We start from the raw sequence: 144,179 nt of genomic DNA, 5'->3' as shown, positions 1-144,179 counted from the left end.
GATTATTAAAGTACAATTAGGTATAGGTCTGGTTACTCGTGCGTAAATCAGGAGTTTTCCTCGTGCATTTACTGAACTGAATTGGTTATTCGACGCTCAGACGGGATAGAGAAAACATTGCAAAATTGTCAAATTTTCATTTTCTATGAATGTATTCAGATACATATAATAATATATGTTAAACATTATTTTGAACCTTGTTTAAAATATATTTATATTTTCAGATTGGTATTTTTCTGTTACCATGGCAATGCGAGTATTGTTGAGTCTGAGAGTGGGTGCAGCAGTGGTTCCGGACACTTTACGACTGCTTTTAGCAGCGTGTTTTTCATTATGAAATATGTATAAGAACTGTGAAGCCAGTAGTAATAATTTACTGGAAGTTGTTTTTTTTGGAACCATTTGCTTTATATGTGAGTGTATCTTTGATTAACGTTTCCCGTCTGTAGCACACCTACACATGTGTTCATTTTATTTTATTATCCTTAAGGTAAATAATAAATTATTTATGTTTGGCATGGAATATAATGAAAAAGAAAACATAATTAAATTGATTCAGTTTTCTTTTTTAACTATGGACTCGCTGATTTGTAAGTATTATTTTGATTATTCAAACAAAGTTAAAGTACAAAACAATTTGTTTTACAACAGTGTGGTTTTGAAATATTTATTCCGATCTGCTTGGTTCTACCGAGGTTTGAAGAGTTATTTCAATTGCACGTTATGGCAGAGCGAATTACTTTTTTATTAATTGAAATGATATGTTAAGCCAATTATATACACACTATTTCTTAAAATCCGACATTTCTTGTCAAAGTTTTGTAATCTATACTAAAAGTTATAACATTTTACCCCAACATTTCTGTGTGTTTATGTGTTTTTTATCAAAAATATGTTTTAAAACAGAATTGGTCCGAATTTGACTTGTTTTAATTTATTTGTCATTTTGGACCATTATACAGTAAAATGTTACTGTGCCGAATCTCAGCAATAAAATTATAGACATTCCAAGATGAAATAACAGTAAAATGTATTACCAATCAAAGTATAAATTGTAGAAGACTATATTAACAGCAAAATACTACTACAACAAAAGAAGTTTGTATTTCAAAGTAAGGTTGTGCTACAAAGCCGAATAGTTTAAACAGATAGTCATACGATTATAAAAACGATGAGTAAAAACAAATGTTCGGAAATTATCAATTTCGCTTTATAAGGAAAAAAGAGAAGTGTTAGAGCAAATTTGGCTTCAGGAATATGTGTAACACAATGATTATTAATTTCCGTTTGAAATGTTACATGTATGTATTTATAAAGACATTCCGTATTAATATAGATTCATTTCTGTTACAGATTTATGCCCCAGGGTGGAATCAACATTTGGTATAAACAAGATAATTGTTATTTTCAAGTAAAACCTGTGGATATTCTACTAATAAAACTTGAAATTTCACTTAACAGCATTAACGAAAATGTTTTACTTCAGTTTGAAATAATCTATTTTGATTTTCAGCAGTTTTAATATAAAAAATATATGGAAAGTATCGATTTCATTGTTATAAATCTTACACTGAGAACATACCCATTTACATTAGAATAAAATCAAACTCTGAAAACTTTCAACAGGACTGATCGACTTGCATATTACAAGTGCAACCTTCGCGTCATTGCACTAGTTCTTATTTCACACTCGCATACATCGGAAACATTATCAGAAATAGAGATTTGCTAAGAATGTTTTAAGACCAAAACGCAGTCCTAATCCGAATCCTCTAGATATAGCATTGTGTAATGAGCGTTGCATTCTAAGACTCCATTTGATAAATGTCATATAAAGTTTCTGAATATTATTTTAGTCCATTACCATGCCTACTACTATCTTAATAAGGGATAAAATGCTGTAGACAGTATTTACGTGTACTATAAGTTACATTCTTAGTGCAAGCTAGACCCTTGGGCATTATGGTATGCGCTTCATATTGCAGCTTAAGTCGTAGTTATAAACACAACTGTCGTGTTTACGATGGGAGTCCGATAGATGAACGGTTTGAGCTTGTGACTTTACATCTATCAGTTTAATATCCAACATTTCACTAATATAGTTGTCTTCATTCACGAATATTTACGGCATAATTGTTCCAAGCGTTACGTCTATTAGAAATAAAATACCCACGGCTACAAATTTACCCCACGTTCTTTCACTAGAAACAATTTCAGTCGGGGATAAATTTACGCACAATGTTATTTGGATTCAATAACACTACAGACACTGTTATTTAAGTGGTATGTAATCCAACAACGAGGAGTATTTAGAAAAATAAATCAAAACATTACGATGGAACGTGCCTAGCTTCTTAAACATTATTGGTTGATAATTGACGATATTCGATGTGATTGCCGTACAGGTACATAACTTAAGTAAACTATTTTGCTGTAAGGTTGAACCGCTATAAATAAAGCGCTAAGGGTTATGTAAAATATAGCTTAAGAGTACATAATCTCCCATGGCACATTTGTCTCGTAGAGCCTAAAAATACATTTGGTTCGAATTACCCCCGACCTTCCGACCCTACCGTTTCTATTGTCAGATTAATTTTAAGTGTGTTTTCTGATATGTAGTTTAAAACATTTAAAGCTTTATACAGAGGAGCACTTCAACACCATTCTCCAAAGATGACAATAACATTTAACATACATATTTATATGAAAAACTACAGAAACAAGTCAAATAGTGTAAATATCAATATTTATATGAAAAACTAAAGCCTAATTAATACAATGAAAAAATGCTTACTAACCCTACTTTGAAAAGGATGTTATTCCAAATTAAACCAAATTGTTTAGCTTAGTATGGCCATTGTGGAGAGGCATATCTGTTGGCAGGAGTTCCAGTAAACTTAATAAGAAAGTTAAGTAACTGCGATCTGGAACGATAGTAATATGGAAACTCAATGCATAGAACGAATGGCCTGCTACGATGTCGGGTTGTTTCTTCTCAATGAAGTTCCCACGTATAGACGTCGTATATGAAATGAAATTCACAATATTGTGCCGTTGCCGTTTTCAAGAACAATTTCAACCGGATTGAGTTCAAGTATTTATGGAACTGTCAGACATATTAGAAGCCCTATAATATAATAAACGACATACGCAATTGTCCGTCATTTAACATTTACAATGTCTAGGCAACACATTTATTGTTATATCTGGAATTATTATATCATGCTCGGGACGAAATAAAAAGAACTCGCCGCTGCTTATTTTAACCTTACTTGCGAATTTGCATGTTTATTTCTTGACTGGTAGAACGAGCGCGTGTAGAATAAATGTAAATAGAGTCAAATGAGTCATACCAAATTTATTTCTGAGTTTTCCATTTTGTCTTTAACATCTTCATTGTGAGGTAAGGACTCTCCCGCCTTTAATTTTGTGTTCTAGTAATTTGGGATCCTCTAACTTTATTGATTTAGTTATGAATATAGAATCCGGTGCAGTTACCATTGTTATATATTGCAATAAATGCGACATTTCCATTCCCATATTTCAAATTTATATTGTGATTCCGAAGGCTCTGATCATAGAAATGTATTTTAAAATATAAATAACAATCCCAGCATGCAATTTGCAGGTGGATATTAAATATCTTAGCGAACTGGTTTCGAACGTGTAACTCTGTATGCAATATTGCTTCTCGATGAGATGTTGTAGAGACAGAAAAGTAATCATGTTTTGCAACATTGCTGAGAGGATAATTATGTTACAACAATGAAGCTTTTATTACATCACAATAGCGTTGCAGAATTACTATCGACTAAATCCATCCTTGGCCACGACCCTCCTAGGATTTTCAGTGCGATAATTTCTTCACAAAAGTATAAACGAGCCAATATTCACATTAGCTTGGCTTTTTCATATTTTCTGTTATGATCTTCTTTAAAAGCACGTATCCCCTCCGGTTTATTATTATATGTGCCAACTCCCACAAATTGCTATATCGGAGCAATATTGTAGTAAGTACGATGTAATGTCATGTATTAACTACAGTCTTCTGGGCAGGCCTCGATATATAAACATATAAAAACGGGGTAAAATGTTTTAGAGTAATAATTCTCCCGACCACACACAAAGGCAAATAGCGGTTCGACGGATCTCTGAACCGGTACCATCGGTAAGTGTTATTCCAAATGAAACGTGTCACTATTATAGTAATAACACGTGACGCATTATTTCAGTTTTGTTCTCTATAGTACCCCATCTACAGTAGTATCTCGCTCCAGTTGATAAATTCAATAGCACTTTTAGATATATTGATTATATTCTAAGTTAAGATAATCCTATGTTTACAGATAATATTCAATCGATATACCCATCACAATTGCAACTTAATATTTTTTAATTTAAAAGTAATTAATTACACTTCTTTAGATGGAGATGTTCCCAGTTCACCATCATATGGTGTTTTTATTGCACAGTTGATAAGATTTGCTAGAATATGTACAGATGTAAAAAAAAAGTTCAGCTCTCGCAGTAAACTTATGACGGAAACAGGGTTTCCGATATTTTAAATTAAGGAAAACTTTCTCAAAATTTGTTAATGGTCATTATAATCTCATATCAAAGTAAAATAGTAGTCTTAATTCGCCGATTGCTTATAGTATTGCTCATCCCGATTTCTATGGTGATGTTTTAAAGAAAATTCGTAAAATTAAAATGTTTCCAGCAGGTAGTTGGGCAGATAGACTCAATGAATAACTTGGATTTTATTTAAACCGTGGATATAAAGGCAATATTTTGAAGAGCACTTGCCTTCTTGTTCTTGAAGATGATTACCTGAAACAAAATATTGGGTTGAATACAGCATCCTTTCATAACTAAACTTTCAGTGCTTTGATTTTTATGAAGAATTTGCTAACTCATGTTATCTTTAAAACCTTTTTTGGCGGACACGTGTTGACTGACTCCGATTGTTTTGGCTGTGACTTAATATTCTTCAAATATTTTACGTTTTCATTTCATTTGGAAGGATAGAACGGCATATACAAGTCGCTTTTATTTTTAATAATGTTTTTCTTTATTTGTTCCCAGTTTTAGTACAATGATGCTTTTTATTATGAAACTCTATGATCACACAGTTTTAAACCTTTTATTTTATAAGGCAGACTCTGTGTGATGTTTTTCGTTTCTAACGATGACTGCATCGTATCTTTGAAAAGTATTTGAATTAGGTGCCCTGAATTGTTTCCCTCCGTCTGCAGATCGAGTTTGGATCTCTAATCATTGAAGTACTTGGGGTTTACCTTTTCGTTTTTTTTATTATTTGTTTTATTGATAAGTTTCCTCAAGTTAATGCATACTTTGATAAGATTTACCTTTTGCGTTTTATCTTTTATTAAGAATTGTTGGGATAAGAGATTTGTGCACATAAACTGGTTTAAACCCCCAGTAAATTTACATTTTACTGACGGTTCCAAGGCGGTACCTAACAATTTTTGATAAACATACCAATTATATATATATATATATATATATATATATATATATATATATATATATATATATATATATATATATATATATATATATATAGAATTTATGCACTGTGCTGTTTGTAGAGTTTTGTGCTGTTCTATGTTTCTTGTTTGTGAATTTGTGTTCTATGTCTTTGACGTTTGCCCATTGCCACTAAACCGGGTTTATGTTTAAACATTTTGCTACTGAGCATGTTTTTTGAGCTTTTTGCATATATATCGTATTTAGAAATTGCATTGCAACACGTCAAGTTCTCAGAATAGTGTACGATTTCTATCTGTAAAACTGAATTTACTTCAGTTGTTGTTAAATCTAAATGTAGAAATCCCTTTTGAGTATAACTGTTATTATTGAACAAGACAATGAAGAAGAACTAAGTTTCTAATATGCAATCCTTAACCACTATACTTTTTTGTTCTTAAATTGCTCTTTTTCATTATCTGATAGCACTATTATATCAGTTTCATGAATATTTATATGAATATCTACAGAAACAAGCACATGATTCGAAAGTATAAACATACACCCCGTTGACTGCACATGGTCAACGCCGCAAAAGACACAAAACACCAGCAGAAACAATCACAAACCAAAAACATGGAACAACAGCACAAAACTCCACAAACAACACAGTACATATATATACTATTTAAAACATAGCGTTGCTTATTAAGGATGGTTAGGTACCGCCTTGCAACGGTTAGTAAAATGTAAATTTACTAGGGGGTTTCATTAGTTTGTGTGCACAACCTCATTCTTAAATCTATATCACATTGCTTTGTCGGTGTAACCGACAGCTGCATTTAGAATATCTCAGATTACTTTGCCGGCGACCATAAAACAATTAATAAAGGCAATTACGTAATTTATAGATACATATATGACAATATCTGCTGTTTGAAGCACGCAGGTTTTATGTTTGAACTTTTATTTTTTAAAGGTTATAATATATCAAAACCATCAAATATTTTAACAACCTATAGAGGTTCTGATAAAACTGTACATACAGAAAAACAAACATGGGCAAACATTTCAATACATTGATTTATTTGGTGATGCGCTCTTCAAGTTGATGTGTAAAGTGATATACGTATCCAGTAAATGATAAAAAGGCCTTCATGTTTAAAGTAAACCTTATTACTGAATGTGTCCCACTCATAATCGTGCTAAACAGTAAAACAAAACAAACTCTATTGCATATCTATAAATGCGCAGATAACGTTATGATTCATATTGAGTTCAAGGTGAATTTAACGTTCTTTAAACAACGTGAACATTCCTTGCAATAAATTCAGGAGTTTTTCTAAGCGCGTTAAACGTCCATATTCCTCGTGGGGTAACACGGCTCGACAAAACGGCTGCATGGCTCCTCACAGTTAACTTTTATTGTCCCATTGATAATAAATTGTAAAAATTTTTACTTGTTGTTGATTCCGATCAGATTACTTTAATTTATATTGAAAGTTTGGCGCACTGTTGTAGAATAATTCACCAGAGTAACTACATCATTCTAAAAATTAAAAATGCATTGCTGGTGGCTTGAATTTCAAAGTAAAGCAATGAATATCAAAGATGACATAAGTGATATCAGTTTTTCAGTAACAGTAAGAGGTTAGAATGTATATTATCATAGTGGATAACATAAAAACACACGCAATTAAACAAACTAACGAAACATATACACATAAATTAACAGTGTTAAGATTACTCCCGTGAAACCAGTTTTAGAATATTCAACATGACATCTATTCCTATCCAAACACAAATCTTTACTTAGAAAATGCATCAAGTATTCAACTTGCAGTGAATGAATCTTGTCAAAGCAATAGTTCGTTCAGTCTTAAGAGTTCTTGCAATATTGGCTCAATTGAAAACATCGTCACTGCTTGATGCGCTGTAGTCAATAATTTATCAATGCATTGCTGAAAGATAATTGAGTCACAACAATGAGGTCCGTATGACATCTCAATAGCATTGTATGAGTATTATTTGCTACCTCCGTGTTAGTCCACAATTCATTATTTCGTTTCTGAATGTCAGCTCTACATGTTATCACACTCTACAGAAAGGTTATATTGCAAAAAACAATTAAAGTCATACTGGAATATATCAACGTGATATTAACCATAGACTAACTCAGTACAACTACACGCTGATTTTGATGTGTATATTGTATTCATTCATGCGATTATTTCTAATAGTCAACACATTTACAAATGATATTCTTATGGTGATATATTTCTTTTTTGTATTTGTTGGATTTTTTTTCAGAAATGGTCTATTTGGTTGATTTTAGAGTCATGTCAATAGTTTGGCCACACATACTTAAGGATCTGATAAAGAGGCGTTTCCTTATTATATCGAAATAGTCTCCGAAATTTGAATTTGAAAGACATTGTCGCGATATTTAAAGGGCGTTAGATACATTTTCATTTGCATGGTATATATTGCCCATATAGATACCAATGAATACTCCTCGTTTCTGAATCCCTTGTAACTGCATCTGAGTTCAAATTTCATTCATTTGATTTTCCAGAAATTGATCTTCCATAATCGTTTCCGTTTAAATTATGTTTCTAAAACATTCGGATCACGTGATAGCCCTAAACATGACAGAGCTGTACTTTCGTTTAAAAGTTACTGATTTTATAGAAACTATTAACGGTATGTTTTATCTAATAGACCATAAAGTTGAAAAAAAATCTGTAAGAAGCGTATTTAATGAATTGAATTACACCTAATCGTAAAATTATATTTATGTGGCAATTTTGAATATTTCTGAAGCAAATAGGCAATAATGGACTGACCACTATCTATAGAGAACTTCTTTTCTAAGTCGTTAACCCTTAGGCCGTTCATTACGGCCTATGTCGTTTCCCTTTCCTAATACTTCTTAATATGCAAGGTTAGTACTCCCGGTCCTTTGATTGTAAGCTGGTCTCAATTGTACGATATGTATGAATATAAATGAGTAAGCAATTTCCATGCAGAGTTACTTTGTTGTTAAGTTATCGCTTCCGTAAAGTATAGCACGTGATGATAATCAAAATTACGTGACTGTCTATAAATAATCAAAACAAATTTTATTTAATATTTATTAAATTGGTTTAATTTTTAGTTTGATGAAACATTTATCTAAAATATTCAAACAAAATGAAATGACAATGATAAAGGGTTAGACACCAGATGATACAATTGCAAGAAAAAAACAAAATGGTCAAAAACTTACATAACATTTACAACGTTGTGTGCAACGTATTGAATCTTAGAAACTGATGTCACATCGCTTACGACACATGCATCTTTCGCAGTTTTTTGCTCATTTGCCAACTAGAAATTTACTGGGGTTGTCTACCACGTATATCCCAGTTAATTTTAACATAGCGCCGGTATGTTTATCTGTACTCATAAACAGATTTTATTTAAACTGGGAAACCATTATGCGCTTTTTTAAACGGGGAAACACAGATGAGACATCAACATCATTACTAGCTCGCATTGACTGTTACAGGATTGTTTTGATGAAATACTATATTTGCCGATTTTGTGACCATCTTGTGTCTAGCCCCAAAATCAAAACATTATCACATTTGACGAAAACAAAATACTTAAAATATAAGGAGTACGGATGATATAGCTCATCCATTTTATCACATGTAAACGTTAAGATATTACCTCTGGCATTTATCTTCTTATTAATGTGTTTGTACTTCTTAAATTTGTTATTGATAAGCTTCTCCCTTTATGTGAGACTTTTACAACATAAAACATTGGCTTTTAGCAGTAGTGATCTATACAATGAACATTTGTTGACATTTCACAGTGAACTAACCAATGTGATATTTAACATAATAATACAGAGATACAATCATCGGTAAGGAATTATTATAATGTAATATATTGACCTCAAATCTGGATTTTTCAAAGGGGGTTCTACCGTAAACATCGGTAGAGTACTGGATAAAGGAAAAGATGTTCGCGCTGTCTTTTGTGATGCATCTCAAGCCTTTGACATTGAGTGTGGCAACGAGGTCTTCTCCACAATCTCTCTTTTGTTGGTATTCAAAGTACTCTTCTTAACTAGTTTTTTGCCTACCTGTCGGATCGAAAGCATCGAGTCGCAATAGTACACGCTTCTCCATCAACACTGGCGTACAACAGGGCTCCATTATTGGCCATCTGCTTTTCCAAGTTTATATTAACGATGTCGTCGTCAAAACCCGATCTAAGCTTGTTCCGTTCTTAACAACGATCTGTCCATAATTATACGACGGTCAGAGTCTTGGCTAGTAGTTTCCAATCATAACCAAACCGAGTCGGTGGTTTCGCCACACAAACGCAATAAGCTAGTCCTCCAAGAAATTGTTATTGATCCTCTACCAGTGAGTCAATTAAAAACACGAAAGCACGAATTTCGAAAGATCTATTTCATTGTCTGATCATTCGGTAAAAGGAAGATTAAAACAATTTTTTCACATTTCTGGAAACATACTATCGGAGCTACCTTTAATGAGGATGTGTTGTCCGTTATTGAAAACGGTTGTGTGTTATGTGGATTATTTCAATGTCGTTGTTGTTGTTCAATCTTTGATTTGTGTTTATATAGTATTAATGTAATTATTCAATGTTTGAGTTGTCACACTGAAACCGTTATATTATATTAGTTTTTGCTATCTTTACTGTATGTTTTTTACAGCAATGTTTATCACAGATGTTATCACGGATCGGGTCAGTCACAAAAGAGCAATTGCTCTTTAATTAATGCAGAAAGCTAAATTGTGTGCGTGCAAAGAAATAACTATTTAACTTGTAAATATTAATTAACGTATTAGAAGAGTGTCGAACTAAAGTGTTGTGGTACTGGAGCAAGCTCGATATTGATTTTAAGTAATAACCAATGGCTTACGTCTGTCCATCCGGGGCTATGACTGCTTAACTTGAGAACAACAATAAAAAACCTACTTGAAATGAGTATCACTTTTGTGTATAACGTATATACATACTTTGCACATGAAAATGTGCGTCCAACCGTAGTGTTTGGAGCATGTACATGTTTGTACAACCGTAGTGCCGGGGTGCATGTATTTGTGTGTACAACCGTAGTGTTGAGGTGCATGTACATTTGTGTACAACCGTAGTGCCGGGGTGCATGTATTTGTGTGTACAACCGTAATGTTGGGGTGCAAGTACATATGTGTACAACCGTAGTGTTGGGGTGCATGTACTTATGTGTACAATTAAAGTGCTAGGGTGCATGTACATGTGTGTACAACAGAAGTGCTGGGGTGCATGTACATGTGTGTACAAGCTTAATGCTGGGGTGCACGTACATGCGTGTATAAGCGTAGTGCTATGGTGCATCTACATGTGCATACAACTGGGATGCATATACATGTGTATCCCAACGTTGTGCTGGTGTCAATGTCGTACAACCGTAGTGCTGGGGTGCGTGAACGTGTGTACAATCTAAGTGCTGGGGTACATATACATATTTTTCCAATTGTGTACAATTAAAGTGCTAGGGTGCATGTACATGTGTGTACAACAGAAGTGCTGGGGTGCATGTACATGTGTGTACAAGCTTAATGCTGGGGTGCACGTACATGCGTGTATAAGCGTAGTGCTATGGTACATCTACATGTGCATACAACTGGGATGCATATACATGTGTATCCCAACGTTGTGCTGGTGTCAATGTCGTACAACCGTAGTGCTGGGGTGCGTGAACGTGTGTACAATCTAAGTGCTGGGGTACATATACATATTTTTCCAATTGTTGCTCTGAGGTGCATGTAAATGTTTGTCCTTTCGATTGCTAGTATGCATGTACATGTGTGTACAAACGATCTACAAGGGTGCTTTTAAATGTGAGTGAAACCGTAGTGCTGGAATACATGTACATGTGCTCATATCCATAATGCTTGGGTGCATGTACATGTATGTATAGCCATAGTGCTGGAGGGAAATGTACATGTGTGTAAACAGCCAAAGCACTGGAATGCATGTACATGTACGTAAAACCGTTGTGCTGGAGTGCATGTACATGTGCACCCGACCGTAGTGCTGGGATGTATGGACATGTGCGTCCAACCGTAGTGCTGGGATGTATGAATATGTGCGTTCAACCGTAATGCTGGGATGTATGGACATGTGCGTTCGACCGTAGTGCTTGGGTGTATGAACATGTGCGTTCAACCGTAGTGCTGGGGTGCATGTATATGTGCGTTCAACCGTAGTGCTGGGTTGCATGTACATGTGCGTTCAACCGTAGTGCTGGGGTGCATGTACATGTGCGTTCAACCGTAGTGCTGGAGTACATGTACATGTGCGTTCAACCGTAGTGCTGGGGTGCATGTACATGTGCGTTCAACCGTAGTGCTGGGGTGTATGTACATGTGCGTTCAACCGTAGTGCTGGAGTGTATGTACATGTGCGTTCAACCGTAGCGCTTGGGTGTATGTACATGTGCGCCCAACCGTAGTGCTGGGGTGTATGGACATGTCTGTTCAACCGTAGTGCTGGGGTGTATGTACATGTCTGTTCAACCGTAGTGCTGGGGTGTATGGACAAGTGCGTTCAACCGTAGTGCTGGGGAAGCATGTACTTGTGCGTTCAACCGTAGTGCTGGAGTGTATTGTCATGTGCGTTCAACCGTAGTACTGGGGTGTATGGACATGTCTGTTCAACCGTAGTGCTTGTGTGCATGTACATGTGCGTTCAACCGTTATACAGGGGTGTATGGACATGTCTGTTCAACCGTAGTGCTGGGGTGCATGTACATGTCTGTTCAACCGTATTGCTGGGGTGTATGGACATGTCTGTTCAACCGTAGTGCTGGGGTACATGTACATGTGCGTTCAACCGTAGTGCTTGGGTGCATGTACATGTGCGTTCTACCGTAGTGCTTGGGTGTATGTACATGTGCGTTCAACCGTAGTGCTTGGGTGCATGTACATGTGCGTTCTACCGTAGTGCTGGAGTGTATGGACATGTGCGTTCAACCGTAGTACTGGGGTGTATGGACATGTCTGTCCAACCGTAGTGCTTGGGTGCATGTACATGTGCGTTCAACCGTTATACAGGGGTGTATGGACATGTCTGTTCAACCGTAGTGCTGGGGTGCATGTACATGTCTGTTCAACCGTATTGCTGGGGTGTATGGACATGTCTGTTCAACCGTAGTGCTGGGGTACATGTACATGTGCGTTCAACCGTAGTGCTTGGGTGCATGTACATGTGCGTTCAACCGTAGTGCTTAGGTGTAAGTACATGTGCGTTCAACCGTAGTATTTGGGTGCATGTACATGTGTGTTCAACCGTAGTGCTTGGGTGTATGTACATGTGCGTTCAACCGTAGTGCTGGGGTACATGTACATGTGCGCCCAATCGTAGTGCTTGGGTGTAAGGGCATGTGGGCCCAACCTTAGTGCTGGAGTGTATGGACATGTGCGCTTAACCGTAGTACTGGGGTGCATGTACATGTGCGTTCAACCGTAGTGCTGGGGTGTATGGACATGTGCGTTCAACCGTAGTACTGGGGTGTATGAACAAGTGTGTCCATCCGTAGTGCTGGGGTGCATGGACATGTCAGTTCAACCGAAGTGCTTGGGTGTATGGACTTGTGTGTCCATCCGTAGTGCAGATTTGTATGGACATGTGTGTTCGTCCGTAGTGCTTGGGTGTATGGACTTGTGGGTCCATCCGTAGTGTTTGTGTGTATGCACTTGTGGGTCCACCCGTAGTGCTGGTGTGTATGGTCGTGTGGGTCCATCCATAGTGCTGGGCTGTATGGTCTTGTGTGTCCATTCGTAGTGCTTGGATGTATGGACTTGTGGGTCCATCCGCAGTGCGGGAGTGTATGGACGTGACTTTTGTTTGTGTGTCCATCCATAGTGCTGGGGTGTATGGACATATGTGTCCATTCAATAGTGCTTGGGTGTATGGTCATGTGTGTCCATCCATAGTGCTTGGGTGTATGGACATGTGTGTCCATCAATAGTGCTTGGGTGTATGGATATATTTGTCCATCCATAGTGCTTGGGTGTATGGATATGTTTGTCCATCCATAGTGCTTGGGTGTATGGTCATGTGTGTCCATCCATAGTGCTTGGGTGTATGGACATGTGTGTCCATCAATAGTGCTTGGGTGTATGGATATGTTTGTCCATCAATAGTGCTTGGGTGTATGGATATGTTTGTCCATCCATAGTGCTTGGGTGTATGGATATGTTTGTCCATCAATAGTGCTTGGGTGTATGGATATGTTTGTCCATCCATAGTGCTTGGGTGTATGGACATGTGTGTCCATCAATAGTGCTTGGGTGTATGGATATGTTTGTCCATCCATAGTGCTTGGGTGTATGGTCATGTATGTCCATCTATAGTGCTTGGGTGTATGGACATGTGTGTCCATCCGTAATGCTGTTGGTATAGACATGTGTGTCCATCCGTAGTGCTGGGGTGTATGGACATTTGTGTCCATCCGTAGTGCTTTGGTGTATGGACATGTGTGTCCATCCGTAGTGCTCGGGTGTATGGTCATGTGTGTCCATCCGTAGTGCTCGGGTGTATGGACATGTGTGTCCATCCGTAGTGCTTTGGTGTATGGACATGTGTGTCCATCCATAGTGCTTGGGTGTATGGTCATGTGTGTCCATCCGTAGTGCTTGGGTGTATGGACATGTGTGTCCATCCGTAGTGCTGGGGTGTACGGTCATGTGTGTCCATCTAAAGTGCTTGGGTGTATGGGCATGTTTGTCCATCCGTAGTGCTGGTTTGTATGGAAATGAGCGTCCATTCGTAGTACTGGTTTGTATGGAAATGAGCGTCCATTCGTAGTTATTTGGTGAATGAACTTTTGAGTCCAACCGTTATACTGGGATGTATGTATATGTGTGCACACCCATAGTGCTTTGATGTGTGAACATGTTCGACCAACAGAAGTGCTGGGGTGCCTGTAAATCTGTGTCCAGCCAAATTGCTGGGGTACATGTACATGAGTGTACAACCAAAGTGTTCGGGCGCATGTACATGTGCGTATAACCGTAGAGCTGGGATACATGTACATTTTTGTACTGCCGTAGAGCAGCAGTTGCATTTTATGCGTATTCATCAGTAGTGTTGGGCGTTCATATATATGTCCGATCGTACAGGCGTAGTGCTTGGGTGTATGTACTTGTGCATTCAACCGTAAATATTGGGTGCATGTACATATGCGTATAAGCGTAGTGCCTGGTTGCATGAACATGTGTGTCCAACCGTTATGCTAGGATGCATGTTCATATCCGTACAACGGGAGTGCTTGGGTACATGTACATGCGTGCACATCCGTAGTGCTGGGGTACATGTTCATGCGTGTACATCCGTCGTGCGGGGATGCATGTACATTTGTACATTTGCGTCCAACCGTAGTGTTTGGTGCATGTACATAAGCGTCCAACCGTAGTACTTGTGCACATGTACATGTGTGCACATCCGTATTGCTGGGGTGTATGTACATGCGTGTACAGCCGTAGTGTTGGGGTGTATGTACATGCATGTACAACCGTACTGCTGGGGTGTATGTATATGCATGTACAGCCGTAGTGCTGGGGTGTATGTACATGCGTGTATATCCGTAGTGCTGGGGTGTATGTACATGCGTGTACAGCCGTAGTGCGGGGCTTATGTACATGTGTGCACATCCGTAGTGCTGGGGTGTATGTACATGCGTGTATATCCGTAGTGCTGGGGTGTATGTACATGCGTATACAGCCGTAGTGCGGGGCTTATGTACATGTGTGCACATCCGTAGTGCTGGGGTGTATGTACATGCGTGTATATCCGTAGTGCTGGGGTGTATGTACATGCGTGTATATCCGTAGGGCAGGGGTGTATGTACATGCGTGTACAGCCGTAGTGCGGGGCTTATGTACATGTGTGCACATCCGTAGTGCTGGGGTGTATGTACATGCGTGTATATCCGTAGTGCTGGGGTGTATGTACATGCGTGTATATCCGTAGTGCTGGGGTGTATGTACATGCGTGTATATCCGTAGTGCTGGGGTGTATGTACATGCGTGTATATCCGTAGTGCTGGGATGCATGTACATGCGTGTACAGCCGTAGTGCTGGGGTGTATGTACATGCGTGTACAGCCGTAGTGCTGGGGTGTATGTACATGCGTGTACAGCCTTAGTGCTGGGGTGTATGTACATGTGTGCACATCCGTAGTGCTGGGGTGTATGTACATGCGTGAATATCCGTAGTGCTGGGGTGTATGTACATGCATGTACAGCCGTAGTCCTGCGGTGTATGTACATGCGTGTACAGCCGTATTGCTGGGGTGTATGTACATGTGTGTACAGCCGTAGAGCTGGGATGAATGTACATGCGTGTACAGCTATATTGCTGGGGTGTATGTACATGCATGTACAGCCGTAGTGCTGGAATGCATGAACATGCGTGTTCAGCCGTAGTGCTGGGGTGCATGTACATGCGTGTACAGCCGTAGTGCTGGGGTGTATGTACATGCGTGTACATCCGTAGTGCGGGGCTTATGTACATGTGTGCACATCCGTAGTGCTGGGGTGTATGTACATGTTTGTCCATCCGTAGTGCTGGGGTGAATGTACATGCGTGTACAGCCGTAGTGCGGGGCTTATATACATATGTGCACATCCGTAGTGCTGGGGTGTATGTACATCCGTGTATATCCGTAGTGCTGGGGTCAATGTACATGCGTGTATATCCGTAGTGCTGGGGTGTATGTACATGCGAGTACAGCCGTAGTGCTTGGGCTTATGTACATGTGTGAATATCCGTAGTGCTGGGGTGTATGTACATGCATGTACAGCCGTAGTCCTGCGGTGTATGTACATGCGTGTACAGCCGTATTGCTGGGGTGTATGTACATGTGTGTACATACGTAGTGCTGGGGTGTATGTACATGTTTGTCCATCCGTAGTGCTGGGGTGAATGTACATGCGTGTACAGCCGTAGTGCGGGGCTTATATACATATGTGCACATCCGTAGTGCTGGGGTGTATGTACATCCGTGTATATCCGTAGTGCTGGGGTCAATGTACATGCGTGTATATCCGTAGTGCTGGGGTGTATGTACATGCGAGTACAGCCGTAGTGCTTGGGCTTATGTACATGTGTGCACATCCTTAGTGCTGGGGTGTATGTACATGTGTGCACATCCGTAGTGCTGGGGTGTATGTACATGCGTGTATATCCGTAGTGTTGGGGTGTATGTATATGCGTGTACAGCCGTAGTGCGCGGCTTATATACATGTGTGCACATCCGTATTTCTGGGGTGTATGTACATGCGTGTATATTCGTAGTGCTGGGGTGTATGTACATGCGTGTATATCCGTAGTGCTGGGGTGTATGTACATGCTGTATGTGTGTACAGCCGTAGTGCTGGGGTGTATGTACTTGCGTGTACAGCCGTAGTGCTGTGGTGTATGTACATGCGTGTATATCCGTAGTGCTGGGGTGTATGTACATGCGTGTATATCCGTAGTGCTGGGGTGTATGTACATGCGTGTACAGCCGTAGTGCTTGGGCTTATGTACATGTGTGCACATCCGTAGTGCTGGGGTGTATGTACATGCGTGTATATCCGTAGTGCTGGGGTGTATGTACATGCGTGTATATCCGTAGTGCAGGGGTGTATGTACATGCGTGTACAGCCGTAGTGCGGGGCTTATGTACATGTGTGCACATCCGTATTGCTGGGGTGTATGTACATGCGTGTATATCCGTAGTGCTTGGGTGTATGTACATGCGTGTGTATCCGTAGTGCTGGGGTGTATGTACATGCGTGTATATCCGTAGTGCTGGGGTGTATGTACATGCGTGTATATCCGTAGTGCTGGGATGCATGTACATGCGTGTACAGCCGTAGTGCTGGGGTGTATGTACATGCGTGTACAGCCTTAGTGCTGGGGTGTATGTACATGCGTGTACAGCCTTAGTGCTGGGGTGTATGTACATGTGTGCACATCCGTAGTGTTGGGGTGTATGTACATGCGTGAATATCCGTAGTGCTGGGGTGTATGTACATGCGTGTACAGCCGTAGTGCTGGGGTGTATGTACATGCGTGTATATCCGTAGTGCTGGGGTGTATGTACATGCGTGTACAGCCGTAGTGCGGGGCTTATGTACATGTGTGCACATCCGTAGTGCTGGGGTGTATGTACATGCGTGTATATCCGTAGTGCTGGGGTGTATGTACATGCGTGTATATCCGTAGTGCTGGGGTGTATGTACATGCGTGTACAGCCGTAGTGCGGGGCTTATGTACATGTGTGCACATCCGTAGTGCTGGGGTGTATGTACATGCGTGTATATCCGTAGTGCTGGGGTGTATGTACATGCGTGTATATCCGTAGTGCAGGGGTGTATGTACATGCGTGTACAGCCGTAGTGCGGGGCTTATGTACATGTGTGCACATCCGTAGTGCTGGGGTGTATGTACATGCGTGTATATCCGTAGTGATTGGGTGTATGTACATGCGTGTGTATCCGTAGTGCTGGGGTGTATGTACATGCGTGTATATCCGTAGTGCTGGGGTGTATGTACATGCGTGTATATCCGTAGTGCTGGGATGCATGTACATGCGTGTACAGCCGTAGTGCTGGGGTGTATGTACATGCGTGTACAGCCTTAGTGCTGGGGTGTTTGTACATGCGTGTACAGCCTTAGTGCTGGGGTGTATGTACATGTGTGCACATCCGTAGTGTTGGGGTGTATGTACATGCGTGAATATCCGTAGTGCTGGGGTGTATGTACATGCATGTACAGCCGTAGTCCTGCGGTGTATGTGCATGCGTGTACAGCCGTATTGCTGGGGTGTATGTACATGTGTGTACATCCGTAGAGCTGAGATGAATGTACATGCGTGTACAGCTATATTGCTGGGGTGTATGTACATGCATGTACAGCCGTAGTGCTGGAATGCATGAACATGCGTGTACAGCCGTAGTGCTGGGGTGCATGTACATGCGTGTACAACCGTAGTGCTGGGGTGTATGTTCATGCGTGTACATCCGTAGTGCGGGGCTTATGTACATGTGTGCACATCCGTAGTGCTGGGGTGTATGTACATGTTTGTCCATCCGTAGTGCTGGGGTGAATGTACATGCGTGTACAACCGTAGTGCGGGGCTTATGTACATGTGTGCACATCCGTAGTGCTGGGGTGTATGTACATCCGTGTATATCCGTAGTGCTGGGGTTTATGTACATGCGTGTATATCCGTAGTGCTGGGGTGTATGTACATGCGAGTACAGCCGTAGTGCTTGGGCTTATGTACATGTGTGCACATCCTTAGTGCTGGGGTGTATGTACATGTGTGCACATCCGTAGTGCTGGGGTGTATGTACATGCGTGTATATCCGTAGTGTTGGGGTGTATGTACATGCGTGTACAGCCGTAGTGTGCGGCTTATATACATGTGTGCACATCCGTATTTCTGGGGTGTATGTACATGCGTGTATATTCGTAGTGCTGGGGTGTATGTACATGCGTGTATATCCGTAGTGCTGTGGTGTATGTACATGCGTGTATATCCGTAGTGCTGGGGTTTATGTATATGCTGTATGTGTGTACAGCCGTAGTGCTGGGGTGTATGTACATGCGCTTACAGCCGTAGTGCTGTGGTGTATGTACATGCGTGTATATCCGTAGTGCTGGGGTGTATGTACATGCGTGTATATCCGTAGTGCTGGGGTGTATGTACATGCGTGTACAGCCGTAGTGCTTGGGCTTATGTACATGTGTGCACATCCGTAGTGCTGGGGTGTATGTACATGCGTGTATATCCGTAGTGCTGGGGTGTATGTACATGCTTGTACAGCCGTAGTGCAGGGCTTATGTACATGCGTGTATATCCGTAGTGCTGGGGTGTATGTACATGCGTGTATATTCGTAGTGCTGGGGTGTATGTACATGCGTGTATATCCGTAGTGCTGGGGTGTATGTACATGCGCGTATATCCGTAGTGCTGGGGTGTATGTACATGCGTGACTATCCGTAGTGCTGGGATGCATGTACATGCGTGTACAGCCGTAGTGCTGGGGTGTATGTACATGCGTGTACAGCCTTAGTGCTTGGGTGTATGTACATGTGTGCACAGCCGTAGTGCTGGGGTGTATGTACATGCGTGTATATCCGTAGTGCTGGGGTGTATGTACATGCGTGTACAGCCGTAGTGCGCGGGGTGTATGTACATGCGTGTACAGCCGTAGTGCGCGGCTTATATACATGTGTGCACATCCGTATTTCTGGGGTGTATGTACATGCGTGCACATCTTTAGTGCTGATGTGTATGTACATGCGTGTATATCCGTAGTGCCAGGGTGTATGTACATGCGTGTACAGTCGTAGTGCGGGGCTTATGTACATGTGTGCTCATCCGTAGTTCAAGGGTGTATGTACATGTGCGAAAACCGAAGTGCTGGGGTGCATGTACATGTGTTAACAATTTAAGTGCGGAGGTGTATGTACATGTGTGTATAACCGTAGTGCTTGGGTTTATGTATGTATGTGTTCAACCGTAGTGCTGGGATGTATGTACATGTGCGTACAACCGTAGTGCTGATATGCATATACATGTGCATATAAACTGGGTACTAAGGTGTTTGTACATGTTCGTAAAATGCTCGGATGCATGTTTATGTGTGTGCATTATTTTTACCCAATTCATATTTTTTGGTCACTTTTGCGGTTTTTTAATGAAATATTCGGTTGTTTAATAGGAAATCATTCGGGGGGGGGGGGGATATCAAATGTCGAATGTGATTATTATTCATAGTCTTACCGCATAACAGGCTATAATATTTCAATGTCTCACGGAATGTATATCATACACAAAGTGCCAATACACACAAGGGGTATATTAAGGTATAAGCCGCGTAATACACTCTTTTATAAAAGCTTTAACCGACAACATAGTTATAATCACGGTACACTTTGGGACTTTTATCCAAATGTTGAAGATTTTTTACAGTGAATTAAAAAAGATATTTATGTTTCATTACACCCATCCCAAAACTCCAAGGTCTACAAAGAGCTTTTGTACTTTTGAACTAAAATATGTGAATAAAACAAGAACACTAAGTGGGCCCCTCCAAAAATGTCAGAGTGACCGTTTTCAACTAATGTTTTTTTTTAATATTATAACATGTAAAAACAATCTCTGTGGGTATTTTGATGTCCATCTATTTTATTTTGTCATTGGTATTCTAACATTTAGTTTTTTCACAATAATTCTTAACTCTTCAACATTTGAAGTTTGGTCTGTTCCCATGCCTTTGTACTTGTAGTGTGTGCACAGATGAGAACTGCTCAATGCTTAGTCAATGCTGATTTGGTTTTCATGCCCCTATAGGTACATTACCCATCTAGAATGTTTAGTGCTGTAAAGGAAAGGTTGTACTTAAAAGCCTTTCTAACTAAATAGTATAGATAATAATACTGCCATACATATACAAATTAAAATATAAACAGTTTAATATTTATTAACATAATTTTGAAAAAAACAACAACAAGCTGATACAAACATGTATATATATAAAGAAAATTATTACATTTATCAATAAAATTCATCATCATCTTCATCATCATCATCATCATCATCATCAGCAGCAGCAGCAGCAGCAGCAGCAGCATCACAACTGAACCACCACCACCACCACCACTTGATCATCACAACCACCACAACCACAGTGTGTTTAAAAAAACAAAAACCAAGTCAAATATGTTTTATAAACATGAAATACTCATATCATCTCTATCAGATGTGACTGCCTTGTGGATAGACATGGCTGTCAAATCCGCTCTCAATGATCCAACATAGTGTTTAATGCAGGCTGGTTTTAACGAGACCTACACCAAGCCAATGAATGTCAATAGTGTCAAAGCAATTGTGGCTTCAAGTCCCAAACCACGTACAACTTTTTCTCAAAGGTTAAGTTTGAAAATATATTCTGTAAACAAATAACGCGTATGTACATGTATTATGGTATGTTAGAAATAGGTCACGTATCAAATTTAAAACACATCATTTTAAAACAAATTTTTACATAAGTACATGTTAAATATGTAATATGTACATAAGTACATGCAAAAATATGAAGATGCTGTCTTAACATTTAGCTAATAAAAAGGTTTAAGAATTCCAAAGATAAATTAAAAAACAAACATTTTTTAACACATGAACGTACAAAACCGCTCAAGGATACTTACATTCATAAACCTTTTAAACGACTATCGGAATATCCCAGTTCCATGCTGATTGTTGACAGCTCTTTTTTTTTTAGCAGAAAATCTCCTATTACGCGTACAATTCACTTATAATCCATGTTTTACTGTAATGACTCAAATTGTTAGATGTATCGTAATCAACTGTCAGCGTGCACTTTTAGTGTTTATTTATTTTAAACGTATGTTCATAAGAAAAACATCACCGAGTTTCCAAATACTACGATGTAGAAATTCCATTATTGACCTATGGATAGCGGGGAAATACCTTCTGTTTCTAAAAATATCAACATCCGGTACAGGCCGAATACGCCCGATGTTCGTCGCGATCTGTTACGGCGAGTGGCGATATATGTCGATGTTACCCGATGTTTCCCGAGTTGTATTACATGGCTAATACCTTAAGCATACGATTTCCAAGGTACTCTTTATATCACGCAGTCATAATTTGTCTGACAGGAATCATTGCGACGAATTAACGTTTCAAGAAATTATCCGACAGACAGTGATAGTGATACAGGTAAATGTCATATTGTTTTGTTTTTTTACTTTTATAACAGTTGGCATATGTTCAGACCATTAAATCATTCTTTTGTCTTCAAAATCTGGGGCGAACATAAATCATTTTGATTTGTACACCCGAATATTTGAGTGACCTGTCAACATTGTAAGTTATTTAAAATAACTCAGTCTCCAAATGTTACAAATGTAGTGGGAGCTGGAAGGTATCCATCCGGTTGATAAGTTTGAAGAATAAAGTTAAGAAAAACAAAATGCAAGCAAGCTGTAAATATTCAGTGAAAGAACAAAACATTTTAACTAGTTTAACGTTGCATGTATATACTCTCCTAAACCTTCGATGTTTAATTCTGATTATAAGACTAGAGTATTTGCCATATTTCAGTGGAACCAAAATATTTTTGTACACCCGGGCGTACTGGAGTATACTTGTACGTCCCTGATAATAATGCGATGCATTAACAGTATGTTCATATTTAAGGTGTTGGAAGCAAGGTTTTTTTTAATTATTAAATATACATTAAGTAGTATATTCTTATGGATTCAAAATGAGACAACAATCAGAATAAATATGAAAAGGCCGTTGGACTGATGCATACATGGTGTTGAACGAGTTAACAATATATAAAACTTACTGTTCAATCATATTTCGAAATCATTGTTACAATGGTCCCTTACATAGCGCTGGTAAAATGCAAAACAGAAAGCAAAGAGATGTTCGCAGTTAACCTGATCGTACGTCAAGACGCCAACCCCAACATTAACCATTTGCGCGAGAGAAATTCAATTGCGTTCAGTTTTTGTTGACTTTTTAATTAAAAGCGGTGGAAATATGAACTTGGAAATATAAGGAACACACGGACAGGGGGGTAATTCAGTCAAGTCTCGTGCGCTTTATAAACTAACTAATTATAAACACTAGGTAATTAGATTATCCTTGCTTCTTCAAGGCGGACGTGATGTAATCAGCCTTTAACGAAATTACTATCTTCAACTCGGCACAATTGCTGGCCTTAATAGTTAACATAATTGTCAGAAATAGTATTTGCCAAAATGCATGTGCTAAAACAACAACACACCAATAACAATGCATATTGCATTCACACTGATTTGCAATTACGACCATTAAACAAAATAATTTCATTTAAGATAACTGTGGACGTGTGATTACTTCAGTCAATAGTTGTGTTACCGTTATATCGTTTACAACCTCACCGTCAGTATGTTCACCAAATTTATTCAAACAAAACAGGAATACTTTCGTTTTATGTTATTTATCTGTATGTTTATGGATTGAATTATATCCTGCTCAATGACCATTACGTTAACTGATCGTTTATAAGACATGGACCTAACAAATGCTGCTGTAGAAGGTTATGCTGTATTAATCTAATCAATGGGTGTCGTAGTTTGGCTATCGGCTGTTTCTTCAAAGCGCTTGGTCTAAACGTCGATACACGGGAGATAACATTGCCGAGTTAATCCAGTAGATTCTAAAGTCGTTTTTGATTGCAGGCTCAAGACCACAGTTATCTGCCCCCCGTTGACCAAGATCCGGATGTGAATACAGAAACAAAGAGTGCTTGTGTTCAAGTATCAATAATTTATTAAAATTGAATGAAAAAGAAGCAAAAAATGTTCTTTTTGCAGAGAACTTGACTGAATTTGACACTCTATTGCAGAAATTGATAGTTTTCAATGTAAATATTGGAAAAATCATAGCTTGTGGAAGTCTGAAAATTAGTTGTTTGTAGCCGATTGACTCCCTGGCGGAAGGGTTATGTATTTGAACTCAATTTTGACAGTCGGGTCAATGGTCAACATGGTGTTTTCTTGTGATTATATTTTGTGTCTTGAATTGTTCTAGAGATGCCATGTCCTTGTTTTTCAATTGGGGTGTGTATAAAGTCAAAAGCCAGGTTAGTGTCTATATGAAACATATAGTAAAAATAACTGTGGTCTCACGCCTGCAAGCGTTAGACAAGGGACCGGTACAATTAAAACGTCTTTAGAATGTGGCGGCCAAGGATTGATCACGCGAGCTCTGAACCAGAACCACTACTGTGTAAAATTAGAGTAGAATCAACAGTTCGTTTACATAATATATTTGGTGAAAACAAACAAGAAAGGAATTTCTCATTGCAAAACCAATAACATAAATGTCTTAAAAACTTCTAAACCTGTAGTTAGGAAGTTTTATTATCATTTAACTGCATTAACACTAGAAACGCTGCTTAATAACTTTATATATAAATAGGGCAAATATAAAACGTCAAGTGCATGTTTTGCAATAACATTTGATAATAATATTATGTAGAAAGCTATTTAATATGGATAATTGAGTGTGTGTTGTATTTCATGGCTCTGCAATATAGGTCAGTGCCACTGTTACTGGATATAAAACACTAACGGTCTGAATAACGTCTTGTTTTTAACTTTATATATAAACCTACATAACCTGATGGTCAATGCCAATGGCATCGTTACTAAAAGTGAAAAATGGCTTCAACTAAATAGCTTTAGTGGGTGATGATTTTTACAATAGCCTTTACTAGATGGAAAGTTTATCTTTTGGTCTTTGGTGGTCAGTGTTACTTTTCCCGTTTATAACAGGGTTTCTGCTAAAACGCTTAAGTAATAGATTACGCATTTGGATGCACGTTAGTAAGTTCGATCCCATTTGCAGCAAAGGAATGGTTTTTACCATGTTACTTGATCCAACACATTTTAAGATTTAGTTTACCCTTCTTCGATCGACGTCCAAATTTCCTTTCGGAAATCGATTGCTTTAAAGTCCAAGTTTATTATAGCTAAGGAATACCAACATTCAATATTTTCAAATAATCGTGCATTGACAGATCGTTTCATACACCGATAAACTGATTAAACATGCAAGCCGTAAGTACATGTTATACTACATATAACGTTAACAGGTCCAAATTAAAGTACTTGAACCTAATGCGTGAATCACTAAGATAACATGTATACTTATGCCTATCGCAGAAACTGTCAGAACCTTTTTCTATTCGTTTAGGCACATTGTGATTGCTATATACAGTTTTATTGAAGATCAAATTATTTAGAGAAGACGGTTTAAAAAACAAACGATTGTCTTGTTCAGCACTGAGTACTACATTCTATAATCTATAGTATATTGAGCTGTATTTCTGCGTTCTTGTCTGCAGGCCGTTCTTAAGAATCAACACTTGAAAAATCCCATTCATCAAAGTAATTTGGTATCTGTCGGCTTTGCTGTTCTAAATTGGCAAGCCCTATGGAGATAGTATAATACGAAGAAAACAATTGGCTGTGTACAACTTTCGGTCCATGTTTTTCTATACAGATTGTAAAATTAAAGATGACAATTATATTCTGTTTGCAGATGCCAAAGTCATCTAGTGGCCGAGCTCTGTCTTGTTACATTTTACCCAAAATACAGTTATCATCAAATAACCTGACTTTGAAATACAACCTCCTTTGTCAGCCAATGAAACTGCAGATAGGCAATCATTAAGCTTTACACTTTATCATTTAGATTTTCCTGTTTGTTTGAAGGTCCGACTACTGCAACTGATCCAATACACACTCCATGTGTCAGATCTTACGTTTACAATGTGTCAACCGGTGAGGTTGAATTCTAAGTCTGAAGTAATTTTTATTAAGAGAGGCTCTTATCCTTCTTTTACATAGATAATTGAAATTGAAACAACAGGCACAAGCCCAGAAGCAAACACCAGCCTATGTCAATTCAAGTGCCCGACCACATCTCTATTACATGCAATTCAGATTGTAAAGACATAATTTTGGCGGAACCTACTATTCCCAAACAAACGAGCAATAAAAGCAAATGATATTCATATTCATCCCATTAAAGTTATCGTTGAAACCGTTAATGAATTTTCCCCGAATGAGGCAATAAAATAAAATAAAACAAAAACTAATTTCCGATGTTTTTTACACAGAAACAGCTGAGAGTTTACTTAACTTACCAGCTCTTATGTCTGAGAGAAAGTGTAATGCATAATCGCATTATATGTAAGTGATATCAAAATGTTCTTTGCGGTCTCTAGGTATATCGCAAATTCGGACATGTTTTAGATGGGCTTATGATAAAAACAAGCAACAAGTTGAATAAGCTGGGGTACATTTAAATATATGTCTAACTTTAGTGCCGAAGTGTTTGGGTGCATGTACATGTGTGTACAACCGAAGTGTAATGTTGCATGTAAATGTGTGTTCAACCGTAGTGCAGGGGTTTGTGTCCATGTGTGTCCAACCGTATTGCTGAAGTAAATGTACATGTGTGTACAACCATAACGCCGGGGTGCCTGTCCATGTGTGTACAACCATAATGCCGGGGTGCCTGTTCATGTGTGTACAACCATAATGCCGGGGTGCCTGTTCATGTGTGTACAACCATAATGCCGGGGTGCCTGTTCATGTGTGTACAACCATAACGCCGGGGTGCCTGTTCATGTGTGTACAAACGTATTGCTGGGGTGCCTGTTCATGTGTGTACAACCGTAATGCAAGGGTGCCTGTTCATGTGTGTACAACCGTAGTGCCGGGGTGCCTGTTCATGTGTGTACAACCATAACGCCGGGGTGCCTGTCCATATGTGTACAACCGTAATGCCGGGGTGCCTGTCCATGTGTGTACAACCGTAGTGCCGGGGTGCCTGTTCATGTGTGTACAACCATAACGCCGGGGTGCCTGTTCATGTGTGTACAACCCTTGTGCTGGGGTGCCTGTTCATGTGTGTACAACCATAATGCCGGGGTGCCTGTTCATGTGTGTACAACCGTAGTGCTGGGGTGCCTGTTCATGTGTGTACAACGGTAATGCCGGGGTGCCTGTTCATGTGTGTAAAAACGTATTGCCGGGGTGCCTGTCCATGTGTGTACAAACGTATTGCCGGGGTGCCTGTCCATGTGTGTACAAACGTATTGCCGGGGTGCCTGTTCATGTGTGTACAACCGTAATGCCGGGGTGCCTGTTCATGTGTGTACAACCGTAATGCCGGGGTTCCTGTCCATGTGTGTACAACCGTATTGCCGGGGTGCCTGTCCATGTGTGTACAAACGTATTACCGGGGTGCCTGTCCATGTGTGTACAACCGTAGTGCCGGGGTGCCTGTTCATGTGTGTACAACCGTATTGCCGGGGTGCCTGTTAATGTGTGTACAACCGTAATGCCGGGGTGCCTTTCCATGTGTGTAGAACCGTAATGCCGGGGTGCCTGTTCATGTGTGTACAACCGTATTGCCGGGGTGCCTGTTCATGTGTGTACAACCGTAATGCCGGGGTGCCTGTTCATGTGTGTACAACCGTAAGGCCGGGGTGCCTGTTCATGTGTGTACACACGTATTGCCGGAGTGCCTGTTCATGTGTGTACAACCGTAATGCCGAGGTGCCTGTTCATGTGTGTACAACCGTAATGCCGGGGTACCTGTTTATGTGTGTACAACCGTAGTGCCGGGGTGCCTGTCCATGTGTGTACAACCGTAATGCCGGGGTGCCTGTTCATGTGTGTACAACCGTAATGCCGGGGTGCCTGTTCATGTGTGTACAACCGTAATGCCGAGGTGCCTGTTCATGTGTGTACAACCGTATTGCTTGGGTGCCTGTTCATGTGTGTACAACCGTAATGCCGAGGTGCCTGTTCATGTGTGTACAAACGTATTTCTGGGGTGCCTGTTCATGTGTGTACAACCGTATTGCTGGGATGCCTGTCCATGTGTTTACAACCGTAATGTCGGGATGCCTGTCCATGTGTGTAGAACCGTAATGCCGGGGTGCCTGTTCATGTGTGTACAACCGTATTGCTGGGGTGCCTGTTCATGTGTGTACAACCGTAATGCCGAGGTGCCTGTTCATGTGTGTACAACCGTAGTGCCGGGGTGCATGTTCATGTGTGTACAACCGTAATGCCGGGGTGCCTGTTCATGTGTGTACAACCGTAATGCTGGGGTGCCTGTTCATGTGTGTACAACCGTATTGCTGGGATGCCTGGTCATGTGTGTACAAACATAGTGCTGGGGTGCCTGTTCATGTGTGTACAAACGTAATGTCGGGGTGCCTGTTCATGTGTGTACAACCGTAGTGCCGGGGTGCTTGCTGGGATGCCTGTTCATGTGTGTACAAACGCAGTGCCGGGGTGCCTGTTCATGTGTGTACAACCGTAATGCCGGGGTGCCTGTCCATGCGTGTACAACCGTAATGCCGGGGTGCCTGTTCATGTGTGTACAACGGTAATGCCGAGGTGCCTGTTCATGTGTGTACAACCGTAGTGCCGGGGTGCCTGTTCATGTGTGTACAACCGTAGTGCCGAGGTGCCTGTTCATGTGTGTACAACCGTAGTGCCGGGGTGCCTGTTCATGTGTGTACAACCGTAGTGCCGGGGTGCCTGTTCATGTGTGTACAACCGTATTGCTGGGGTGCCTGTTCATGTGTGTACAAACGTATTGCTGGGGTGCCTGTTCATGTGTGTACAACCGTATTGCTGGGATGCCTGTCCATGTGTTTACAACCGTAATCCGGGGTGCCTGTCCATGTATGTACAACCGTATTGCTGGGATGCCTGTTCATGTGTGTACAAACGTATTGCTGGGGTGCCTTTTCATGTGTGTACAACCGTAATGCCGGGGTGCCTGTCCATGTGTGTACAACCGTATTTCTGGGGTGCCTGTTCATGGGTGTACAAACGTATTGCTGGGGTGTCTGTTCATGTGTGTACAACCGTGGTGCCGGGGTGCCTGTCCATGTGTGTACAACCGTATTGCTGGGATGCCTGTCCATGTGTGTACAACCGTATTGCTGGAGTGCCTCTTCATGTGTGTACAAACGTATTGCTGGGGTGCCTGTTCATGTGTGTACAAACGTATTGCTGGGGTGCATGTACATGTGTGTACAACCGATGTGCTATGGTGCATGTACAAGTGTGTACAACCGTAGTGCTCGGGTACATGTACAAGTGTGTACAACCGTATTGATGAGCTGCCTGTCCATATGTGTACAACCATTGTGCTGGGGTGCATGTACTTGTTTGAACAACCGTATTTATGAGGTGCATGTGCATGTGTGTACAACCGTAGTGCTGTGGTGGATGTACACGTGATGTGTAGATTGAATTACAACCATAAGAATTAATGTCCTTTGCCTAATGAAATTATTGTTTTTGAATTTGCCAGTTGAAATCGACTACTATCTATTGTTTTGCTGTAAATGTTTTCAGTGAGCGAATATCAAACGGTACTATAAAGATACGGTGAGATTAAATATAAAACTGATGCTGGACTAGCCATTAAATATTTAAGTTAATTGTACGCGAGGAGTTTAATAGTACCGTTTAGTACTTCCCTTAAAGCCATTCTATAACCTCCTATAGAAAACAACAAAATCAATATTTTTCATTGGTATTGTTTTGGAAGTCTCAGTGAAGCGATTTGGGTAACCGATAAACATACACAGCATCATCTTGCAACATAAGCAAAGCATATCTTATTAACAACATGCCTTACAACAATGGAGCTTACAGACGTGGTCGACTGGCCGAGGAAAAACTGAAACCCTCCTTCTGGGGAAAACTCAGAAACCTCTGCCCGTTTGTCATCCAGATTTACAGGATTTGTCAAGTACAACTAGATGTCGGGCCTCATCACCCGTAAGCTCCTTAACAATTATGTATAAAAACATATCATTTATATGATTCATGTATATGTACTATATCAAGTTATACAAGAGTCAATTACAACGCTATGTATACAAGTGATAACAAATAAATCATTCATATGATGAAATTGTATAATAACAGAAAACTCTCAACATTTGCTAGTAAAAATTAACAATCAACTGTATATATGTGAACGTATCGGCTTCCCAGCGCTGAATGCTTTTACATTCATATGCACACGAAATACTCGTGCGTTTAATTCACTCCTGCTTATAAAACGCCATCTGGCGGTTATTCCATTTCATACAAGGGGGAATAATTTTCTTCTAAAACTCAACGCAGAAAATAATATTTATTTACGAATTATACAGATCTAGGAGATTTACAGATTAAGAAAATTATGTTAAGTTACATAGTGATTTGTGTTAAAATTGTTGTATGCATAAACCTGTTTATAAATCTGTTCCGCCATATATGTATATATAAGGCATGGTATTGTATTAATTTGAGTATCGGTCATGTTGGCTTATTTCAAGTATGTATTGTGTGATATACTTTTTGCAATAGTTTTAACCCGATTCATATTCATCGTCACCTTTTGTGGAAATGTTTGGGATATCAAATCTCGTGATTGCTTGTATTTCATAGTCTTACCGCATAGCATGCAATAACATTTCAATGTCTCACGGAACGTATATCATACACAAATTGCCAATACACACAAGGGGTATATTGAGCACAAGATATCGAACATACTCCGTATATAACGCAGTCATAATTTGTCTGACAGGAATCATTGCGACGAATTAACATTTCAAGAAATTATCCGACAGACAGTGAAAGTGATACAGGTATATGTTATTTTATTTTTTTTAATTTTATAATTCTTGGCATATGTCCAGACACATTAAATCATTCTTTTGTCTTTATAATCAGGGGCGAACATCATTCATTTTTAGTTATACACCCGAATACTTGAGTGCGCTGTCAACATTGTAAGTTATTAAAATAACTTGGTTTCCAAACGTTACTCGAAGTGGAAGCTGGACGGTGTCCCATTCGGTTGATCATTTTAAAGAATAAAGTAATGAAAAAACAATATTCAAGGAATCTTTTAAGATTAAATTATTTGCTATATTCCAGGGGAACCAAACATGATGTGTACACCCGGGCGTACTGAAGTATACTAAGGTACGTCCCTGATAATAATACGATACTTGTTACTTGAAAATGAAGTTGGACTGATGCATACATGGTGGTGAACCATTTATTAATGACAAGATATAAAACTGTTCAATTATATTTCGAAATGATTGTTACAATGGTCAATTATGTAGCTGATAAAGTACAAACAGAATGCAAAGGGGTGTTTGCTATTAAGCTGATCGTACCGTTGACGGCAACCCCAATATTTACCATTTGTCTATTTGTTTCTTTTGTGGATTTAGATTTTTTATTGGCTCCATTATGGCTTGACTCCACCGCACCCTGTGCTTTGCTAAATATGTATATGAAAGCTTTAACGGAGAGGTGAGGAAATTATCGAAAATGCAAATCCGAAGATGATAATTCAAAATTGAAACAGCGGTTGAGTAACAAAGATAAATGGCATCACCAAGGCATCACCAGATAAAACAAAGGAAGAAGGAGGGCGCCACCCCTGGCTAAATGTAGGTTGGCTAGCCTATGTGCACGTCACCTTCTTCCTGTTGCATCTCTTCAACTAATCATCACTAGAGAATGCTCAGAGGAGGCAAGCAGCGCATAGTTTAACACATGGCTGTACGTCATTATAGATACATCTTAGATGTAAATAATAAAAAAGGTATATTCGACAACAAGTTAGTTTTCTTATGCATTAAATCATTCAAGGAACATACTTAAAATGCTTTTATTATGCAAATTTCTGAACACAGCATTTTCAACCAGTTATTTATTATTCTATAACATGTGTTTATAAATAGCGGGCGTCTTCCCAGTTCACCATAGATAGCAGCACTACCTGCAGACAATTAAACACCTGAAATTCGTTATCATTTTTATACGCACTACTTCTTTGGAGTTCGTAAAGCCCCAAACTTCTGGTGAATACTTGAGTATAGATATTATAAATGCACCAATCAACTGGCATTTTGTCTTCGCTGTAAACTTGTTTTAAATTAAACAATTACATGTTTAATGCCTTTACGGCTTTTCCACACAATATATGTACTTTTGAATTGAATGACCCATAGTCGTTCCTTAATAATGAACGTTGTCTTCAATCTCTAGAGAAGTGACACCATACATCCAGTCTTCATCATTTCGTAAACGACCGCGACGTCTAAACACAATAATATTTGTTTTATCGTTAGCCCTAAGCGAGCACAGTATGCCTTAAGACTGTCCAAGCTGCGTTGCATGTATTCTACTGATTCGGCTCGAATTGCCGTATCGTCAGCATAAAACTTTAAAATAAAACTGATTTCCTCAATTGTAATTCCACAATCAATGTTTGACTGTAAATAAAGTTCCAGGTCTTCTATAAAGATGGACCAGAAAAGAGGAGAACAAATTTCACCTTGCTTTAAACCAACTGATATTTCAATAAAATCTGAATATTGATTGCAATGATTAACTTTTAATCTAACAAAATCAAACATAGATTTCTCATTTCTAAGCATTTTACTATTTTTTTCTATTTTCGACATCTTTAACCACAGATAATTTCTATTCGCGCCGTCAAAACAGTTCTTCATGTCCACGCATGCGCAGTATATACGATGTCCGTTATTTAGCCTCATCTCTATTAAGGATTTTAAACAGAATATGGCGTTGTTGAAAAAACATTTACGGAAGCCAAACGCTGCATCCATTACTTTGCTGTACTTGTTACACTAAACAGTCAGTCGTTTATTTATTATTTATTGGGGATAAGAACGATCATTCCCTCCATCCATGGTGTAGAAAAATGACCCGATAAGAAAATGAGATTATATAAGTCTGCCATAAGTCCCGCCATTATCCCCGAGATTCAAAAAAATATTCATTAATAAGCTCATCCGTTGAACCAGCTTTTAAATACATCTGTTTAAGTTTTTGATCGCATCATTTACCTTTGTATTGTAATTCTTCAACTAGCTCATTAGGCCACTACTTTTATATAAATTGGTTTACAAAACCGGCGGGTCTAATTTTCCGAAAAGTACAAAAAAAATAAAAAATGAAATTCACTTTTTTTTCCAAATTATTTTCCCGACCGTATTGATTTTGGTGCGAAACGAAAGGAAAACGAACGGTAAGAGTACGAATGCAGTCGATTTTGACTGGTTTGTTGTTCCGTAGCCGTATTCGCCAATTTATAGTGATAGTATGTGAGCCAGTCAACTGTTATGGCAGCGCCGTTGGCAATGGCGGAATTGACGATAGCAGTCATTCTTTGTATGAAATAATTAATTAAAATATGCAGGAGCTGTTTAAATAACAATAGCAATAAACATTGGCAAATTTAACAGCCGACACAAACAATAGCTGTCACGTGATTGTTGTTTTTCCCCGCAAATTTAGGTCATGAAAATATTGTTGTTTATAGATAAAAAATAAAAGTGTCAGCGGCTGCCATCGAATTAGTGGACACAAATATCTGTAAATTATGTGTGAGAAAAACATTTTATAACATTTTGTGGTTAAATATCAAATAACAGTGCACTAAGTGGGAATGGTGAAATCGAAAGTTAATTTTCTAAGTTGACACCGGTGACCTAGATTCACAAGTTCGGTCGGTGGTGTTTTATGGATTTTAAATCACAAAATGGTTTGGAAATACTTGTCATTGAGTCAATGTAAAGCTTGTGTTTATTTTAGATTACATGTTTATTCATGTTTGGGTTAATAGTAGAGTAAAAACAATGAAAGAGTTGAACACATGTGTCAATGCCAGGAGTTTTGTGCAAACTATTTAGATAAAACAACACGGAAAACTATTTTGAATAAGTCCATTTCAATTTGTAATGAACTTGATATTTCACTATAAATGAGATTTGTTGTTGTAACCAAGGAATACTCTTTAAAATGAAAAATAAACAAGCATGAAGTATAGATAGATGCACTGTGAACGCATGTTTACACAAAATGGCGGAGTTGGGAGAAGATGAAAATGTCCTATACATAATTATGGATTTCTCTGTTACTATCATTGGTACATAAAGTTAAGTCACATGCAAGATTTAATATTTTGCTATGTGTTTTTTATGTACTGATGTGGGAATTTGCTGCAAGATTTGAATTTGAAATGGATTTGGTGAACATCCCATGGTAAATATCCCGGTCCGGAATATCCGGACTTAGCATGGATCGGGTTACACACAACTAGGACCCCTCATGGTATAGGTTATATATACTCAAATCTAGGTCTAGTTTGGTTTTTAGTTTTTCAGGAATTGTTTTCGCAATATTAAAGCTCAAATGTCTTTATAAAATGCTACCTCCTTATTTACAAAATTGGTAATTATTTCACTTTATTGACAAAATCCAATATTAAAATAACTTAAACAATGTTTAGAAAATGTTATGTTTTGTTTTAATACAGCGCATTTTTTGTGTATTTTAATGCGTAAAATTCGCCTCCTCTTTTTCAATTTAATATTGGTAAGTTTTTAAGTGTTCTGCATTCACTTTTGCTTTAGCATACTCTTAAAGCTAAACAAATGTCTTGCTGAGTGATATTCAATGTATCTTTGATTGAAAGTGTAGTTTATACATGTAAACATGTTTTATAGTCAATATCATTGATGTTTTATATGCACAGTATGTAAGATTTAAACTGTGTGTTTAATAAGAACTTTGAAACTTTGAGTGTATTAAAACATGCATTAATAGCAGTTTAAGGATTTAAAATGAGAAGTAAATGATATAAATTTTGACTGTGTTTATGTTGTTTTCTGATTTTCACCCTTTAAAAGTGTTTTGTGACTTTTTTCCTTTTTTTTTTTTTTTTTCGACCACCCAGTGGACATTTTGCCAAAAATTCTTGTAAACCAAAAAATAAAAAAGGAGTGGCCTTACATGTTGGGTCATCATCAGGTAATTCTTAGTCGCAAAATTGTCTTCTCTCTTCGTCGGTAATATATTATTTCATCAACCAAATTTTAAAAAGGTCATGAAATTCATTCTCATTCAAAGATTGTCATTTTGATAATTTATTCTTACAAAAATACTTCCAGAATCCTTTAGGTGTCAATGTTTTCAGTGCTTCAATTTGTCTCTAGCTCTCAAATTAAAAACGTGTCTTTCTACAGTTTATAAAGCCGTTTTTCACGAGTAAATTTATTCTATTAGCGTCATTTCTTACTCCGTTAAATGTATTTTACGTTAATATTAAAGACATAAGAATAGCAAATGTTACTGTAGTTAGCTATGCTCTAGTAATCTAATTATCTGGTGTTGTAGTCCAACAATCCGCGCTAGGTTTAAACGCCGATAAACGGGAGATAACAGAACAGAACAGAACAGAATTTATTACACGTAAACTATATAGTTTTTTGTGTTTCATATACATAATAAATATATTACAATTACAATTATACAGAGTAGTGTGAACTATTAAATAAATATTATAATCAACTTTTTTGAAGGATGAACTGAAATTGTAAATCACAAATCTACCAAACTAAAAAGGATACAGAACAGAACATTTAACACGTAAATTTAACAGTATGTGTGTTATGGTTACATATAAACATATCAGCATTACAACTAAACTAAGCTGATAGTGACTGGTATTATTGACATACAAAGGATGAACTGAAAAAAAGTGTTATTGTAATCATCAAAGTTAGTACAAGGTTTTTATTTGACTTTTGTATATGAATACATGTTGGAACAATCATTTTCAATATATAATTGAATATAGACGACAATAGAATTTATTATCATAACTTAAAGGTAAAACGTGATTTAAATATTCTAAATGATAATGTAAAAAATCAAAAAAACTACATATTACGATGAACAATTATTGATATGGTTTATATATTCATTAATAATGTATTAGGAATCTTAAATGCTTCCGATATATATTTACCTAAGGCCACTACTTTTATATAAATTGGTTTACAAAACCGGCGGGTCTAATTTTCCGAAAAGTACAAAAAAAAATAAAAAATGAATTTCACTTTTTTTTCCAAATTATTTTCCCGACCGTATTGATTTTGGTGCGAAACGAAAGGAAAACGAACGGTAAGAGTACGAATGCAGTCGATTTTGACTGGTTTGTTGTTCCGTAGCCGTATTCGCCAATTTATAGTGATAGTATGTGAGCCAGTCAACTGTTATGGCAGCGCCGTTGGCAATGGCGGAATTGACGATAGCAGTCATTCTTTGTATGAAATAATTAATTAAAATATGCAGGAGCTGTTAAAATAACAATAGCAATAAACATTGGCAAATTTAACAGCCGACACAAACAATAGCTGTCACGTGATTGTTGTTTTTCCCCGCAAATTTAGGTCATGAAAATATTGTTGTTTATAGATAAAAAATAAAAGTGTCAGCGGCTGCCATCGAATTAGTGGACACAAATATCTGTAAATTATGTGTGAGAAAAACATTTTATAACATTTTGTGGTTAAATATCAAATAACAGTGCACTAAGTGGGAATGGTGAAATCGAAAGTTAATTTTCTAAGTTGACACCGGTGACCTAGATTCACAAGTTCGGTCGGTGGTGTTTTATGGATTTTAAATCACAAAATGGTTTGGAAATACTTGTCATTGAGTCAATGTAAAGCTTGTGTTTATTTTAGATTACATGTTTATTCATGTTTGGGTTAATAGTAGAGTAAAAACAATGAAAGAGTTGAACACATGTGTCAATGCCAGGAGTTTTGTGCAAACCATTTAGATAAAACAACACGGAAAACTATTTTGAATAAGTCCATTTCAATTTGTAATGAACTTGATATTTCACTATAAATGAGATTTGTTGTTGTAACCAAGGAATACTCTTTAAAATGAAAAATAAACAAGCATGAAGTATAGATAGATGCACTGTGAACGCATGTTTACACAAAATGGCGGAGTTGGGAGAAGATGAAAATGTCCTATACATAATTATGGATTTCTCTGTTACTATCATTGGTACATAAAGTTAAGTCACATGCAAGATTTAATATTTTGCTATGTGTTTTTTATGTACTGATGTGGGAATTTGCTGCAAGATTTGAATTTGAAATGGATTTGGTGAACATCCCATGGTAAATATCCCGGTCCGGAATATCCGAACTTAGCATGGATCGGGTTACACACAACTAGGACCCCTCATGGTATAGGTTATATATACTCAAATCTAGGTCTAGTTTGGTTTTTAGTTTTTCAGGAATTGTTTTCGCAATATTAAAGCTCAAATGTCTTTATAAAATGCTACCTCCTTATTTACAAAATTGGTAATTATTTCACTTTATTGACAAAATCCAATATTAAAATAACTTAAACAATGTTTAGAAAATGTTATGTTTTGTTTTAATACAGCGCATTTTTTGTGTATTTTAATGCGTAAAATTCGCCTCCTCTTTTTTCAATTTAATATTGGTAAGTTTTTAAGTGTTCTGCATTCACTTTTGCTTTAGCATACTCTTAAAGCTAAACAAATGTCTTGCTGAGTGATATTCAATGTATCTTTGATTGAAAGTGTAGTTTATAAATGTAAACATGTTTTATAGTCAATATCATTGATGTTTTATATGCACAGTATGTAAGATTTAAACTGTGTGTTTAATAAGAACTTTGAAACTTTGAGTGTATTAAAACATGCATTAATAGCAGTTTAAGGATTTAAAATGAGAAGTAAATGATATAAATTTTGATTGTGTTTATGTTGTTTTCTGATTTTCACCCTTTAAGAGTGTTTTGTGACTTTTTTCCTTTTTTTTTTTTTTTTTCGACCACCCAGTGGACATTTTTTCCAAAAATTCTTGTAAACCAAAAAATAAAAAAGGAGTGGCCTAACATAAATGCTTCAGATTTATTTTGTGTATTTAACAGCTGAACAAGTTGAAACATACTATATCTAACTCTGGTATAACGTTTAATATAATTTTGTCTTAACATAACATATAATGAACACTTAAACATAAAGTGATACTCATCTTCTAATTCATTAGAATCACATAATTGACAATGACGCAAGTTTCTTTCCAGCCTATCATATCTACCAGTATGTATTCTTAGATTATGGGAACAGATACGTAATTTTGTAATAGCAATTCTCAGGCTTCTTGACGCGATATTTTCTAAATAATATTCAAATTCAAATGAGGTTTTTAGTTCTCTATACAGTTAAAATACCATTTTCGTTGATATTTCGTTGCCATTGCTGTAAATATTCGTCTATAAGACGTTGTTTAAAAATACAAATAAAATGGTTTTCGTTTATCTGTGAATCATCACACCATACATAATAAAATCCATATCGTGTAAGATGGTTATTCACATTACTAAACCAGTTTGACTTAACATTATCAATATCTAACATAGCATCTTCAATGACCGATTGAATAACTATATTATCGCTTTTCTTAAGTTTAAACCAGTATTTTAAAATCCGTATATATCTATTAATATGTAACGGGTATCTACCCAATTCACCATATATAGCAGCGTTGGATGTTGTTTGTCTAACCCCAAGTATAGTTTTGCAAAACTTCAAATGTATCCTCTTCAACTGTGCAGATTTTGTAAATCCCCATATTTCACAACCATGTGTAATAATAGATGAAACGAAGGCATCAAATAACTGCAGTGCTAGCCTTGGTTTACATTCATACCTTTTTAAATTAGACAACAACGTGTTCATTGCTTTTAAACCTTTACCGTACAGTGTTTGGGTATTAAGATTAAAATTACCAGTATAATTCAACGCAACGCCTAAATAGTTAAAATCGTTAACAATCTCCACGTTTTCATTTCCATATATCCAAGTCTCATTTCGTTTTGTACCACCCCTTTTGCGAAATACCACAATTTTTGTCCTAGCAATGTTTACCTCTAAACTCCAAGTAGTACAGTAATTATGTAATCTATCTAGTGACATTTGTAAATTTTCTGGGGTTTCACCAAGTACGACCATATCATCGGCAAATAGTAATAAAATTAAACATATATCCTGCAAAGCTAACCCACAATCATTTCTATTTTGTAAATATAATTCCAAGTCTTCAACGAATAGAGAAAACATTATTGGGGACATTATCTCCCCTTGCCTTAAGCCTACTGCGATATCAAAGTAATCTGAATAGCTATTACAGTGTTTTACACATGACTTAACTGACTGGTACATACTGCGTATAATACGTAACATTTTACCATCTAAATTGGATTTATACAACTTCAACCATAACGCATTCAAATATATGGAATCAAAACAACGTTTCATATCAATAAAACAGCAATATAATCATTTGTTCAAGTTTACATATTTTTGAACAATTGAGTGAAGAATAAAAACTGCATCAACTGTAAACGAGTTTAACCAGTACCTTCTAACGTAGTTTCTGATTGCAAGCCTCTAAACAAAGGACCTGTTCACAAGAAATGATCCCGCAGAAGCAAACATTCTACCACTACTAATGTTTGTAAAATTAAAGTAGAATCGACAGTTCGGTTATATAAAATATTTGCTAAAAACAATAAGGAAATTTCTCACTGCAAAACCATTAACCTAATTATCTTCAAAAACCCTTAACCTTTAGTTAGGAATTGTTTTTGTCATTTAACTTCATTAATAATATAAACTGGCTAATTAATTAGTTTTAACCCAATTCATATCCATCGTCACCTTTTGCGGACATATGTGGAAATGTTTGGAATATCAAATCTCGTGTTATTGTTATTCATAGCCTTACCGCATAACATGCAATAACATTTCAATGTCTCACGGAATTTATATCATACACAAATTGTCAATACACTCAATGGGTATATTGAACATACGATATCAAACATACTCCGTACATAAAGCAGTCATAATTTGTCTGAAAAAAATCATTAGTACGAATTAACATTTCAGCAAATTATCCGACATACAGTGAAACTGATACAGGTACACTGTATATGTCTTTTTTTACTTTTATAACATTTCACATGTTCAGACGCATTAAATCATTATTGTGTCTGCAAAATCAGGGGCGAACCTCAATCATTTTTTTGTACACCCGAATACTTGAGTGAGCTGTCAACATTGGAAGTTAATTAGATAACTTGGTCTCCAAATGTTACACGTATAGGGAGCTGGAGGATGTCACATCCGGATGATCCTTTTGAAGAATAAAGTTAAGAAAAACAAAATTTAATGAACCTGTGAATATTCAGTAAAGTAACTATAAACTTCAGCTAGTTTAACGTTGCATATATAAACACCCCTGGCCTTCGAATTTCAATCCTCATTTTAAGTCTGAAGTATTTGCTATCTTTCGGGGGAAAGTCCCTGATAGTAATACGATACATGTACGTATAGGTAGGTATGTTCATGTTGGAAACGTTCAATTTTTTTATATGATTGGATAAACTAGTATGTCCCTTTAGATTCAAGTAAAGAATAACCCAGAATAAATATAAAATGGTATTGGACGAATACATGGTTTTAAACCAGTGAAAAAGGTGTAAAACTTATTTTTCACCTTATATTACGAAATCATTGTTACAATGGTCCATTACGTAGCTGGTAAAATGCAAAATAAAATGCAAAGAAATGTTCGCTATTAAGCTGACCGTAACGTTAGACGGCAACCCCAATATTGACCTTTTGTTTCTTTGGTGGATTGAATTTGTTAAAGGCTTGTCGGTGCCAATGGGCTCCATAGTGAATTGACTTCACTGCTCTCCTGTGATTTGCTAAATATGTATATAGAATCTATGACGGAGAGGTTGGGGAATTATCGAAGAATGTAAATCCGAAGACAATATTTTAGAACCGAAACAGCACTTGTGTAACAAAGATAAATGGCATCACCAGAAAGAACGAAGGAGAAGAAAGGCGCTAGCCCCGGTTTAAGTCGGATATGTCACCTCCTTCCTGTTACATCTCTCCAACCACTCATCCCCAGAGAAGACTCAGAGGAGGCTACGTTGAGGTTTATTCGCTGAGAGACCCCATTATGTTAAGTAATGCATTGAGGTGTTTTGCTGTGTGGCACTAAAGTTCCTTATAACCCATGTGATATCATCCGTTTCTACGAAAACCCTGAATGTGTATTCATGTGTGTGTTCACTGTGTTTGTTTGCTTCTGCTTCTTACTTTTTTTATTCACTCGGCTTTTGGCCTTTCGTCATTGTGCCTGTATGTGTTTGGCCTCTGAGCGTGTTCTGATGGTTCCATTCCAAAGTAAAAGGACTCTTCGGGATATGATGAATATGTGTATGGAAAGAACTTCAACAGCGTTATTAAGGATTTAATTTTACGTTGCACAAACGAAATTCAATCACGTTCAATTTTTACTGACTTTTCCTTTAAAAGCTGTGACAATATGAACTGGGACATCTGAGGAACACACGGACAGCGGTTTAATTTAGCCCTTGTTTGCTTCATAAAATGACTACGAATAAACACTGGATAATTGGATTATCCTTGCTTCTTCAAGGCTTACGTGATGTATTCAGCCTTAAGTTTAAGGAATATCATCAATTTGGCACAATTGCTAGTCTTAATAGTTAACATAATTGTCGGGAATAGTTTTTTGCCAAAATGCATGTGCTAAATCAACAACACACCCATTACCATCAATATTGCATTCACACTGATTTTGCAATTACGACCATTAAACAAAATTATTTCATTTAAGATAACTGTGGACGTGTAATTACTTCAGTCAATAGTTGTGTTACCGTTATATCGTTTACAACCTCACCGTCAGTATGTTCACCAAATTTATTCAAACAAAACAGATATACTTTCGTTTTATGTTGTTTACATGTATGATTATTGATTGAATTATATCCTCCTCAATGACCACTACGTTAAAGGATCGTTTATAAGACATGGACCTAACAAATGCTGCTGTAGAAGGTTATGCTGTATTAATCTAATCAATGGGTGTCGTAGTTTGGCTATCGGCTGTTTCTTCAAAGCGCTTGGTCTAAACGTCGATACACGGGAGATAACATTGCCGAGTTAATCCAGTAGATTCTAAAGTCGTTTCTTATTGCAGGCGTATAAACAAGGGACCGGTACAATTCAACCGTCTTTGGAGGCGGCCAGGGATTGATCCCGCGAAGCAAACACTCTACCACTACAAGCTAGTGTGAATTTAAAGTAGAGTCAACAGTTTGGTTTTATAATATATTTGGTAAAAACAAAAAGGGAATTTCTCATTGCAAAACCAATCACCTGAATTCTTAAAAACTTCTAAATCTGTAGTTAGGAAATATTGTTATCATTTAACTGCATTAACACTAGAAACCCTGCTTAATAACTTTCGGTATCACTGGGGTAAATCTAATACGTCGAGTATTGCAATAATATTAGGCAATATGTAGAAAGCTATTGAATGTGGATACTCGAGTATGTATTGTATTTCATGGCTCTGCAATATATAGTGGTCAGTGCCACTGTTACTGGATATAACGGTCTAAATGACGTTTTGGAATTTAATTTAAGATCTATAAAACCTATATGGAATCCTATTGGTCAATGTCGATGGCAGCGTTTAAGTGCAAAATGGCTTCCCCTTAATAACTTTAGTGGATGATGATATTAACAAAAGAATTCAATAAAATGGTAAGTTTACATATGGGTCTTTTGTGGTCAGTGTTACTTTTACTTCACAAAGTATTTACAATGTGTTACATGTGTTTTTCATTTCGTGGTGTTTGTAAGACAATGAGAACGGTTTAGTATGAACTTAGGCTTGTAAAATCCTCATGTCATATGTACTTGTACTTGTACTTGACTGGCTCGGATGTCTTGAGGACATACATTAAAAACCCAGTTTTGTCGCTGATATCACGATGCCCTGAAACAAGATCGGTGTTCATTTTGCCTACTTTTCCTTTAAAATCCACTTTGTAGCAAAGAAATGATCTTTACCGTGTCACGTGACCCACCACACTTATTTATTTTACTCATTTTTAATCGACGTCTACATTTCGTTTTTAAATCGTTTGCTTTAAAGTCCATGTAATGTGTGAACAAATCCTGATATAAAACGGGCATGTAGTTGTTTTATTATCTAACATGTATACTCCCACTGCGCTTTCTCAGATGAACGAATATCCGTCCATCCGATGACAGCAGAGTATTCGGAATACCTCTGATATTACAAAAAAACGACTACTGTGATTGATCAAATCACGTTCTCTTTGTGGTAAAAATTTAACGTTGATCGAAGAAGAATCGAGATTATGACGTTCAGTTGAAATGGAAGCTTTATTTTCAGCGTTGAAGTTAAATATAGCAAAGAAATTAATGTGTATGGTTATCAACAATCAATACTTTAGAATGATCGTGCAATGACATATGTTTTCATAAACCGATACAACGATTTAACATGCTAGCCGAAAGTACAAGTTATAATAAATATAACGTTAACAGGTCCAAATAAAAAAAAAACATGAACCTTGTGCGTGAAACACTAAGATAACATGTATACTTATGTATGTTTTATTATATCTCCTAGCATTGAGTGAACTTCATTTAAAAGTGCATTCCATATTTTGTACTTATGTTTATCGCAGAAACTGTCAGAACCTTTGTCTATGCGTCCAGGTACATTGTGATTGCTTGATACAGTTTTATTGAAAAATAATTTATTTAGACAAGACGGTTTCAAAAACAAAGGATTGTCTTGTTCAACACTGAGCACAAGACGTTATAATTTATCTGTGGAATATTGAGCTGTATTTCTGCGTTCTTGTCTGCAAGTCAAACTTAAGAATCAACACTTGAAAAATCCCATTCATCAAAGTCAGTTGGTATCTGTCGGCTTTGCTGTTCTAAATTGGCAAGCGCTAGGGATAGAGTATATTACGAAGAAAACAATTGGCTGTGTACTGCTTTCAGTCTTGGTAAATCTGTACAGTTCGAAAATTAAAGATGACAATTATATTCCGCTTACAGATGTCAAAGTTATGGTGTGGCCAAGCTTTGTCTTGTTACATTTCACCCATAATACAGTTATCATTGTTCATCATTAAAGCGTACAACGTGATAAAATAACCTGACTTTAACATACAACCTACTTTGTCAGCCAATGAAATTGCAGATCGGCAACATCAACTTTTACTCTTGATCATTAAGATTTCCAGCTTTCCTGGTTGTTTAAAGGTCCACCTACTGCCACTGATCTGATACACACTCGATGTGTCAGATTTACGCTCACTCCGACCCTTCTTAATCATAAAAATTCTACCTCATGTCATCTAACCATTACATAAATAATTGAAATTAAACAACATACATAATTCAAAAGCAAGTGCCAATCAAGGTTGTGTGCCTGACCACATCTCTATTACATACAATTAAGTTTTTTTAGAAATTATTTTGGCGGATCCTACTATTCCCTAGCCAACGAACAATAAAAGCAAATGAGTCGTGTTTTCATATTCACCGCATCAAATGTATCGTTGAAACGGTAAAAGGATTTTTCTCAGAATGATTCCATTAAAAAAAATAAAACGAAAACTAATTTCCGCTCTTTTTTACTCAGAAGCAGCTTAAAGTTTACTTAACATACAAGCTCCTTTTTCTGAGCGAAAGTGTCATGCATTATCGCATTATATGTATTGTATGGGATATCAAGATGTTTCTTGCAGCCTTGAGCAAATATATTTCAGGCATTTGTTTAAATTTACAAACAAATGACAATTATTTCTATGTACCGAATCATCCAATTAACAGAACACTCTTAATATGATTTGTATTTATACTGACTTAAATTATAAGTTTCGGTGAAACAAGCCCACTTGTTGTTGTTGTTTTTTCAAACTCATTATGCACATATTCATGTATGTGGTATGAAGTTTTAAGTAAACAGAAATATATCGCGGATTTCCGACATTTTTAAAGGGGTCCATTATCAATTAATGAAATATAAATTGTTATTATAATTATTATTATTATTATTATTATTATTATTATTATTATTATTATTATATAAGGGCTTCATAACATCGGAATTACTTCTTGTTCATCATTTTGATTTAATTTACATACTTATATGTAAAATACAACACTTATTTTGACTCTAAAAAGTTTAGGGAATTGACTTTAAGTGACTTTCTCATGTTTTTGGACCAAAAATCAGTTTTCCGGGTAATGCATCTGAGAACACTTAATTTATCTTTTTTTACTCTATTATATCGAAATTGCAGAAAAAAGTACAGCTATAGCATAATAAGGTATTGTGGGTATAGTACGATTCGAACCCACGCCAGTAAAGTCAAGAAAAAATTAGAAAACAGCCGGCCAGTCCACACGGCCACAGAGACTTAAACAAAGATGGTGGATAAGTTGACCTGTTAAGGATACATTGATAAAATCACGTGATAATGTCAATCAACCAATCACGCAACACCACAGCCGTAATACAATTATACTCCGTTTGCAGATGAAAAAGTGTGGCCAAGCTCTGTCTTTTTACATTTCACCCAAAACACAGTTATCATTGTTCCTTATTGAAGCGTACAACGTGATCAAATTATCTGACTCTAAAATATAACCTCCTTTGTCAGCCAATGAAACTGCAGATAGGCAATCATTAAGCTCTACACTAAATCATTTAGATTTCCAGCTTTCCTGTTTGTTTAAAGGTCCGACTACTGCAACTGATCCAATACACACTCGATGTGTCAAATTTAACGTTGACAATGTGTTCATTAAGTTAATTGTACATGAACAGTATAATAGTAAACGTTTAGTTCTTAGTAACAAATCAATTACACAACAGAGATAGTATTCATTATTTATATATTAAGGACCTTTTTTTCAAATTACATAGCGATTTGTGTTAAAATTGTGTATGAATAAACCTGTTCATAAATCTGTTCCGCCATATTTAGGAAATATAACACACCACTGAGGGTCATATGACATTATAAGGACCGGCCAGTCAGCCACCGTTGTAACGCCGAGGTCCATTCACTTTCGGAGGCTGACTGACCGGTCCTTATAATGCCATATGACTCGAAGTGGTGTGTTATATTTCTTATATTATACCGAACACTTTTCATCACAATTCAATATTTTTAAAGCGATTTAAATGTGTTTTATTGAACAAAGCTAATAATGTTTACTTGCGACAAGTTTTCGCCGTAGTGAAAATAGCAAGCAGCACTTACCAATTGTATGACGTCAGCGGTCCATATTACATTTTTGGCGAGGTCCGGACCGGCCAAAAATATAATATGGACCGCTGACATCATTAAACTGGATTTTCATCAAAATACAGTGATATGCTGACCGATCGATTTTATATATACAAAGAAGGGACAAATTTATGTGAGGTATACTATATGTATATATAAGCCACGGTTTTATATTAATTTCAGTACGGGTCATGTTGGCCAATTTCAAGTATATATTCTGTGGTAAACTTCTTTGAATAACCTGTCTTCTAACTGCAAATTTCATTAGTGTTATCCCCATTCATATCCTTCGTCACCTTTTGCAGACTTCTGTAAAAAAATTTGGAATATCAAATCTCGTGTTCGCTTGTTATTCATAGTATTACCGCATAACATGAAATAACATTACAATGTCTCTCGGAACGTATTTAATACACAAATTGCCAATACACACAAGGGGTATATTGAACAATCAATATTCAATGTAATCTTTATATCACGCAGAAATAATTTGGAAATTTTTACAGAAAGCATTGGTACGAATTAACATCTCAAGAAATTATCCGACAGACAGTGAAAGTGATGAAGGTATATGCTTTTTGTTTGTTGTTTTTTAAAACATTTGGCATATGTCCAGACGCATTAAATCATACTTTTGTTTTCATAATTAGGGACGTTCCTCGATCATTTTGAATTGTACACCCAAATAACTTTGTCTGCAAATGTACCACCTATTGGTAGTTGGAGGGTGTCAAATCCGTTTGATCATTTCGAAGAATAATTTAAGAAAAAAACAATATTCAAGGAACCTGTGAATATTCAGTGAAGTAACTATAAACTTCAGATAGTTTAACGTTGCGTGTATTAACACCCCTGGCCTTCGAATTTCAATCCTGATTTTAAGACTTAAGTTTTTGCTATATTTCGGGGGAACCGAAAATGATTTATACACCCATGCGTACTGGAGTAAACATAGATACGTTGCTGATAGTAATACGTTATATATACGTAAGTATGTATGTTAATGTTGGAAACGTTCAAGCTTTTTTTTAAATTATTAGATAAACATCAACTAGTATATCCTTTTCGATTCAAGTTAAGGCATCACCCACAATAAATATAAAATGCAGTTGGACGAATGCATACACGGTGGTAAACCAGTAAAAAGATGTTTAACTTATTGTTCAATTATATTTCGAAATCATTGTGACAATGGTCCATTACGTGGCTGGTAAAATGCAAATCAGAATTCAAAGACATGTTTGCTGTTAAGCTGACTGTACCGCTAAACGGCAGCCTCAATTTTAATCATTTGACTTTTATTTCTTTGGTGGATAAAGATTGTTTAAGGATTGACCGCGCCAATTGGCTCCATTTTGGCTTGACTTCAGCGCACTCCCGTGCGTTGCTAAATATGTTTATGGAAGCCTTTCGAAGATAATAATTTTGAGCCGAAATAGCGGTTAAGTTATAAAGATAAATGGCATCACCAGAAAGAACGGAGGAAAAAGGAGGGCGCCAGCCTCGGCTTAGTTTAAGTCGGCTAGCCAATGTGCACGTCACCTCCTTCCTGTTGCAACTCTCCAACCAATTATCCCCAGATAGGCGCAGAGGAGGCTACGGTGAGGTCTATTCGCTGAGAGACCCCATTCTGTTAAGTGTTGAATTGAGGTGTTTTGCTGTGCGGCACTAAAGTTCTTTATAACCCATTTGATATCATCCGTTTCTACGAACACCGAGCGTTTATACATGTGTGAGTTCACTGTGTTTGTTTGCTTCTGTTTCTTACCTTTTTCAATCGCTCAGCTTTTGACTTTTCGCCATTGTGCCTGTAGGAGTTTGGCCTGAGCTTGTTCTGATGGTTCCATTCTAAAGTAAAAGGAACCTTCGGGATATGATGAATATGTGTATGGAAAGAAATTCAACAGCATTATTTAGAATTGAATTTAACGTTGCACGAACGAATTGACTTTTCCTTTAAAAGCGGTGACAATATGAACAGGGAAATCTGAGGAACACACGGACAGCGGTATAATTCAAGCCTCGTGTGCTTAAAAACTGACTACGAATAAACACTGGGTAATTGGATTATCCTTGCTGCTTCAAGGCTGACGTGATGTTATCAGCCTTTAACTAATATCATCAACTCGGCACAATTGCTAGTCTTAATAGTTAACATAATTGTCGGGAATAGTTTTTTGCCAAAATGCATGTGCTAAAACAACAACACACCCATTACCATCAATATTGCATTCACACTGATTTTGCAATTACGACCATTAAACAAAATTATTTCAATTAAGATAACTGTGGACGTGTAATTACTTCAGACAATAGTTGTGTTACCGTTATATCGTTTACAACCTCACCGTCAGTATGTTCACCAAATTTATTCAAACAAAACTGGAATACTTTCGTTTTATGTTATTTATCTGTATGTTTATGGATTGAATAATATCCTCCTCAATGACCACTACGTTAAAGGATCGTTTATAAGACATGGACCTAACAAATGCTGCTGTAGAAGGTTATGCTGTATTAATCTAATCAATGGGTGTCGTAGTTTGGCTATCGGCTGTTTCTTCAAAGCGCTTGGTCTAAACGTCGATACACGGGAGATAACATTGCCGAGTTAATCCAGTAGATTCTAAAGTCGTTTCTTATTGCAGGCGTATAAACAAGGGACCGATACAATTCAATCGTCTTTGGAATGAGGCGGCCAGGGATTGATTCCGCGAAGCAAACACTCTACCACTACAAGCTAGTGTTAATTTAAAGTAGAGTCAACAGTTTGGTTTTATAATATATTTGGTAAAAATAAAAAGGGAATTTTTCATTGCAAAACCAATCACCTGAATTCTTAAAAACTTCTAAACCTGTAGTTAGGAAATATTGTTATCATTTAACTGCATTAACACTAGAAACCCTGCTTAATAACTTTCGGTATCACTGGCGTAAATATAATACGTCGAGTATTGCAATAACATTTGGCAATATGTAGAAAGCTATTGAATGTGGATATTCGAGTATGTATTGTATTTCATGGCTCTGCAATATATAGTGGTCAGTGCCACTGTTACTGGATATAACGGTCTAAATGACGTTTTGGAATTTAATTTAAGATCTATAAAACCTATATGGAATCCTATTGGTCAATGTCGATGGCAGCGTTCCTAAAAGTGCAAAATGGCTTCCCCTTAATAACTTTAGTGGATGATGATATTTACAAAATAATTCAATAAAATGGTAAGTTTACATATGGGTCTTTTGTGGTCAGTGTTACTTTTACTTCACAAAGTATTTACAATGTGTTACACGTGTTTTTCATTTCGGGATGTTTGTAAGACAATGAGAACGGTTTAGTATGAACTTAGGCTTGTAAAATCCTCATGTCATATGTACTTGTACTTGACTGGCTCGGATGACATACATTAAAGACCCAGTTTTGTCGCTGATATCACGATGCCCTGAAACAAGATCGGTGTTCATTTTGCCTACTTTACCTTTAAAATCCACTTTGAAGCAAAGAAATGATCTTTACCGTGTCACGTGACCCACCACACTTATTTATTTTACTCATTTTTAATCGACGTCTACATTTCGTTTTTAAATCGTTTGCTTTAAAGTCCATGTAATGTGTGAACAAATCCTGATATAAAACGGGCATGTAGTTGTCTCTTGTTTTATTATCTAACATGTATACTCCCACTGCGCTTTCTCAGATGAACGAATATCCGTCCATCCGATGACAGCAGAGTATTCGGAATACCTCTGATATTACAAAAAAAACGACTACTGTGATTGATCAAATCACGTTCTCTTTGTGGTAAAAATTTAACGTTGATCGAAGAATAATCGAGATTATGCTACGTTCAGTTGAAATGGAAGCTTTATTTTCAGCGTTGAAGTTAAATATAGCAAAGAAATTAATGTGTATGGTTATCAACAATCAATACTTTAGAATGATCGTGCAATGACATATGTTTTTATAAACCGATACAACGATTTAACATGCGAGCCGAAAGTACAAGTTATAATACATATAACGTTAACAGGTCCAAATAAAAAAAACATGAACCTTGTGCGTGAAATCTTAAGATAATATTTATACTTATGTATGTTTTATTATATCTCCTAGCATTTAGTGAACTTCATTTAAAAGTGCATTCCATATTTTGTACTTATGTTTATCGCAGAAACTGTCAGAACCTTTGTCTATGCGTCCAGGTACATTGTGATTGCTTGATACAGTTTTATTGAAAAATAATTTATTTAGACAAGACGGTTTCAAAAACAAAGGATTGTCTTGTTCAACACTGAGCACTAGACGTTATAATTTATCTGTGGGATATTGAGCTGTATTTCTGCGTTCTTGTCTGCAAGTCAAACTTAAGAATCAACACTTGAAAAATCCCATTCATCAAAGTCAGTTGGTATCTGTCGGCTTTGCTGTTCTAAATTGGCAAGCACTAGGGATAGAGTATATTACGAAGAAAACAATTGGCTGTGTACTGCTTTCAGTCTTGGTAAATCTGTACAGTTCGGAAATTAAAGATGACATTATATTCCGCTTGCAGATGTCAAAGTTATGGTGTGGCCAAGCTTTGTCTTGTTACATTTCACCCAAAATACAGTTATCATTGTTCATCATTAAAGTGTTCAACGTGATAAAATAACCTGACTTTAAAATACAACCTACTTTGTCAGCCAATGAAATTGCAGATAGGCAACATTAACTTTTACTCTTGATCATTAAGATTTCCAGCTTTCCTCGTTGTTTAAAGGTCCACCTACTGCCACTGATCTGATACACATTCGATGTGTCAGATTTACGCTCACTCCGACCCTTCTTAATCATAAAAAGTATACCTCATGGCATCTAACCATTACATAAATAATTGAAATTAAACAACAGACAAAATTCAAAAGCAAGCACCAATCAAGGTTGTGTGCCTGACCACATCTCTATAACATACAATTAAGTTTTTTAAGACATTATTTTGGCGGATCCTACTATTCCCTAGCCAACGAACAATAAAAGCAAATGAGTCGTGTTTTCATATTCACCGCATCAAATGTATCGTTGAAACGGTAAAAGGATTTTTCTCAGAATGATTCCATTTAAAAAAAACGAAAACTAATTTCCGCTCTTTTTTACTCAGAAGCAGCTTAAAGTTTACTTAACATACAAGCTCCTTTTTCTGAGCGAAAGTGTCATGCATTATCGCATTATATGTATTGTATGGGATATCAAGATGTTTCTTGCAGCCTTGAGCAAATATATTTCAGGCATTTGTTTAAATTTACAAACAAATGACAATTATTTCTATGTACCGAATCATCCAATTAACAGAACACTCTTAATATGATTTGTATTTATACTGACTTAAATTATAAGTTTCGGTGAAACAAGCCCACTTGTTGTTGTTGTTTTTTCAAACTCATTATGCACATATTCATGTATGTGGTATGAAGTTTTAAGTAAACAGAAATATATCGCGGATTTCGGACATTTTTAAAGGGGTCCATTATCAATTAATGAAATATAAATTGTTATTATAATTATTATTATTATTATTATTATTATTATTATTATTATTATTATTATTATTATATAAGGGCTTCATAACATCGGAATTACTTCTTGTTCATCATTTTGATTTAATTTACATACTTATATGTAAAATACAACACTTATTTTGACTCTAAAAAGTTTAGGGAATTGACTTTAAGTGACTTTCTCATGTTTTTGGACCAAAAATCAGTTTTCCGGGTAATGCATCTGAGAACACTTAATTTATCTTTTTTTACTCTATTATATCGAAATTGCAGAAAAAAGTACAGCTATAGCATAATAAGGTATTGTGGGTATAGTACGGTTCGAACCCACGCCAGTAAAGTCAAGAAAAAATTAGAAAACAGCCGGCCAGTCCACACGGCCACAGAGACTTAAACAAAGATGGTGGATAAGTTGACCTGTTAAGGATACATTGATAAAATCACGTGATAATGTCAATCAACCAATCACGCAACACCACAGCCGTAATACAATTATACTCCGTTTGCAGATGAAAAAGTGTGGCCAAGCTCTGTCTTTTTACATTTCACCCAAAACACAGTTATCATTGTTCCTTATTGAAGCGTACAACGTGATCAAATTATCTGACTCTAAAATATAACCTCCTTTGTCAGCCAATGAAACTGCAGATAGGCAATCATTAAGCTCTACACTAAATCATTTAGATTTCCAGCTTTCCTGTTTGTTTAAAGGTCCGACTACTGCAACTGATCCAATACACACTCGATGTGTCAAATTTAACGTTGACAATGTGTTCATTAAGTTAATTGTACATGAACAGTATAATAGTAAACGTTTAGTTCTTAGTAACAAATCAAATACACAACAGAGATAGTATTCATTATTTATATATTAAGGACCTTTTTTTCAAATTACATAGCGATTTGTGTTAAAATTGTGTATGAATAAACCTGTTCATAAATCTGTTCCGCCATATTTAGGAAATATAACACACCACTGAGGGTCATATGACATTATAAGGACCGGCCAGTCAGCCACCGTTGTAACGCCGAGGTCCATTCACTTTCGGAGGCTGACTGACCGGTCCTTATAATGCCATATGACTCGAAGTGGTGTGTTATATTTCTTATATTATACCGAACACTTTTCATCACAATTCAATATTTTTAAAGCGATTTAAATGTGTTTTATTGAACAAAGCTAATAATGTTTACTTGCGACAAGTTTTCGCCGTTGTGAAAATAGCAAGCAGCACTTACCAATTGTATGACGTCAGCGGTCCATATTACATTTTTGGCGAGGTCCGGACCGGCCAAAAATATAATATGGACCGCTGACATCATTAAACTGGATTTTCATCAAAATACAGTGATATGCTGACCGATCGATTTTATATATACAAAGAAGGGACAAATTTATGTGAGGTATACTATATGTATATATAAGCCACGGTTTTATATTAATTTCAGTACGGGTCATGTTGGCCAATTTCAAGTATATATTCTGTGGTAAACTTCTTTGAATAACCTGTCTTCTAACTGCAAATTTCATTAGTGTTATCCCCATTCATATCCTTCGTCACCTTTTGCAGACTTCTGTAAAAAAAATTGGAATATCAAATCTCGTGTTCGCTTGTTATTCATAGTATTACCGCATAACATGAAATAACATTACAATGTCTCTCGGAACGTATTTAATACACAAATTGCCAATACACACAAGGGGTATATTGAACAATCAATATTCAATGTAATCTTTATATCACGCAGAAATAATTTGGAAATTTTTACAGAAAGCATTGGTACGAATTAACATCTCAAGAAATTATCCGACAGACAGTGAAAGTGATGAAGGTATATGCTTTTTGTTTGTTGTTTTTTAAAACATTTGGCATATGTCCAGACGCATTAAATCATACTTTTGTTTTCATAATTAGGGACGTTCCTCGATCATTTTGAATTGTACACCCAAATAACTTTGTCTGCAAATGTACCACCTATTGGTAGTTGGAGGGTGTCAAATCCGTTTGATCATTTCGAAGAATAATTTAAGAAAAAAACAATATTCAAGGAACCTGTGAATATTCAGTGAAGTAACTATAAACTTCAGATAGTTTAACGTTGCGTGTATTAACACCCCTGGCCTTCGAATTTCAATCCTGATTTTAAGACTTAAGTTTTTGCTATATTTCGGGGGAACCGAAAATGATTTATACACCCATGCGTACTGGAGTAAACATAGATACGTTGCTGATAGTAATACGTTATATATACGTAAGTATGTATGTTAATGTTGGAAACGTTCAAGCTTTTTTTTAAATTATTAGATAAACATCAACTAGTATATCCTTTTCGATTCAAGTTAAGGCATCACCCACAATAAATATAAAATGCAGTTGGACGAATGCATACACGGTGGTAAACCAGTAAAAAGATGTTTAACTTATTGTTCAATTATATTTCGAAATCATTGTGACAATGGTCCATTACGTGGCTGGTAAAATGCAAATCAGAATTCAAAGACATGTTTGCTGTTAAGCTGACTGTACCGCTAAACGGCAGCCTCAATTTTAATCATTTGACTTTTATTTCTTTGGTGGATAAAGATTGTTTAAGGATTGACCGCGCCAATTGGCTCCATTTTGGCTTGACTTCAGCGCACTCCCGTGCGTTGCTAAATATGTTTATGGAAGCCTTTCGAAGATAATAATTTTGAGCCGAAATAGCGGTTAAGTTATAAAGATAAATGGCATCACCAGAAAGAACGGAGGAAAAAGGAGGGCGCCAGCCTCGGCTTAGTTTAAGTCGGCTAGCCAATGTGCACGTCACCTCCTTCCTGTTGCAACTCTCCAACCAATTATCCCCAGATAGGCGCAGAGGAGGCTACGGTGAGGTCTATTCGCTGAGAGACCCCATTCTGTTAAGTGTTGAATTGAGGTGTTTTGCTGTGCGGCACTAAAGTTCTTTATAACCCATTTGATATCATCCGTTTCTACGAACACCGAGCGTTTATACATGTGTGAGTTCACTGTGTTTGTTTGCTTCTGTTTCTTACCTTTTTCAATCGCTCAGCTTTTGACTTTTCGCCATTGTGCCTGTAGGAGTTTGGCCTGAGCTTGTTCTGATGGTTCCATTCTAAAGTAAAAGGAACCTTCGGGATATGATGAATATGTGTATGGAAAGAAATTCAACAGCATTATTTAGAATTGAATTTAACGTTGCACGAACGAATTGACTTTTCCTTTAAAAGCGGTGACAATATGAACAGGGTAATCTGAGGAACACACGGACAGCGGTATAATTCAAGCCTCGTGTGCTTAAAAACTGACTACGAATAAACACTGGGTAATTGGATTATCCTTGCTGCTTCAAGGCTGACGTGATGTTATCAGCCTTTAACTAATATCATCAACTCGGCACAATTGCTAGTCTTAATAGTTAACATAATTGTCGGGAATAGTTTTTTGCCAAAATGCATGTGCTAAAACAACAACACACCCATTACCATCAATATTGCATTCACACTGATTTTGCAATTACGACCATTAAACAAAATTATTTCAATTAAGATAACTGTGGACGTGTAATTACTTCAGACAATAGTTGTGTTACCGTTATATCGTTTACAACCTCACCGTCAGTATGTTCACCAAATTTATTCAAACAAAACTGGAATACTTTCGTTTTATGTTATTTATCTGTATGTTTATGGATTGAATTATATCCTGCTCAATGACCATTACGTTAACTGATCGTTTATATGACATGGACCTAAAAAATGCTGCTGTAGAAGGTTATGCTGTATTAATCTAATCAATGGGTGTCGTAGTTTGGCTATCGGCTGTTTTTTCAAAGCGCTTGGTCTAAACGTCGATACACGGGTGATAACATTGCCGAGTTAATCCAGTAGATTCTAAAGTAGTTTTTGATTGCAGGCGTCTAAACAAGGGACCGATACAATTTAAACGTCTTTAGAATGTGGCGGCCAGGGATTGATTCCGCGAAGCAAACACTCTACCACTACAAGCAAGTGTGAATTTAAAGTAGAGTCAACAGTTCAGTTTTATAATATATTTGGTAAAAACAAAAAGGGAATTTCTCATTGCAAAACCAATCACCTGAATTCTTAAAAACTTCTAAACCTTTAGTTAGAAAATATTGTTATCATTTAACTGCATTAACACTAAAAACCCTGTTTAATAACTTTCGGCATCACTAGGGTAAATATAATACGTCGAGTATTGCAATAATATTAGGCAATATGTAGAAAGCTATTGAATGTGGATACTCGAGTATGTATTGTATTCAGGACTCTGCAATATATAGGTCAGTGCCACTGTTACTGGATATAACGGTCTGAATGACGTTTTAAAATTTAATTTAAGATCTATAAAACCTATATGGAATCCTATTGGTCAATGTCGATGGCAGCGTTCCTAAAAGTGCAAAATGGCTTCCCCGTAATAACTTTAGTGAATGATATTTACAAAATAATTCAATAAAATGGTAAGTTCACATTTGGGTCTTTTGTGGTCAGTGTTACTTTTACTTTCACGAAGTATTTACAATGTGTTACATGTGTTTTTCATTTCGTGGTGTTTGTAAGACAATGAGAACGGTTTAGTATGAACTTAGGCTTTTAAAATCCTCATGTCATATGTACTTGTACTTGACTGGCTCGGATGTCTTGAGGACAAACATTAAAAACCCAGTTTTGTCGCAGTTATCAGGATGCCCTAAAACAAGATCGGTGTTCATTTTGCCTACTGTTCCGTTTAAATCCCATTTGAAGCAAAGAAATTATCTTTACTGTGTCACGTGACCCACCACACTTATTTATTTTACACATTTTACTCGTCTACATTTCGTTTTTAAATCGTTTGCTTTAAAGTCCATATAAGTTGCGTGAACAAATCTTGATATAAAACGGGCATGTAGTTGTCTCTTGTTTTATTATCTAACATGTATACTCCCACTGATCTTTCTCAGATGAACACATATCCTTCCATCCGATGACAGCAGAGCATTCGGAATACCTCTGATATTACAAAAAACGACTATTGTGATTGATCAAATCACGTTTTTTGTGGTAAAGATATAACGTTGATCGAAGAAGAATCGAGATTATGCTACGTTCAGTTGAAATGGAAGCTTTATTTTCAGCGTTGTAGTTAAATATAGCAAAGAAATTAGTGTGTATGGTTATCAACAATCAAGACTTTAGAATGATCGTGCAATGACATATGTTTTCATAAACCGATACAACGATTTAACATGCGAGCCGAAAGTACAAGTTATAATAAATATAACGTTAACAGGCCCAAATAAAAAATACATGAACCTTGTGCGTGAAACACTAAGATATTATGTATACTTATGTATGTTTTATTATATATCCTAGCACTTAGTAAACTTCATTTAACAGTGCATTCCATATTTTGTACTTATGTTTATCGCAGAAACTGTCAGAACCTTTGTCTATTCGATCAGGTGTATTGTGATTGCTTGATACAGTTTTATTGAAGAAGAATTTATTTAGACAAGACGGTTTCAAAAACAAAGGATTGTCTTGTTCAACACTGAGCACTAGACGTTATAATTTATCTGTGGAATATTGAGCTGTATTTCTGCGTTCTTGTCTGCAAGTCAAACTTAAGAATCAACACTTGAAAAATCCCATTCATCAAAGTCAGTTGGTATCTGTCGGCTTTGCTGTTCTAAATTGGCAAGCACTAGGGATAGAGTATATTACGAAGAAAACAATTGGATGTGTACTGCTTTCAGTCTTGGTAAATCTGTACAGTTCGAAAATTAAAGATGACAATTATATTCCGCTTACAGATGTCAAAGTTATGGTGTGGCCAAGCTTTGTCTTGTTACATTTCACCCAAAATACAGTTATCATTGTTCATCATTAAAGCGTACAACGTGATAAAATAACCTGACTTTAAAATACAACCTACTTTATCATTAAGCTTTACTCTTTATCATTAAGATTTTCATCTTTCCCGGCTGTTTAAAGGTTCAGAGTTACGCTCACTCCGACCCTTCTTAATCATTAATACTTTACCTCATGTCATCTAACTATTACATAAATAATTGAAATGAAACTACAGACACAATTCCAAAAGCAAACACCAAGCAAGGTTAAGTTGTGTGCTCGACCACATAGCTGTTACATACAATCCAATTGCTTAACACATAATTTTGGCGGAACTTATTATTATTCCCTAGCCAACGAGCAATAAAAGCAAATGAGTCGTGTATTCATATTCACCGCATCAATTGTATCGTTGAAATCGTAAAAGGAATTTTCTCCGAATGATGCCATAAAAAGAAATAAAACGAAAACTAATTTCCGCTCTTTTTTACACAGAAACATCTAATAGTTTACTTAACCTACAAACTCCTATGTCTGAGTGAAAGTGTCATGCACTATCGCATTATATGAATAACGTATATGGGATATCAAGATGTTCCTTGCAGCCTTAAGCAAAAACATTTCAGGCATTTGTTTAAATTAACGAACAAATGACAATGTACCAAATCATCCGATTTACGGAACACTCTTAATATGATTTGTATTTATACCGACTTCTTCTTATACTAATAGTTTGAATTCGATGGAGCAAGCTCACTTGTGTTTTCCAAACTCATTATGAACATGTACATGTACGTGGTTAGAAGTTATAGGTAAACCGATATGTATCGCGGACTCCGGACATTTTAAATACGGGCTCATTTTAAAACAAACAAGAAGTAGAACTCTGAAGTGTATAATCGGGACATTTCGGCCATTTTCCACAAACGGATGTTTGCCTGTAAATCAGTGGAAGTAGTTTGTAAAAAATAAATACTAGTATTAATTAAGTGTAGCGTTTAACGCTCGATTTGTATTACTAAGTTCAAGTTGATTTACATCAAAGTGTATTATTGCATAATAGTTAAGGTTCCCAAGGTCAAACAACTGAAATCACTACGCGATCTACTTGCATGTAGTTAAAATGTAATTATTCAATACTGTATTATAGGTATAAAACAAGGCAATGTTACCACAGGTCAGTATCCACCTTCTCCGCAAGTTTGTTTGATGGATTTTTATCTCAGGATGTTCACCCATTGGAATGGCAACAGCTTCAGATTCGCTCTTTTTTACATCGGACCCATAAAGATTAATGATTACCTGTCTTCATTTTCATTGGCTAAAATTGTAGATTTCATTCTAAAAAAAGTTTACTTTTATTGCGCCCCTACCCCAAACATTCCGACAAATCAGACGTTGCTAGGTTGACTTATGTTATGAAAGAGGTAGTTTTATGGTAAAATGTACGGCACCAAGCCCACTGTTTTCGGAATAGATTTCTCTTGGTGAAGGAAGTTCGCGTAGAATATTGTTTTCACAACTGGTGGGCATAACAATGTTTGAGAAACATTGCCATTTTAATTCTGTATTTATTCAAACGCGTTAAATCTGAATGTTACTTCTGGCGCAGAAAGCATACCCAGCTCCACCAATACTCGACTCGACCATTACTTGAGCAACAACGCAACCTCATTTATCAATATGTGCGTATTTCCTTTTTAATATGTGCTTATTTGTTTTTATTGTGTTCCGGCGTAAGTACTTACATATCAGTTATATCAACATGCGCCAGAATGTTCTTACGGTGTGTGTAAGCAACGAATTGTACTTGAAATGCAAGCAGAACTCAAAATACGCACTATCCGCTCGGGGAAAAGCTCCTATCACCACAGTTCCAAAATATTGAAACGTAATCGCAGCCAACCTGCAGTGAAAGTGTTCATACACGATACCGCATTCTCTGATTTTCGAAATATGACCGTATAATGAAATTATCAAGTAAATTATGAATCATGCTAACGTGTGTAGAAGTAAACAGAAGGCACAGCTGCATCACGGAAGTGTCGACGGCTCATTTTATTTGCACTTCCGATAAGTAGTGAAGCTTGCGTTAAGTAGTCGTGAAATGTATTATAAATTTTAATTAATATGCCCTTATTAAACTTGTTTATATTGCGATAGGCTTTATTTTCTAAAGAATGTGCTTGTATTTCAAAAGGTATATACATGAAGTAAAACACTACTTAATAGTTAGGAGAGAAATCATAATTAAAAGGCTAGAGAAAATAAAAGTCGCAAAACAAACAAGTTAAATGTAATATCCAATAGAAACAGTTCTTCCATAAGAAAGTCATATGTCACTGCCCAACGGTGGTAAAACAAAGAAAAACAGCGGCTGCGTGGACGCAGACTTAAACATATTTGTACATAGCAGCGTGAGTTTGTAACAAACCTTTATAAACTTGTCAGATTATATGCGTGCAGCAGGGTCTATAACTATATGTTAACATCTTGCCCGAGTTATGTCCTTGGGCAATCTAGGAAAATGAGTGAGCACTGACATCTTGCCCGAGTTATGCCCTTGGGCAATCTAGGAAAATGAGTGAGCACTGATATCTTGCCCGAGTTATGCCCTTGGGCAATCTAGGAAAATGAGTGAGCACTGACATCTTGCCCGAGTTATGCCCTTGGGCAATCTAGGAAAATGAGTGAGCACTGACATCTTGCCCGAGTTATGCCCTTGGGCAATCTAGGAAAATGAGTGAGCACTGATATCTTGCCCGAGTTATGCCCTTGGGCAATCTAGGAAAATGAGTGAGCACTGATATCTTGCCCGAGTTATGCCCTTGGGCAATCTAGGAAAATGAGTGAGCACTGATATCTTGCCCGAGTTATGCCCTTGGGCAATCTAGGAAAATGAGTGAGCACTGATATCTTGCCCGAGTTATGCCCTTGGGCAATCTAGGAAAATGAGTGAGCACTGACATCTTGCTTGTGTTACTTCTATATTGCTTCAAGCACATGTTTTATGGAACGTTTGAAGGACTATCACCAATCACGTTAGTTTTAAGAATTAATCGCGCTTTGGTACTCTAAACGTTTTGCTAAATGTACAAAGCCCACAGCCATTTACCAATATAGATATTAAAAGTACACTCTAAAGGTGTATTGCAAAAGAAAAAATACGCCATGTATATGAACTTATTTTTTAAGCAATTGTTTTCTGCATTTTCTACAAAGGTCTATGTAAACTTAGCTGTTGTCGTAAGAGTAAAAAGCAAATAATATAAACCATAAATTACGATACATATTGCGATGCCTCTTAAGTAAGGACATCTTCGACTCACCGGGCAAGCGTGTTAACGCGTAATAAGGCTTAACTTGTTTTTAAGACCGTGGCAATTTGCTGATTTTTAGGACAAAGTATATGACACTTATGTTCAACATTCGCTTGTCCCACTTTCTCGCTCCAGGTACTGCATAGATCGTAATGTGATTCTTTATCAGTTTACTTACTCATTTTGCGGAGTCCTGCGCTTGGTTTTGTAGCATTGATTGTTTGGGGAACACCCTTGTCCGAATGAAATATATCCAAAATAAATATCAATATTCTGTTTAAAGATGACGTAAAATCGCTTTGTATGCACATCTTGAAAATGTCATGTTTTATTGCAGGAAAAAAGCGAGATGAGTTTGAATAACCCTTTAAATAACGTTTAGGGGCAATCATGTTCAAAATAAACCTAATATTATCAAGATTAAACACACGGTACGGAGAACATAATTATGGACGTCAGATTAATGGGCCTGCTGGCTCATTAGTCTTGTACCTCAAAATACCGACGGTTCCCTTTTCACAATAATTTGGAGAGTCTTGCGAATTGAATAAGATTACAGCAACAAGCTCGTGCCCTTTGTTTCGGTCATCGCAGTTGGGATATAGGAATACCAACACACATACACAAGAAAACACAGTTACACTGGAAAACACAGTTACACTGAAAACAAATTGGCACGATACTGAAGACCGATAACTGTACGTCTAGTTTGACAACTAAGCAAGACACTTGCCAAAATATTAGATAAAACAACAATATAAATGCCTAAAACAAAGACAATAGACAAATAAAAAAGGCAATACTTCACATTCCTTATCAAAACACTGAAAGTACTAAGCGACATGATCATCCTCACCCATCATCATTCATCATTCATCATCGTTATCGTCATCGTCATCATCATCATCATCATCATCATCATCATCATCATCATCATCATCATCGTCGTCGTCGTCGTCGTCGTCGCCAGCACCACCACCACCGCCGCCACCACAACCACAACCACCACCAGCACCATAAAGTGAGATTAACATGAAATACAAAGATTCCAACACTACTGTATACAGTTGTACGTTGTATATTGTGAACAACTGCATTAATGGTGACAGAACAACTTAACCTACTTAGCATTGTATATTGTGAACAACTGCATTAATGGTGACAGAACAACTTAACCTACTTAGCATTGTATATTGTGAACAACTGCATTAATGGTGACAGAACAACTTAACCTACTTAACATTGTATATGTTTTTAGACAGACATCTAATAGATGCACTCTTACTCCCAGAAAAGATTTACCGCAATTGATAATATTGTTTTGATATTCCAAAAATGATGAAAAAATGTCGAATACAATGGTTCTAATGAATGATACCGAGTTTAGTTTGAAAGAAATGAGCATAAAACACGTTTATGAGACTATAGTAGATCACAGTAAATCTTTTAGCATTCACCAATCATTTAATATTTTTGCGCTTTCTACTATTGAATACACGGTTACAATCTTGTTATCAGTAATAATTTTTTCCATAAATGCATTATTTAGTAAGTAGTTAAAGGTGTATCAGTAAAGTATGTAGACCTTTTAATTTATTGAAGCAAATGTAAGCAAAGCCTCCTGTCTATGTCATGCCATGGAAAACCTTTTAGAGGTGAATAGTTCAGGCTGCAAATGATCATCTTGGAATCTTAATATTATGAAAGCATTACTAGGAAGCATATTTATAAATAGTTTCTGTTGCATTAAATATGTTTTTACATACATCTACAAATATACATGATGAAGAAAACATATTAGTAATTGAAAAAAAAAATCGTAGTGAGTAGTTTGAAAACAAAATGATCAACTATAATGCAACTAATAGAAATAATTGTTTTTGGCAGAAAAATCACAAGGTAATGAATTTCGTTTTGTTTACAAGTAAACAAAATGAGCATTAACTGCATGCTGACAATGATTGACAGGTATTTTATCGATAAAACAAAATCTCTAGAAGTCAAAGATGTTTCGTATTTAAGAACGAATTGAATCTATTTTAAAGCTAATTGAATAAAAGATTGATCACTTAAAAGACATGGTGGGAAAGCTAACGAGCTATTTCTTCTGCTATCATTTAAGCCTATTTTAAAAAAGGGTCTAGGTATTTCCTAACAACAAAACAATGCCAGGTAATTAAAGTCTGGATTTGGGATCCTAATGCACTCCCATACACACTTGAAACAATTGAGAGAGGCAGTGATACAACGATTGTTATATTATTCATTTTCTCTTTTGTAATTTTACTGAAGTAGCTGCATCTATAGAATTGAGAATTGTGAACAAGATCAATTATAGATGCAACAAACTGCACCTTAAGAACAACAACAAAAACATTCACAACAACAACATCAAAGCAAACAACAAATGAAAGAAATGTTGAATATCGCTTTAAAGTTATAAGTTGTGCATAAAAACAGTAATTATATCATTGTTTAAGAAGAACGGGCATGTTAACTTGCTTTGAAATAGGAAAGCATTTTAGGCCGTAAGGCCGCCAGTCCGCCAGGCCGCTAACTTCAAGCCGCTAAGCTGCTAAGCAAAACAGTAAATTTCTCATTGTTTTAGAAGAACAGGCCTGTATACATGCTTTGAAATAGGAAACCATTTTAGGCCGCTTAGCCGCCAGGCCGCTTACTTGACGCCGCTAGGCCGCTAGTCCGCTGAACTGCTTGATCGACTTTTTTGAAAAATTGTTTATAATCGCTTCAGATTGAAAACTTGTGCAGTTAATTTATCATTGTTTTAGAAGAAAACACATACTAAAATGCTATGAATAGAACATTATTTCAGACCGGTATGTTAATGTATGAATTAAAGACATCGATTTACCATTGTTTTCCGATTTACCATTTTCCGATTTACCATTGTTTTCCAAAACAACGCATGGACAATTGCTTTGAAATAGAGAAAAAATTAGGACGCTAGGCTGCCAACTTCACGCCGCTAGGCCGCCAGTCCGCTAGTGTGCTAACTTCACGCCGCTAGGCCGCTAACTTCACGTACATCTTTAAAAGTGGAAATCGTGTTGTTTTAGCATCACAACATTTTTGTGTAAGTGTCTTAAAACTTAAACAATGTGTACAAATATCAAAAAGACTCTAATCTATCCATTTATTTCTAACATCTCTAAGAAATTGTACGGCAATTATTGCCCTTTGCATTATGAAAATAATTAAACAATTTGGGTATGGTTCAGAAAACATCTAGCCTCAATAACCTTTCTGCAATAATACTTCCAACCATAACCCTTAAGGTGAATGGGATTATTCTTCCTGATACTTTCCCTAATACAGTGCATATATATAAAACAATCTCGAATGTTCCATGGACATATGATTCTTCTACAATTCCTAGTCTAATAAATTAACATTACAATCCTGTATATTTCAAATGAACATCTTATTACAAGGGCTATCAAAATATATTATGTTCGTGAAAATGTCCATTGTGACTAATGCTAGCAGACGACATCTGCCAAGTCGCTGTCTTCTTTGGTAGAACAACTTCCTCTCGACGGCTTGGCGAAAGACAGACGTAAATTCTGCTAGTTTCTATGGAGTTACAGCCTTTTTGCGATAAGCTCTCGAACTGTTGTAAACTCCGACAAATGACCAACTAATCATGTCACCACGATGGAATAATATGAATAAAATACAACTGCAACATGTTATTTTGACATACATATGAATCACCACTGATACCGCCGGATTGTGAATGACTTTCATTGCGAAATAATAGGTATGGTCAAGCTCTTGAACGAAAGGAGTTTATGAAGGGAAAGCTATGTACTTGTAAATTACAATATCAGAAATGTATAACCTTAGACGCAAAACAAATGACACAATTGCTTTTAATTAAGTATTTAAGAACTTCAGCATAAAGCATTACAAAGATAATCGCTTAGTAAAGAATTCGGTAATCTCGAAGTCTTTTCCGTGACTTTAAGAAAAAACAATCCAATAAAAATACATTTCAGCATTCCTGTTTGCTTTATTTCACCTATTAATGACGTTCCGACCGTCTTATAAAACAAGGGAACTATCGATAAGGTAACAAACGCGCACAATGTCCATCGTCTTGAATTAGCCTAGACAAAATATTAATAATATCTAAGAATAAAGATGATTTATGTGCAATAGTCACCGACGAAAAAATATTGATGCGGTGATACTCCATGAAGCGGCGATATTCGCCCCTGGGAGCCGACAGACGATGGTTAATGTGGCTGGACTGCATCAACAAAATTCTCTCAGTTTCGTTATATCTGTCTGAGTCCTGGTTGCATTCTTGTGACATGGAATTAGCTTGCTAGTTACCGACTGGCACAACTGATTGTTTATTGAATTAACTTGTTTATCAACGAATTAGTAAAGCAATGGTTTGACCGCTCGTGACTACCAGCATGCCGATTTATTATTTATATGCTTTGGATGTTACCCGTAATATTGTGAAGGTAGCCGCACATTTTTCGTTGGAAGAAAGACAGGGTGAAAATGAAATTACTCCTTTATTTATAATTCAAATACATTCCGGTAGGGAAATAAAGTTCAATTATTTGTTCGATGTCTGACCTACGATGAGTCACAACATTACGAGGCCCCAAACCCTTTTTCAACAGCCTATTTGTCCATACTGACTTGAGGTAATAGGTATCAGATCAAAAGAATTAGGATTAAATAAATTGCCAGATCATGGGCGGCGTCAATACATTATCCGAAGTTTAGGACATTATTTCACCTTCAGTGCAGTAGATTATGTAGTATATTACATTGATTTGCTTAACTTTCAATTTGCAGACAGCTATCAATTACCGCGTCATAATGCTTTAACAAATATTGGTTTACGAATACCATAATATTATTCGAACCATTAAATTGAATTCACTATATAGTAAATTAATTGAAATTATTAGAAATAAAAAACACTAGCATTTTCTTTTGTTAAAGTAGCTGTTTAACATAAATTTAGTTGTGTTTAATCTTTTTTCAAGGCGGGATAGACAATGCCAAATAGGCCTTGTTATTACACAACAACAAGACGATGTTTTCTATTTCTTGATAACAGGTGCGGACCTCCGTGGCATAGTTAGAATTAACTTAATCACAAACGTTACAGAGAATAAACCTTTCAGACTATCATTGTTCTGAAGAAATAAGCCCTGTATAGCAATATGTTGAAGCTGTTTAACCAACATTCCTGTTTATTACATTTCCGCCAATATTCCCCGTATATCCCTTTCAGTTTCACTATAGTGTTTTGAACACCTAGTATTGTGAATGCTCCGGTCTCCGAGCTAGCGCGGTATCGTAGAATTCTATAACAGTTTCCAATTTGAGCAGAGGCTTGCGACTACGGACTAGGAACCGGGGAAATAAAGACGATACATTGGAAGGGATTAAAGAATAAGTGTGCCTGAGTGTCTAGCGATAAAGCGTGGTAAAGTACAGGATCCATATTATCAATTTCGGATTAAACTATCCGAACTCGGGGACATAGGTTGATAAAGTGTCCCGATTTCTGTTTGTGATTTTACCTATATGGTTTTGTGTAAAAAAAGAGTTTATTGACAGATAGAACTTACTTTAGCTAAACCATTTATCTAAAAGTTATTCGTAAACTAAGAAACAAGCAGGGGAATTATTTGTGAAAATCGGGAGTATTTAAGCTTTTTCCGAAGACATAGTTGTCACTGTTTTAACCAATGTTAAGGAATGAATAAAATGTTATTATGCAGTCAGTGGTTTATCAATGATAGATAAGGACAGAACATAAATTGAAAATGGCATAACAAGACAGCAAGGCGGCTTGTAAGATTCATCGTGCTTTTAACCCAACAGGAGGCATGATTTAAAATTAGGAGTTATTTTAAAACACATTGTGATCAAAGATCAATGTTGTGTTATTTGAAAATGTAATAACATTGTGAGAAAGGATTAAAGTGGCGATTTAAATACAAGCTTAGACCAAAAGCATATGGGATTACCTAAACCGGACGGATCATAGATTTGACATATACATAAAGGACCGTAAGTTAGTATTTCGTGACAAAGATTTGCTATTTTATAGAAACGGACATACGAATAGAACATGGTGAATCATTTTGACTAAAATAAAGAAATATTATTACAGAATGCATAGAGCGAAAACGCGATATTTTATCAAAATTAGTTTGACTATATTTCATTAATAGTGTCTGTAGTGACGAAAATTCAAAAACGTTTAGAGGATTAACGAAGTACGTTTTAGACGTGAAAACGGAAGTGGAAATGTAAATAACGATGCGGTCGCCGGAATTGTTGGATTACGTCACACGCACGTGTCTGCTCGCCTTGCAACTAGCCAGCCTTCTCGCCTCGGGTATGTCAAATTAATTGTGTTTTTTTATTTATTCTTATATACGCCGTTCGAAATTTATAAACCGTTTAAATGTAAAGTGTTCCCATTTATTGAATAAAAAAGAAGTAAAATGGAGCGAATCTTAAGGTACAATAGGAGGCCACCAAAGATGACAAGCGCTTTCTGAAAATAATAACGTGACTTAAACCCAGTCAGCGACATGCCAGCGAATGATCGAATGATTATCAGGTTACACAGATGAGTAACCCCATTAAATGAAATACAAAAATGCTTAAATAAGCTAACAAAAGCAGTAGGCATGGTAATTTGTTTTTGAAGGTTTTTTCATGAAGCAATCAATTAGTGTATTATATTCTTATGACAAACATTAACATTGTGGCTTACATATTTCAGTGATCACATTACCAAAAAAATGCTCTTTATGCCAAACCGACAATTATCTCTTTTACAAATAATCTGCTAAATAACTACATAATTTTTATGAATACCATTTTTGAATGCAGACATAAAGGCGCAATAACTATACAAAACGGGGCACGCAAAACTATACGCAATTTTCTCTTTTTGCATTGTTCAATTTTATGCTGCACTTATCAAATATACAGGCATCATTAAACTTCAACAAACGAGTATACATCTGTATCATAAAGGTGCATTGATTGATAACAAAACAACGATTGGCACTGTATCATGATAGCATGAATCCAATCAAATGTAAACGTTTGTTATATGCATTCAGAGGTTAAATCAGTAAGCGTTGGTTTCTTAATGCATTGTACAGTAGCGACACTATTCCACATTATACTGCATATAAACGAGTTCCCTTTTCTCTCGAAACTGTATGTGAACATATGCTTTATTACTCCGGAGTAATTGTTTTAAATTATTCTCGTCTACAAAAATGCGAACTCTTAATACATATTCACATATTGGTCATGAAAGAGAAGCTATACACTTGAAATTTGTGTCAATGATCATTGTTTTTAAATGTTTCATTAAGGCAGCAACGTATGCACGGATGTAAGAGAACAGAGAACATGGATTTTGAAACCAGACAAGATGATATTTTTGAACAATTACCCTCACGAACGAACAAATTGATTTTATGATATTAATAACTACCAATATTAAATCCCTCAGTTATGATATTAATTTTTATGACGAGCACATCAAAGCAGAAATTAAAACGCGCGTACAGAAAGTCATAAATAAACACATGTTATAACAAGAATGAATCATAAATCAACACCACGCGCTTCGAATAAGCCGGACTGTGAAAGAGGTCATTAAAGTAGCGATTTAATTCATTTCTGCTTCAATGGTTTTATTAGAGACAAACGGTCGATGATTTCTATAGAGCTAGAAAATATTATAGCGTACGGGTGATCAAAAATAGATGACATATTCAGACTATAATCAAACTATCGATATGTAGAAAACATGAAAACCAACTTTGGAATTGCCATTCTCCGTCATAATCATGACAGGTGGGTCACTGTCCGTACTATATCCCGGGTATTATCACCGTCATTTGTGGGCGGCCATTGATGCTCCCGTCATTCTATATTTGCAGGGCACATTAACCATCTGGCTAGGTGGTCTTATAACACTAGGAACGATTAACTGCCCGGCCTTAATATGGGCTCCATTACACACCCATTTCATGAAGTGTTCAATGTTAGTTTCGGTCAATTAGTGGCTTCGGTTTATCACCTCCTTGTTGAAAAGCCGTCAGTATAATATTATCATTTGCTATTACGAATGTCTATAATTTGTTGTGAAAAATAATTTAGCTTGTATTCATGTATCTCTCGGTTACACTACATCGAAGTTGATATTTTTCACAGAAAAACACAGCTAAATAATTTTACATTTGTGCAATTATTCATTTATAGATGATTTTTGCCACATGATAATATTATTCATTGCATTTTTCCAAATCCGTTTCTTCCGAAAGCGCCTTTCCAACTCTTTATATGAAGTACTTGTCGACCAGCAAAAATCAAAAGCAGTTGACATTTCCGTGCTTATTATGTCATTTCAGAAACATGTTAATGTGGAGCAGTCAGATTTCTATCTGATTAATGTCTGTATAAAACACATACTTGCGGGAAATGTTACCTCATCATGTTGAACCTTGCGGAATTTGGTGCATTCATTATATGACGCCCATTTCAATAAACCATTCATGAAATTTTGCCAACCTAATTCTAAAACTTACAAGTAGATTTACATTCTAACACTGTTGCACATTTAATAACACATTTAGTAACATGTTTTTTTCTTTTAAGGGCCTTTCACAGTGCAAAAGTCGTTTGATGGACATTAAAAGTATAAATATGTTTAAAACATCATGTTTTATTTCGGTCACGGTTCAATTATTTAGCAAGCAAAATTAATACATCCGTTGCCACATGTAGATTTTATCAGAGTTTCAATTAAAAAACATTTCATTTTTTTCAGAGATGTCCTTATAAAAAATGTTTAAGTTTTCATTTTGAAAAAAAAATCAAGCAATTAATTTCTTGTGGCTTTGATGTGATTGCTTTTATTTTAAGAAATTTATTTGCAAATGTACCCAGGAAATTAATTGAAACTTCTATTTTTCTATTTCATTGAATATCTTTCTATTTGAACATATATCATCAAGAAAAAAAAACATTGTTAATTGGGTAGTCTGGAGCATTTTGACACAGATTATACTTATACATGTAATGTCAAAAATACTTTTCCAAATAAATGCAAATGCTGATTGATCCAAATGCTGATAAAATCTTCTGTCGTAAAAGTTGGTCAACACCTTATTACCGCAAAACACGTCGCAAAGCATGTATGTTTTACCCCAGAAAAAGACTGATTCTCAAAAAGAACTTTCGAAAAAGAATTTGCCTTTCCCACCCATGCTTGTCATGTGGAAGGCCCTTAATAATCTGTGAGCCTCGAAATATTAAAAAGGTTCAATCCAGGTTGTGCATTATTGAGAATCAATGTGTCGACGGAGGAGCAATTTTATTCTTGTACAATTTATAATCGTAGCGTAACTAACTAAGAACCCTTTCCATGAAACCATTACTCTGGCTTAATTAGTGAGTCAATGTTGACTCATTACAAACCAACAATGACGATAGCACAATATGGGTTGACATTTTCACTATAATAACAGTTTTTATTGTCAAGAAAGCCATCGATAACGGGATGAATCGTTATCTCATATTTTCCGTGCACTCGGCACAGTGACTCAAATTCAGCACAGCTTTATAACTCTATTAATAGAGTGTTAGTGACTCAATGTGCCGCTAGGTACGCCAACTTTGTCATCAAATCATGAAACCAGTCTCGGATATCAGTTGAAGTATGTGACCTAATGTTACTCTCTAATTAGGTAATCATTTAATCTTCCGTAAGGAAACCCACTGAGATTTAAAAAGCAAACAGAAACCTGCTGGTCGTTTGCATAATTCATGAAGTTTCATTTTTATCCAATCTTCAATCGCGCCAGTGACGTACGGCTTCCAGTATTAGAACTCCCCTTAATGGCTTTTCCAAGCAATTATTTCATAATTTTCTCCAGTTACAGAACGATACATTTATCAGACCACTGTAAATTATCTCGCTAATTTGTTATCATATAACGTGATACGATTCTGTGATTTTTCGCATGTTTATGGTAATAGAGGCAGGCCAAACTTTATCTTATAAACATATTTTAATATATTCAACATGATTGTGAGATATTTAAACTCTTTTTCAGTTGATTCTTTACACACCAATTTTACAGACCGACTTTTCCCTTCATTTGAAATAATACCGAGAACCATCCTTTATTATATATTAGTATACGTTAAAGTTTCATCATTTTACAATTCATAGTGATACATGCACATAAGTATATAATTATGATAATATTAGTATTACGTTTCTACTAAATACATATATCGTATGAGACTATGCCGCTAAACAATTTGTTTGTGGTCATTTATGAAGACCAAGGGTTGTACGTCCAACAGAGTTTATTTCTTACTAAGAAACATCCTTTTAAATATATCAATATACGTCAAAGTTTCATCATTTTACAATTCAGAGTTATCCTTGCCCATAACTATATAATTATGATAATATATTATTATGTTTCTACTAAATACATATATCATATCTAAATACAGATATCTTCTGTTGATTTTCGCTTACTTTCCTTGGTCAAAACTGATACAAATTAAACACAATTAAGACGTTTTTTATAAATGTACATTGTTTACCTTGTCGTTCACGCCAAAACCTATATTTCTAATAGAAACAATACATCAGCGTGCCATGAGCTTAACCAAGTAATGACTTGAATATCTTCCATTGGCACTCACTTCAGACTAGAACATTTTTGTCATTTTAAATGCTATACGCTTCACCTGGATTGCATTACATCAGGGCGGATTCCATCCCATGTTTTCGGGTGTATTCGAAGTAATGTTGTGGCTAAATAGAACAACAAATCTGTTATGACGGGTATCATTGTTGAACCATAGTTGGTGTGGTGCAGTGTGTTACATGAGTCTTCACACAGGGGGACGTCCAGTGGCCAAACAAGGTACCATGATTTTGTATCAGTCATCAACATGCCATTTTGTGGTTTGATTTGTTACTTTACTTAAATTTATAGTTTTCGTGCAGTCGTGTTACTTGTGTTGACTTTGGAGCAGTTGACAAGATTGAACACGTATGAAGTACCTCAATGATAAACAAATATCATTCGTTACCTGGGATGCCCTTATGCTAGTAATCAAACTGTGTATACAGCAAGTCATTGGAAGAGTTCAGTCTTTGAAAGTGTCCATGTTCTCTGTACTCAGATTACAGAGTTAATGTTGGACTTTAGTTATAAATATAACGTTAAAAACATTTCAACATATTAACTAGAACCATACGTTATATTCCTATACGTTCAGTAAAGTGACTACTATATATACTACAGAGCCATGTCTGCATCGACGACCACCAAGCTTCCGAAATTCGGTAATTCAATAGGGCTAACAAAAACGTTCCGTAATAATCCTAGAAGTTCTCAACGTAATCTGCTTTACGGCAACTAATGGAATTTGTCCAAACATCAAAGTGACTTAATGAAATAAGAGCTCAAGGTTAATACAGTATAGAACATTCCTCGAAAACTTGATAACCACATAGCCTTGATATTATTAAATATGATGTATTGTTCACGGTCACTTTGCAGTATGTAACTGAATCTTTAAGGGCATTAAACGGAATATTAGTGCGCATGCATAACGCATTGGCACCTTCTAAATTTCGTCGATGTTTGTGCCGTTTGAACAAATTTTGTGTGTGTGTTTTTTAACTGGAAACTGAATACAATACTGTGTCAAAACTTTTATTCAATACAATCAAGTGTTCAGATAAAGAATACATATAGATATGTTGAAGTTGTAAAACAATTTGACTTTCTAACTCTGGCCCAAATTTCTCGAAACTTCTTAAGGTTAACATGCTTACGTAGGTTATTTCAATAAGCAAATATTCATACTTAAATTTGATTTTCATCATTGAAAAATGGTATTATAATTATCTTAAAGATGAAATTCCTATATAAGGTCCTAAAAATCTTATATAAGTATATATATAACACAAACTATAGAAACACAACATAGTGAGCTTAGTTAATCCTGTTGTAAGGGACATAAGAAGTTTCGGGAAATTGGGTCCAGGACTCAAACTATTAATGAACATAGCTTCAATAAATAGCTGTCGTTCTCGTTTTCGTTCAGTGTACAATGTAAATACTTTTGAATGACACACAAAATCTAAAAAACTACGATGAATGGCAAATTGATAATTTTTATGGAGTAAAAAACAACATCTCCATTGAAAACTGCTTTGAAGACACTCCAGAAAACATGCGCATGGGTAATTTTGTTGTTATTGTTTAATCATAAATCACCTGGCGGTATGACCACAAATCTGAATATACCTGAGTTTAATTGCAGGTATAAACACCAGGGATTCGGTCAATTCACAGACAAACCACTTTATTTAATGTATATGACCATTACTTTTAGGAAATCTTTGTGCTGTTCCTAACAATAATCAACATGGAATCGAATCCATTAAACCCCTAGCTGTCCTAGGAACGCCGTAAGATATGTTTTATGTGTGGTGTAAAGATGGGATTAACGTCAAGAGTTGCAGGTTTACAGGAGATGATACACACGACTATACGCCGTCTTGCAAATACTCCTCCATAGACAAATGTAGTACACATAAATGCAAACTATTCACATGAAACATGTGCACATGTTAACAATCCCACTACGCATACGTGTGGTATTAAGTCTCGTGGCTGACGTCACCCTTACCGAGTTATTTCTTCTTTTATGTACCTTGATAATCTGGATAAGAAGTGATTGCCGTCTTAGAAATATGTTATTTTATATAAAGCAAGTTGTAAACGAAACAAGAAATCAACAATAAAATGGTATTGAAGATACAGGTACCAATCGTTTTATTTTATATCACACCTTTTTGCATAGTTGCTTAATATGATACACAGGTATTGTCTATTTGTCTCGGAGTATAGTATTAATGGTATCATTTCATTGATATTATAACCATGAAGCAGTTGGATTTATGGCTGTAAATATGTTACTCTGCAACAATCCTCAGGTACATGTACACACTGCACAAATGGTTCGCAAAATATTAAAACTGAAAGCAGGCCACATACATGTACATCAAGTACAAAACCTTTTTCTTATGTATCGGACAAGGGTTTCAGGTCATGTGACCGTCTAACAGTTGACTCACGCGTCACGATGCGCCATTTTAAAATATTTCAATATATAATTTTATGTATGACATTTCTAAAAAGCAAAATCGAGTATACATTATATTTTCATTTTATTCATTATTTTGTACAAAAGTATTTATACTCCGCAAAACTGCGATTATCTTAGGAACTTTTTGAAGTCTATAGTGATTTCAAATTCCTATGTGTCATGACGTCAGTAAACAAAGACGCACGCAAACCTTGTTGAAATAAACAAACATGTTTCTAAGGTCAAACTTCATAAAATTTGAAAATTAAAGGTATTCAAAATAAGCATCGTTCATGTGTTTTCGCCACAGATGGAAAAATCCGGGCAAGCCTCTTTTTACCGGATTTCGCATTTCGTCATGATAAAATAGGACTTTTAGAGCAAAGCCTTGTACTTAAATATTACCAACGGACCTTTTTATCCGTGGTAATACGACTTGAGACGATTTGCTTGCAGAAATAGCTTCTATCCTTAACAGGTTTAGTGCATTCTAGTTAGATTTACGACCTTCCACGCTTGAATTTGTGTTTATAGAAATCAAGAGTCTTACTGTTTTATTGCACCGGCCTAACTGAAAAAACCCTCTTACTGTTCATGTTGAAAGCGACATTCATTTTTAATACTCTTAGATCGACCTTGTTCAAGTGCATTGCCATGAAACTTTTATATTATATCAAACAACGCAATTTCTGGAGACATATTTAATATCAGTCTCCTCCTTAACTTAGACATGCCTCACTAATTACATTCAGTCCACTGGCCAGTTAGTTTTACAGTCCAATTAAAACACTTGGATTCTAATCTTTAAATTGATTGATTATTATATATATTCAAGCTATTTATTGAATTTTGCCCCAGGATGTACAATACCTTTTAATTAAAAACACTGCTGGCAGAAAGCTTTGCAACATAATAAAACACCCGTTAGATGGACGGTTTAGATTATTTTGCTCTTAAATGAAATAACGCCATGAAGAAGCTTTGGCACAGCAATGAGTTCTGCATGCCAAGATTTCGGCCGAAGAAGTCTTTAGAGACAAAGATTCCACAGATTAGTCGCAAAACCTGGAAATCAAATAAATATTATCAAAGTTCTGTCACTTTCTGGCGACGTCCATCTTCTTGTGAACAGTTTGATCAAACAGAATGGTCCTAGAATATGAAGCATCGTCTCACGTGATCGTTTGTTCCAGACACAATGGAAGCAAGATATTTGACTTTTTGACAGAAAACCAAGTGAAAATGCTAACATGTTTTGTGCACCGATCATGATTATTGGTATAGACGAAGAACAAAGTGATTTGAAATCTGTGTTCAAAGACACGTATATATACTGTTGCTGCTGCTGCTGCTGCTGCTACAACTACTACCGCTAGGGCTGCCTCTGCTACTAATATTGCTTCTACTACAACTGATACTGCTTCTGCTCCTGTTACTACAACTAATCCTGTTATTACAACTACTAATGTTACTACTGTTACTACAACTACTACTGTCACTACAACTACTACAACTACTACTGTTACTACAACTACTACTGATATTACAACTACTACTGTTACTACAACTACTACTGTTACCACAACTACTACAGACACTACAACTACTACTGTAACTACAACTACTACTGTTACTACCACTACTACTGCTACAACAACAACCAACAACAATTATAATAATAATTATAACGATAATTATAATAATGATGATAATAATATTATTATTAATAAGTATAATAATAATAATAATAATAATAATAATAATAATAATAATAATAATAATGGTAATGCTTTTATATTTATGTTTTTAAAAACTGACCGAGAATCATATTTATCAAGCTTTTACTGAGTTTGGGATTTTTTTACAATAACGAGCGAGTCCCAAGATAACGTCTTCCTGAAATGTGTTACATTAAATCCCGAGAATAAAGTGGAATTAATTTCTTTCGTCAGCGAAGGGTCAGTGGTTTATTGCCGAAACACATGCTTCTATTGATTCAACGTATTATATGATTTGCACATAAATTGACTAAGACAGGCGTGCCTCTTGAAAACAATGAAAACATCTGAATAAACAAATTATAGACGCAAAACATTGTTTTTAGAGGAATTCCACGAGGGGTGGTTCGAGATAAGATGGTATCTATGGTTACTGGAGCGGATGACTAGCAAATGAAGGTGACAGCAGACTTCAAAGTAACACCGGTCTTTCATCCATTCTGCGATTGGTCTTCACAGGTGGTTCACTGTCCATGTATGCTTGTACGGCACTGGCATTTATACCAGTGTGCAGGCATAGATACGAATGATATTCTATATTCAAGAGTTTTATGATCAGTAATGATATTTATGTGAAAATAAGCGATATGTATAACTCTTGATAAGCCATTTAAATCTGCTTCATGATAGAACAGATGCATTATTTAAATTCGGATGAGTATAATGAGAAGAAAAACCTTGAAGCGAACATAACAAGTCGGAGCTGAATCAATAACAAGCAATCATAGCTCATAAACCGTTCATAGTGTAAAACCATTATAAGCATTTAGCTGAAAGCAGAAAATGGTGACGGGTAATGTATCTTAAAAATCAAACTGATAATTATACCCAGAGGAAACTTATACCAATTCCAACAGCTGCTGCTTCTGTTGAAAGATTTACTGGCAAAATAATTCACCTGCACTCTGATAGCAGGTTAAGATTGCTCGAATGTTGAAAAACACTAGGTGTTCCAGTAATGTTCCGGATAAATACATAATTGCATCATGATATGGATGCCCAAGAGAACAAAATATTGTGCACAGAACAAAATCTAAGACGACAGTACTTCCCTTTGATAATGAAAACGTGACGACAATAAAATAACGTCTGCCGCAAGTTCTTTACTAAATGTTGAATTCATCTAAATTTTCCTTTACTAATATTGTAAGCAAAATTATCTGAGACAATGATAGAAACACGCACACACAGACTTCATTTGCACCCACTCAAAACTTTTTTTACACCCATACAAAATATTAACGACGAAACATAACGACAGCAAACGACAAAGACAATGTGGTTAAACCATACATCACACGTCATTACCGGTAGCATTTGGCGTCATATTCGAGGCACTCCGAAATATGATGGAACTAGAAAAGACGTTTTAGACAGTTCGTAAGTATGCACGGTTCCTGCAAACCGTGCCAAAGGGTACGTTCTCTGTTTGATGCTGCAGACATGCCTCTTGGTAATGTGTTTGTAGTTGAAATAGCGCTACAGCATGATGCATTTGGTCGTTTACGGCAAAGCAGACATTGCAAAATGTTTAAATATAGTTTTGCAAACGAAACCTATAGGTTATGTAGACGGAATTACCATTGACACTTGCACCTCGGGAATCGTTTTTCGACGCCATTATTTGCGCAATTGGTTTTATCCAGGCGCGTTAAGACAATGTTACATCAAGAATTCTGACAGGATGATCTTGGATGATTTCCATGTGATAATGTTTGGCATTCCCATAATCAAATGGGCATTCCTACCGTCCTTTCTGGGGCTTAACGACAGAAAACTGTCTAAATAATGCCGAGAAAGTAACATTTAACTTCCAGGCAAACTGTGCTTTATGAGACACTGTGATTGTTTCTTAGCTTGCCTTGTGCAAATCCTAAGTAAGTCAATGTCGCTATGTTATTGGAAGCAATTTTGATACATTTGTACTTATTAAATGACAATTTGGAAATACTGATAAAATTACCATGTGGTAATGATGATTGTCCCACACATGAGAGGCACGGCCATAACAACAAAATAAATCTTAACATTTCTTTTGATATCTGATCCTAGTATCATTATTATTGTTTAATTAACGCCGTTTCTGATAAAAAAAAATAATATACAAACTGACACCTGGGGAGTCACAAAATGTTGTTGTGATGATGTTGTTGAAGGCATTTTACGACCTCTAGAAACAGACCTTGGTCAACAGCATTGACTAGCAAGGATATGTCCAGGTCCTGGATGAGCCAGCATTGACTTGCAAGGATATGTCCAGGTCCTGGATGAGCCAGCATTTACTTGTAAGGATATGTCCAGGTCCTGGATGAGCCAGCATTTACTTGTAAGGATATGTCCAGGTCCTGGATGAGCCAGCATTGACTTGCAAGGATATGTCCAGGTCCTGGATGAGCCAGCATTGACTTGCAAGGATATGTCCAGGTCCTGGATGAGCCAGCATTGACTTGCAAGGATATGTCCAGGTCCTGGGTGAGCCAGGATCATATGTTATTGCTTAACTCTATAGAGCTGTGATTGAACGTCTCTGTGTATTGAGCCTCCATCCTTATGGCTTATAGGATAAGATTGTAAGACCCGTGTTTGATTAAAAAAGCATTTTAATACAATATAATATAATTTCAAGAATGGCAGTACTGTTAAACATGCAGCTGCAAGCGTATGACGATGTGTGTTTCTGAAGCTCAAATAGTTTGGCTGCTGGGTTTGTCTCTATAATTGCTATGGTACTATGGATTCAATAACATGGGATTAGCTAAACTTCATGCCTGATTTTAACTGGCAACATATTAATGTAACAACCATGTTATGCACAATTTTTACTTCTGTTATTGTAGTCATAAACATGGCTGCCGCGTCGTAAAACATCTTGGTGGTGACAGTTTCAAACAGCGAGCAAGCCAAGGAGCTACTCGTAAAAATGTCAAGGAGAAACTATTTACTGCAATAACTTACTTAAAACGACGTTATAGGAAGCAAATGCATTTGTTTCCTTAGTTCATATTACTTAAACAAGAAACGTTTTACAAGTTTTAAGTTTTATGCTTTTTTCATGCTTGCTTTTGGCCTCTTACGAACGTCATAAATAATGATATGGCTAAGATATAGCTAATATGAATGTAATATTATATTTTCTTTTTACAGTCTAAAAGCTCTTGAGAATGTAAATTTTACACTATTAATACCAAAACAAAAATAGTGATCTTAGCTTAATCCTGTTATAAAGGTCTTCGAGATAATAGGTCCTGGGCCCCTTTTCATTTAAGAAAGTTCAAGGGGCGTAACTTCATTTTTGAATGAATACTGCGTTTACCCGAGACTTTACGGGTGTCCCTTAGCACTCTTCAACAGCGTTTTCTTTTCGAAACAGGGTCCAGTTCTTTTAGGCAATTACAATACAATGTAGGCTATTTGTATACCTAGCTTGATTTGCTCCTTTCAGAGTAGTGGTGATTCGAACTCGTAATTTCCGCATTTTTTGTTTATTTAGTTTATCCTTGTTCTATTAGCTCGGTTTTAACCAAAGCTGTCAGCGTCAAAATCAAGCTCAATTATCTTTCATTGGTAGAATCCAACCAGTACTGATGTACATTCTGGAGGCAATGAAAATATTACCTTGGTGGGGATCGAACTCACAACCTCTTGTGCGTGAAGCCTATATCACAACTCTCTCCGCGTCGTAAATAAATTTGAGAATGTTCCCTTGACTCCTGTTCCCCTGGCTTCTGTTTCACTGACTCCTGTTTCGCATGTTACTGTTTCCCTGACTCCTGTTTCTCTTGGCTTTTGTTTCCTTAACCTTTTTTGGCTACCTCCTTTTTCTCTGGCTCATGTTTCCCTGACTTCTTTTCCCAGGATACTGTTCCCTGACTCCTATTTCTCTGGCTTCTGTTTCCCTGACTCCTGTTTTCCAGGTTACTGTTTCCCTGCCTCCTGGTTCTCTGACTCCTTTTTCCCTGACTCCTGTTTCCCAGGATACTGTTTCCCTGACTGTCTCTCTGGCTTCTGTTTCCCTGACTCCTGTTTCTCCGACTCCTGTTTCCCAGGATACTGTTTCCCTGACTCCTGTTTCCCAGGTTACTGTTTCCTGACTCCTGTTTCTCTGGCTTCTGTTTCCCTGAGTCCTGTTTTACAGGTTACTTTTTCCCTGCCTCCTGTTTCCCTGGCTCTTGTTTCCCTGACTCTTGTTTCCCTGACTCCTGTTTCCCTGGCTCTTGTTTCCCTGACTCTTGTTTCCCGGCTCTTGTTTCCCTGACTCCTGTTTCCCTGGCTCTTGTTTCCCTGACTCCTGTTTCCCAGGTTACTGTTTCCCTGACTACTGTTTCCCAGGATACTGTTTCCCTGACTCCTGTTTCCCAGGTTACTGTTTCCCTGGCTCCTGTTTCCCTGCCTCCTGTTTTTCTGACTCCTGATTCCCTGATATTATTTGATTATACAGTTGGCAAACGTAGGTGAAAAGGTTGAGTATGTAATATTATAATGTATTAGAACCTACCTATGTTTAACCTCCTACGTTTGAATTGTGGTAGTCAGCATATCGCTCCAGGGTCTTTCTTAAATCGACATTTGTATTTCACATTGACTGGTAATTACTCCTGATACAAGCCGGCCGTATCCGTTCATCTAGTTGGTCCCAGTGGGCTGCCTATTGCTTAATGTCAATACACTAAAATTTGTTATTACAATTCACATTCCAGACTTTTCATAATGCTCTGGTTTCCTAGTATTACTGTGTTTTTACAATTTTAAAATGTTATTCATGTGTAATGGTTTGCTCTTTACCTAATGGGAGTTCCAAGCTAAAAAAAGCACGCGACATCAAGACCTGCAAGGGCTTCGTGTGCGGTTGAATATATTGGAGCGCTGGTGTCATTCGAACATCTATACTATTTAGTTTTACTTTTTAAATGAAGCTTTGGTACTCTTTCAAGAAAATAGGTACTTTATATTCAACATATTGATATAGCAAAAGACGGGGAAAAATCTGCCATGAACCTTTGTTTTGAAAGAGACTTCAAACACGCCATCAACAGAACTGCGTAATTATAATATACAAGTAGTTAGGATATATTCGCTTACAATTGTGAGCAACGTCTTTTGTCTCGAAGTAACATTCATTGAACGCCATATTGGCCAATAAACATCGTCTTTGCAAGCCGATTAAAATGAAATGAAATTAGATTTATCAGTTCAACATCGGTTTTGGCATGATTTTGTTAAAAAAATTATTTGCTTTTAAGGTGAACTTTAATTTTCGTAGAAGTAAACATTATGTACTTATGTTTGTTATTTTATTAGAATGTGAATGTAAATCCTGGTTACTATGCAATAATGAATAAGGCCACTGGCTACTAAAACTTATCTATTAATTTGCCATTTTCGGTCAACAATAGGGTAAACGGGTTTAGGTAGATCTTAGGTGTTAAGTGTAAAAGGTCATGCTTTTAGAATAATTTTGTGATTGTTAAATAAGCAGTCTGTTGTTACAAGTTGTCATCCAGTAAATATTAAATTGTCCACTTTATCAGATACACAACTGAAATATATAATTTCCACTTTATTATTCACTGTTTTACCATTGAAGGTATATCAGATTAAACGAGATAAACCACATGCCAATTTATACAATTCTGCGCGTAAATTTAACGTTCAATTTTTGTGTTTTTGCAAAAAGTTTTTCTTAATAATGAATAAAACATAAAAAAGGTTACAACTATAAATATGTCAGAAAGATATTAATGAAAATTACTCCGTGAACTTAAAAACAATCAAAGGTATCATGAAGTAGTTGGAATGATATTCGGTTTGCAGAAATGCTTAGAAAACAATTATACTTATATACGGTTTATCTGGGAGTAGTCAACATATTGGTTGTATTTAAGCGGTTAAGCCATCTGTGTTACCTCATACGATTTTAAGAACCTCTTTCAACTTTGTAAAGTACTTGCAATTGAAATAATGTGTTCGTTCAGTCGCAATAATAGCTTAATCAATATTATAATAGTCATAAGCAAATGGAATTTCTATGAGCTCAATTCCAAACTATTTAGTTCTATGCCTTGCCAAATAATCGTTACGCTAGTAAGCAGGCTACTTTGATTTTTTTTGACGTTGCTTCTCTTGTTTGTAGTTGTCCATATAAAGAGTTTCAGTACACTGGTACACAAGAATACTAGAACACTGGTACACTTGAAAGTGGTACACTGGAAAACTGGTACACTGTAAAACTGGTTCACTGGTGCAACGGTACAACGGTACAATAGAAAACTGGTTCACCGGTTAACTGGTACAAGACTACACGGGTACACTGGTGCACTGGTACACTGGTACAAGGCTACACAGGTACACTGGTACACTGGTAAACTGGTACAAGGCTACACTGGTATACTGGTACACTGGTACACTGGTGAACTGGTACACAGGTACATGGGTAAACTGGTACACAGGTGCACTGGTATACTGGTACACAGGTACACTGATACACACTGGTAAACAGGTACACTGGTAAACTGGTACACAGGTACACTGGTACACACTGGTAAACAGGTACACTGGTAAACTGGTACACTGGTAAACTGGTGCACGGGTACACTGGTAGACTGGTACACAGGTACACACTGGTAAACAGGTACACTGGTACACACTGGTAAACTGGTAAACTGGTACACTGGTACACTGGTAAACTGGTACACACTGGTAAACTGGTACACTGGTACACAGGTAAATTTGTACACTGGTACACAGGTACACTGGTAAACTGGTACACTGGTAAACTGGTACACTGTTACACACTGGTAAACTGGTACACTGGTATACTGGTACACTGATATACTGGTACATTGATATACTGAAACACTGGTACTGGTACTGGTACACTTGTTCACTGGTTCACTGGTATACTGGTTCACTGGTATACTGGTAAACTGGTACACTGGTACACAGGTATACGGGTACAAACTGTTACACAGGTACACTGATACATAGGTTCACCGGTAAACTGGTACACAGGTGCACAGGTATACTGCTACACAGGTATACTGGTACACTGGAATACTAGTACACTTGTACACAGGTAAACTGGTACACAGGGTCACTGGTACACCGGTAAAGTGGTATACTGATACACTTGTACAAAGGTAAACTGGTACACAGGGTCACTGGTACACCGGTAAAGTGGTATACTGGTACACTTGTACACAGTTAAACTTGTTCACTGGTTCACATGTACACTGGTACACAGGAACACTGGTATACTGGTACGATGGTACACTGAAACACTGATACAAAGGTTAACTGGTTCACTGGTATACTGGTACACTGGTTCACTGGTACACTAGAGCACTGGAACATTGGTACACAGGTACACTGGTTCACGTGTACACTGGTACACTGGGTAACAGGTACCCAAGTACACAGGTACACTGAAACACAGGTACACATGTATACATGTACACTAAAACTCAGGTACACAGGTACACTGGAACACTGAAACACAGGTACACTGAAACACAGGTACACAGGTACACTGAAACACAGGTACACAGGTACACTGGAGCACTTAAACACAGGTACACTGAAACACAGGTACACTGAAACACAGGTACACAGGTACACTGAAACACAGGTACACAGGTACACTGGAGCACTTAAACACAGGTACACTGAAACACAGGTACACAGGTACACTGAAACACAGGTACACTGGAACACTGAAATACAGGTACACTGAAACACAGGTACACAGGTACACTGAAACTCAGGTACACAGGTACACAGGTATACGTGTACATGTGTACATTGATAACCTGAAACACTGGTATACTGGTACACAGGTACAAGTGTACCATGGTACGCTGGAACGCGCTGGAACACTGGTACACTGGTACGCTTGAACACTGTCACATTGAAAGACTGGAACACTGGTTAAGTCGTACAAACCTCGCTGTCATTGTCACGATTTCGGCCTCGACACCTCTGACATATCTTAGAGGCATTAAGTGATATTTGGAACATTTCATAGAGGTAGATGATAAAAAATAGTATAATAAGTTGTGTATATGGTATGTCTTAGTTAGTTTCATAATAACGGGGATTCGATACAAATGGTTTAACACTTACCTCTGACCAATACCACACCAAACACATATAAATATATGTTCTTGATCAAACATATGAAATATCACATTTATGATAGGGATTTGCAATAAGGAATGGACACTTCAATGCGTACCTAAAAAGCAATAACATAGTTGTGGACATACTTTCCGAACATGAACTGACAGACTATCGTTTAACGTTTATGGTGGATACTTCTATCCAAATTGTTTTTAACCAAAAACTAGATGCAAATGTGTTTCGTTATATGCAAACTCTCTAAAATACATCATATTAAATGGATTCAGTAAGCTTACATTTGTTTTGTCTCTAAGGGAACGACAATGGTCCGACAAAGACCAGCATTTATAACCCAGAGCAAGTCGCTCTGTTATGCCCCGCTTCTCTTCTTATCATTAATCTAAGCAAGGCCGGTCTTTGTCAGTTATCAACTGACAGATTTCCCCAGGCATATATCATGCGAATATTCATACATAAATTCCTCAGCCTACCTTATAAAATAGTCTGGAATTGTATGCATAAAATATAATTAATCAATCGTCGTTCAAAACAGGAAAGGGAAACCATGCCCCAGTAACAATTATGTCAACACCAGCAGTTAACGTCGGATCCCTAACGAGGCATCTGACAGCAATAGCGTAAAACATAACTCTGAAACTTTCACTAGAAAACATTTGCATGTGTCTGGCACTATCAATGATGAAGAAAAATCCCCCCATCAGCTATTTACTTTTTTAAGACTTCTGACTCCGTATTACCCGTATTGAGCATTTTATAACAGACAACCTGTTAGCGAATGTACGATGATCCTGCGTGTGTAGACCCAGCACACGCATACTGAGCTGATTCGCGATCCAATTTGAAATTAAGACCATGTTCCTGTCTTATTTTTATTGCCTTATTGATATGATGCAATGCTTGTTATGTAGTTTATGGATATTCGATAATACAAAGATGAATCTTCCATATTTTTGTAGACGATTTTTAACAAAACAGTCTGACAAATGATTAGATCAAGCGTAAACGATACTGATGATAGCTGTTTAGAAGTCTTACTAATTCTATTTTCGGAAACCGCCAAGTCACCAAGTATCTTAATATTGTTAAGGCCGCCTCGGCGAGTCACTGATAAGGAACGAATTTGTATATAAAAGCTTCTAAATGCCGCAAAGATTTTCTTTTTTTCTAATATTTATATAGATGTGCGAATTAAAGTAGACAAAAATCAAGCTTTTTGTTGAAACAAGTTTTCAAATCGTCGATAATAATTTCCTTTCTAGACTGTTAACATTTTTTACTTAATGTTGACTTAAGATCAACTCCGGATAACACACATTTCCAGTTCGAGGCAGGTATATCGCATAGGGACGATATGTTGACCGAGGATAAAAACGTACATTTTTGGGTATACAATAATTGACTTTCAGGTTTCAATCAGTTTAATTGCCAGCTAGACTCTATGTCAATATTTGAGAACAAGCTCCATTCGTTAGTCATTTGATCTACCACGAATGCCACAAACGAATGGAATATGTATCTCAAAGGATTTGTGAATTGAAATAATGCATCGTGTAATTAATCTCTCTGTCATATTTTATCATTTGTTTTCTAGCATTGTGAAAGTATCGTCCTTTTGTACTATTTTCATTGTTTTGAATGCGTTTATCTATTGAAAGTAGCATTTATTTCATTATTCTTGTAACCGACTCTTAAAGTGGCCGAACTGAACCGACACGCGCTGCGTTACAATCATTATTGTGTAATGTGTCCTGGTTATATGTGACATTAAAACATTCAGAAATATGACCATACACAAAAACATATATGGCAAATATGAATCCACTTTTCTATTGCTGTCGTCCTTATCTTGTTATCCATATTCTGGTCATGGTTTTATCTAATGCACGCGCTTACCATAATATGTCATTATATATTTCTTTGTGACCCCTGCAAAAAATGGCAAACACGATGATATGGATTACCTGGTCGTCTTCGTCACCGCCGTGTGCGTCCACCGTCAGTTGCTGTGTCGTCTGCGTCATCATTCGTTTTGTTTCGGATCAACTTATGTTGAACGACTTGGTGTAGTGTCATTAAACATTGACCATGGTCACTAGATTACCCATATTGCTTTTGGAGGTCAAAGTCATAGTTAATTTTACTGGAATATATATTCGCGCTTTCCGGCAGTGCAAACCTACATGAATGAACATATATTCGAGTATGCTTGGTCTGTCGTTTGTTAACGACGCACAAGGGACAACGAAAGCAGCAAGCCCATTTTGTTACGAGCCGTGGTCTGTCGCAAGCATCTGGCAATGACATACATGATATCTCTGTTGTTAAGTTTTTCGTTTTATTTTCTCTGTCTGGAACAATGATTAATAGTTTAGTATTAGACAAAGAGTTAAAACATTATTCAATGTTCTAATGGATTATTCCCAGTGACCTGTGGTATCTGATGTGCACTTATGTGACTTTAAGATGCCTGGTAAGCACATGGTAGCTTGGTAACTTTTAGAAAGGGTTAGGTGTGTAGAGAAAGAATATGAAAGGAAATACCGAGAAAAGCCCTTAACAGTTTGATTTGCCTTGAAAGATTGCTAGATCGGGAATTGTGCGTCCCCTTTTAGTTGGAAAAACACAAACTACAACATATATATATGCTCCTTATTAATGTCGCTTATAATCCTATTAAACAATGATAGTTTTCAACAAGTTGTATCCTTACAAATAGGCCGAAATACATATGAGGTTACACGGCATCTTAATTTAGAAGCCAAATATTTACGATCGCCCTGTTTAAAGTGACCCTTTTGTACTAGTTCAAGTAAACAAGTCATTTCTATGTAATGCATGCATGGATATTTCAATAGGTGAACTGTATTATTTAAATACTTACAAAGCTGGATTATCGTAATGGAATGCAAGGACTTTGGTCCCGAAGGGGACATTATTGGCCGACAGATTGTCCATGTCATAGCGACAAACAAGGCTTTACAAGCCGATTAAAATGAAATGAAATTAGATAAATCAGTTCAACATTTTTAAGGTGAACTTTAATTTGTAGAAATAAAATTTCTATGCTCAATGCTGTGAATCTATTAGAAAGGGAATGTTAATGCTGGTAATTATAAAAACTGTAAATAAGTCATCGTATCATTGGTACTAATACTTTATCACGTGCTTAATGCTCGCTTACTAAAACTTTAATGTGAACTGGGTATTTTATGACGACTCACGATATATTCTATACATTTACTAATTTACCATATATACCACTCGGCATGTTTTTAATCAATTTAATTGGTAATATACCAGCAAGCCTTACGTTTATTTTTTCTATGATGAAATAAATAAAAAAATCTTTATTTGAATAAAATAGTTCATCTTCCATCTAAATCATCAGAGGAAAACGTGGTAGTTCTTCTTGAGTTAAAAAAAACAACGTTCATTATTTTCTGTATTTAAGCAGGAAATGATGTCAGGAACGTAATATAAAATTTATGACATCTAACTGGAAGTGACGTCAATATAATAAAAAAAGACAAACTTTGTGTGTTTTGTTACTGAAGATCATCTCAGTATTTACTATAACAATAAGCGAAATTAAGGTCGGATACATATTTTGTTTATTTCTTTCTGGTTAGAATTACTTTATTTCTTCAATGCATGTAGCGCGGGTGTCAGTTTGTGGTATTCCGCTCATCACCATACAGGTGAAACAGGTAGTTTTTACTAGAAAACAAGCTTTTAAAATTACATAAATGTAAACGACTGTAAGTAGTTCTTACGAATTGAGTAAAGAAGGATTGCTATCAATTTGTGAATTTGGTTAATATTTCACTGCTTTTATTGATTGTTAAGACCGGTGAAAGCAAATACAAATCACTTTTGAGTCCGTTTCCTGGGCGGTAACCAGTACTGTGTCCTTTCTTTTGACAGACCAAAACTCCACTTTGCGGCAGCCACTTGGCCAATTGCAAACAAATTATATGTTTTTGAGTCTGCTTCAACGGGAATCCGTCATTAGGAATGTACGTTTTTATCGAATCTTTTAAATGCTGCCACTCACTTATGTTAATTGACACAGTATGCAAGTATGGGTTTAGCATGGTTTCAATACTGCTTTGTCAGTCGCTATTTAATGATGCGCAAAGGACAACGATCCAGCGACATAAACTTGTTATGAGCTGTTCTGTCGCAATCATCTGACAAGGGCTTGCATGATATCTCTGTTGTACAGTTTTCGTTTCATTTTTCTGTACTGAAACAATGATAACATAAAAGTATCAGACAGACAGTTACAATGTGCTAATGGATTTTTCTATGTGGCCTTAGTCTTATGGCGTCTGATGTATAATAGTATGAATTTAAGTTCCATGGTGACCACATCTTATGTTAGTTGGTATATTTTATAAATATGAGATGTGTAGAGAAAATTTGGTCATAGCTGTAGTGTCGACTTATTGGATTGTAAACACATATAACGGTAGCAACATACGATGAAAACTACCCGGACAAGCAGAGAAGCCAATTATATCTACGACGACCCTGATTAAAGGCACAATGTCAAGGCCAAACATAAACTAAACTGAAACAGACGACGTAGATAGACCCTTTCAAAGACATACATAGTCAGACCACACGTGTATCAACATATATTATAAGGAAATGTTGGGGTTACCACCTCGGAACGATTAGTGAAGCCGGAGGTTTAAATTATATTTTAAGAAATCAACCTTACACGTGTTCCAGCATAAACACTTAAATATAAAATACCAGTAATCGAGTTGCCTCTGTATATTGTTAAAGTTATTTCATAACGAATAACTATGAGGTATAAATTGGTCCAGTTTCCTATTATTTTAATTTCAAAATGTTATTCAAGTGCAACGGTTGGCTGATTTGCAATCTTTGAAGGCCAACAAATGTTTTATTTTGTCAGTAAATCCTTTTCATTTTATTTGTTCGTCACATAAAAAGCATCAAAATAATATGGGTCACTATGTCTCCAAATTTCGCATATTTGTGAATAGGTTACCTTAACCTGGATTAAGTGACCTTTTGAAACTTGTTCAAGTAAAGTGGTAATTCATATGTAACATATGGATAGTTAGATATGCGAACCATTTAATTTTATTTGGAAATAATTCAAGATTGCTATTTAAAAAGGTGCCTATCATCGTAGTTGCGATATTTTTCGTTTAAACGGTAAGCAATGAATTGGTCTCGAAAAAAACATCATTGGGGGACATCCTGTCCGTGTTATAGAGATAAACAAGGCACTCTCGAGTCCGTCTCCTGGGCGGTAACCGGTACTGTGTCCAAGAGACCAAGAGAACGTCCCCCTGATTGGGATCGAATACATAACCCCTATGGTGAGAGACGGACACCTATACCACTCGGCCATTTGTGACTTTGTGAAAAGTAAAGATCCAAAAATTGAAATTTGTTCTTTTAACATTTTCTTATCCTATTGTTCATCGAATACACCTTAAAACAACGATCTAACAGTGTTCATCACATATTAATGTCACTTTAATGTTACAAATGATCACTAATCATGATAATATAACTAAATAATTAACAGAACATTAAAAAAGATATTTACAACTGTTTGGAAAACAGTATCTTATAAGTAAAATTACTCCATTAACTACATAAAAATTAAAATTATCATAAACTAGTTGGAATGATATTCGGTTTGTACAAATGCTTAGAAAGTAATTATTTTTTTTAACATTTTGACTGCCATTAGTTAATATCGTGGTTGTATTTAAGCGGATAAGCAATCTGTGTTACCTCAAAGGTTTTTCAACAACCGCCTACAACTTAAGTATAATTTGTGCGGTCAGCCATAATAATAGCTTTTAATCAAACTATGGTAGTTGATTACTGCCATCTCGCATTTGGACCTTTCACGGCAATAGGACAAAGCTTTCGCATAGCGTGTTAATAGAGAAGCGCCAGAGGAGTAATTTACGATGTAAACATGCGCCTAAGGGCGGGGCAAAAATGCACAAAGTGGTGATATGAAAATTGAAAAAAATTAATGCGGCGCATTTTTCCCTCCACATTTCCTGCGCGCGCCACTTTCCTAATGTCAAACAATTTAAATAATGTTGAGTCTGTCTTGACAGAAATCATTGATCTGGAATGTACGTGTTTATCTGCTATCATTCACCCGGTATGTATCTAAATTTATATAGACGTCCGTATTAAAGTAGACCTTAAATCAAAGCTTTTTATGCAAACAAACATTCCAATCGTTGATAACGATTTCCATTTTAGACTGCTAACATTTTTTTACTTTTAATATTGACTTAAGATCACTTCCGGATAACACACATTGCCAGTTCAAGGCATAGGAATATAGGATATCGCATAGGAACGATATGTTTACTGAGGATAAACATAAAGTTTTGGGTCGGGAATATTTGACTTCACAATTACTGTTTCATGTTCCATTTAGTTAAATTACCGGGTATTTCATGGTATCTGAACGTCAAAGCTAGAATCAATGTCAATATTTGATACCATGCTCCATTCGTAAATCAATTGTTCTGCCATAGATATCACACGATAATGCAATAGGTATGTGAATATGGTAACGTGAATGCAAACAATGCACTGAGTACTGCACTTCTCTGTTATATTTTATCATTGGCTTTCTTTTATTGTGATTGTGTCGTCCTTTTGAATTGGTTTTGAGAAATTTTGAAAATGCTGTAGTTTTTATTTTATTATTTTTGTTTGAAACTACCTGTAATTGTGCTCCTTCTGAACTATATACCGCTATGGTGTTGGCATCTATGGTGTCCTTGTTGAAATGCGACATTAATGTATACCGGAAGAATAAGTTGACTATACATTGAACATATATTGCAAGTTTAACACCTAAATCAAAGTACTGCCAGCTTTCTCTTTAAGTTCTGGTCAAAGTTTTTATCGCACTAAACTTGATGTTTTGAACATATATTCGATAATGCTTTGTCTAACGCTATGTAATTACGCACAAGGGACACCGAATACAGCGACATAATTTTTGTAATGTTGAGCTCGTCTGCCGCGAGCTACACCATGAATACGTTGTTCAGTTTCCGTCTTAAGTTTCTGCCTACGCAGAGAACAATGCTTACAAATATGTTTTCAGACAGACAATTAAATGGACTATCCTATGGTATCTTCCCTGTGATATTTGCCTTAAAACAGCCGTACAATTATAACTGTGGACACAATCTAAGTACATGCAATTGAAGAATTACAAACAAAGAGTTAAGTATTAAAATAATATTACCAGACTGTCCGACATGATTATACAAACTAGGGTAAGGCCACGGTAGACTCGTGTCCCTACTAACTTGTGTTTCACTGGCCCCTCCAATGCATTGGATACATCTTTTATGAGTAAAACTGTTTTGATGCTCTGTGGTCTGTTTCTGGTGCTTGTATTTGTTAATGTGGTGTTTTTACGTTCGTATCTTGCCTTTTGCCTTTATAGAAGTGTTTATTTGTGAACTTTCGACTACTTGGCTTGTCCCTGTAGTTTCCATCGTAGTATTATGGTAAAAAAGAAAAATATTGTATATCTTTTGACTCTTACTGGTCAATCGTCCCAGATGTACATCTATCTGCAGAGACGTACTAATGGGAACCGCTTCTGGAGTTACCTTGTCACTGCACCTGCTCACTGTAAATGATCGGTCTGCATGCTGTTCTGGATAACATTAGCTTTCTATGGAATAACTTTTTATAAACGATGTCTTGTCCAAATGATCAAATAAGATCTGATGTTTAATCGCTCATGATCGTATTTGTGTGTATCCAAAGTCAATCTTTAGTTCATAAAGATTAGGGGGATTCCTTTGCTAACGCAATTTTATAAAATGGAATAGAGTTTTATTAAATTTGTACGTATTTCTGTACAAAACAATTATATTTCAATTGGAAACGTTAATAAACGCTTTGGAACTTTCCTGGAAATATTTTACTAGAATACCAGCCGGTCATACTGCGGAATCAGGCACGACATGCACGGGCACCGCTCCGGGAAACGAGGTTACCAGCTATGTTCAGTGCGAAAACTAACACGTAGAACGCTTGTAAACAGAACACCTGCAAGAAAAATACAATATTCATTGAAAAATATAGCTAGCTTTTTTTTGATAATTCAAAACACCTATCTGGATTAGTTTCAGACTGTTATCATTTGTCTCAAAGATTGCCATTACTATTGCACTCAAGTTGTACTCAATATTAAAGGAACTCGCTCATATTTTTGCACCAAACTATTTATTTTCCCGGTAATGCATCTGAAAACACTTCAAGTATAACTAATTTATTCTTTGATTTCGAAATTGCAGAAAAAAACATCCTTTAACTATAAAATATATTCCGGTTTTAGAGGGAAGCAACAAAATTACACGCCTACAAGTACTCATACACAAACATAGAAGAAATTAACTTTAAAGCCTTTTGTTATAAAAAGCGTTACATCGTAGTCTTCAGCGACAATATTTTGAGCTTTTATCAACATTTGTTGAAAGGTTCCAGCCGTCAGTATCTTAGTTTGAACACTCTAAATGATTTGCCACACATAAGTTCGTTCTCAAAAAAGTGCATTTTACCAACACATAAGCGAGTCTCTTTAAATAGTTGAAATTATCTCAACCTATCGTTTGCATCATTTTATGGGAACATGAAACTATTTCAAACAACTCTCAGAGAGCTCACACTTTTTATGTCAGTATGATCATTTTCAGTGACATACATTGAATATTACATTGAGCGCCCATAACTAGTAACATAATTTTTCATACCAATATTGTTTTCCTTGATGTTTGTGTGGTATCATAGCTTATCGAAGTTTATCATTATTAAAAACTCCATCGTTTAGATATTTTGCCGCTGAAACAGCCTAAGTAAGTCGTTATTCTTACGAAGCTGAAGCGTTTCCACAATTCATTTCGAGAGGTTTTCCCCTATCACAGAAATATGAATACATTTACACCATTAAATTCTAATTATCTGCCAAAATTCATCTTAATGATACGAGAGTCTGGTGATTTAACATGAAACGAAAGCAACTATAAACTGTAAATCATATTAATATTATTTCAGAATTCCCTAGAGTAATGTTTCTATTCTCTTTCATATGCCTTGATGTACTTATCGGTATCATAGGAGTAATTAAAATATTCTGGTATAAAACTTTATTTTCTTCTCGTATATTTGATTGATTAAATATGCATAAAATAAGTAAACTGAATTGTTGCAGACTTTACAATGCCCAAAGAGGTCATTTGCAATATTATGACCTACTGTAATCTAGTTTCTATTATTTCAATGCAATGATAAGCGAGCATGTACTTTAACTGTGACTGTCTTGTATCCTGTAGACACAATTAATGATCCCGTGGCAATTGCAGACCTTTGAAAAGGTATTTTATAAATCGTCGTGTGTTATTGATATTACGTTAAAACAATTAAGTTTGAACCATTTCATGGTGTAAAACAATACCATTGTTAGATTTCAATGTCGTATGTACATCTTTGACCTATAGAATTCAGTTGAATAATCATTGCTGTCATATACGACACAATTGACTTGCACTTAAAGAATAAAAGTTGATGGAATAACTCGCCTATTAAAGTTAATGGGCTATCTGTGACATCACTCAACCGTTTTTCAATCACACTGCCTGCTGACATTTAGATTGCAATATAAATATGCCGTTCATTTCACACTGGCATCTGTGAAACCTGGACAAGGGTTTTTGCCGGACCTGCATAGTTTTTTTATTATTTAGATTAAACTGCCCAAGCAGTATTAACTCCATTGATGGTCGAGACGTGGCGAGAGCTTTTGGCAACAGAAACATTGGTTTTGAAACAATATTTTCATTTTATACTTGGCCAGAATGACAATTACTTTGGAAACATTTGTGATCAATCACTCACGCGTCAGCATTGATATATGGGTGGATGATAACAAACCTCACATTTTCAATCTCTTCTCTTGGTAACAAGCTCTCAGCGTTGTAGACGATTTGCTATACATCATTCGAATTGTGATGAAGAAACAGCCAATTAACTATTGCGGCACAGTGGGTAATTGATTTCTTTAGATATACAATTCGTAAATTCAAGAAGGCGAAGTTGCCTTTGGTTTTATTCCGTTTTGTATAGTATATATGCGTACATACATGGTAATAAATGCTTATGCCAATGGTAATATAATGAGTGTACCAATGCTTTTATCTATGCCGAATGTCAATGGTAATATATAGAACACAAGTTTATTTCCACACATAAAATCACACATATATACATCAATGAAGTAGACCATGAAAGTCCATGATCATTTTCCATTATTTAACATTTGCCTGGCGGTTAATATAAGTTTTTGTAATTAGTTGAGATCGTTTACAGTAACAAAAATAGTAGCAAATGTTAATCAAAAGAATTATTACGTAAAAATCCTTTTACAACTATTTAACGGCTGGTACTAAAACATATAAGAATCATGTATCATGACAAGTAATGAATTTCCTTCTCTGAGCAAATGCTTTATACACGAAAATAGAAAGATTCTTTAACAAACCGTATGATCTTTATTCAGCAATTTTATGATTTTAAACATATTTGGGTTAGTACAATAATGTCTTGGAATATATTTAGATCTAATATTTGTATACAGGCTGCATTCAATCAAGAAATGATTTTTTTCTTCTATAAGACATTTCAATGTGGGCAAAGTCTTTGCTCTCAAATTGTATTATTCCACCTACCAACTTCTATATATTTAACCGATGCGACGAAAATCTAAACATGCTTAAAGCAATTCTGAATTTCTGTAACTCACTTAATAGAGGGTTTTAATTCGAAATTGCCAATCGTACGAGTATAACAATGTTAATATATACGTATGCCTATGGTTATGTGTTAGAGTGACTGACTTGTCTCATGGCGAATAGGGAACTATTAATTATTATTTCCTGAATCGTTATTTAAATACTAATATTTTATTATTTGCTGTTTTACATGAAAGGAATCAGTTTGTCGAAGATTTAATTATTTTCCGGTAAACAGTATGGAGTGTTTCCCTTTCGCGCTATGACGTCATTGGCATTTCCAAATTAGTCCTTAACGTTTTTTAATACTTTAAACATGTTCAAATAAAATTTTGATCGGGTTATAAAACAGTTATTTCCCGTTTTTGTAAAGGTACACTTTTGATCAAGTAATAACACTGTTATTTCATGGTTATTTGGGAAACTGTCAAAACTATTTCTTGTCCCGAGGGTGAGGGGATGACATCTGAGCTGTTGCTTGAGGCCAATAAACTAAAAAGTATAAACTCTGTAAACTAAATTACAATAAATTATTGCCACTTTTAGAAAAAAAAATTGTTTCCTTGAAATAGTTTCGTCTTATTGAAAACCTTTCGCAGAGTACACTCCAGCAGTTGAAGAATGATCCTTTTATCCATCGAATTTGTAATAAATGACAGCGGTTTTCAGTGCAGTTTCAATGGAGTTATATGGGTCAGAATTCCTTATATTCAGAATGTTGTTCATAATATAGTTCCTTTGATATTTTGAACGGACCGTTAACAGTTTATGAAAGAGCTTCAACCTCTAAGTTTGTTTAGTACTCTCATTTCTTCAGGTTCCATGCGTGCGTATTTTATACGCATACCACTTTCATTGAATACAAACAAGTCAATATCCATTAAGATATTGTGATCATTAATGAGCTACTTCGAAACTTTGTCTGTTTATTACGAATTGAGGAGTGTTTTGCTGTAGGAAAAGGACCATTAACTGCAAACCAATAAAGTGACAACTCATTACGCTTTATGAGCATCACCATGATCTTTCGTGGTGGAAAGTGGAACCACTTCCTTTTCCTAAGGTCTTGATTGCCAAACTATCGGCAATCCACGTACATGCAAAACAGTGTTTTAGATACTTGCTCTGCCCCAGATGGTATTCATATTGTCGTTTTCTGGAACTTCAGCAATGAAACACCTTCTCGAACAAGACAATAGCAGGTACTTAACTTTCTGTTTTATTTGCCAACTGCTCTTTGTAGGTATCTGCAAAACCAATTTGTTCATTTACAAGTCTTTAATATAAACACTTCTCCCCGCGTAGACAGAGGGCTTGGGAGCCAGAAATGTCTCCAGCATGCTGGCGAGTGCCGTGTGCTGAAACATATTGCAATTAAATAACGATAAACACTTGAACGCACAACACTGTGTTTTACAGTCTGGTTGAACATCGTTTTCAAGTATAAATATTATTTACCAATTTATCATTTTAGAATAATTATTATCACATTCATTATTAAGAGTACCTAAACAGCGCTTGTTGAATGCAGCATGTGGTTGTTGAATTATACATCCAACCCATCCTTGATCCTTTTGCCATTATGTATTTCTTTGAATAGATTCTCTCACTGGATTTGGTTATGAAAGCAAACTGTTAGGTACTTAAAGTAGTTACTGATTTGATATATCTCATATTTTCTTCATACATGTATTTGTTCTTATAGGCTATATAAGTGCAGGTCTACCTTCTTAACTGAAGGAAAATGTGAGATTGTATTTCTCAAGTTTGTTTAAATTTACATTGGTGTCACTAACTGTATCAAAGTGGGTAACCCAAATATTGTATATGCAATATCTATAATTTGGGATCTAATTCATACCTGGGCAGGTCGTTGTTCCTCTTTTTGTTTTCTTGTCCTATAAAATTGTGTTGCACAATACGACTGTAAAATGATTGGAGCTCTATTCAAGGAGTCATCCATTATTATATTTATGTATATGAAGATATTTCATGTAGCTATCTTTGTGTACAATATAGTTGTTTTAAGATGTTGCGAATCTATACAAATAAAACAATAAAAAATACACGGTCAAGCTCAGTAACCTTTAGTTTAACCAAGGTCCTTCTTAAAGGCACAAAACTCAAGGTGAAGAAACACGTTAGGTCCCAAGACTAACACATTATGCACCAGTCAATTGTAACCACGGCCCCCAGGTCCGGGGGTATACTGGGGATAGCCGGGGAAATGGGCCGTGGTTTTACGTTCCAGGTGGCCCCGCAGTTCCGGGTGAATGCGGTGGTTTTGTATTCGCGTCAAACATAGCGGGGAATTGGCCTTACCAAGGGTACCTGGGGTGCGGGCATTTGGCGGGGATTTTACCTGGAGTTCATCTCCGCATGGTGGGGATTTTACCCGGGCTTGTCTGGACCGAAAGTTGAAGTCCCCGCTATTCCCCAGGCCTCGGAAGGGCGTGGTTACAATTGACTGGTGCATTCCAGGAATTTCAAGTACTCGTTATAAGTAACAACTTTGATACAGTCAGTGAATGCTTAGTAAGAACTCACTGTTCTACAGCGCAGGTCCTAACATTAGCACTAGCACTAGCACTAAATTCAAGCATTTGAACGTGTTAAAATAACCCGGAAACTCAATTCAATATTACCTTTACAAAACCCATTCGCACCTATGCACCCAACAAAAAACGGTTCATTGATTAAGCCCTTTGGTTTTATCGTAATAAATATTTTACATTGCATCCGACATTACCAATTTATAATAGCTCAACTAAACTGTGCCGAGAACCAATAGGTTTATAAAACCTATACGTTTATGCTTTCGTATTTATATAAACACAAGAGACATAATTGAAAGCTATAAATTATACCCAATAATGCTTTTTTATAACAGAGACACACAAACGCATTTATGTGATGACGAATGCATCATGTCAATTTGAGTATGTCCTTCATTATTTCGTCTGCAATCTATTGGCAAATCATTCTATTAGTTTTAAGAAAGCACATAATTGTATGAGGAACGTCACGCTGTGACTGACGGTGGAGTCGGGATCTCTTCTGTCAGGCGTGGGATGTTCAATGGTAATCTCAACCTATAAGCAATCAAATGTTAACAAATCTGAAAAATGCGGAATGCGTTTATGTAAAACGGTTAGGTTAGGTGAAATTAGTTCTTTTAGTAATAAATAAAGACGAAGACGAACGGTTGCGGACATTTTTGTGGGCAGCAGAAGTCAAACTGTAGGCAGTTACTTTACCGAATTAGACTCTGGAGACGAATACACTATTTGGTTTTATAAAGCATGGACACAAATATTCGTGTTTATGGTCGAATATTATTGTATTTTGATTTGTATTAGGTGAAATGAGTATACGTTGTTTATAATAAAGCTATTATTTTTGGCCGACACTTTTTGTTACCAGCGAGTTCGGTTATAAGTTATGTTCAACTTGATGTTTCCGTATGCGCTGACGTGCATATTCCGGTGCATTGAGGTGACGTTCGGTTTTAAAACAATTCGTAATAATGCCTTGCAAACAGGAGATACTGAAAATATTGTGACAACAAAGGTATGAACAGATAGATTTTCAAATTGAAAAAGATACCAAGAATACACTCATTGTTTTAGAGACGTTGTTCCGAAATAACCTCAGACTGTAGAACCTCTTGCGTCTATAAATAATGATGTTAGCATTCAATTTTTGCCATCTACAGAAAACGGAACGGAGCGCTCTAAGCCCATGTGATTTCATTAACTGTTACAGAATAATGATCACAGCAGAATATTATCAATAGTTATAAAACAAAACTGCTGCTTTAAACGAAGATAATTATATGTTTTGCATCTATCAAACGCATGGTTGTTGTTAGATTCTAGCTGATTTCAAGATATGCTCACCGTCAGATCCTCATTTTAGAAAGTGTTTTTCCTAAATAAAATTGTATCAATCATAAACACAGTCGGGTGCATATGAAAAGGTGTAAGCGATCTCATTTCATTGTTTTTCGGTATATGTTAGAGTTCATTACGGCTATCAAAAGAACATGGAGCGAGCGCAGCGAGTCCGAAGGCCGAGAAAACTCGCACTATTTTCTTTAGATCGCCAAAATGAACTCTAACTTATTCACGCTGGGTAATCATTGGAGCCATAACATTTTGTTATGTGTTGAAAATGCTCCAACGCGTCTTCCGTTATAGTGCCAATGAGTGGAATATGTATGTAAACAGTGTGTATGGTTTCTTATTTTTCATTTTTAGAGGTTTATACGAGTAAATTAAAAAAATGGAGAATGTAGTTCCACATAGGAATGGCCATGAGTTGTTCTAAATGTTAAAGTTCTGAATAAAATTTAATATCTGATCGTCTAGAGCTTGCACAACAATGGTTGTATTGGTTGTATATTAAAATGAAATTTGTATTTGAATATTGTCACATAATTATTTTTATTGTTCACTGTATAGGTGTCAATACGAGTTGATAGATGAGTACAGATCATGCCGTGAGCTTCAACTGCCGCAAGAAACCCCAAACTGTCAATCATAGTTACTTCGCACATGCGCAGAGGGCAGAGCGATCTATGAAAAATAGACGACTTTACAAATCGATGTATATCGACAAAATAATCCCTGCTAAAACAAATGTTTAAATTTAACATCAAATCTACTCTCAGACTACATGTTTTCTTTATGGAGCTGCAGTAACGACGAGCTTGTTAATTGAATTTGTGAGAGGAGTAGTCAAAAACTGTCCACACAACAGCATTTACAGTAAACCGAGTATATTTATTTCAGAAAAGTTTGGAATGATGCTGTTGTCCATGCATATAGAGGGTAGGTAAAAGTGCATTCAGAGACCTCAGTTTGTTAATCGGTGATTTATTTCGCTTTTTGAATCAACTCTCTAAAATATTTATTTCTGAGATCTCATAATATGAAACCATGACAACTCAAATATAATCCGTTGGGAAAACGTCACTCAGTGTATTGCTTTACATTACATTTCTACTGCCACGTTAATCTGAAATATAACGGCAATGTGCTCAGTAATAGAGTTAGTTAACAGGTGAAAAACATATGTGAATTTCAATGCTTCTTTTGGATTTTGATTTGGTTTTCTTGTTACACGTACTCCCAAAGGCTTGCTTGTTGTACAATTATTTTAAATTGAAATCGTGGTGCATAAAAGAAGCTATCATGTTAGTATGCTATTAAATTATCATTGTTTGAAATAAGAGGATGGGATTTCTTTCGTTTCTCGAAATTCAATGTTATACTTCTCTGTTTACTTTTTTTTTAAAGATTTATCATTAAATACAGTTATAGATTTGATTATCAGTCGTGTACGTGTATGGGCTTATTTGGTTACTATCTGACAGGTAAAAATAAATCAGAAAGGACAAAAACCTTTTCATTATGTAGTATTGGAGTTTAGTTCAGTGCTTAAGAAAACGGCGACTCATTATTTGATAGTGAATTATTTATTTAAAATATAGTACATTTGAGATAGGTTACAACTGAGAATTACTCCAATCACCAGCACAAAAAAAGAACTAATTCATAACAATGGTTTAAGGACACGTTTTTACTTTAATATTCTTTAGCAAAAAATCAATAGTATGGTAAAACGTATGTTGAATTCGTTCATACACTCACTTTATTCATTCAAGTACAGCCTCATCAGGATGGTACAGCCTATGCATACACACACTTTATTCATTCAAGTACAGCCTCATCAGGATGGTACAGCCTATGCATACACACACTTTATTCATTCAAGTACAGCCTCATCAGGATGGTACAGCCTATGCATACACACACTTTATTCATTCAAGTACAGCCTCATCAGGATGGTACAGCCTATGCATACACACACTTTATTCATTCAAGTACAGCCTCATCAGGATGGTACAGCCTATGCATACACACACTTTATTCATTCAAGTACAGCCTCATCAGGATGGTACAGCCTATGCATACACACACCTTATTCATTCAAGTACAGCCTCATCAGGATGGTACAGCCTATGCATACACACACTTTATTCATTCAAGTACAGCCTATGCATACACACACCTTATTCATTCAAGTACAGCCTATGCATGAATATACCTTATTCATTCAAGTACAGCCTGTCCATACATACACCTTATTCATTCAAGTACAGCCTATTCATACATACACCTTATTCATTCAAGTACAGCCTATGCATACACACACCTTATTCATTCAAGTATAGCCTTTGCATGCATACACCTTATGCATTCAAGTACAGCCTATGCATGCATACACCTTATTCATTCAAGTACAGCCTATGCATACATACACCTTATTCATTCAAGTACAGCCTATGCATACATACACCTTATTCATTCAAGTACAGCCTATGCATACATACACCTTATTCATTCAAGTACAGCCTATGCATACATACACCTTATTCATTCCAGTACAGTCTATGCATACATACACCTGATTTATCCAAGTACATCCTGTCCATACATACACCTTATTCATTCAAGTACAGCCTGTCCATACATACACCTTATTCATTCAACTACAGCCTATTCATACATACACCTTATTCATTCAACTACAGCCTATTCATACATACACCTTATTCATTCAAGTACAGCCTATGCATACATACACCTTATTCATTCAACTACAGCCTATTCATACATACACCTTATTCATTCAAGTACAGCCTATGCATACATACACCTTATTCATTCAAGTACAGCCTATGCATACATACACCTTATTCATTCAAGTACAGCCTATGCATACATACACCTTATTCATTCAAGTACAGCCTATGCATACATACACCTTATTCATTCAAGTACAGCCTGTGCATACATACACCTTATTCATTCAAGTACAGCCTATGCATACATACACCTTATTCATTCAACTACAGCCTATTCATACATACACCTTATTCATTCAACTACAGCCTATTCATACATACACCTTATTCATTCAACTACAGCCTATTCATACATACACCTTATTCATTCAAGTACAGCCTATGCATACACACACCTTATTCATTCAACTACAGCCTATTCATACATACACCTTATTCATTCAAGTACAGCCTATGCATACACACACCTTATTCATTCAAGTACAGCCTATTCATACATACACCTTATTCATTCAAGTACAGCCTATGCATACACACACCTTATTCATTCAAGTACAGCCTATGCATACATACACCTTATTCATTCAAGTACAGCCTGTCCATACATACACCTTATTCATTCAAGTACAGCCTATGCATACACACACCTTATTCATTCAAGTACAGCCTATGCATACATACACCTTATTCATTCAAGTACAGCCTATGCATACATACACCTTATTCATTCAAGTACAGCCTATGCATACACACATTATTCATTCAAGTACAGCCTATGCATACATACACCTTATTCATTCAAGTACAGCCTATGCATACACACACCTTATTCATTCAAGTACAGCCTATGCATACACACACCTTATTCATTCAAGTACAGCCTATGCATACATACACCTTATTCATTCAAGTACAGCCTATTCATACACACACCTTATTCATTCAAGTACAGCCTATGCATACATACACCTTATTCATTCAAGTACAGCCTATGCATACACACACCTTATTCATTCAAGTACAGCCTATGCATACATACACCTTATTCATTCAAGTACAGCCTATGCATACATACACCTTATTCATTCAAGTACAGCCTATGCATACATACACCTTATTCATTCAAGTACAGCCTATGCATACATACACCTTATTCATTCAAGTACAGCCTATGCATACATACACCTTATTCATTCAAGTACAGCCTATGCATACACACACCTTATTCATTCAAGTACAGCCTATTCATACATACACCTTATTCATTCAAGTACAGCCTATGCATACATACACCTGATTCATTCAACTACAGCCTATGCATACATACACCTTATTCATTCAAGTACAGCCTATGCATACACACACCTTATTCATTCAAGTACAGCCTATGCATACATACACCTTATTCATTCAAGTACAGCCTATGCATACACACACCTTATTCATTCAAGTACAGCCTATGCATACATACACCTTATTCATTCAAGTACAGCCTGTCCATACATACACCTTATTCATTCAAGTACAGCCTATGCATACATACACCTTATTCATTCAAGTTCTGCCTATGCATACATACACCTTATCCATTCCAGTACAGTCTATGCATACATACACCTGATTTATTCAAGTACAGCCTATGCATACACCTTATTCATTCAAGTACAGCCTATACATACACACACCTTATTCATTCAAGTTCAGTCCATGCACACATACACCTTATTCATTTTAATACAGCATATGCATACATGCACCTTATGCATTCATGTTCACTTTATTCATTCAAGTACAGCCTTTTCATACATACACCTTATTCATTCAACTACAGCCTATGCATACACACACCTTTTTCATTCAAGTACAGCCTATGCATACACCTTATTCATTCAAGTACAGCCACTGTGATAAGTCCTAAGGTCCCCTGATTAATACTGGTGTTTATGAGTTATTGCAAACATATTATTGACAGCACTACTTCTAGCTTAGCGTTCAACAAAGCATGCTAATCAGTTTTATGGTACATCACTCTTGAGGAAATCTTCTGCCAATATAAACACAGGAACTTCCGACTTGATTTATGGTCCTCTTGAAGTTAAACCAACAGACACACGTCTCATCGCCAAAAGTATTCTGCATTTCCATTATCTGTTCGCGCTATTTTCACTATGATCATCAACATGTAAAACACAAAACTGATAAAAAAAACTCCTCGGTTTAAACGAAGAGGGGGATCAAAAAGCACATATAAAATTGAATTCTGCATGCATAATAAATCTGTCTAAACTATACTACTAAACTGAATAAAATGTAAGCCAACTATGACGCTCCTCGCTTACAGGCAATGTGCTGGCTTTAACCAAAACCATATGGATTTTAGTGAAGAAAGTTAGTTTTCGTCGATTCCTGTTCACGCCTTACTGTTATTATGACACTGAAGTTGATTTAAGGTCAAGGTCACCAAGATATTGGCAGCTTTTACCCAACTGCAATAAACGTGAATACGTCTGACGTTGATAATCATCGTGAAGAGTTTTCTGGAACGAGTTCCCATTTGCTTCCACTGTCAGCGACCTTAAATATTATGCAATGCGAACACACATGGAGAAAACTGAGTTAATGTGTTGTGATTTATATAGGTGTCACAAGGGAATCTGATTGTAGGATATATGATGTTTAAAATGCTGTTTTGTTAGCTAGGAAAGGAACAGGCACTGACATGTTTACACAAACAAAGTCAAGAATGATGAACGCATTTTCCAAGAAACGAATGATATATTTGAAAAGATTTCAGTTATTAAAATATAGGCTCATACTTGTACGTCATTGCTTTAAAAAATAATATTAAACACTGAATCATTGTTGTCCTACCAGTCATTATTCATACAGGTGTATACACCGCGTGTAAAAGCTTTTGATGTGTTAATAAAGTCCTGTTTATTACACAGTATACAAAGTTTAGTTGTTTTGTAAACAATTTGCCTACTATTAAAAGTGGTGTTTTGGAGCAATATTAGTCACATATGTTTAAAATCTGATTCAAGTTAAGCAGCATGACTGTTGTAGATGCTCACGTGAAAGTGAGCAATGTCTCAAACAATTGTCTGTATTATGTCTTATCGTTAAGAACATATGAATAGGAACATTGTACAACCTTGTTATATGATGCTCTATTGCATTTTTGTCGTACTTATTTCTGGTATTTGTGATCCAAGGTAGCAGAGAGTCTCAGGCAAATCAACCTCGAGTGTTATTGCGATTCACTTACATTAAACGTAGTCTGAAATAGGTGAATACTTGTTTTATGTTTATTGATCGTTACATTGCATGCCAGTATTTTCGTTACCAATAAATACGGCAATAGTATACGGTATCAAAGTAGCCTGATATTATAATTATGTTTATATATGCTATATGTTTTATATTCTCTAAAATGATGATGATCAAAGGAACGACCTAATATCGTTAAAGACGTTCTTGCCTATTTCTATTATGTTTCCATTGGTCTAGAAATGTGTGTCGTGCATCTAATGAAATATGGATAGAGATAATCAAATTACCAAAGTGCATTTACAGGCCGGGGAGTGTTTAAGGACTTCCACCGGTCGGCAGACAATAAAGCGTATTTGGTAATGAGGGTCATGTGCCTTAGTGTACTGATCATTGCAACCATGTAAATGAATAAAACTTTGAGCTCTCAGTCAATGGTGTGCCTGTCAATCTTCATGTGCTTAATTTAAAAACAAGAACGCAAAGAAGACAGCAAAATCTTTTTTTCTGATACTAAATTTCAAGCTCATTTTTACAGGAATTAATACACATTCATTGAAGACACTTAAGTTGCTTTTTGATAAATCTGTTAAGTAATTCTGGTGTGAATTGTGAACACCTCTTACAGTGCAAGTTTAAAGTACACAAAATTACACAATACGAGTGGCCACTGCCACGGTGGAGAACCCACGTGACTTATTTGGTAAAGTGCACGGCAACAAATGTCAACAAGTCTCGATTCAGGTAAGGTTTTTTTAAAGATAACTTTCTTAATAGTTAGATAATTTTTGTGAAATAAAGACCATAAACCCCGCATTTAAGAGCTCTATCCACGGTAATAAAGAACTTTCTCTAATATCCTAAAGTTTTCCTGAAAATCTTGACCAACTGATTTCTCAGAGTTGAAATCTAAGGCAAAGTACATGGCTTTTGACAAATCTATATCGCTTTACTTCATGTTAGCCGTAAATGATTCATACACAAATCTTATTTTAAGCAAATTTTATGTATTTTATAGTTTTCAGCGTGTATTGTTTAACTTCTAGTTATTTCAAAGGTAAAAATGAACTAAAATCAAATTGATAAAGTACACGGACATTTTAGGATGATAAAGTACACGGTCATTTTAGTTTATGTTTGAAAGCAGAGTGCGGTTTACAAACTAATAGTTATATAAGCATTTTCTATTCGTGAAGTCAGAATGTATAGTGTTTAGTTTTCATTTAAGTTGTATCAATACATTTTGCATTATAACGCACACCTAAATAACTAAATATTTAGCAATCGTATTTAATGAGGAGTTGAAAGATAGTCTATGGGATAATTTAAGATAAAGTCTGCCATTATAAGTTCGATTACTTTTAAATATGCAGATCAATACAGAACCATACATACATTTCTTCAAAAATCAGATAGTTTTACTTATAAATTATAATCTGGACTGACGGCGAATAAAACATCTCTGTAGTTAGCGGCCCGTTTGTGGTGATTATAAATTTCATGATTATTCCTATTTTGATGTGATATAAAACAATAAAATAGGCACATCACAATTAGTTTATATATATATCCACATTTAGACCATATTGTTCATACCTTTCAGGTAACGCTGAATCTTTTATTTGGTTCAGTCTGAACAAATATTATCTGATCTACATCAGTAAAATTGTGGTCGTTCGAACAATACAGACAGGAACTCATTGTAAAGATTGAGGCTCGGAGTTAGATGGGAAACAGCAAGGAGGAATGAGAGCACACTATATTACCAACTTACAGGCTATGACTAAGACTTGAACATCTAGATAAGAGCTGAGCATGGAACATTAGAATGTTCTAGACTAAAGGCTGAAATGTGATTACAAAATAACTGTGTTTCAAAGCTTGCTGAATTATATAAGATACATGCAGTTAAGAGTTTATAGGACATCAATGGGAAAATGACAACAATGCATCTCTAAACCTTGTGAAAATGTTTTATGCTCAATCCGTTTTCATACTAATTTTACACAGCATTTTTTTCAGTACTGTAAGACAAACGAACATTTTGAAAGAGCACCATTTGGTATAAGTACGTTTTGCTATTTATCTTAATAAAATGCTAAACTCATCAAACCGTTATTTTAACTCGGCAACATACTGGAATGCACTTCTAACTAGACCATTGTGATCTTTCAATGTGTTCTGATAAGGTGTGTTTCGCCTTAACGTGCCTGCTGAGTCCAGATTTGAACTTGAACGCTGAGCGACACTGTAGACATTTGTGACGTGTCATTCCCCTGTGTCTAGTAGAGATCTGGTCACTGAGATTGGTCGTGTCACCCAATTTGAACCCACACACATCACACGTTAGCTTCAATTGGCCACTTTCGCGTCTTTCGTGTATCTTCAAGTCTTGCAAGAGCAGTTTTGCCACAATATTTGCAAACGTGCAACTTTGTCTCGCCGTGATTGCTGCACCTATAAAAAAGACATGTACTGTCACAAGTTAGCGAGAAATGCTGGCAATGTCAGTACTTGAATATAATTTATAAAAAACACTTTATTACTGCCACGCAATGAGTGTTTGATCGTGTAATCAGCATCATATAACTAAACGACCCTATCCACTGAAACACGGACCACATTATTATGTGAAAAACGTAACCCCTAAAAAACGATGAAAACACATTCAGACGACGGCAAATCTTAACCTCTACACGAGGGGAGTCATAATAAAAGTATAACTGTTAGTATATTCTTATTTCTCTGCGAAAAAATAAAGCTAAAAACTAACCTGTGTCTGTGTAAACACTTTCCCGCAAAAACGATGGCTGATCAGAATGCCTTCTATCGTGGTCTACTAGATGTTGTTTTTTTTTATTTTGAAATGCCATTCCGCATTCTTTGCATAAAGTCGGAGTCTTCATAATTTGAAATAAAACAAATATCACAAAATCATAAGTCTATCAAATCAGCTAGCAATCGAAGACATTAAAAGTACAAGAACACTTTTATTTCTCAAAATTGACAAAATGAAAAGTTATTAAGCAGTTATGTGTTACTGTTTACCGTGTATAATGAATACAAACACGTTTTACATATACGATACGAAAAAGAAGTGGAACACCCTTTACAAAAACTTCAAGCCCTTTATATGCCAATTGCGAATATATTGTTAAAAACGGGACTGAATTTTAGTGTGATAACACATGTTTCCATGATTCATGAGAATGAGCCCATCATTTAGGCGACCCCGTCGGTCTAACTGTTAAAACGCGTTCATTCTTCTTTTGGCACTCCATTACATTGCGTCTTTTAAAACATGGAGCAATGTTCAATAATGAATTTGAAGAATAGAAATAATAAATAAATTTATAATAACTCGTTTTAGCACCAGTCAGTGAAATAATGAGTATATACACTGAAGGTTGTAAACGACCGTGTACTTTATCAAGCCTAAAATGTCCGTGTACTTTATCAATTTGATTTTAGTTCATTTTCGCCTTTGAAATAACTATAAGAAGTTCAACAATACCAGCTAAAAACTTTAAAATGCATACAATTTGCTTAAAATAAGATTTGTGTATGAATTATTTACGGCTAGCATGAAGTAAAGCGATATAGATTTGTCAAAAGCCGTGTACTTTGCCTAAGATTTCAACTCTGAGAAATCAGTTGGTCAAGATTTTCAGGAAAACTTTAGAATATTAGAGAAAGTTCTTTATTACTGTGGATAGAGCTCTTAAATGCGGGGTTTATGGTCTTTATTTCACAAAAATTCTCCAAATATTAAGAAAGTTATCTGTAAAAACCTTACCTGAATCGAGACTTGTTGACCTTTGTTGCCGTGCACTTTACCAATTAAGTCACGTGGGTTCTCCACCGTGACTGCTCTCTCTTTTAAATTCCCAGCTGTTACTACTTTAAGCCCAGCGTGATGCAAATGAAAGTGCCTTTACGCTGTATTAAAACGCTTTATTATATTACAAAATACATTTATCGTAACGGTAGAAAACATATTGAAGTTTTTAGGTTTAGGTTATTTACAATTTTGTTAAACTAGTTAATAAATTCGTATCACTCGCAAGTTGCTGATCAGTATAACTTAGTGACGTGCAAACATACCAAAAAAGTACAGCCATATCAGGATATGATAAGGGCCTCGAATGATAGCATGTTTGATTGACGGACTGGTTTGAGTGCATATTAAAAGTGAAAATGTTTTGTCTTTGATCAGGACTGCTTTATTTTTTCAGATATATTGAAATTTGTTATGGAGTATGTACATAGTTGTTATAAACACTAACCAAATCGAATAAGAAGATTAAACAAATGAATATTAAGCAAAGGGAGATAATTCACATAAATGTATATTTTTTCAAATATGTTTCTTCAATCCACTTATCACGATGCACATGTTCATAATAGATTTGTGTTTGTGTACTTTGAATAACACTATATTGCCAATTCTTTTACATGTTTCATGTTTGAAATTGATATCTTCAAAGGTTGTAAAGTTAGAAGGAAAACATATAAAAGACAGACAGACAGACAGACAGACGGACGGACGGACGGTCCAAAAGCACACCGCACATGTGATATTGCAACGCTTGTAATAGGAAATTCAAAACTTGTCTGTCTTAATGGTATCGGACATTCATGGGCGTGATAAGTTTTCACATTCGATAAAAAACGCTTTTAAAACATCGCGTGTATGTCAATCTTAGTTTAATTATACTACATAAGAGCATCCGTATTCCTCGATGAAAATGCAATTTGTTTTGTTATGAGCTGTAACAATACGCATTACGCTGAAAACATGAGCTTACGAAACTCGTACCGTCGAAAGTTTAAAAGGAGATATGTTAAGGCGAGTTCTCGAAAGCCAAATTTAATTTTCTCTGAAATACAACGCTCTTTGCTGCGGAGTTGCTTCTTCAATAATTAATGAAACTGTGATTTTTGTCGCGCTCGAATATAGATCGAAAGCGGCTTGAGGGCATGAAAGATGTGAAGAAAAAAAACGTGCGACTCTCAAAATCCCCGTTAGTCAACAGTTACGTCAACTGTTTTAAAATTATGTTGTTGTTTTTTTCGATATATTGTTTTTAGAAGCAATGCTGCCTCACTATGATAAATTGGCAATTAAAAAAGTATGTCTATTCATGTGTCCTGGAGGTTTTAATCTTTGGTACTTATCAGAAAACTTACCACATGAAATGTTATTGCGTTAATCTCTCTTGTTCTACGCGTGTTCCACTCTCCCAATCTTCCTTGTCCCCGTAAAAATAATTTCCTGCTGTGATATCGGACTGATTTGTTTTTTCTTGATTATTACATTCTCATAATTATCCTTTGTCTGAGTGTAAATTGTGGATAATGTAGGAAACGAACCAAACTAATCGATAACTCAACCTATACGTGCACTTAAAGTTGAAGTTTATTCCAGTTCACCGCCGAAGTTAGCTGACTGTAGTTACACTGTGGTCTAGGACTGTACTTTGTTAAAATCAATGAATTTGCGAGGAAAGAACGAAACCAGTTTTATATCCCCGGGTTCGGTATATTGACACTGTCGGTTTGTCCCAAGAGAAGTAATTTCGGTTGGAAGGAATTTCTGTCACCAGTATTTACCATCATGTAGCAATAAGGATATGGGACTTGTTCTTTTCGATGAGCGGTTTGATGCTCGATGTTAAGAAAGGTTTTGCAGTACTTTTTTGTAGTTGTTTTCCAAGTGTTGACGGTATTCAACTGATAGAGCGATTGCACAACAGTCAAACACACAATTGATAACAACAAGATTTACATTTAGATAAAACATGTTGAGAATCATTTCTATTTTCTTCACAAAAAAGAACAACTTTATACTCAACGCTCTGTATTGTAACTATAAAGCAGCCTGTTTTTCAGAAAGTTAAAATGGTCAATCATGTGATATGTCATCGAAATATCCATGTATTTCGGATTACCTGTTTACGTGAAAACAAATAGCATAATAACTGTCAGAACAATGCATAATTCATGTCTTCCAGATGTCATCGTAACATTCCAAAATAGATACTGACATTCAGTCAGACGTTTGCATTCACCTGCCTACATTACTAGTGTTTGTACGATACATGTACATAATGTGTCCACCGTACACTAATAATTCATCATACTTTTCAGCACACCGGATATGCATTTCCGGTGAATTCAGCCGTGCTGGAAAATTCCATCTGGCACCCCCCATGCCAGATGAGTCACGCGCTGTGACGTAATACTTTTTATTATGCCCCCACAAAGTGGCGGCATATAGGGTTGCCCTTGTCCGTACGTACGTCTGTCTGTCTGTCTGTCTGTCTGTCTGTCTGTACGTACGTACGTCCCGAAGATTGTTTCCGATCTAATTCTTGAAAACTGTTTGTCCAATCCTCACCAAACTTTAAACACATGTTTGTGACCATAATATCTTGATCAAGTTCGATAGTCATGGAAATCGCTTTAGTCATTTAGGAGTTACGGCCCTTTTTTGCCAAAAATACTTCAAAAATATATGTTTCCAATCTAATTCTTGAAAAGTATGTGTCCAATCCTCACCAAACTTTACATACATGATTGTGACCATAATATCTTGATCAAGTTCGATAGCCATGGAAATCGCTTTTGTCATTTAGGAGTTACGGCCCTTTATTTGCAAAAAAGACTTGAGATTATCCTGAATAATCATTATGGCTTATTTTCTGTGACAAAAAATCGAAGTGGGGGCATCCGTGTCCTATGGACACATTTCTAGTTTATTTTATAATGCACTTTATGTAACCATTATTATGCGATTTCAATAGATTTTTTCCATAAACATTAACTTCACAAAAATATATCTTCAAAGCAAAACAAAATAACCCTTAAAAGACGTGATATCGTAGGAACTTATTGACGTATGCAGTAAATACAAATTACTGCGCGTCATGACATCAGTAAACCTCATCGCACGCGTTTTTTGGTGAAATGAACAAAAATGCGCTATTTATGTATTTTCTTCACAAAACAATGTGATTTAAAGTATGCTAGAAAAAATATCTATCATGTGTGTCCGTTCCGGATAGAAAAATCCGACCCTCGGCAAGCCTCGTTACCTGGCAACGCAGGTGCCCTCGGGTCGGATTTTTCTATCCGGAACGGAAACACATGACAGATATTATTAATATGGAATACTCATATTAATTACACAAAATGCATATCAAATATACACTATATTGCTAGCGAGGAAAACATATCGTAATTCTCTACTGACAGAGCATAAATGCAAGGGACATTCTAAAAGCTCGATAGCAAAATCGGTCGGATAAAACATTGCTTTGGTCAAGATATTGACATTTATTAGTTAATATAATATATTACATAGCGGTGTTCCTTCTTTCCTTATAAAAGTAGAGAAGGGCCTATACGTGGTATACACTTTGTCGATTAGCAGCGGTCTTACTAAAATATGTTGCGAAAGATCACTAAATAATATAGTTTTGTGTATTACTGCTCGTTATATTTTACAAAACCAGTATTTCAAGAGTACAAGAGTCAAAGCAAAATGTCCAATTTCTATATTATTGCACATCTTTAGGACGATGAATGAGTGGTCAGAATAATCATCCCCTGGGTTCCACTAACCCCCTCCGTTTACGCATTCAGTCATGCGGTAGCAGGTGCAAGTGCAACATTAATACAGCCATGACCACCATAGGTGCGAGTAGCCGCCTGAGATGGTGTTGGTCATGTGTGTTATTTACCATCCCCAGCCGTTACCATCACCTTCAACATCAACGGACTATTTCTCAAAGGCGAAATGCAGACACATTTCTTATTTGCTTCGTAGACGGACATAATTACTATTTGAAATCCGCTTTGTGCTTTTGTGTCCGTTTGACTGGTCGATAATTATAATGCATGGACACCCTCAGTTGTCTGAACCTTTCCTTAATGCTTGTTGGAATCTTGAAGGTCACAAAGCAACTTACGAAAAAAAGAAAATAAGAAGTGCTTTCGCCTAACTCCTTTGGGAAATTATCAGTTGTGGTCATAGGTTCCGTATCTGTCGGTGATGATGAACTTCTGTTGATATATAACTATATGCACAATAAGAAGGTCTTCATCACCGTCTATGACCGATACTACCACCTGTGGTTGTGTTGGCTGTGGCACCTGCTCTCCCTAGACTCAACGTGTATTGGAGGGAATCAATGTCTCGGCTTTGGAGAAGCAAGAGGTAACACAGGTCGTAAAGTAAGGTTTAGCATTCTCTCAAGATGTAAGTCAACCTAGACATATATGTGGGCTTATGTGAGTGAACGCCTGTCAAATCAACATTACACAGTTTTACCGATGTTAATAATACCATCTACTGTAACACTCTAAGGAACTTTGTCGCAAGAAAACGCTACAAAAATAAAACTGAAGTGGGATTATGACGTTCTACATATGTAGCTTAACCTTACCAGCTGTAATGCTATCAAAAAGGGAAACTACAGGGACAACCCCGTTGCCAAACAAATCTCGTACATGAATTTTCATGACACCCTTATAAAAATCAACTATTGACAATGATTTGAAAAAGGCTTCTTTGAACACTCGTTTAGTGCAGTTTGGTAATAATTGTTTCTGTATGAAATCATGCTAAATCTACATAGAATGGAACGAATCGGGTAGGCTTACTATTCAGTTTCTAAGTAGTGTAAAGGGACTCGGTCATAGGTTTATGTCAGCAACGTTTTCTTTATAAACTTTGTAAAAATTGTATAAGGTTACTCTCTTTTATGAACCCTACCAGCTGATGGATATATTATTTGAAAATCCAAGCATAAAATAATTCAAATTTCAAAAGCGTTGCTTACGCTTTTCAGCAAAACGGAGCATTGACTGTCATAATTCGTTTATTCAGCGACAGAGCTCTTAATTGAAACTGTGTTGATGTTATATAATTGAAACAAGTATTTGTTCACATTTCACATGATTTGTTTTATCTGATCTTTATCTCTGACCAAACGTGAACCCGTCCATTAAAGTTACAAAGGCTAAATTGCCGTCAGATTAAGTTCATTCTCGTGTCGTAGAACGATCAATAGCAGGCTTCCGATACATTGATCGTGAAATAATTTGCAACTATTAGGCCATAATTGACTGACTTTAGATTAGAATCATCTGCTTTTGACTTTGATAATATCCTTTCAAATTGTACTTGAAACATACTATGGATGATGGTTTTAAGAGAAGCTGAAAAAGCAAGTAAAATCATGTCAAATAAAGGAACATCGACGTCGGTCGGCCACACCCTCTGCTTTTCTGCCCCCCCCCCACATTGCATAGATTCCAGCAATCGTCAGACACTTCAATGAAAACAATCCATGTCCGACTCGCATGCAATAGGATTGATGCGTTCATGCACTAGAGGAGTTCGTTATGTTCACCATCCAATTATTAAATAAACCAACTGTTTATTCAGTGGGCATTTGGCTTTATCCTTGTTTGTATTCCTCCCAAGTTGGACATTATTATTTGTTGTTTGGTTTCGCCGCTTATTTAATAGACTATCCATATAAATACATTATACGTTATGTGCCTAGGAGACCGCTCTTTTCCCAGGAATACAATTTGGTGTGATATTAGTCTAAGATTTGTGTTCATTGGTTTCTTACCACTGAAAAGCTTTTATCTTTTTATTGTGACGAAAATTGGTTTCTTGCCTATCACCTTACTCGTTAAGCAGGAAGAAATACAGGATGACAAATGCGAAGAAGCGAATCAATTTTAAATGCGCAGTTTTCACCATTTCAGTTTTCACTCCAAATACTTAATGATGTTAAAAACTAAAGATCTGACTCGCTTGAGAGGTGAATTCAAATCTAAGTAGGCTGTAATTTGCTGACGAATTATAGGACTATTGATTGCCTTTATTAACTGCTCATTTGACTTTGAAATCGTTTTACCGTAAAATATGAAAACAAGCGATGACTAATGATGTTCAACTCCTTTGCTTTACGGCAATGAATTAGTTGGTGCAGAAAAACTCGTCTCTCTTTTTTAGGCGATTTTAGTACAACAGGTCTTCATCGTCAACCTTAATTATCTTAAACATGTCATCGTTGTCTCTTGTTAGTTTATTGCCCACGTCAAACAATGTAATTACAATAATGACAAAGCCAAAACAAATATGCTAGTTTCAGAATAACTGTACAGCGCACATTGGCTTCGCTTTTGTCTTATGATGAATTTGAAGCCTCAAAACAGCACGACATTATTTTCCCCTAGGGAGACAGTTGCGAGAATAACGCTTCCAGTCGCGTGCTTGTGCCGCTCGTACGATACCAAATTAAACAACTACACCAGAGGGGCATTCGTATTATGCATTACTTGCGTAATAGTGTGTAGAGGAAGATGGCATATAGCAGGCTAAACTAAAGCAAACAAGATCTTGTAAGTGTATCATTGAGATTTCCCTATATTGTAAGTAGGTAAATTACGATGCAGATATGAAAGGGTGCGTTTTTGCTGGTACTCTATGTGCATATTTTTAAGAAAAACGTAAAATGATTTTAGCAATTAGGGAACCTATTAAATTGTTGGCAATATTATGTTGAAACATCACCTGTTGAAACAGATCATTCTTAACTTGTTTCGAATGCCAATATCGTCCATGTTGTTGTGTAAACACAAGCATGATTTGAATGGCTTTTAAATTTGAATATTGATTTTCAAATAAAACTTCATTTTTCTTCTTTTTCCAATGCTATGTTTGAGTAGATGGATGCCCGCATATTTTTTTGTTAAAATGTTTCCCATATATTTTAAGACACCAGCAATTTATGCTTAGCATTTTTTCTTTACATTGTGGAACGCACATGTCTTTATTTGAAGACGTATTAGACAGCAACAATTGATAGGTCTACTTATGTTTTACGGTAAATATTAAGGAACAGTAGTAAACTAGTAACAACTTCATTGTCCATTGTTTTCCATTTCACATAAGATATTTTACAAATAAAATGCCATAGAAAAACATATTGCATCTCACATTTCAAAATTTATTTGAAAGTAAACACAACATAACTAATAATGTTGGTTTTCGATTTCTAGGACCGTTTTCCGTCTTTTATTTCGTCTCATTACCGTCGAGTGTGGCCTGTACCGTCAGTCCCCCTCTCCGACCTCTGGATGTTCCGTCGCTCACCGACCTCTAGACGGCGTCTTATAACCACATTTGATGCTTAGAACTGTCAAATTAAGTCTCCGATCAATAGGCCCCGTCTATGACTATTGTTTCTAAGTAAATATCACTTCCTGACGTTCAAACAAAAACCTGTCTGACAATAGTATTTAAGATCAGCATTAGGATCTCTTTACAGGCAACCGGGCTTTGTGTATACCGTCGACGAGGATGCAGCTTGGGAAGAAATAAAATCAATCTCCTTTCATTACTGCTGGACATTAAGACATAATGATTGGTTGTTTCATATTCAAATAACTTCTTGGCGCCGTGCTGACGTTTGCGTAATTACTTGTAGATAATGCGCATGAATAAGATTTTCTATCCTAGAAGTCGTTAAAAGTTTATTTTGCGCCCTTTATACCGATAATGCATTGCCGTCCTGTCGCTTCTTGTGTATTATCCAATTAATTAAACGTAGAAAGCGTTTCAGTGTCCTTAACAAGACTATTTTATTTTGTTAGTCAAAGAGTTATTCTGTAGCTGTCCTTGATCCAAGGCATACAAAGTCAAACTCTCTTGATCTGCTTGTATATACTTGTGTGTGACTTCCGAAATTATCAGACGACAGACGCGAGGCGAAATGCTTGGGTCACGTGGTACAAAAGACCTGATTAACGACCTAAGTAAGTTCAGTTATATTTCAGAGAAGCAAAATTACGTATTTCAAAATCTTATTTGGTAGTCTCGTTAGTTCCCTTTTAGGACGCTAACGTAATCATCCGAACTTGCTAGAAGTTTGAATTTCAGATTAACATAAGCACGCAAAACTATTTACAAAAATCGATACACTTATCTTTACATCAAATAATTTAAATACAGTTTTTATCTTGTACGTTTGATTTCTGATTATGTATAGTTGTTTTTGGTTTTACCTCATCGCCTGCTTTTTTGCAACGACCTAGCAATTTCATTCGAGACTGCTAGGGCTGGATTTATCATTTACAGGCAAAAAGCTTCGATGCACTTGATCAAAATACCGTTTGATGAATGTTTGCTACGGTTAATTTGGATCTGTGTTCTAGGGCCTCTGACACTAGCTGCAAAAAACGATTACTAGTATGATGTTGATAAACGTTTTACAGCGGTAAATCGTTGTTTACTTTGCAAATATTTAACGCTCTGTGTAAAAAGTATTGCTGTCTTGAATGGTGGTATTATTATGAATAAACATAGAAAAGTAGTATTTCTTATTTTTTGTTCAGGAATATTGGGTCAAAAAGATCAAATATTCAAATTAAGTAGTTTGCCTTTGACCTGGGGCGCATTCAATAACCGTCTGAATAACAATTTCAACTTAGAGAAAATAGCTTTTTTTCCTTATTTTAATTTTAAGAAAACGAACAATGTTTTTACACCAAAAATATGAAAATAAACAAAAAAATGGTCTAAATAATATATGAATATGAATAAATCTGATGGAAAGTAGAGTGAATTTAAAATAATCGTTGTCAAAAATTACAAAATTCTCAATGAGTTGAAAATATTCACTAAGATGCTTATTGAATACAACCCCTGATATCGAATAACTTAAATGCATCATTGTGACGCCGTATGTATCTACATCGGATTCGAGATATAAAGACCTTCTTCTTTACGACCCTTTCAAGCCCTCCAGTAGATTTTCTTATGAAGTAAAAGTTTCTCTTTACTTTCGCTAATAAACTGTTATTTGTTTGTTTTATGGAAAAAAATCTTGCAGAAAAACCAGAAGCTTTCAATTATAGAACAATATAGAAAACAATTTATAGAAATACCTACTCCTTAACTTGACAGCGGTAGTGCCGTTTATCCGGTATGATATGTTGTAAAAGATCAACTAATCGAAAATCAAACACAACGAAGCATTTATCTGTCTCTGTTACTTTCATGGCAGTACGTATTATATGAAAATAAACGGCTGTTCTCGGCAGGAGCTGAAATCAAGTTTAACTAGGTTGTAAGATTACAAATATAAAACTGGGCGATAAGGTGTATATTTGGCACCCTTATGATCAGATATGCAATTTACAACCTGATTTGTGAATATCGCTTCTCGGCATCGACTTGTAGCGAATACTTTTCTTTCAATTAACACGTGTAATTTATCGAAAGTACTTGCAAAAAAGACTGAAGAATCCATTAAGAATCCAGCAAATGTTCAGAGTCTTTTAATGTTGCCATAAATTATGGAGTTTAATATTATAAAAAAGAACACATTAACAAAATAGAGTGTATTTGCGATTGTTGTTGTCGTTTAAATAAATGTTTAAAATAAATATATTAACTTTACTGACGAATACACAAACCATTATTCAAGATGTTTCGTATCCCTATGTATCGAAAACGATTTTGGAGCTTAGAAGACGGACTGAAATAAAGACGACATTTAACTCTATATTTCTTACCGTGTCATGCTTCAATGAGACATGATTCTACTCGAACTTGACATAAGGTGTATGTTATTCTTTGCTTAACGAAAACACTGAACTGATTAGAAAACTGTATTGAATAATTTCAGGGCTCGGGTTTCGACTGAACAGCAGAGACCACGCCCCGAGGCCTTACTTTACAAGGGACGAAACGAATGTCACATTCATCGTCGGAGACACGGCTAAACTCATGTGCGGAGTAATGGACATAGGAACAAAACTGGTAAGTGTGTCATTGCTGTATTACCGTCTGTGTACGTTTGCATTATTATTTAATTAGTAGTTGTTGTGGGGGAAACCGGAGAACCCGGAAAAAACCCACTTGTGAGTTTGGTTTGTGGTCACCAAGCCGGACAAGTGGGTTTTCTCCGGGTTCTCCGGTTTCCCCCACAACACAAGACCACACTCTCGCGTAAATTCGTGCCAACGAGAGTGATTAATATAATGTTGTAATAACTTGTTTCACAATCGTTGTATAATAAATATGTTTAAACTAATTAGTAGTTGCTTGTGATAAAACGACAACATTGTATCTATATATTTTTTTGTAAATGGTGGATATCTTTTTTTTTAACCAATGCTATTGCTGTATATTTGAAAAATTCGACTTTTAAATTTCCCATTGGTGGACGTTTAACGTTCCGTACATATCAGATTAATCGTCATTATATTGGCCGATTAACGATATTTTGTAGCGTAAGTGTAAATCTATAATAGTGCTATAAGAAGTCGATGGGTATTTGCCAAAACGTGGTTTAGTTTATCTAACAAAACATTTAAAAATATAAAATAAGTTTTGTGAAAGTTACTTGAACGCTACCGAGGCTGTCATGCTTTCGCCCTGGAAGATTTTCTTTAAAAGGAAAACAAACCAAAAAACAACGCCGAAACTAAGATTCGGTCAAGATGACAACTATTTCAGATAACTAAACAAATACGAAAACAATATATAAAAAACTTATCAACTTGTTTTGTATGCGTTCTTATTTCAATGGTAGCGGTGACGACATTTTCAACTGTTAGTAAGCAAAAATATATAGTTTAACCATGATATACGGTAATTCTTTATTTGGCGGTCCTGATGAAAAATAAACGTTCGTCTAGGCGTTTAATTTCCATAAAGAATTCCAAATAATCAATAACCTATACATATAGATGCTTATAGCATTGATGAACAAAATTCACGTGACGCAAACTTGGTGCCTATAAGGTTTTCTTTCACAAATACTGAAATCACTGTGTGTATACCACGTGATAAATTACATCATAATGCTACTTCGGAAGGCAACATTTTGCTTCGAAAGGAAGGCTTAAAACAAAGATAACTTTTTACTATTTTAAATGAAATATAGCGCAGTCTACGCCGCTAACGAAGCCCTGCCTTAGGTCTTTTACTAGAGTTTGATTGAGAGTTTAGTTTCTTAAAACACTTTAACAAAACTTTTCACTAAACGGACGTCTGGCAGAGCACTGTCAAAGCGTTATTTTTGAAAACAGGTTTGATGAAACTAATCATCTTATCAAACTCCGGTAATTATAAAACGAAGGCGGGGCTCTTTAAGCGGCATAGACTGTCCTTCGTTTCATTTAAAATGGTGTAGTAAATAAAAGTTATCTTTGTTTTAAGTCTTCATTTTAAGCAAAATGTTGCCTTCCTACGTAGCATATATGACGTAATTTATCACGTTGTGAATACACACTGGAAATGTTAGAATCCCCAAAAAATCTATGGAATTCATAAAAGTACATTCAAAGCAGTGCATTCTACTTCGTGTCTCATTAACGGCTTTCAATACATTTTGGTATATTTTTAGAGATTGATCTGAATAATGTATTACCGGTTTACGTGGGAGGCAAATCTTGCACCAACATGGTTTCGAATATTTGATGATATAAGTCGCATTCTGATATTTTTATATTTCAAAGAAGCTCATTATAGGTCAACTAAAACTGCGACTGATTTCCAATTGACATTTGACATTTGGTTTGCGTGTCGTGCTAATTTATCAATATGGTGCATGCAGTATATTTACATGCATACTTTTGTTTCCGCTTTTAAAGTCCGAGTCTTTATTCTGTATTATAACTGTTACTTGGCGTGTCCATATTACAGTACTAAGCATTCACGAACTATTGTTTTCATTTTAGTCCTACGAAGAACATTATGTAGTAAGTGGTTAAACATCCTACATGTTTGTAGATGACTTTACACCATATTTGCGTATTGCACATCCACTGCGCCCATGTCTCTATAGTTCATTTTGCCAACGATTTATAGAATAGTAAAGGAAGCCTTTTGAACGTTATTTTTTATCACCAAAGGCAAAAGCTTCTCAAAACTCGGGAATTAGCGGTATTTTCTCATTTTCTGAAATCCACCGTATTGTAGTTTTGTTATAAAAGTAGTGTTTTTGTTTCACAATCCGCCTAAGAATCTAAATTAATACAAACATGGAATCGATTATAGCTCTCAAGATATGCCTGAAGTAGAAAGCCTTAGAGTGTGTGTACTTACCATGAACTAGGCGGGTTGCACGGAAACATAACGTACACGTGTCAATGTTCACTTCCCTCTTCTACAAGTTTACTATCTTGTTCAGCATTGTTGTTCATATTGCCCCGCATGCTAGCGTCAATTTCGCTTTTTAGTGATATCAAAACCCAATTAAGACTTGTGCGCACTTAGAGCCCGAAACGAACAATATGCTGTGTTAAAATGTAGAAATGCATAATAAAAAAGCTCATCAAACATATGCTGATACACTCTTATTTTAGACACTTGTCAAAAATATGTCCAGTAATAAATAAGTTAAATCAAATTCTTCTATTAAGAAAATGTTTTATGTCGTCAATGGAAGCATAAAAAAGGGAGATTGTGCTATCAAATGTCGGCATCAACAAACATTTGTTGAAAGATGGAAAACAGAAAAATATATTTTTGTTTCAGGTAACGTGGAAAAGAGACACTTCTTTAGAGCCATTAACAATCGGAGATACGACTTTCGCTCAAAGAACAGACTATGAAGTGCACCATATAGACCCTTATTGGAACTTACTCATTAAAAACGTGCAATTAAAACATGCTGGTACATACGAGTGTCAAATCAGTACAAAAGATAAAATGAAAAGAACTGTGCACTTAAATGTTATAGGTAAGTTTCCTCTTTAGGTTGTAATTTTAAGTTGCACACGCACAGATTAACTGTTTTGACATATTTTTTTGTCTTGGAAAAAGCAAAATTTGCATCAAAGTCTGGAAACCAGTGATAAATAACTGGTGACAAATTGCAATTGGTCATATTTACGTTCGAAAATTGTTGTTTTATGGTATAACGATTTAAGGAAAATGTGTTTTTCGGCAGTTTTCCAAACAAACAAAGAGATCTGTTCTATTACGCGTTATCTTATATGACTGAATTGAAGGCATTGATGTGAGAGTGCAGCTTTAAAGAAACAACATTAATGCAAATTGCTAGACGGCAACGAATGTATTCATTTCCCTCCGTAAACCTTTAATGGAGTTTAAAATGTGGTTTGAAATATTTATACAAATTACGTGCGCTGTGAAAGCTCTTGTTTATAGAGAGATGATGCTTGAAACATTATAACTCAATTTGCGTTCATCCCTGTGGATTTGACAACGTTTTCTGAAGAATATAGCATGACTTCAAACGATTATCAAATATGACTGTATTATAAAAGTAAACTCGAAAGCGTTTATTTGATTGATGTTCTATAATAGCAATTCATCATTTTAAAGTAGATAGTAGTAAAACGCCGTGTGTCCTTTTATTTTATAACGCATAACTCAATCCTTTGGCTGTATTGTGTTAGCAGCTAATAATTCCTTTGAAAACAACATATTATGGTAAATTAATTGCTCATAATAATGGCATAATGACCCAAAGGACCTTCAATTATGCAAACCTAAATATTAGATACGTTTTTTCTCTGTATCAGGGAGTGCTTGTCTCTTTATGGCTACGTACTACTATTAAATCACTTCAAATACTTTGAGCCATTAAGCTGGGCCCCATGATGATCATATCAGACTTGTAAAGCACGACTTTTACCATTAGCATGCCGTGTTGGATCTTAGGGCAATCAAATATGTATGTAAATCACACCCTTCATCTTAAAGGGATCATTGTTGTGTTTTCCTGCACATATAATTTGCCAATACTGTTTTGAACTTCCCAATGTCATCGTCCGTGGCATTAAGCCTAAAATTGGTGGTGTAAAACAATGGTTGGGATGTCTAAGACAACATAAGTGCGTCAACCTTTTTATACGTATACCAGGTTCAAAAGATTCTTTAAAAGTGCATTAATTAAGACATGTAAGTTAAGAACGAAGACAACCAAATTTGCGCACCTCTGTAATAAATTCCCTTTGGAAGGGGTGATAACATCTGCCGTTAGAGTTTTTCTCGCTTTCTGACACTGTTCCGTCTGGGGATGCCATTTCTTATGCAGGATATATGGATAAAGTTCTATCTTTGCCATGAATATCTACAGGTATTGACTTTCCGCTCATCTCTCAGCTCCTAGCACGTCGTCACGCTTTCATAGCTTGCCCCTACGTAACTTTCCATTCATTTCATATAGGGAAGAATTAATTACAGCAATGCTCTATCAATTTGATGGCCTGATTAACACGTTTGAAGAGTAAAGTTGTTTCCAATGTCAGGAATAAAGCGCCAGTACCTTGGAGAGAACATGAGAGCAGAACTTAATGGGAAAACTGCAACAACAGAGATAAAAATTAAATTTCGCGTACAGGGAAGACAATATTGGAACAATTATTTATTTTGAGGTTGAATTATGTGTTTTCTACTCCGCTATTTAAATTCTAAGCATACTTTATTGATATATTGAATTAAACATGTCGTTAATCAAACAGAACTGAAAGCTATCTTGAAATGAAATATCTTTTTACTGCGTTCATCCACTAATCGAAACCGCTCTTCTATTCACGAACGATATATGTTAAATGTAAAACATACAGAAAGACATAAATTTTTCAAAGCAGTAATCCGACTGTTGCAATATAATTAATGTTTTGCAATTATTCTAGAATGCAAACATGAAACATTAATCCCAGATATGTAGGAGAACGCCTTGCGAGAAAGAAGTTCAGAACTTTATAACAAATCACCTAGACAAAAGGATTTAGGTTGACGATTTTTGTTATGTTTAAAGAACCATTAACCTATATGTGACTTTCCTTTTCAGATGACCACAAAAGAAGAAAACCGGGTAGGTGTTTATCTCTAAATTATAACTATTGAATTATCTCTAAATTGTAGCTATTGAATTATCTCTAAATTATAGTATTGAAGACGTCAGAAACCTTGTAAATGTAAAGTTAGAATACTTATTTAAAGACTGGCGAAAATGAACACAAGTACCTAATGTATGATTATACACGTAGTATGTAAGATTTGTGTATTAGTTCGTGCGTTTGAACCCATTGTTGCATGCACTAAAATCATAAAATATCACAAACGAAAGATCGGTGGTTGCTAATTAATTTGAAGCTTTGAAAATGCTTATTTCACAGATGTTACAGTGTTGCATGACTGTTCGTATCAGTGGATTTATCTCGATAATAATAAACACGTTTCTGCTTTTGAAGCCCAAAATCTGGAAATTGCTTTAAAAGGCTGACAAGAGAATGGCTGTCAGAACATGTTGTTTTATTATTAAGTAGTCAATTAGTTGTCGTTCCCATGTGGGATTTAAAGAAACTTCAAAACAGGGAAATATTAGACACTAATGTTGTGTCTGTCCCAAATTGGCATTTGTCTTCTTATACAGTCACTATCGTATTTGCATTATTGGTCTTTTCTCACTAAACAGCCATTGTGTGCAGACTTCCGTCTGCGTTTCTCAGATAGAATCAATGTGCGCTGAATGCGGGACGGCAACTTGCAACTAGTTGTCTTAAAGCTTTGACATAGGCCTGCATGAGACTGTACGTGTTGCTTTTCAATACATTACCAACAGTTATTTTGTTGTGTTTGAGTACGATAAGTCATAAAATTTGGAAGTGCATTTACATACTTTCTAATTATTTTTCAATGACGAATATGTCAATTTACCAAATCGCTGGAAAAAAATGAACAATCTGGCAGCATGTTTTCCTTTAGAGACGACAGCAAGCAAAATTATTTGTCAATGACGCATTATATTTTACGATCATGTTTTTTCGAATCCCTAATTCTTAGTTTTAGCGCGATATATTTTGAAGCAAATATGATGACTGTTATTGTTAGACTATATTATTTTAATTTGCAACCTAATACATGAATTCGATGTCTTAAACTCGCCTTTTATTCACCCGAAATTATCGACCATATGCTATTTTGTCTTTCGCCTGTTGATAAAATGGATTCATAATGTACATTTCGAAAATACCATTTGTGCAAATGACTGTGTGTACATGGAAGAAAGGCATGTTTGAAGTACATTTGCACTTGACAGGAGAGTAGACACGATTGGCACATTCATGTTTACTTCTCATCAAAATATTCAAATAAGTTGATATCAACACACATAACTGTCAATAGAAAAAGCAATTTGTCAATATTTTAATAATTCCCAGAATTCATGGTTCCATATTGGGAATTTGATGAGATATGTTCATGTTTTCTGTAGCCGGCTTTTATCATTTCCGTACTGACAAGTTGTCACAAGGGAATATCCTTTTCATTTTGGAAGAAACAACATTTTTCATAAACTTACGGCCATAATATAGTATACATTAATTACCAACCTGATTGAATACAATAATGTAAAGCTCTATGGAGTTATACACGCATTAACTGAATTCACATTGGAATCAAAATCTCGTCTCACTGTCAATGTTGTGCGTGACAACAATACTTAAGGATGAAACAATCTTAGCCAACAAACAACAGTTCTCGTTTTCATACATCACTAGCAGCTGGAATAATAGACTTATATTCAATATAGTTCCTTAAGATATAAAAAAGGAATGTTCCTTTATAACTTAACAATCAAACACATCATAAACGACACGTGCAAACACTTTTAATACTTTTGCAATCATAAGAAAACTATTTTGCATATTTTGTGCCAAGCTTTAGCTACCTTTATTTTCGACAATAAAATATAATATCAATTAACCTTTCACACTGCTTTGTTATTATAAGTTGTGCTCTCTGTGGCTGTATCTTGTTGTGACCTACAGTGGTACGGTGGGACTCATGCTTGATGTGCGTTGTAAAGTGCTTCTAATTAAAGGCGGAAACGGTTTTATCTATCTTGTATTAAAGAAACAGGCGGTAGTGATTCCTGCAATAAAACAGTTAATTGGCATGTTTTACTGATTACATGTGTATTGTTGTGTTATTGCCCTCGGAAACAGAGCCCACGTTATCAGATTTTTCACACCTCTTCTGCTGTTTTCTCTGTGATTTTCCTGGGTTTGCCAGTAATAAGTTCCTGGTTATATTTGCTCTCTCTTTCACCAAAGTGCAATGTGTACATGCCCAAGTATTGTCATTGGATTGCTTTACTGGATTGGATATCCTTATGATACGCCATTGTCATTATTTATGAAAGGTGTGTTTGGCTACTGAATACAGCAAGTCTGTATCATGTTTTAACATGTGCTGTTATTATAGACATTTTATCGGATGAAATGTTATTCTTTCATGCTATCAGAACCATGACATAAAGTGATTCCTATTCAATATTTCGGAAAACGAGATGGCTATTAAGGAAATTCAATTTCGTGTTATCCACAAATGTCCATCTTCCTCCAGCTTAAGATACAGCAATAAATCCTATAGGCTTACATCATGCAAAACAGAATACAGCGCTATGTTTATCTAACTACTTTCAGATCACGGAAGCTTTGTAGTAGAAACCCAAAAAATATTGGACAGTTAATCAATCAATGCAAATTATTCATTGTTGTTTTGTTTTTATTTATTCATGTATTTCTATTGTTGAATCAGTGATATTACACATACCACTAGTGTCGATAATTGGCATGATATTGATGTTGTATATATATTAACTGTTTCCCATTTAACATAATGGTCTGTCAGAACAGGTTTTATTAAATCTTTGTGTAAAAAAACATAGCAAAAATACCGAGTCTTTATTATGGCAGGCTATAAAACAATATTTAGATAATTCGATTTTTGAAAGCCAAAAGCAGTGAAGAACAATCTTTGCCCATTTTTGCAGCTATCAACATAACTGGACAGCAGCACGTCGACAAGGGACAATCAATCGTGTTAAGCTGTAACGCCACAGACACCGCAGCACCACCTGACCATGTGGACTGGTTCAAGGATGGGAATGCGCTCCACTCGAACGAGGCAAATGGAGTCATCATCACAAAGAAATTCTCTGTCACATCACGAACAATTAGTAGTATATTAGAAATTAAAAATGCAAAGATGTCTGATAAGGGGACATACACGTGTAGGACGTCTGACAAACAAGTCCACAGTCTGAACGTTAATATATTGAACGGTAAGTCTAGTCATTTAAGACTTAGTATTTCTTTTTCATTTTAAAGCTGCACTCTCACAGATTTACCGTTTAATTTTTTATTTTATTTTTTGTGTTGGAATGAGCAATTTTTTGCGTTAATATCAGATTTTCATATATCTGTTCGAAAGTTAATGTTTTATGGCTCAAACCGTTACTAACGGTTTAAGAAAATTGCATAAAACATCAATTTTTTAACATAAATATAAAAACCTGCGATCTATTTTTTGTAAGCAGTCTTATATAACTCGTTTCCATGGATTTTCGCAAAAAAAGTGGCTCGTTCCAAGACAAAAACTAAAACAAATGTCCAAACGTTCAATCTTTGAGAGTGCAGCTTTAAATGCCAAGTTTGATTAATTTACTGTTTCAAAGTTTCTTAAATAATAAGACCTGTTCTGATAAAATATTGTACTAGTTAGTTACCTTGTTTGTTATTGTGGCTAGCATACCCCTAGACGGTAGAAAACAACTAATCATTGTTTACTCATATCAGTTATGCAGATGGAGTCATTCCAAACCTTAAAATCGTTTTCATTCTCTCTTTCAGCAGAGAAGCCTATCAATAAAAGAGGTATGTCATTTTTGAAACTTGATGGTAGACTGCTATTTCATTTTCGCATTGAGTTAATTCGGTTACTGGATATGAATACTAGTATATTCAATGATCCAGCACTTGTCCTCATTACCAAAAACAACAATAGACTTCATTGTATCACTGCTTTTTTAGTCAAAACAACCAAGCAAAAATCAAAACATAAGTTTACCTATTATGTTGCTGTGTATTTAGAGGGCTATAAGAAAATTAATGCGCAGATATGCGTATATTAAGTATTTTGTCATCAAGCATTCGTGGTATACTTATATATTACGAAAATTACTCTTGTCTTTCCTACAGAAATGTTATATTTCTAATGCATATTGCCCGATACACATTCTAACATACAATAATTAAACGCGCTATTAAGTTGCAACGACCAATTTGTTGGCGATGCAATCACCAACCTCGCATATAATTGTATAAAACATTTATAAAATACTAAAACAAAACACTGGTTTAACTAAATGAGGGATCAAATGGCTCTGCATATAATACTTAGCAAATATAATTCTGTATGGTGACATTCAACATCCACTATATTACGGAAAATTCTACATTATTTTGTCTTCAGTTACTGATGATGAGGAAAAACTTCAACCTTCACGTATGGAGCCAGCTACGGGTAGCGCGAGCGTTAGTTATAGCAATACACATCTAATTCTGCTTGTGACGTTTTTGGTCACGTGGTTCAACACATCGTCACGTGATAAAAGATGACCTGTGATCTTGTTCAAGTTTTATCTAATGGATCGCAACTCTTTGTATTGACCGATAATGAGTTCATTGTTTTGAGATTATTTTGAAAAGAGCTACATGTGTATTAATTCTCAATTCTTTATTAAAAAAATACAAAGGTTACTGAAGCAGTCTACAGTTAACCATTTCAGTCTTCATGCAATCGTGGCATTTTATGTGCACACTGTTATCGCGTGACAGGACTGTGAAATGGCGTACAAGGTCAAGTTCAGCAGAAAATGGAAGACGTAATTGCCATAAAGTAGCCCAAAGTAGGGCGTAATGTGGCCGATAACGCGTCATTTTTTTGCATATGAAGGAAGTTGTTGTTGTTTCATGATACATGATCACGATTGCTGTATATATTTATTGTATTGATCATCATTCCATACACTTTCATGTTTTTGCATGCCAGTATCACATTAAATAACTGTACATAGTTTCGCTATTACATCGTTAGTGGTTTAACAGGTATCAGCGCTCAAATTGAGTAAAAAGTCGATAGACATTGAACTAATTTAAAGGCAAAAGGTGTTCATTCGCCTGAACAAGACTAGAAATGACACCCAAACTTCACTTTGAGAAAAATAGCATTAGCACATGTCATTATACCTAAACATGAATTGCTGCAGAGTTTTTTATGTAACGAAACCAAACCTGATAACTATACGGGATAGACTGCTGTTTTCAGCCAGTTGGCATACATGATTGTTTCTGTTTAGCAAAAAGGTAGTCTTTACTTCCCTCCATTGTCCTCAACGTGATGAATACACCTTCAAATATGTACAGTGTGTGTAAACCACGTGATAAATTACGTCATATATGCTACGTCGAAAGGCAAAATTTTGCTTGAAATGAAGCCTTTAATCGAAGATAACTTTTCTTTAACAACACCATTTTAAACGAAACAAAGGGCAGTCTATGCCGCTTAAAGCGCCCCGTATTTGTTTAATTTCCGAAATTTGATAAGGTGATAAGTTTCATCAAACATTTCGACAAATCTGTTTCCAAAATAATGTTTTGACAGTGCTCTGTCAGACGACCGTATTGTCAAAAGGTTTGTCGAAGTGTTTAAAGAAACTAAACTCGCAATCAAACTCTGGTAGAATATCGAAGGCAGGGTTCCGTAAGCGGCATATACTGCGCTATATTTCATTTAAAATGGTAAAGAAATGTTTCAAGTCATTTTTCAAATCATAATATTGCCTTCCAACGTAGCATATATGACGTAATTCATCAAGTGGTATACACACACTGATCTATAAGATACAATTTAATATTCCCTTAAAACAATGTGATGAAATAGATGATAATTGTTTTGTTTCCTATGCGCTCTGACATTTTGAAGTGTAAAATTTATATATTTACTGTTTGAAATAGGGAAATATCAATGAAATTTCACCGATAAATCTCCATAAACCACCTGAAAGCATTTAATAAGACACGCTTACCGTTTTATGCAGATCTATCACTGTACTTATTAGAAAGTGAATTTTATATATATTTAAAATGTCTTTTATGAAATAAATTATGCTTCATTGTGTTAATCATTTGTATGTATATATTGCCTTCAGTACGAGATGTTAGGTAGTAATTCATTCTAGCTTTCATTTGTATTTTTCTACCTCAAAGGATTTGTTTAGCTTCTATCAACAGGTTACGTTTTATTTCAACCAAGTGCTTATAAAATATGTTTATCTGTTTCTGACATATTTGCTAGGAATCATTTACTGTAAAAAAGAACACAAACAAGAAATATTTTTAAAATAATGAAATTTGTCTACGACATAAGTATGATAATATCCAACACACCGATCTTAGGGTGTCGTGTCACCCTCCTTTTGGTACGCCGGATTCCGGGCCATTTTAGCGGTAGTTGCGCGTAAACACATCTTAAACGAGTATTGAATTAATTAATTTTCAAAGGTCTCTCTTAACATTTGTTTCAAGAAAAGTAATCTTTCTTTGCTGTGTTTACTGTACAAAACGTGTTTTGTTTCCATTTTTTTGTCTCTTTTGTTAATTGTATGTACAACCCAAATATAAGATGACGAAATGACTGATACAAGACATTGAAGGGACAGATATAAATGCGGAAACAGACAAAGGAGTTCACTTACATACTATCACTAGCAATACGTTCGTAACAACTAAAGAAGACGTCAATAAAGATTCGAAACAGTGTGCCTGGAATACTTATATATTTTATATATTACTTCATTTTAGACACATTATTATTAAATGTCGGAATGATAATTAGTTATCATACGTTTAATTGTAAAACCTCACATATTCACATGTTGTCATGGCGTCTTACTCGATTGTTTATTGTTAACTGTCACTTTAAAGTAATAAAATTATCAAAACCTACGTTTTTTATCATCTTATTACTTTGTTTGTGATATATATTGTAAGCACCCTGATTTGCGTAAAATGCAATAATTTTTTTAGAGTTAATTGCTTTTGTACGGCTGCAAAACACGGCAGATAGGTGAACGACATTTTTGCCATGTCACATGAAGCATGCTGAAAGGGTGCCAATGATAGATCACACTCTTTCGAAAAACATTTTAACCCGGTTTTAGATACATTTTAAGGAAATACAGAGGGGAAAGAAATGCACAAACTTTGGTCCTTGTACTCCGATAAAAAGCCGCAACACGACAAGGTGACAATATGATAACTAAAACCTTGGAGAAAGCCGTGACACGACAATGCTACAACAAGAGAACTGTGACCCTGATAATGCCGTGACACGACAAGGCTAAAACATGAGAACTGTGACCCTGATAATGCCGTGACACGACAAGGCTAAAACATGAGAACTGTGACCCTGATAAAGCCGTGACACGACAAGGCTACAACGCGAGTACTTTGACCCTGAAAAAAGCCGTGACACGACAAGGCTACAACATGAGTACTGTGACCCTGAAAAAAGCCATGACACGACAAGGCTACAACGCGAGTACTTTGACCCTGAAAAAAAGCCGTGACACGACAAGGCTACAACATGAGTACTGTGACCCTGATAAAGCCGTGACACGACAAGGCTACAACATGAGTACTGTGACCCTGATAAAGCCATGACACGACAATACTACAACATGAGTACTGTGACCCTGAAAAAGCCATGACACGACAATACTACAACATGAGTACTGTGACCCTGATAAAGCCACGACACGACAAGGCTACAACATGAGTACTGTGACCCTGATAAAGCCATGACACGACAATACTACAACATGAGTACTGTGACCCTGATAAAGCCATGACACGACAAGGCTACAACATGAGTACTGTGACCCTGATAAAGCCATGACACGACAATACTACAACATGAGTACTGTGACCCTGATAAAGCCATGACACGACAAGGCTACAACATGAGTACTGTGACCCTGATAAAGCCATGACACGACAATACTACAACATGAGTACTGTGACCCTGATAAAGCCATGACACGACAATACTACAACATGAGTACTGTGACCCTGATAAAGCCATGACACGACAAGGCTGCAACATGAGTACTGTGACCCTGATAAAGCCATGACACGACAATACTACAACATGAGTACTGTGACCCTGATAAAGCCAAGACACGACAATACTACAACATGAGTACTATACCCTGAAAAAGCCGTGACACGACAAGGCTACAACATGAGTACTGTGACCCTGATAAAGCCGTGACAGGACAAGGCTACAACGCGAGTACTTTGACCCTGAAAAAAAGCCGTGACACAAGGCTACAACATGAGTACTGTGACCCTGATAAAGCCATGACACGACAAGGCTACAATATCAGTACTGTGACCCTGAAAAAAGCATTGACACGACAAGGCTACAACACGAGTACTTTAACCCTGAAAAAGCCGTGACACGACAAGGCAACATCATGAGTACTTTGACCTTAAAAAACCCGTGACACGACAAGGCTACAAAAAGAGTACTTTGACACTGGATTAAGCCGTGACACGACAAGGCTACAATATCAGTATTGTGACCCAGGAAAAGCCGTGACACGACAAGGCTACAACATAAGTACTGTAACCCTGGATAAAGCCGTGACACGACAATGCTACAACATAAGTACTGTAACCCTGGATAAAGCCGTGACACGACAAGGCTACAACATGAGTACTATATCCTGAAAAAGCCATGACACGACAAGGCTACGATATGAGTACTATATCCTGAAAAAGCCATGACACGACAAGGCTACAACATGAGTACTATATCCTGAAAAAGCCATGACACGACAAGGCTACAACATGAGTACTGTAACCCTGGAAAAAGCCATGACATGACAGGGCTTCAACATGAGTACTGTAACCCTGGAAAAAGCCATGATACGACAATACCACAACATGAGTACTATACCCTGAAAAAGCCATGACACGACAAGGCTACAACACGAGTACTGTGACCATTAAGCACGTGTATTTCCTACTTGATTTATAAATCGTGTAACACATCAATGACCGTCATGGGAAAGGGAAAATGCAGCAGACACGAAGTGTCAGGCAGACGCTTGTTTTATAGAAAATGTAAACAAAGATACATCATTTTCCTTCATATGTTGGGAAGCTATGGTGACGTAATGTGTCATTTACCTTTAGTCGATGCGATTTTTGATAAGAGTTCTGCGTGTAGCATTGATGAACAGAATCTGTGACCAACATGTCATCTATATCATTCAATAGGCGGATGTGCATTATGGAGCACGATTTGCAATACTCCGACGTTTGACCTATTAAGAGGACACTAGATGTTATAACACAATTGAAACCATGGACAAGCCAAGTAGCAAAAAATGAAACAAAGACCCCGTATTTAAATGCACAAGCTTACAGCCTAGCATACACTGAGCGAGAGACATACAGCGTACAAACAACACAGACAGCAAATGCATAAACATATCTTAAAATATATATAAAAAAGTCGGGGTCACCGCCAGGAGTTCGACTTGGCGAGAGGGCTTGGTTGAATTAGTGTTTCAACGACCGCCAAAAAATCATTAAAGACGAAGTCCTACATCGCCAAAGCGCCCAAATATTTAATCAGCCGGGATAAAAGGAGAATCATCAGACTAAAACAAACGATGGTTCCGGTTCTGGTTCTCATTCCCCATCTTATTAGTCCAAATATAAAGACACTAAGAGGAAAGCCCAGCGCCTATGCCCACATAGGAAATCTGCTCCAGCAAGACCACACAAGCCCAAATGTCTTCTGGAACTGTATCAAACCCAAGAAGGAAGACAACTTTAGCGTGTCTTCACTCAAGAAGGAACGGTTGGCATTCACCGATGGTAAACAGAAAGCAGAAATACTGAATGACCAGTTCAACTCTGTCTTCACCAAAGAGCACATGGTTCAACGTCATACCAACTGTTAACCCAATACATGTCACAATTAATGGCGTCCAAATGCTTCTGTAGAGCCCAAAACCACATATGGCTCCAGGCCAAGGCAAGATACATACGATACTACTCAAACTTGCCTCAGCTGAATTGTATCAAGACTTAGCAAAACTATTTCAACTTTCTCTAGATCAGGGTCAGATCCCAACTGACTGGAAACATGCGCCTGTCCCACCTGTCTTCAAGAAGGAAAATCTTTCTTCACTATCCAACTACAGACCTATTTCACTAACATCAGTCTCCTGCAAGGGGTTGGAACACATTAGCAGCAGCGTTTCTCATTTTGTCTCGCACAACATCCTCTCTGACAATCAACATGGGTTCAGAAAAAAACACTCAACTCCTGTAAGCTTTCAATGACTTAGCTTAAGGAATAGATAACAACCACTAGACTGGATCATTCTGGAATAAGAGGCACAACCCACTCCTGGTTTGAAGACTCTTATATTGCAAACATAACAGCTTGTCATTGAGGGGTTATTTTCAGCTACATCGCCTGTCACCTCTGGCGTCCCTCAATGCAGCGTCTTTGACCCACTCCTTCTCCTGGCATATATCAGTTATCTACGCCCCCAGCCCCCTCCCTAAAGTCCAATATACGACTCGCTATTTCGCCGATGATTGCCTCCTATGTCGAATCATTAGTGGCCTTGACGACACACGCCAACTTCAATCAGACCATAAAAGTCTCCGATTCCGTGGAGAATTATTCGCAGATGGCTTTCATTCATGACAAATGATAAATCATCCACGTGTCCACAAAAAGAAAACATATCCCAAACACATTTAGCAAAATTCTCAACACCGCATATCATGCCAAATATCTTGATGTTACAATTTACAAACATCTTTTTGATTATATATCCAAAAAAGCCAATTCCACCATATTCTTTGTCAGACGAAACATGGTGTAGCCCTCCAAGCACAAAATCGAATGCTTTCGAGGCGTACGCTCGTACATCTGTTAAATACGCATGATTTGTCTAGTCTACTCACTCTTAGTGTAACATCAACCAACTAGAATTGGTTAAACGTCGCGCTGCAAGATTCGTGAAACATGACTACGCCAGAGCAAGCAGCGTCACCGACGTGCTTTTCGACCACAAATGGGACACCCTCCAACACCGGCGCATGAACACGAGAACAACATTTTTAAAGCTAATTCATAACAAATTACACCAGACCCTCCACGCAATAATGCTTAGTCTACCGAAGGGCACAACCAACGTTTCAGCCAAATCCAAGCCCGCACTTTCATTATATGACAGGTAACGTAAAAGGACATAAAACGTAGGACATGCCTGTATCCCCCCATCTTGTAAAAAGGAATCATAAAATTTAAATAAACTACTGGACAAACATATTTAATCGGTATATAAGTATATATTATGGATTGAGCACATGGAAACAAACAACATCTTTTTAGCGTTGATAAATATAGGTTTTTGTTTAAGCAGATAACATCAGAATGCATGCCCGTCAAATATTCAAGAAACCTTAAGTCATATTCAATGATTCCGCAGAACTACACTTAGTTATTAATGAATAACAGTTTAATGTATTTTCAGGACATGCTATTAACTGTTTTACTTCGTTTTTTTACAAGAAGTATGGAAAAATACAACATCTATTTAGCTTTGATAAATATAGGTTTTTGTTCAAGCAGATAACATCAGAATGCATGCCCGTCAAATGTTCGCAACATAGCATGGATAATTTAGATGTTTATCCTACAATAACAGGTATGTAAGCTACACAGACTGACGTAAAATACGTCTCCAAAATGCCTTTCAAAAGAAATGAAACTACATAGCCCATTATACACGAAAGCAAAAATATGAATCTTGTACAAGATCATTCGTATTTCTCTTTCTCAAAAATGCAGAGTTGATAATAATAAAACATGATTTGTGTATATACAGCTATAGTGACGTCCATAGTATTCTCCTTCTTCCTCTTGAAAACAAATAATGCACGCTATTTGACCTCCATACGTTCGTGATTATGGGCTGAAGGCACGCCCATTCGATTTAAACACGTTCGTGAGTATTGGTCCAGGACAAGCCTTATTGACATTCAAACTTTCGTGAATATAGGCCTAAGGGCCAAGGGCACGCCCGTTCGACCTACAAACGTTCGTGAATAAGGAATCAAGGAACGTCCTTTCGCCCTCCATACGTTTTTGATCATGGGATTAGGGCACACGCATTCACCATCAATCCGTCCGTGAAAATGGTTCCAGGCACGCCCATTCGCCCTCCATATGTTCGAGAATATCGGTCCCGGCCACGCCCATTCGCCCTCCATATGTCCGTGAATATGGGTCCAGGGCACGCCCATTTGCCCTCCATACGTCCGTGATTATGGGTCCAGGCCACGCTCATTCGCCCTCCATACGTCAGTGAAAATGAGTCCAGGGCAAGCCCATTCGCTCTTCATGCGTCTGTGAATATGAGTCCAGGGCACACTCTTTCGCCATCCATACGTCCGTGAATATGGTTCCAGGACACGCCCATTTGCTCTCCATTAGTCCGTGAATATGGGTCCACGCCTATTCGCCCTCCATGCGTTCGTAAAAATTGGTCCAGGGCACGCCCATGCGTCCTTCATACGTTCGTGAATATGGGTCCAGGCCACGCCCATTCGCCTTTCATACGTTTGTGTGTATGGGTCCACGGCAAGCCCAATCGCCCCTTATACGTACGTGAATATGGGTCCAGGGCACGCCCATGCTCCCTTCATACGTTCGTGAATATGGGTCCAGGCCACGCCCATTCGCCCTCCATGTTTTCGTGTATAGGGGTCCAGGCAACGCCCATTCGCCCTCCATACGTTCGTGAATATAGGTCAAGGGCACGCCAATTCGCCCTCCATACGTTCGTGAATATGGGTCCAGGGCAAGCTCATTCGCTCTTCATGCGTCTGTGAATATGGGTCCAGGGCACACCCATTCGCAGCCCCCCCAACCCCAATGCGTTCGTTTGTATGGGTCCCGCGCATACGCTCATACGCTCTCCATACGTTCGTGAATATGGGTCCAGGGCACGCCCATGCTCCCTTCATACGTTCGTGAATATGGGTCCAGGCCACGCCAGTTCGCCCACCATGTTTTCGTGAATAGGAGTCCAGGCAACGCCCATTCGCCCTCCATGCGTTCATGAATATGGGTCCAGGGCACGCCCATTCGCCCTCCATACGTTCGTGAATATGGGTCCAGGGCACGCCCATTCGCTCATCATGCGTCTGTGAATATGGGTCCAGGCCACGCCCATTCGCCCTCCATACGTTCGTGAATATGGGTCCAGGGCACGCCCCCCCCCTAATACGTTCGTTAGTATGGGTCCCGGGCACACTCAAACGCTCTCCATACGTTCGTTAATATTGGTCTAGGGTACTGCTATTTGACCTACAAACGTTTGTGAATATGGGTCCAGGGCACGCAATTTGACCTCCTTACATTCGTAAATATCGGGGTTCACTTATCAATGATTTTCATAAACGCTACAATACTATTTTTTAACACCGGAATTAGACTTATCGGTAAGGTATTAATTAAGAAAGCACTCTGAAACAAACAGTATATAACTTAACGTTAGGATTACCCCTTTGGAGCGGTTGACGATTACAGTCTGAAAACTGATAGTAGTTAACCGGAGATTGCAGCTTTAGGGTTCGTCAGTGCACCATACATTCCATGAATTTGAATGAGAAAAAGACACCAAAACAAGAAAAAACATAAAAACACATTGACCCGAAACACTATGTAAACTTTTGTTCTGGTAACATAATGTGTACCTATTGTCGCCGCTGTACGGGCTATCTTGACGGTTTATCGGCTGAGCGCTTATCTAAATTTAAACAATACATCACCCATTTCGAGACGCACTTTTTGACCACAGTTAATAAAAAAGAGACGGAAATAAGCTATTTGAGCATGTACATGTGTCTTGGTCCGCACACTATGATGAGTTTCATCTCTTAATTATTCTTCTTTATATCGTACCAGTTGACTTCATGATTGGCTCTTTTAGACCCAAACGACTGTAAAGGACAAAACGCTCACAATTAGCTTATATGAAATCAAAATTAATGTATTCATGATTTACAAAGTCCATATATTTCTTTTACATAACGTTTATATACCTTATAAAAATAAAACAATTGTTATTCTTGATAAGCAACGTATTGGCTCAGCATTTATACCAGAAAATTGCTTAAGGTCCTCTGTTTTGGCTCATTTTCGTTTTGACCCCATTTTTCCCTTCATATCAGAAAAGTTTAAACAACTTAAGCTGCATAGGTTATATTAGCAAATTCAAAAGTATTGTTTCCCAAATCATAAAGTGAATTAGTAAATGTAAACTCCATCGGATAAAAAACAATAAACTGATGCTGGCAAACCTTAGTGATGCAGTGTAGACCTAGGTCTCCCAGCATGATGGATGTTTGCCGTCATGTTGCTAGATAGCAGGTGAAAGGCTCAGGTGGCTGCTGTCAGAAACATTGTCTTCCACGGGGCACTCGTTCCTCCAAACAAACTCCTGTACATGATAACACTGAGGGAAACAACGCGATACAACGGAAATTGACACACATTGTTTTAATCAGTATTGTTCTTTTCTGTCTGGATTTCAAGATTTTAAGAATAACATATTTCGTTAAGGTATGCTATTTATACATTTATTTTCATTATGATTTTCCATAGGGTTGCTTACCTGGAAAGATACTATTTGTAAATGTTTCACAAATTAAAAAGCAAAGATTTTTTCCGCATTTGTTTGACATTTCTTACAGACATTTGGATGAAAAAAAACTTTTTAAAGATTGCAGATTTGCATTGGATAAGAGAGTTCATTTATTAGCCGTGGCTTTTTAAAATATTATATAGAAAAATAGACAAATAGAAATCAATGCGCATAATGCGATAAAGAACAATCCGCGGGCAAGAAGCTACTGTAACCCGAACAATGCTTGTGAACCCCAGTAAATAAAAAGTACGCTCTTTAAGGGCAATATACATGGCTAAATGTGAAAAATTGAGGTAGCTAGTGTTGATACAAAATAACGTCAGAGGTAGTGAGACGCTGGAAAAAGCTATGCAATTTTAATTGAACTCTAAAATATATTTCCAAAGGATCTTATCACACAAAGTGTACACAGATACTCGCAGTTATATCTGTCAGTGCAACCTGTTGTTGTATTCCGCTGTTGTAGAAATTGCGACACGCGTGGATCTGAGGACAGCGTTTTATGTCACGTGGTTTTTTTCATAGTTTTTTTTTCTATTTACTGCGATGCTTCTAAATGTGCTGGGTGTTTAGGGTGCTAATCTTATAAAAAAAAATTAAAATATCTCGAAGAATACGTTCCCATTAGAAAATAATAATGCCTTTTGGTAGTGTTTAATGCCACTATCTCTTTAAAAGTCTATTCCTGCGAAATAAGGCGCGTGATGTCACACTAAACGAACTGGAAGCCAGTGCAATCGCCGTCAATATTCATATGAACAACTACAAAACCATGTCCAGCTGTCGAAAGTTTAAACATTAACCCCTTTTAATGCCACATGTTTAATGCCATAGAACACAAAAAACAAACAATCATAAACCAGAATCATGGAACAACAACACTAAACTCCATAAACAGCACATACTATGTATAATATATAACACTAGGGGAGATAATCAAGGAGTGTTAGGAATTGCCTTGGAACGGTCAGCAGTAGCCATAATGCAGTCATTATAGGGCGCGGACATCAAGAGCAACAAGAACAAGTATGTAAAGGCGTCCCAGGCAATAGCAACAATATATGCTTGCTATTAACTTGCGACAGCTGAAGCGTTTGAGGCCCGATTTTACTAACGTTTTTCATGGCATGTTATATAAAATACGAATAAGCAATTATACAAATTTTAGATATTGAAATGTTTACAAATTATTGAAAGAGACGATTTTTCCACTCACCCGGCGGTTCTTATAAAAAGAAGTTTTACTGGTGCTTAATCGAGAAAGTAATGTCTTTATGCTATTTTGTTATAACTTTTTATTGCAAAACTATGCCTAAAAGACGATTGATGTAACTTTTACAAGTCATATCATGAATAGACACTTAGGCACCCACGGTGCGTACAGTCCAATCCACGCGAATTATCCACATTCCTCCATCACTACGAAGATACACTCGCTAAATCTGCCGATGTAATTACCTATTACCCGCGCTTTTTTTTAAGTTCATGTTAACAACAAAATCAAATACACTTAATGAATAAAATGGAAAGCATACATGGATATATACAAGGGCGGCTCCAAAAATTTACCTTAAGCGGACGTATCTTAGTGCTGGGCGCTTTTAAAATTCGCCCTTCCCTTTAAACTGAAATTTCTCTGGTTTCAAATGTTCGCAGTAACAGTTTTCTGACCCATAAATCGTCTTTTAAGTAGTAACTACCACTGCGTCATGTTTCGCAATGATTAGAATAAAACACTGTCCAGAGAAGATCCAGTAGGGATATTCCCAATTATGTACAGATAAGCTTCATACAAAGTGTACATTTAGTTGTGTATTGACCACTGCCTCCAGAGTTTCATTATATGAAATAAGATACTTGCACTGGCCATTGCCAGAAATTCTTGTTGAATAGTATTGAACAATCATTCTTCCATTCATCATTTTGACCAATATCTGATAAGCTGACAAAAATATAGCTCTCTAAAAATAGATAGTCTATGTTAACAGAACTTTATTTCTTGTAGCTGATATTTTTATAATAAGTATACGCATAGAACGAACAATTACTTCGTTGTTGTATAGCAGGCGGGTCATACTATTTGAAGCATTAACAATGCGAAAGATACTAGTCTTACAATCATTGTTTTTTTGTTTTACCCACACTAATTTGATAAATTTAACGATCTTTTGAGAGTTATATTCCGCTAAACGTAAATCATTGGGATACAAATAGCCAAATAGTACGAACTCATCTAGCCGCTTTACAACTTATCTATTTTTCATGGTGGTTTTGACGTCATTCTGCTTAACAAAGAGCGCAGTGACACAAAAAAATGGGTTAAAACGTTCATGAAAAGAAGATTTTCGGAGTGTGCGGTGTAAAGACTATTCTTTGGTTATTCGACCAACAAAACAGTTCAAGACCTTTGTGCGACTAATTTGATTGTTTTCGCTTTCATTGCAATTTACATATAACAGGATAAAACTTCAAGTTGTAATTGTTCTTAAATCAGGAATAAAGCAATTACTGGGAACTATTAGCTAAGGTTGTCTAATTGCCATGAGTTATTACCAAGGCTGTTAATTTTCAACAGCCTTAGGTTTGTCATGCACGATATTAACTCATTTACCTTTGAACCTTACATATTGAAATCCGCGAATCATGTTTAAAGGAAAACGCAGGACGTGCAGTGTGCAGTGCAAAATACGATTGCACATGTGCAACATCTTTACAAGAACTAATTAGCACATGTGTTTACATATGGTTGGCTCAGTATTTCTGGAAAACACGTCGAACGAAGCCTTTTGATTAGTTCACGGCTTATCAAACGCCTCTAATTGGTATACTGATAGCTCTATCAGGCTAATAGCAAAATAACAAATGATGATTAAAACAGTATCAGTCTGGAATAACTCATTTTGTAATCGCCCAGAATCTGACGCCAGTTTGTTTTGTTTCACTTGACGATGACAGACTTTCCCCAAGCTATCTCACCCCGCCCGATATCGGTTGTCAATTAATGGAAACAACCTTCTATAACGCCTTTGGATCCTGATAGAAACGTAGAGCTTTATTTGTAACAATTACATGTTTAATAGTTTATACGCCTTAAGCTTAGCTCAACTGTGAATGTAACATATTGTTTTTGGATTTAAACTAGCAGTTGCTACAAGCATGGTATTGTGAGAGACTCGGCCGTCGAAACACTTAATGAAGCAGGTGGGCACCTGTATTCGTTACCACTCTATCACCCTAAAGGTGGACACTTATACACTTAACCGCTAGACCACACGAAGCGTTTAATATAAATGGTTAACACATATACACTAAACCACTAGACCACACGAAGCGTTTAATGTAAAAAGTGGACACTCATACACTAAACCACTAGACCACACGAAGCGTTTAATGTAAAAGATGGACACCTATACACTAATCCACTAGACTAGCGTTAAAACTAGCATTTGTTACAAGCATGATATTGTGAGAAACTCGACCGTCGAAACACTTTATGAGACATTAGATCATCCGAAAGATGGGCACATATACACTTAACCACTTGACCACACCAAGCGTTAATGTAAAAGGTGGGCACCTATACACAAAACCACTGGACTACACGAAGCGTTCAATGTAAAAGATGGACAAAAATACACTAAACCACTAGACAACACGATCCGTTCAATATAAAAGGTGGACAAGTAAACAGATTTGGATTGAACACATTAATTAAGTAATTTAAACACGTAAGTGTTCCTCATTACAAGATATCAATTGTTATACAATATTAACATAAATACAACAATGACATAAAAAGTATGACATCATTGAAACTGAAAAGAAATATAATTTAACCAATAAAAACCGAATTGACGATGGACTAACAAATGGACAACCAGCGATCTAATTTTGTCACCCATCTTAGTGCTTGCATTGTTTAACAGAATCATCTGTAGCGTGTTTTGTGTAGTTTTTTTGTCACATAATGTATTTGTTCGAGTTTATGAGGGTGTTTCCGGAAATAGGATGCATAAGTGCTTTCTAACAAAAAAGTAAATTAATTGTAAGTACCGTAGTGTTTCGTCCAATATCATACCTAGACTGCAACATTAAAGCGGTCTTGAAACACACTATTTTAAAGTGTATGGAAATAGGCTTACTTGAGCTTTGATGTTTTATTTTATGTATATTTTTAATTCTTCTTTATCTGCTAGGCTATTATGAAGTAGCCGATATTGATAGATCTTCTTAACGTATCGCTTCTTATCACTCATATGTCGTTTATCGAAATCGACTCGGGAAAAGTGTTACTAGAGCCTTCATGATACTGAATCTTTTTAAGTCTGAAATAACCTAATTTAGCGAAAAGTAATCGGTCAAACTTTACATGTATACAAGTTTTCCCACACTTAATTATGCATACGCTTTACTTTCCTAATATTCACTCATTTTCATTTAAAGTTATATGACATCGCAAAAAATAAAAGTTCAAATTTTGAAGTACATTTTCTCAGCATGACTAGTTTTAACAAGACGATTGTGGTATATTCGAATGGACGTTTATGATCGCAATTTTTGTGTTTAATTCTCTATAGACCCCAAGCGTCACTAGCGTCTTGTTAACTTCGTTAAAGAAAGATAAAAAGGACAACAAGAATGCCAGTTCCAAGTCACGCACAGAATTTTCCTTCAAATCCCACAAGAGTGTTGTTAAGTGTTAAGACTGTTAACTCGTTAACAGTTCTGTAACGCCGTGAAAAAATATTCATAAAAGTCCGATTCTGTTGGGTATTCAACTTTCGGTTTAGGGTGATAAGTCGCCATGAACACTTGTCAATGAAAATAGATATAACGTTTGAGAACCTCTGACCGTTTGGAATCAAAAAAGGTGTAAATATAGATATCTAGTATTCCAGTGAACCAAACATTATACGCAGGAGGCAAGGGATGACCGTTAGACTAGAAACTTAAGTCATGTAAGCAGTCCTCGTGATGTATTGAAATAGTAATAGCTTTGCTGCAGAGAGGACAAAAACATATATAGCAAGTAACAGCCAGATAAAGGCCCACTTTCTTTGACAATTGATTTAAATACTCATGTTTTCTTCGTCACGTTATACGTGATGTATGTGGAATGATAACAAAACAAAAGCCTAGAATAAATCTTCAACAAATCACTGGAATATCTTTAAGGGAAAACATTAAAAGAAAAGTTCAGCACACCTGAGCCTTTTGAGGAAACGACAATATTAGTCAATACACGCAATCGACAGTTGGTATGAAATAGTTAACGGTAAATCATGACAATCATTAACAATCATTTATATGGTTTGTTTATCATTTGGCAAATATATAACACAAGACGAAAGCAAAATGTCGTACGAATTATATTCGATAGAGCTGTAACTTTCTGTTCAAAACGAAATCAGTGTATGCATCAGGAAAGAACATGAGTAATCCGAATTACACTAAAATATATTGCATCATGTATGTTCTAGTGAATCATAGATCAGTTACTTGTGTCGGACATTGACCCTCTCTTCAAGACATCTATGGGTACTAAGTAAGTCCTAGGTTTAGCTGAACAGACAGCAATTTCAACATAAGGGACGCT

At 36.3% G+C, this 144,179-nt stretch overlaps 1 protein-coding gene across 2 annotated transcripts; it reads left to right on the top strand.

Moving 5' to 3' along the window:
* The first annotated feature begins 66,351 nt into the window (after nt 1-66,351).
* LOC128229130 (tyrosine-protein kinase-like otk) lies at nt 66,352-130,463 on the top strand. 2 transcript variants are annotated; one of them, XM_052940839.1, is made up of 7 exons: nt 66,352-67,423; nt 118,631-118,764; nt 121,489-121,693; nt 123,776-123,799; nt 126,764-127,054; nt 127,626-127,646; nt 128,245-130,463. In XM_052940839.1, the coding sequence occupies exons 1-7, from the start codon at nt 67,345-67,347 to the stop codon at nt 128,388-128,390; spliced, it is 900 nt and encodes a 299-aa protein (XP_052796799.1). In that variant the 5' UTR covers nt 66,352-67,344; the 3' UTR covers nt 128,391-130,463. The 2 variants fall into 2 exon arrangements, with proteins under 2 accessions (XP_052796799.1, XP_052796798.1); XM_052940838.1 differs by having other exon boundaries at nt 127,623-127,646.
* The last annotated feature ends 13,716 nt before the right edge of the window (nt 130,464-144,179 follow it).

This window comes from Mya arenaria, chromosome 3 (assembly GCF_026914265.1).
Source record: "Mya arenaria isolate MELC-2E11 chromosome 3, ASM2691426v1".
NCBI classification, from domain to species: Eukaryota; Metazoa; Mollusca; class Bivalvia; order Myida; family Myidae; genus Mya; species Mya arenaria.
Note: the sequence above shows the minus strand (reverse complement) of the source record. Positions and strands in the feature narration are given on the sequence as shown.

Coding starts and splice junctions, on each gene's coding strand:
- LOC128229130 (XM_052940838.1), top strand. CDS start 67,345: ATGCGGTCGCCGGAATTGTTGGATTACGTCACACGCACGTGTCTGCTC. Junction 121,694..123,775: donor TGTGCACTTAAATGTTATAG/GTAAGTTTCCTC, acceptor TTTCCTTTTCAG/ATGACCACAAAAGAAGAAAA. Junction 127,647..128,244: donor GAAGCCTATCAATAAAAGAG/GTATGTCATTTT, acceptor TTTTGTCTTCAG/TTACTGATGATGAGGAAAAA.